Source organism: Coptis chinensis, chromosome 6 (genome assembly GCF_015680905.1).
Source record: "Coptis chinensis isolate HL-2020 chromosome 6, ASM1568090v1, whole genome shotgun sequence".
NCBI lineage: Eukaryota > Viridiplantae > Streptophyta > Magnoliopsida > Ranunculales > Ranunculaceae > Coptis > Coptis chinensis.
In genome coordinates this window covers 26,490,965-26,635,143 of record NC_141461.1, presented here as the reverse complement: position 1 = coordinate 26,635,143, position 144,179 = coordinate 26,490,965, and the positions used below count along the sequence as shown (strand labels likewise).

The window sequence follows — 144,179 nt, the reverse complement described above, 5'->3', positions numbered from 1 at the left end:
AATTCGAGGCTAAAACCTCCATTAGAGGGGTTGATGAAGCTTTGATGAAAACTTAGTGGTATAGTGTAGAAGCATTGTAGAATCTATTCCACTCTAGAAGGTCGTGATTAAGCCATGAGAATGGGTGGGCGACCTCACATGCTAGTTAGTATTTGGTAGAAATGCCATGAACACTAGGGATTAGAACTCGAAATTCTTGCCGTAAGAACGTAAGAATCGAGATACAAGAACCTATGCTAGGTTATCAAGTTGGATTCGAGGTGGATTCAATTCCCCTCTAATCCTTTATCTAGATTAAAAACAATCATATTTCCATAGCATTAAGTAGTTTAAATTCAAATAATCAATTTCATATTGCATCGTAGTATAATTTCCCCCTCGTAAAACTCTCATTAGACTTAAGACCGACTAATTAGATTAGAAAACATTCCATGCTAGAGCACTAGGAGTGGAACGAATTTGTTACTCCACTCTATTTCGATAGAATTGAGAGTAGAAACTTTGATAAACATATAGGCTCATAAGATAGTTTTAGTTTACTTACGTTTTGAGTTCATCGTTCATTTCGTAGGTAGACTATCCAATTCCAATTTTATGTTTTATCAGTCGTCGCATATGAAAAGTTAAATTATAACTAACACAAATAAGTTCACCAAATTATTCATACCTCATGTAGGAGATAATGCAGCTACCATTTAACATTCTCTTCTCACACACATCCATCAACTCATCTTTTGAAACTCGTACTTCCTCCATCTCATCATGGAAAAGAGTTCCAACCATTGGAACTTCTATAAAAGCGTTGTCTTTCACTATTTTGTCGACACAATCCAGAAACTTTCTGATCTTATATTGAATCTTGCCGTGAAGTGGAATACACTTCTCTACCTAACAAAAAGTTGATGAACAAAATTTATGTTTATATAACAAAATTAAATAAATTACCATACAAATATCCATATCCTTATACTACCTCGTCACTTTTAAGTATCACAAGTTCCTTAGGCCATGCCACAAACGAGTTTATCGTGCATCTTTAACAAATACATGTTCATCGCCCGTTTGAACCGAGAAAGTCATCACCACACAATGCTTTATTTATTGAGACCTTCATATATGACTCTCCCAAAGGCATGTTGTGAAAAGATATCCTCGGCCCCTTCCTTGCTAAAACATGACCTTCGGCAACAATGTTGTCTTTAGATCCCAATGCCAATATACAATCTTGGTCCTATAACAAATAAGCAAAACAAAGACAGCATTATCTAGTAACAAATTTGACACAAACATTTAATCAACCTTTTTAATTAAGAAAATATTTTTTACCTTCCCATCTTTAGCTTTAAGTTTTTGAATCCACAATGCTCTTTCCGTTGTCTATTTTTTGACTACTATCGACAAAGTGTACATCAAGTTAGTATATGTGAAGCACTTGGAATAAAAGAATGAAAAAAAACTACGTATCATTCCCTGCATTTACTCCTATAACAAATAAGCAAAACAAAAACAACATTATCTAGTAACAAATTTGACACAAACATTTAATCAACCTTTTTTAATTAAGAAAATATTTTTTTACCTTCCCATCTTTAGCTTTAAGTTTTTCGGAATCCACAATGCTCTTTCCGTTGTCTATTTTTGACTATATGACGAAGTGTACATCAAGTTAGTATATGTGAAGCACTTGGAATAAAGGAATGAAAAAAGCTACGTATCATTCCCTGCATTTATTATACCACAATGAATATAACATGGTTAAGGCAACTATAGAATGAGCTTACCTGTACATTTTTCGACTTAAGTTTTACTGAAGTCACACCTTTTTTTTGTTGACCACCATCTTTTCTCTATACATTAAATATGAGTTTAGTTAAAGAGAACACTCGAAATATGTAGAAAATCAAAAATACAAATTTAAAAGCCAAAAAACTTACCTGCTTAGACTTGACAATCACCTTATGCCTATTATCACTTTTGGCACTATTGGATTCCACATTTTCTAATGGCAACGAGTTGACGAGTTTTGGTCCTTGCTTGAGCAACTCGCTCAACAGTTCTGTCGTCGCTGGTGAATTAGTCTCACCTTGTTCTTTAAGCACATGTAGCACCAAAATTTTCAACTTCTCGTTTTGAGCTTCTTTCTCTTTCAACTTCACTTCCAAATCCTCGTGATATTTCTTTGATCTTTTATTAGGAAGATTGAAGTACATAGTGGGAGTCGTATATTGTCCACCCGCCCTAACTCGACCACGAGGCTCTGGAGTTCCCAATGCCATAGTAAGTATGTCATTCTTTCCTTCCGTTGCCAAAACCCCCTCCTCTACCTTATTTTTCAGCTCCTCCTGCAAAAATAGATATAAAATTCAAAATCAATGAATGAGCGACCACAGGCTGCTCTAAGAAGAGACGAAGTATGCGGATTTTCAAGATTGTCATTCTGTTTCTGCAAGAGTAGTATATCGTTAAAAACCATCATAGAAAACTTAGTCAATGTGTAGGAGATAATATCGATATGTAAATAATTAAGCTAATTTATGATCGGATTATTCTTATCTTTCTTCAGACAGAGAAGATGAGTAGATACCGATATATTGGAATTGCAGATCTTGCCAACACCTCAACTTCAGTTGGCGAGATACGTGTCAAGCGTGTGGTGACTCGAGATCTGGTGAAAGTTATGGTTCAACTGGATTGTGTGGACTGCCATACTTCGGGCCGAATGGTCTTTGCCGCGACAAGGAGCTGTGGTGTTCACAACTTTGCAAGCCGTATGATCTGCTTTAAGTGTGGTGCTCTTAGGAATGAATCAGCTACTGTGTATCAAAACGCCATGCCATGTTCTATAGATTACATAGGCCGCTCGGGTTGGAGTTCAGGTGACTGGATTTACATAACCTACATCTTTAGATGGATGTTGACATTCATACAGCAGAAGGGTAGCAATGATTAAAATCTTGCACATTTTCTTAGTCACAACTGACATGCTCTTGAGCATTAGATGATGATAACTGCAAGAACCTTTACTTAACTAAAAATATTCTCTTAATGGTCTTAAACAGGTCTGACTGCAATGAGCACAACTTTGCAAACAGAGGAGAATGTTACAGATGTAACACACCAAGGGGCTACAGCACCAACACATAAATTTATACTTCACGTAAGGGACATTTGCCACAGCCAACTTATTGCTAACAAACTAATAAAATATAGAATTGAAAGTCTAAGACATTAAGTGGTTTTACATTTCAATCGTGCGGTCTAAGAACTAAGAAGAAAACCAAAGAGGAGTCTAGTCTAATATCCAATCCTCCCCACACACCCCACCCACGTCAAATTGTAATTCTAAGTAGCTTTGAGCAAACAATGGATGAAGATCGAAACCTTGTTAAGGGAATTAGTTTTCACTTTGTTAGTTTTCTGTGCGGGTATTATAATGTAACTCAAAATTTGATCTAATAATCAACGTGTCTTTGTCGTCAAAGGTCTGCAGTATGCGATAATTCCTCTCAATTTTAAGCTTATAAACAAAAACTTCAATACAAGTTTCAAACGATTAATAAACAAACCAACTGCTCACTATAAATATTTCAATTTAGTTTACAACCTAAACTGCGATATGGAAAATGGTGCTAATTATTATAATATCTGAACTTATCACGGATGACAATCTATTATCAATTCAACATGTCGGTCCCTCCGGTATGATATGGATGATCTCTAACAACATGCACACACTCTCCATTTCGATTCCGGATCCTCAATGATGCATCCTCTCGAACCCGTCTGGACCATTTTACCATCGGGGTAAAATCACCACAAGTAATGGTGCTACTATGACCAGAAAACATATTCAAAAAGACATTCTTGTCACCATTCCACATCCATGCTGTAGAATCCTCTGAACCAGCTAAGACCACATATCCTCTTGGATGCCACCTAACCCACTCAATACCCCCTCCTGGACCTTCAAGTGTACACTTGAGACTACCTGAAGTGATGTCCCACACTTGAATAAGTCCATCAAACCCTCCAGAAGCGAGGAGCTTCCCGTCAGAACTAAAGGCTAAACAAGTAACGAAGTCTCTATGCCCTGGGAGCTCTTTAGCCCAATCCCCATGACCAATCTTCCACATAAATCCCTTGTCATCTCCACCTCCTGTTGCCACCAATAGTGGCTCGGTTTGACCGGTCCGAACTTAACCGCGTAAAGTTCACCAAGTATGACCAATAAACAAATGTATTAAACAAATTGATGTGGTTCAAATTTTGTAAGTTAAGTTTTGGCTATGATGGAGATAGGGACAGCACATTCCACACAATCCCCTTCAATAGGGATATTATGTAAAACCCAAATGGTCCCAGCCTATAAGAAGTAAGACACGAAAGAATATATTAAAGGGATGGGTTAATGAGTCTGGAGCCCTTAATCCCCACGAACCGAATTCTGAGATCGTCCGCGAAGGGGCACGGAGACCCTCTTCTTCTTTGTCTTGCCATCATTTCATGGAATTAAGGACTAGGGATGGAGGTCTAAAGATGATAGTACTCTCGAAACTCGATATTCAGATACTCAACTACTATTTGTGAGAATAATGGAACTAGCGGCTTTTTACTTTGTCAAAAAAAATGACCCTACCGAAACAGAGTACTATCGAGTACTATTACAGCTCTAAGTTCAGAGTACTATTACAGCGGTACTATCAGTACTAACAGAAACAAGTACTATTACAGCTCTAAGTTATATCCATTCATGGAGCAAAATACAAGGCCAGATCAGAGCTCATCGACAATTTATGGTAGCCGAGGGCCGGAGCGAGCGAGGCAGTCAGGCAGATAGTGGCTTTGGGCTATTTCCCACAGGATCGACCTTATTGTATTGATTAGGGACAGTTGCTTGCTTTGGCTTACTCAATAGGGGATACCCTGATCTTTATTTCCCGGGTTGTGCGTCGAGAAGCGAAAGATCACTCCACTTAAAAGGAGAGGAAGCTTTCAAGAAAGGAAGCCTTGGAGGGATAAGCGGCGAAGTCAAAGGTAGCAAGCAAAGGCTGTGAAAAGCCATGCCCGTAGAAGCTTTGAAAGCTATCTCTCAAAAGGGGTTTGGAACCGAACCCTGATGGAAAGGTGCCTAGAAGTGCCTACTACTAGACTACATTCAATCTCGGGTCGGGCGTTCATCGTTATGCTTGCTAGTTTCGGTAAAAAAAATCATAAATCGAAGCTAGATCAAGCTAGATAGGGAACCACATCATCTAGATCGGTACAAAAATACATCAATATATCAAGCTAGGTATCCTACACAATATCAAATATGCTTCATGAAACACACATACAATGATGAGCTTGATACTTACAATCTTTTGAACTACCTCCTTTGTGGCATCATCGATATTCACCACTTTTGTCTTGTCGAGCTAAACATACAAAAGATATCTATCATCTTCATCAATAGGTATCCCAGCTTCTATCTATTATCAATTACAAATAACCAAACCAACCAAGTAATATTAGATTACCTCGTTGGTTTTATCTAACAAACTTAAATATAATATCTACTTACCATCTTATCGACAAGGCCATCATAACCTAATTTGCTTAGTCGATGGTTATACTTGTTCAAGTTTCTTCTTTCCAATTGAATCTTGCTTAGTTCCTAACAGCCCAAATGAAAATAGTATATTAGTTTATCACACCTTAACAAAATTATAAATTTATTAGAAATGAAAATTCAAAGGAAATGACAGATATATACCTGGAACTCTTCCGATAACCTTATTTTTACAAATTTCTCCCAATCTTGCTTCTTAACATTCGGATAGATTTTTGGTGGATTCATTAGATCGGGGTCATCTATGTAAGGTATGACAAAATATTTTGTGCAATATATAATTCTTAAATTTCCGTCATATCTTACCACATTGCTGCAATCCTTTTTTCTTAAACTTAGGATCTGCCTCAAATTTTTCCTACAAATAACCAAGGCAGAGATGAGTCTACACTTCTATAAAGACAACAATAATAATTCAAAATCAGTATAATAGGCAAAACAACCGCTTTACCAAACTTGAATCCCATACATCATCTTTTATTTGCTTGTCAACTTTTCGTCGGTTTGGGTACTTCGGCTAGTGGAACCATATTTTTAACTAGTGTGCCAACCCAATTCTTGAACTTCGCTCGAATAAATGCACCTTTGATCTTTCCTTTTTCGCATTAAACTCCACCACAAGCTTACCTTTAAAATGCTTAGTGAGTGAAAGCTTTTAGCTTGACCCCTAACACTTGTAATATTGTCACCTTCCTCGATTGGATGCTTCCTTTTTTTCTGAGATGATTTGGCACTTGTTTTTGGATCCATATCTAACTAAACCTTACAAAAAAACTATAGAAAAGGAAAATCATTAGAAGATGACATGATCAGTAGCAATAAGCATGTCTATGGCAAAAACTTGATATCATAATTTGAATAGAACCAAAATAATCGTAAGGACAATACATAAATGACAAAAGTTGGTCACAATCTCTTATTAACAAAGCAAATATCGATTCCACCACAAAAAACAATGAAAACTAATAAATCAAGAAGTTTCTTTATGCTCAACCCAAGTGCCCTCGCAATCTTCACGGACGTAAACTGACTGAGATTCATCATTAACATCCAATGAGTCAACATTTGGCAATTCAACAAAATTGTCATCTCCTACATGAGCATCAACAAGCTCATCATCGTTATCGTCGTCGTATTCGTGAAAACATCTTTGAGGAGATTCTACAACAACTGACCACGTTGGGTCAAGTTGATCAGGTACATAGAAAACTTGCTCGGCCTGAGAAGTTAAGATGAAGGAATCAGATTTATAACCAACTCTACCAAGATCCACTAAAGTGAAACCCATGTCATCCTTCCTAATTGCATTCTTGCTATCAACCCAGTCACACTTGAACATTGGAATCTTGAAATTTGTATAATCGAGCAACCATATTTCAGCAATAACACCGTAGAAAGACATGTTCGAAAAAATTGGGTTTTGATCCTTTGCGCTTGAAACCTGTGGTGTTGTTGCTGTCAAACTCACGCCACTATTTTGATTTACTCGTAAAGCGTCTTGCCGTTTCGTGGCAAAACGATAACCATTAGTGACATAGGTAGAATATTTGTAAACATGTGCCAAAGGCCCCTTCGATACCCACTTCAAGGTGTTTGACACCTTGTTGTCAGGATTTCCCCTCTCGAGCAAAACCTGTGCATTGTTGTGTAAACATTTTAGTCCTAATCTAAGTTAAATTAACATACAAAAATAACAAAAACAAAAAATACCAATTTATAATATACCTTGTCTCTAAGCCAATCACTAAATGAGCGATTGTGTTCAGCATGCAACCATGTGGGTTTTTTTGATTTACGAGGTTGTTGTTCCTTCAGATAGTTCATATGTTCTCTATCATGTTAGGCCACAAAATAAACTAGTTAGCTATCGGAATCCGAAACCAAGGAACTAAAATAGACTTTTAAAGTGAATAACTAAAGAAACCTTACTCGATGTAAAATTTGAACATCTCTTGTGTTTTGCAACACATAGAGATGTGCCTGGTCCAATGTTTTTCTATCTACTTGACTATGGGTACTTCCTCGGGGAAGATTTCCAGATGATATCAAATCTGTGGTAGTGTTATCTTTACGGAGAGGAATCCCAATTGCATCTAAGTCAGGTAAGAATTCGCTACAAAATTCAATTGCTTCCTCTACAATGTAATTCTCAGCAATACAAGCTTCCGGTCAATTTCGATTGCGTATAAAGCCTTTTAACACGGTCATGTACCTAAGAGATTGAACAATAGTAATGTTTATAAAGAAAAGCGCATTAAGAAATATTGAAGGGTAATATATAATTCATTGTACCTCTCAAATGCATACATCATATCCATCGGTAGAATACAGGACCACAAAGATCAACTTCCCTGACAAAGTGCACTGTTAGATGAATCATAACGTCGAAAAATGATGGCGGAAAATACTTTTCCAAAGAAACATCTTTATGAAAGCACAATGTCTTCCCTGAATTTGAGGCAATTTTTCCTTATCTATTACTTTCGAGCAAATAGCCTTAAAAAGAACATAGCCTAATAATTGCACATCTCACATTCTTTGGCAAAATTGTTCTTATTGCAACCGGAAGAAGTTCTTTGCATCAAAACATGACGATCGTCGCGACTTCATATTTTGCAGTTTTAGATCTTGCATCGAGACAAGAGGCCTAAAATTGAAGAGTATCCACTTGGGACTTTTAACTCATGCAAAGTTTTGCATAGTCTTTTTCTCATCTCTAGATAGTGTGTGTGACAAGCCGGAGGCAAGAACGATCGCTTTTCCCCAATTGTTGGAGCCAATTCTGTCCTTAGACCCATTTCTTGGAGGTCAAGACGAGACTTAATGGTGTCTTTATTTTTACGTGGAATGTTAAGTAGGGTCCCAACAATGCTTGTCACATACATTTTTCTCCGTGTGCATAAAATCCACATTATGTCGAGTTCTAGATATCTCCGGTATGGAAGCTAAAAAAACTGATTTCTTCTTAAAACAATTGGTAGCACCGTAATGGTTCCCTTTGTTCCCCATATGACTTTGATCCCTTCAACTTCTTCTAGTACTTTCAAACCGGTTAAGGGTTCGGTGCCTCCCCAGCTCTGTTTTACCATTGAAGGCTTTTTGTCTTCGATATGGATGATAAGCCTTGAAGAAATCTTCTATTGGTACGTATATCACGTTCTTCCCGAGTGCTTAAACCTGGTTGAGGGCGTGCCCTCGCCGCAAAATAGGACAAGCAAAATAACCTTTCACAAAGCACCCGAAAAGATTGCTATCACAGCGGGAAGATCATTGATTGTCCATAACAAAACAGCTTTAAGTATAAATGATTCATGGCGGTAGACATCATAAGCCTCCACCCCTATCTCCCACAAAACATGTAAATCGTCAACCAAAGGGTGCCAAGTAGACGTCGATATTGTTTCGAGGTTGATTTGGACTGATATCAACATCGTAAGCATCATATACTTTCTTTTCATGCATAGCCACGGTGGGAGGTTGTATGTGACCAGGCATAACAATGCCATAAACTATACTTAGTACTAAGAGTACGGTGTGGATTGACTCCATTGGCTGAAAGTGCTAGGCGAAGATTTCGGGATTCTCACGCGCAAATTCTGGATATTTTTCGTCAACCAACTTCCATGCTGGAGAGTCTGCTGGGTGGCGCATCTTACCATCAACCACCCTTTCATCGGCATGCCATGTCATTGACTTTGATGTTTGGGCAGATTGAAACATCTTCTTGAATCTTGGAATTGGTGGATCGAAAATACCACAAAACTTTTCTTTGGTACTCCACGATTTGTTGGTCACTCTCTTGTTCTCTTTATATCTTGAGACTCCACAAATAGGGCACATAGTTTCATCTTTGTATTTATCACCCTATAGAGTATACAATCATTTGGACATGCATGTATTTTCTCGTACTTCATCCCATAAACGGATAATGTCTTCTTGACTCCATTCAAGGATTTCGACAAGAGATTTGGTTGAGGAAGCATTTGTCCCAAGAGCTTCAATAACCCGAAAAACTTGTGTCGGACCACCCACTATTTGCTTTCAGATTAAATAAAATGATAACTATTGATAGCTTTGTGAATTTTGAGCAACCCTCGTTACAAAGGCGTTTGGCATCTTCAAGCAATTCCTTAAATTTCTCCGGATCGATCATTATAATGGTCCTCTGCGGCCTTAGCCATTTCTCTCATCGTTCAACATCTTGAGTCTCAATCTCATCATAATATCCAACATCTTCAGAGTCTCAGTCTCATCATAATGTCCAACATCTTCAGAAGTCTCAACCTCATCATAATGTCCAAAAGTGTCTTGTTCTGTAAAACTAGTCGGGGTCTCGGAAAATAGAGAGCTTTAAGCCATGAAACCGCCAAATAGTGTAACCTTGGCTAATACCACGTTCGAAAAGATGATTTCTGACCTCAGTCTTAGTTAACTCGTTGATATTTGAACAATCTCTACATGGACAACGTATGAAACTTCCTTCTTCCTTTCCAACACTAATTAACCTTTCAACTCCTTGAATATATTAAACTTGTTAACCGGTCCTTGGACATCCAAGACTTATCCATATCGTAGCAAAATGCAACAAACCGATCTCTTAAAGAAAAAGCGAGTAAAAAAAAAAATCAAGTACAAAGACCACACATTCAAAAATAAAGTATCATGGCAAGATGATATCAACACATGACACATTAGTAGGAAAAACATTAAGTAAGTCTAAGATGATATGATAATTGTATTATGCAAAATCAAATTACATTGGAAATCTAACTAACCAATTTAGGCTACTCTCAATAACCAAATAGAAGCTAAAACGGATCTCACGACCGCGACGCGGATCTGCGGACCGACACTGCGGCATTTTTCAAAATATAGGAAATGGATTAGTCTTGGACACGTTTGAATAATATATATATTAACCCAACAACAAAAGGAAAAGGTCCATAATTTTAAAAATGTTTAATACCTAACATGCATATGCTCATCAAAGCCATTATCTAAAAGTTCTATTTAGCGACGGTTTACTATAAAACGAAGTGAGGGCGTATGCCTCCGCGGAGGCGAGAGTGCAAACCCGTCCATCCGGGAAAAAACCTATCATGTGACATTATAAAACTAAACCAGATGGATAAATTGATTACTATTTCCTTAAACTTTATCTTATCATGACATTAGCTACCACACATTAATTCAAAAGCACACAGTCCAAACAAAGTCACCACTAAGCAACGATATATAGATGATTTGGCATCATAAAATTGTTATAATAAGCGGACTCAATAAAGATCAACACATCTTTAAAGATCGATACAGTACAAACAAAATCACCATTAAGCAAAGGCAAATAGATAACGGCGTCTTATAACTATTATATGAACTCGACTCAAGGATCACCAAATCTTTAAAGATCAGTAATTGAGGGTGGATCACGATATACTAAGTATAAACCTAAGTATCATGCATTGAGTCCCTTCGCTTCAAGGACCTCATGGTGTATTAGGACTTATGAAACTCTGGTTTCAGCTTGAACTCCTTTGAACATTGGGGAATGCAGTAAGACACTTTTAACCAGTACCTATGAAATTCCTGTTTTACCAAGTTTATAAGATAGAGTATGTCGTATAACTATATAACTATAAACTATGTCAACCAACTATGAAGTGAGAACTATAAAATTCCTTCCTAAAATAATACAATATAATTGTAAACTGAAAAAAAACGAATGATATGTGTTTGAGTTTTATAGCTAAAACCGTATAGAGACATCCATAAGTCAAATGTAAGAATAGATGGCCCATAAGATGACTAAGCTGTTCAACAAAGGTGACAAAAGGTGTGCAACTTTTTCTCATGCAGACCAAAAGCGATTACAATGGAGCATTTGCTATATAAACAACTTAGAATTTTTCTGTTACGTTGCTTAAAGTCAAATGGATTAGTCCTTGACTTAACTAGCATAAATTGGACTAAAAACGTATGAGATTGATAAACAAAATAATTTTTCAAAAAGTTCATCGAGTTTGACAACTTTGGTATAGACATATATGCATCATAAACATAACCAAAGGTAGAAATCTCAAAGCAATCCGCGACATCTAATTAATCTCTAAAAACAAAACAATTATCCAATAAACTTTGACATTTAGCAAAGTATAATTACTTCATCAAATAAATCAATCCATAATGTAACTAGCATTCATAGGAAAACCAAATAACTAAACAAATGACAGCAGGGGGATTTCAAAGCGACCACGGTTATTAGATCAACTGTGACATTTAACAAGCACAATTTTCAAGGAGTTACACGAAAATATCGGCACCATCAAGCATAAAAATCCTGGCTCCTCACCGTCTTCCCCATCAAGAACAACTACATTACCCAATCTCCCTCCTCTCCTTCTTCCCACATATTCTCAATCTCTCTCCACTTCCCACCACTCTTCAACTCCAAAACCACACCATCTCTATAATACTCATCCACTGGAAAAACCCCCGAAACTGTCCTCGACTCACCATACCAACCCATAACCCAAAACTCCATCTCCTCACCATTCCCAACTAAAAACCCAACACACCCAGCTCGAAACCTCGGTAACCCATCCATCTCCACCCACTCATTTTTCTCCACATCATATCTCCACTTGAACTCATCCTACTTCCATTGCCCCAAACATAGCGGGTCTAGACCCCCACCACCACAATAATCCCCCCATTGACCACCGCTGCATAAAACTCCCCGAGCCGATAACATAGGCGATAAACACACCCATCATTGGTAAACATATCAAACCTATATATCGAGCGGGCCCGATGGCGGTCCATAGGAAACGACACGGCGTCGAACAATGAGCCGCCAATTACGTGTGAGGAGGGGTTATCCCCAGCGTGTCGGAAATTACTATTCTAAGCGTGTCCCCAGCGTGTCGGAAATTAAAATTTAATTATAAAATCCGGATACTCTAAATTACATTTATAGCGAACGACAAACAATATTATCTAGTGTTGATTGAATGCAAGCTATGGTTATAAACTTATAATGGTGCTTAAATCGGTTTCTTGACCAATTCCCTTTCATTCAATCTCAAATTTATTGATCAAAGTTTACGATTTAGTTTTTATCAAAATTTACGTTTTGTTTCCTGTATAGACTCAAAGATTCGACAACAACAAATACAGAGTGCTATAATAGACTCAAAAACAAAACTTTGATCAGATTAATTTTCAATAGCATCCAAAACATAGACAATTAAATAAAAACGAAAAAAAAATATTACCTTTATTTTCTTGCTCGCGAGAGAGAGAGAGAGAGCTGGAAAGCGAACCGGAGAAAGACACCAGACGAGAGATGGGTGAGGAGCGCGCGTGGTGCAATAAAACGCCGGTGAGAAGTTGGGAGGAAGAACGCGCGGTTACGAGACAATTTTTCTTTTCTTTTTTTTTTCTTCTGGTATTTTTCTTTTTTAACCTAAGTGATGACTATGAAGGGATTTAAACGACCTTCAGTTTCTATTTCTATTCCCTTTCTATTCCTTTTCCTTTTAGGTTTAGTTGTTTTTGGGAGGGAAGTTAAAAATATAGCCGCGCGCCCAAAATCAAGACTTTGAGTTTCATGGCATACGAAGTAATTATTCGTATTTGTATTCGTACTCGTACTCATGTCGCTTATTTATTTCGATAATTTGTTAATTTTTGTTTTCGTTTGTTTTCGATATTTTTACACCCAGAAGTGACACATCAAGGCAAACCACTAGTGTCACTTTCAAATAATGGGACACAAAAAATAAAATTACTTGTGTCACTTTTCCTAGAAGTAACACATCAGCCCTCGTTCTATAAAAAAGTGACACATCAAAACTCTGTGTCACTTTTTTCTAGTAAGTGACACAAGACAAAAAAAAATAAGTGACACAAAAAGCCCTTCTTTTAGTAGTGATATGTATGTTTATTGGTATGCTTTCTAAACCTTAATTCTCCAATCTCTTATTTTTTTAGTTTTTTTGTTAATAAATTTTATTAATTATAATTCAATTTTGTATGTAATGAATTTGATTTATCGGTTACTCGAGTCCATTACAATTTTAATTTGTTGCATAATATTTTTTGATTGTCAATTGTAGTGAATTTATTACTTTTGAATCTACTTAAGGCATTGATTGGAATTTCGGGATTGAATGAAAATGAAAACAATTAAAATAAACACTAAAGTGATGACAAAAAAAATGTACTAGTGTCTAAACATGTATAGTTTAAAACAATGGTGGGATCATAAACCATGTTGGCGTAACAAGCTAGCTTGAAAATCCAAATTTTGCTTACCCACTATAGATTTTTGAGAAAGCGTAAATATGGGAATTATATTCCCAATCTAGAATTTGTAAACACTTTGTAAGTCTGTAACACCATTTTTTGCTATTAATATTAATTACCCTTTAGCCAAAAAAAAATGACTAAACATTGTTCAATATTCTTTATTGCGCCTAAGTGCTTATTTTTTTTCCTAATGCCTTTTGGACTATTTTCCTTACAGTTCCAAAGAATTCATTTTTTTTTTTTCATTTGTGGAATTTTAAAATAGTTTCCATAAGCATATATATTTGTAAGAAGCATATATTTCTAGGCACTTTCTACTTAAGTTCTTAATTTTCCAAAGCTAAATGTCCGTGTATTTATTTTTTTTCTCCTAAATCAATCTATTAAGCAATCAGTCTTTTGTAATTCCAAAATTTACATGTCTTTTGTGATGGGATTCAAATTGTGTATTTTTTTTATACTTTTAAAAAATATGCAAGGAAAACAAAAATTCGACAAATTGGGTGTTATCTTATTTTAGTTTTTTTTATAGTGACTAATTGTGGCTCACCCTCACCCAATTTCCTGGCTCCGCCACTGGCCGGAAGGAGTTGCAAACATTCAAGATTTCTACAGTGTGGAGAGAAGCTAATACATCGGCAGATGCATTGTCTAATAAAGGTGCAGCCCTACCCCTTCAGGAGGTTGTCATTATGGAAGGGAAGCCCCAATGGTTACACAAGTGGGAAGCTCCATTTGAAATATTTTACGGATTTTGTTAGTTCAAAATACTTGTATTAGTATGAGTATTATGTGAGATTTGATTGAATTAGGGAGGTCCAGTATGTTGCCCTACTCTAAACACATGTACTTAGATCCTTTTTAATGCAATTCAACTTAGCAAAAAAAAAAACCAAGATCCTTGATTGCAAATTCAGAACCGAGAGAAGTGATCGATGAATGACTGCAAAGCTTCTAAATTATCACCTGTTAGGACAATAGCATCAACATCATATAAGAGAAGAACAATGATACCCTTACTACTGCAATGAATACAGACCGATGGGTCAGCAATACTGCAGAAAAATCCAAGATCCAGAAGATACAAACTGAATCGATCAAACCATGCTCTTGGAGCTTGTTTTAACCCATAGTGAGCACGCTTCAATTTACACACGAAATCAGGCTTTGTGGTGTCAGCGAATCCAGGTGGTTGCTCCATGAAAACTGGTTCTTTAAAAGTGTTGGTTCGGTATTTGAAGGAGCAACACTATTGTTTGTTCCTTGTGCTATGGGTGTTGGATCGTATGACTCATCCTCTTGAGCATGAGAAGTGGACACCTCAGGAATAACAGGAGAAGAATTATGATCATGAAATGCAATATGCTATTGTTCTGGAGCATGTGCTGGATCAACTAGTATTTGTACTGCTGGTGATGGTTCATTAGGCAAGACCATATCATTTGTGACGGATTGACGTGGACCGTCAAAGACACTATTGCTGGCCGTAGAAATTACATCGTCCCTTGAAAGATACCAATCAATAAATGTTGATACATCGGAATCACCTTGTTGTGAGCTAAATAAAGAATTAGGACAAGCATAAGGAAATAGCTAGTCCTTCATCGAACTGGCTATGTAATGACGAGATATGTACACTCTTCCAATTAGTGGATAAAGACACCGGTAGCCTTTGTGCTTAACTTGTCACTATATCCCAGAAATACACAAGGAATCAATCGAGGTGAGAACTTATTTTGTGCATAATTCCGCAAATAAGGGAAGCATCGACATCCGAAGATTTGTAGAGAAGTATAATCCAGACTTTCTTTTGGATTAAATTGCACGGAGGTTTCATTCCGAGTTTGCCAAAAGGCGCACAATCGATTTATAAGAAAAGTCATTGTAGAAAATGCCTCAACCCTGTAACACCGAGGTACTGAAGTATTAAATGGCATAGCAAGTCCTAACTCCACAACATGCCGATGTTTTCTTTCGGCTACACCATTTTGTTCCGGTGTTCCAGGACAAGAGATTTGATGAATATAATACCAGCATTTGCTAAATGGTGCAATAAAGCAGTTTTGGAGAATTCACCCCCTCAGTCAGATTGAAAGATTTTAATTTTTGTTTCCAACTGTCTTTCAACCATAGTTTGAAAGAGCTTAAAGCATTCATAGAAGTCTGATTTTTGTCGCAAGGGAAACCACCATATACCGTAAAAAATCCATCCACAAATAAAGCATAGAATCGAAAACCTTGTTTTGATCGAACTGGGACAGGTCCCCATAGGTCACAATGAACATTCTCTAGTGCAGCATTAGAAATATGATTGGAAGCAAAGAAAGGCAATTTGCAACTTTTACTCAATTGGCACCCTTCACATATAAAAAAAAGTTTTATTCCATTTATTTACACGAATCAGATTTTTATTACTCAAAAACTTAATTATTCTTGGCTGAGGGTGTCCTAGCCTTTGATGCCAAGCGTCTTCACTAGTAGTTCTGAATCGTGTAGAGAAAAGCCCTGTCTGCGATGCTTCATTATTCAATATGCAAAGGTTCCCTAGCTTACTCCCGGATGCCAGCACCTAGTTTGTTCTCCAATCCTTAATAGAAAATCCAGATCCAGAAAATTCAAAAGAACAAGGAAACTCAGAAGTAAGTTGTTATACAGATACTGAGTTCTTTTTCATTTCAGGCACAAATAGAACGTCATTTAATGGAATAAAACCACTTTTAGTAGAAATAGATGAATGACCAATATGAGTAATTGGTAATATGCTACCATTTCCAACCATAACTGAATCAAAACCAGAATATAGTACTATATATGTTCGCTTTTTTTTCGGTAGAAACACGTCATATATATATTATAGCATCAAAGGTCCAATACTACTCTCCAACATATGTCCAGGCAGCAGGCTCACATCCTGATTTTTGAATGCCCACTTTGCTAGGTCATGGGCTTCAAAATTTGAACATCTGCTGATCCAGTTAAACTTACAAAAGGTAAACGACTGACATAAGCCCATAATCATACATCTGATAGAGTTTAATTTCCAGTTCAAAGAATCTAAACTACAGGAGCTCTGTACAACCTGCTTACAGTCTCCTTCAAAAAGAAACGAAGTTTTGCTTGTTGTCCTTGCTAATTTGGCTGCCACTTCCATTGCCACCATCTCAGCCTCCTCAGCACTGCCTGCTTTAAAACTTCGAGTAGCTACTTCCACCAGCTTGCCTTCCCCATCCCAAGCCAATGCCCCCGCAGCAACTCTCTTATACTTGCAGTAAGCCGCATCAGATCTAATTACCAAAGTGTTCTCTTCTATCATAGGGAACAGGGTATTGTAATCCAAATTATTGCATAAAAAAGGAGGGTTAGAGTGTTGTGTGATCACTCCCTGAGTATCAGTAAAAGCTCGGCTGCTTCTACTCCTCTTAGCATAGGTCCTATGCAACAGACCCTCTTTGTTAGGTGTTTTACCCTCAAACTTTGCTTTATTCCTCATCTCCCATATCTCTTGCAGAAGAATACATGCGAGCAGACCCTTTTTTGCCATACCAGGATCTTTGGCCTTTGTCCACTCTAGAAACTCGTCCAGCCAATCTTTAATGGTCAGAGTTGCCCTCTCATCCACTCTTGCTCCCAAATCAGAGGCAAACCAAACTATCTTAATCCATTCATATTGGAAAAACAAATGATTTGGGTCCTCTTGATAAGTCCAGCAAAGAGGACAAACATAGTCTCCCTTAAGGTTGTGCCTGGTCAGTACGTCCCCTGTGGGGAGTATGTCCATATAAAGCTTCCATAGGAACAGCTGGGTACTAGCTGGCAACTTAGTTTTTCAGAGAGCCTTGATGCTCTAAGTATTAAAGGAGGATGGACCTCCATACCATCCAGAGTTATTAAAGAAATGATAAGCAGACTTCACAGAAAGTCTACCATTCATGGTGCCCCCTCTTGCCAAAGTAAAGGGTCTAATCACCACTTATTTGATGAGTGTTGCTATATCAAATGGGAACAACCTGGGAATCTTATGGTTGCCCCATCCAGAATCATCCCTAAGCATCAAGTCCCTCACCTTTAGGCTCTCAAGGTCTGGTCTGTCAGGTAACATCTCTACCAGTTTGATAGGGGCCTCATTTATCATGAGCCAAGGTTGCTTCATGACATTGACCTTGTCCCATTTGCCAATGCTCCAAACAACCCCTGGTAGGATATCCCTAGCAGTTCTATGGACTCCCTTCCAGAACCAAGAGGCCCAAGGTGGGGGTTCAGCTTTAACATCAAACCAAGACTTCCTATAAGCAGCTAGGAAGGTTTTTGCCCATATAGAAGTGTTATCTATGAGAGCTTTTCAGGCCAGCTTTGCCAGCATAGCCCTATTCATCTCCCCAGCTTTTCTTAGCCCTAGGCCTCCCAAGGCCTTAGGTTTGCATATACTATCCCACCCTATGGTGTAGATACTTTTGCTGTCTTCCTACCCATGCCACCAGAAGTTCCTACAAACTTTGTCAATCTTTTGACATGTAGATCGAGGTAGTTTGTAAGTGGCCATAGCAAAAAGAGGTGTAGCGAGTGCTACAGCTTGTATGAAGGTTGTTCTCCCAGCTTGAGAAAGGACTTTTGCCCTCCACCCTTTTATCTTATTGTGCACTTTGTCCACCAGGAAGTCAAAGTCCTTTTTTTTCTTTTGGGAGAGGACTATAGGAACCCCCAAATACTTGTCATTTCTATCAAAGAATCTCATCTTCCAATATCTTTTTAACATCTTACTATGCATCCTGTGCATATTTTTACTACAGAAGATACTAGACTTATCAAAGTTTATTTTCTATCTAGAAGCTTTGTAGTAGTCCTCAAGGATGTTCTTAAGCTTTCCACTCTTAGCTAGATTAGCTTTAGTGAAAAGGATAAGATCATCAGCATACATCATATGAGTAATAGGAGGAGCATTCCTTCTGATTTTAATGCCATGTATATCTCTATTACTCTCTACCTTTACTATCATCCTTGAAAGAGCTTCTGACACCAGAATAAACAGGTATGGGGAGAGAGGATCTCCCTGTCTCAGGCCTCTATCCGGATTAAATTGCTTAAGGGGAAACCCATTAAGCAGCACCCTATAGGAAACAATTGTGATACATTGGGAGATGAGGAATCTCCACTTATCACTGAACTCTAACCTTTGAAAGATACTGTCAATGAAGGACCACTCTACTCTGTCATAAGCTTTAGCCATATCCATCTTAAGGGCTAAAAACCTTTTTTTGGTTTTCATATGGTTCATATTGTGAAAGATCTCACTGGCTAAGCCAATATTGTCTCCAATACTCCTCCATCTTAAGGGCTAAAAACCTTTTTTTGGTTTTCATATGGTTCATATTGTGAAAGATCTCACTGGCTAAGCCAATATTGTCTCCAATACTCCTCCCTTTTATGAAGGCACATTGAAAAGGGGAGACAATCTTATTGATATGTGATTTGAGTCTATTAGCCAGAATCTTTGCTATAATCTTGTAGCAGAAGTTACAGAGGCTAATAGGTCTGAACTTAGCTATATGATCCGGATTAGAGATTTTTGGAATAAGAGCAATAAAAGTCTCATAGAAACTAGGGTTCATGCTACTTTGAGTAACTTTTTTTTTTTTACACAATCAATCATAGAAGGACCAATAACATTCTAACACTGCTGATAGAAGCAACCCTGGAACCCATCAGGTCCAGGTGCTTTAAGAGCCCCCATCTTCTTTACCACATTCCAAATGTCATCCCCAGTAGGACAGGTAGTGAGAATCTCATTTTCTCTGTCTGTAATGCATGGAGAGAACAGAGTAAGAATATTTTCATTGATATCTGGCTCATTAGAGGTATATATACCATCAAAGTATTCTTTCACTGCCAGACCCACTTCCTGCCTTCCCTCCCTCCACCTGCCCTCATTATCTTTAATCTTATCAATATGGTTTTTTCTCCTTCTGTAAACAATAGATAGGTGGAAGAACTTGGTGTTCCTGCCACCTTCTTTGATCCAGCGTTGGCTAGACTTCTGTTTCCAAAAGTCTTCCTCCTTTTCATACCACTCAAACAAGCTAGCTTTCAGCTGTTTTGCTTTCTCATGGTTGGTAAGATTAAAAGCTTTTTGGAGAACTCTATCCAGATCCTTTTGGATTCTCTTAATATTGTGGAAGATGTTACCAAAAATTTTTTTGTTCCAAAAAGTAAGCCTTTTTTCAGTATTTTTTAGCCTGTTTATAACCCTCCAGTCAGGCATAACATGAGTTACCTCATTCCATGCCTCATCAATAACAGGTTTACAAGTAGCATCCTTTAGCCACATGTCAAAGAACCTGAAATGCCTCTCCACATTCTCCACTGTTGGCTTGAGATGGATCATAAGAGATAGGTGATCTGATGTAGCATTAGCCACATTCCTGACCACCATATTGGGGAACAAATCCATCCAGTCAGCAGTGGCAAATGCACGATCAAGCCTTTCAAGGATGTTGTCTTTTACCTTTCTATTGTTGTTCCATGTAAACTTGGGGCCTTTATACCCCAAGTCAATCAAACTCAAATTATTAATCAGAGAATTAAAATCAAGCATGCAATTGGTAAAAACAGCTTTGCCCCCTATTTTCTCATCCAGAGATTTTATGGCGTTAAAATATCCAAAGATGATCCAAGGGCCAGGTATGGCAGGGGCAGTTTCTCTAAGTTTAGCCCAGAATCTATGTCTAAGATGTGTATTAGGTTCCCCATAGACAAAACTAAAAAACCAAGAAGTAGAACTTTGGTAATCTGAGAGTTTACCTATTATCTGGTTTACCGTAGCTCCTAGAACCTCCAGATTTACTCCCTCTTTCCAAAATATAGCCAGACCACCTCTCATCCCATTAGTTGGTACACAAAAGGAATTATCATACTTAATCACCTTACTTAATTGCCTTATCCTATTTTCTCATACTTTTGTTTCAGACAAGCAAATAATCTCAGGTTGATGTTGCCTCACCAGATCCTTTAGATTTTGAATTGCCGTGGAGGAACCTATTCCCCGGTAATTCCAAGCTTGTATCATTTTTGGTGAGGCAGCTGTTTGGGGACAACTGCCGCAAACCCTAGAGGAGGACCACACAAACCTCCACTGCTACTTGACTCACTACTGTTGCCTTTTACTCTTGCACCACCACCATAGCCACTACACACACCCCTTGATTTCTTGGTTCTCTTACCTTTCCACTGCTCTCTGAACTTGGGATTGAGACTTTTCACCACCGTTGAGTCATCAAAAGCAAGAGGCTGAGATTGGGAGATACCATCTCAGATTCATAAACCAAATCACGAGGGGCATTTCCAGTTGATACCTCCTCTTGATGATTCTCATTATACACTACCATACCTTGCTCCTCGTCATCAGATGGATCCTCTTCTTCTTCATCTGTTGAGTAGGCATTTACCTCTGATGAATAATCTTCTTCTTCCTCTGTAAAAGCATCTGAAGGAATGTCTTATTTAGGGATGTCCCCTCCTTCATCTACATAGGGCTCACTAGAATCCAACGAACCTTCAGATGGTACACTTAACTCCATCGACTCACTTGATACTGGGATAATTGGGGCATTTTCCGGTATCATCAAGTTCCCCATTCCCCTTGACCTCAGATCATCAGCTTCAAGCTTAGCCCTCTTCGACTTCTGTACTGCCAGCCTCCAACTAATCCTTCGTCACCCATGATCACCCATACTTTCTGTTTCTAAACCGTTTCCTAAGAGCCTAAACACTTTCCTTTTTTTCCCCACACCAGACTCTGTTGATTCCTTTCTGAAGCATCTGAAAAAACCTCTTTTATTTCCTCTTCTAGCCACCACAAATTTTCCCCCTTTGCCTCGTGTTGGTTGCCCAATGAAACAAAAATATGGTGTAACAGGTCCATTCTGGATGGAGGCACGCTTAGTCCCATCTAATTCATGGTAATCAAGGTGAGGAATAATTGCCTCGGTAAGGTGAGAAGCACTATTTTTCGGAGAGGTATAATCACTCCTTTTTGCTTTTCCAGTTCCCGAGCTAGCACCTTCCAAGCCTAGGTCTCCTATTTCCACCTTGACACACTCCGAATCTGGGTTAGATGCAAACCTTCCAGAAGCTGGATCATAACCTAGGCCCAACGTCAAGTCCACCGATCAACTTTCCTTACCCATGTCCTCATCCAGTTCCATACCCGGCCCATTCCTATCTGTGCTCCAAACCACCAATGCCCCATAGCTGGTTCCTTGCATATTTAAAAGGCCCATGTGTCCATCTTGTGCCTCTTGGGCTTAGACGTGTGTATCTGACCCAAGACCAGGTCCAGTGAGGTTTGGGCCCCCCAACCCAATAATAGCAATGGTCACTGACAAAGACTTTTCAAAAAGAGCCGTTCTGCTCTCTTCCAAACCTAGTACGCTCTCCTCAGCTGCCACAGGCCTGTTGTCAATTGGTTATTCCATGTGTGGTCTTCTTCTTGGAGGTGTTGTCAGAATCCCCATCCTGTTCCAGTTCCGTTTCACCGGTGAACCTCTGTTCTTTGCTGGAATCTGGTCATACCTCAGTTTTTGTGGTGTTCCAGAGATCGTAATTGACCTAGGGCTTGAGCTTATTGCCCCATTATAGAACATATTTGCTCTCATCATGAAAGAGAAATTGTTCTTTACATCCCTTGGAGATCCCCCATACTTCCTCATTTCCATACTGTACTTTTCACGCTGGTAACAATAATGTAGATCATGCCCAATACAGCCACAGAAGTAACAGAAAATTTCCAATTTTTCATACTTGAAAGTGATTGGGAAAGTTTCCCCCAATTATGTTTGGAGATCTATGCCTTTTAGCAGTCTTTCCTTGATATCCATCCTCACTCTGACCCTAGCTACCGGTTTGTTGAACTCCGTTGAGCACAGTAGGTCCACCGCCTTAACTTTGCCCAAGCTTTGCCCCACCTTGTTTACATTATCTTCATTGATTCGGTTACTTGGGAGCCCATATATCTAAACCCAAAAATCCACCATATCAAACTTCCAGTTCTCATCTACTAGTTCAGAGGCCTTCCATTTTTTAAACGAGAGAATGAACCCCTGAACCATCCAAGGTCCATTCTTTCTTACATGTTCATATTCCCCAGGGTTCTCGAATTCCAGCTTAAACAAACCCTTCGCTAAAGATTCTATCTTGGTGTTACCCCTCGTTTGCCAGCATCTATGGAGCTCCTCCGCAAGATCTTGAAGGGGTATGTTTTTACCTCCAAACAACTTTCCCAGCAGGGTGTACTGTCCCCCTACACTGGCCTCCATATTCTTGCAACCAATATCAATTACTCTTTTTTCCTTGTTGCAAAAAAGATTCTGCATCTCATCTTGGAGTATTTCAACTTTAGATTTGGATGATTCATCTGTCTCCATCCTTGTTGGTGGCCCCCCTGTAAGGGAGTCCATGGTATATCCTGCAAAATAGTTAGATGGGGAGAATAACAAGGGAAAGAGAGTACTAAAGCTACCATATCTAGCCAAAGCCAATATAACAGTATCTACAGAAAAAACAAAAATAAAGGAGAAAGAAATCAAGACTATATAGAGAAAGCGTGAGAGAGATGATATGCAGAGAATGAAGTAAGCCTATACATAGCAGGGGATCAATTTGAATTTTGAAGATAGAAGTTCAAAAGAGATAGAGGGAAGCTGCTTTGAGCCGCAGCAGAGCTTCTACAATTGGCTTAATTACAAAAATATGCAACGTATTTGGGTCCTCTTAACACTTGCATCATCATACTATTTTTTGTAACAAACGTATCAACGTACTAATATCGATTTAACAAAAATAGCAATCCGTTAGGATCTGTCACTTAAGTGATGATGTGTCTGTTTTTTTTTCAATTTTATTTTTTTGTATTTTCCACCCGACATAATACAAGGACATGATGTGGCAAAATGTTGGTTACAAAATATGGATCTTTCTAAAACCCACAGTTTGAGTAAGAATGGGTCTCAAACCGACCCATATATTTGTCCTTCTTCTTCACCCATTAGCCCCGTTTTCACCAACTCAAATCTCAAAACACCAAAGTAAATTGCAATTCCGCCGTTAAATTTGCATTAAATTTGCGACTCCGCGTGTTCTGGCAATAAGAAAAAGTCTTATTCTTTTTTTCCTTGGCATTGATTTCTTCCTGCATAGTATCTCTCCAGCAAGAATGATTAAAGGCTTTAGCAAATGATTCAAGTTCATGAGAAGATTGAACTGACATGAGGTGCACCTACTGCAGGATCTGTCATCTCATGAATTCCTTCAAAATTGGGAACCCACGGGTTTTTAAGATTTTCAATACCCATGTTTCCCAAAGCGACACTTCGTTCCACTCCTTTCATTTATACTCCAAGTGCGATCGCTATAATATATAAGAGAAAGAGAGTTATAAGTTAAAAAATATTTTATCCAGAGAAGGAATGATACAGGCATTAAAACTATTTCCGTTTTGCAGGTTGCTCAAGTGCTATTAACACTTCCATACTCTTTTCACAACTACGTAGACGTAGAAGTTCTCGAAAGAATGATATATATCTCGAGATTTATATTATATGCCAAAATTTTGATTTTGATTTGCAATTTTGATATTTTGATATATGCAAAAAATTTAGTATTTCAATAGATGTCGGCATTTTGTTTCATTAGTAAACAATTTGCCACATAAGTTGCTTATATTTTGCCATGTGGAGAATATAAATAAAATGAAATTGAAAAAAAATGGACACATCATCACTTAACTGACGGATCCTAATGGATTCTTATTTTTGTTAAATCATGCATAGTATATTGATACGTTTGTTACAAAAAATAGTATGTTGATGCGAGTGTCAAGAGGACCTAAGTACGTTGCATATTTCTGTAATTAAGCCATATATGTTTGTGATCTTACTTCGATCACCAGTCATATGTGCAGTGTGTAGTAGCACCGGTGTTAGGCAACCATTCAGATAGCTCCTTAGAGACGTTCATGTTAGGGAAAATGATACCAATAGATCCCCACTAAGATAGCTTGAATATGAACACTTTAAACTCCAATCGAATCTTAAGCTTTCGCTACAACCAATAACCTCTATTCTAAGCAATTGAATTAACTATCACAAACAAGTAATAGCAATGTAAAGTAAAAGCATAACACAATGAGACAAGATTTACCGTGGTTTGGCCAATTATGCCTACGTCCACAAGAGCCAATCCTTTTATAAGTATGGGAATGAAGTTTACAATCACTCCTCACAAGTATCTCCAACTTACTAGATCTCTTTTCACTTACCTCTCTCCTTAAAAGTTTTTTCTCTTTGCAAGGTTTTCCACTCAATTTTGGTTGCACTCAAAATTTGTTTCTCTCAAAAATGTATATTGCTCAAAAACCTAACTTTGGTTTTATAGTATTCTGAAATTTTGGCGAGCTATGAAATTCTGGTTCCAATCGACATGCCAATGTCGAATTATCAGGTCCCGAACGACATGGTGAGGTCGGGATGATGTTTCTCCAAACGATGTGTGCAGATCATGGGAAGTCAAACTTTTAGTAGTATTTGCTCCTAATGACGGCTGCAGACCACTCGAGCTCCTTACGAACAATGTCATGAGATCGCCCAAGCCACATGTGGACGATGCCACCAAGTCATACCAACACATGGTGAGGGACCCTAACAATCTCCCCCCCCCCCCCAACCATGAGGGGGGTACTCCACGCATTCCCGAATCAACATGAGGAGTGTGCTACTATTCCGGTGGTAGCACAACAAATATCAAACTTGCCTTTCGGAAAAAATTTGGTCATCATATTCGACCCATTCTTGTCGGTATGGATATTCTCAATGCATAATTGCTTTTTTTCGAGAACTTCTCTAATCCAATGATAACTCACATGTATGTGCTTAGATATAGAAAGAAAACTCAGATTCTTGCTCAAATGGATAGCGCTCTGATTATCACAAAGAACTACAAACTGTTTCTGCTTTAGCCTTAGTTCATTGGAGAACATCTTCATCCATAGCATCTCTTTGCAACACTCAGTTGGCTTCTGTAGTGGAGAGGGTAACACACTTTTGCATCTTAGATTGCCAAGAAACTGCTCCCCCTGCAAATGTAAACAGATAACCAGAAATGAACTTCATCGAGTCAACATCACCTACCATATCTGCATCTGTGTAACCTTCAAGTAAGGTCTTATTTCCACCAAAACACAAACACACCTTAGAAGTGCCCTTGAGATATCTCAATATCCACTTAACACCTTCCAAATGCTCTTTACCCAGATTTGACAGAAATCGGCTTATAACACCAATGGTGAAAGCAATATCCGGTCTTGTACACACTATTGCATATATACATCAAGCTGCCAACTGCAGATGCATAAGGAATCTTTTGCATTTCTTTCTTCTCATGCTCACCCTATGGACACTTATATTTGGTCATGCAGAATTGACCACCAAGCGGACAACTCACTGGCTTCCCTTGATCCATGTTGAATCTCTTCAACACCTTCTCAATATAGCTTTCTTTATCGAGAAAGCCACAACTTCCCACTATTTCGATTTTGTCACAAGTGATCCGCATACCAAGTATCTATTTTGTTTGACCCAAATCCTTCATCTCAAAGAACTTATTCAAGTTTTTATTCAAATTGGATATGTTGTTGATGTTTTGGCCAACTGTCAATATATCATCTACATACAACAAGAGCACTATAAAATCCCCATCTGGAAACTTCTAAACAAACACACAATGATCGAACATAAACTACTTGTAGCCATGTTTCACCATAAAGGACTCAAACTTCATGTACCACTGTCTCGGTGCCTTCTTCAAACCATACAAACTCTTTTTTTACCAAATCCCTTCACAACAAGCTAGGTGAGCTTTGTGCCTTAGATGTTGATTACTCTCTTCATGATTGACTTTGAAAACCTATTTGTTCTTGAGAACTCTTCTTCCTTTCGGTTTCTCGATCAACTAAGTCATAAGTGTGATTCTTGTGTAAATTAAGAACCCATCTCATCTTGTATGACCTTCAACCACTTCTTTTTGTATGTACTTTTAAGAATCTCTTGATAGTACATAGGTTCTCCACCATCAGATAGTAAAACATACGTATATAGTGGATACCTGGTTGAAGCTTGTCTTTCTCTCTCGGATCTCCTCACCTCATCTTCTTGTGGCTCAAGAGGATGCACTTCTTCTTGCTCAGGTGGTGGTTCATGCACTTTATCTGCATCTTCTATCTCAATAGGTTCAATCCCATCATGAACAATAGGATCATCATCATGAGCCTCAAACCCATGGTTCTTTGCATTCTCAATCCCTTCTGCAACTCATTCCACAGTAGGAACTTCTGGTTATAAATCAACAAGATCATCAACGAAAGCTTCTAGCTTCTCACCATTCTCAAAGTCTTCTATTGTTTGATCTTCCAAGAACACAACATCTCGACTTCGGATTACCCTTTTGTTGATTGGATCATAAAGTTTGTAACCAAACTTCTCATCGCCATAACCCAAAAAAATGCACTGCTTGGCATTGTCATCAAGCTTTGACCTCTCATCCTTGGGAATGTGAACAAATGCTCTACACCCAAATGCTTACAAGTATCCATAATTAACATCTCTGCCTGACCATACTCTCTCTAGATAATCACTATTCAGAGGTTTCAAAGGTGATAGGTTGATCACATGTATGGCTATGCGCATTGCTTCTTCTACCCAGTAACTTCTTGTTAACTTAGAATGAGACAACATACATCACATCCTATCTACAATGGTATGGTGCTTAAGGTTTGGTGATTCTTCTGGTTTATGGTTTTCTCCAATCAAGTTAGTTCTTTATGTTTTGAGTTATTAGTCTCATTGCCCACACCATGGGATGGAAGTATAGAATAGGGTTTATATTTTACAATATTAATATCATGCTAATGTTCTTTACTTTTATTCTAGTAGTGTAGTTCTTTAGAGTTAGGGAAGTATTCTTTGTGTTTTCCTAGAAGGGGTAGATCAGGGAGTGGCTGACTAGGGGTAGTATTTTTTGTGTTTGCCTTAAGTGGTGATTCATTGAATGGCTGCCTAATTAGGAAGTACTCATTGATGTTGCTCTCGATAATACATTGAATGGCTACCCGAACTTACATAAAAGGGAAGAAGATATTAATAATGTAAACATAGAAATAACCTTAAGTAGAAATAAGTGTTAACGGTGTTTCGTCCAAGAGGGCACCAACACTCGCTTGATTACCTAATTGTAGTCTACTTGTAAGAACAATCATGAAGTAGAAGGTCACAGATCAAAGGTAACGGTGGATTCAAATATTTTAAATTCCCTCTCATATAATCAATCACTAGTTTAGTTTAGCATTAGTAATTCACAATCTCTACAACCATTGTTTTTAATCTCTCAAACTCCCTTTCCAATCATGTCTTTATTCACAATACAACTTAAAAGTGAAACGATATCCTACTCATCATTTACTCAATGAGAATTAATTAGGTTTTGATCTTGTGTAGTTTTGGTCAACGACATCTGATAAGCACCCACAATTGTAATATAAACCCCATAGAGACATTATATATTGGTTAATTATGTGTGTAATAAATGCAAATTAATTGTATTTCCATGCTTTTGCAGGTTTTGATACGTAAACAATGAAATTTCAACAAAACTGGCATTTTGGCATGGAAACAAAGTGAATATGCTAATTGGAAACAAAGCCTTTTTATCAAGTCCAAAAGAAGCCAAATGGAAGCTTAAATCAAGCCCATGAAGCCTGGTCAAAATATTCAATTCCAGGTCAACCCTAGTCAAATCTTGCAGAAAAGTCAATGAAACTTCAGAAAATCGTATCTTTTGACTCCGAACTCCGTTTTGGGTGTGTGACCTGTCAAAATGATCAGCACGACAAGCTCTACACAATGGTATATAGGTTATATCAATTTACTAGACTAAAAATTAAAACAGGTCCGAACCAAGACAAAGTAAAAATCCAATTACTATTCGTCATGCTATCATTAAGTGGAAGCTTATGTAATCACCCATTTTCTCCACTTAATACATGCACAAACCACATCTAATTATTTATCTTATAATGGGAGTTACTATTTACCCATTTTCTCCACTTAGATTAAATAAATTCCATTATAAAAGTAGATTAATTTGTAACATTTGGATTGAAAATATAAGATGTAATCTTGGCCACCCATTTCACTCTTTTGAAACTATAAATAGGAGGGGTGGTGCTCTAAATAAACTTGCCAATTTACTTGTGATTTGTGGTCTTGTAGCCCTTCACTCTCTTCTTCTTCTTCTTCTTCTTCTCAATCTTTAGTTCTTCTTAAGTATCTCTTGTAAGTAGTTCATAGATCCTAGGATCATGAGCTAAAACCCTCCTTTGTGGAGGGTTGATGATGCTCATGTGAGGAGAAGCTCCATTAATAGAGTCTTTCATTACTTTAATTTTCCACAAGCTTGTTATCAACATCAACTGCAAAATAGTTTATGTTAATAACAAGCTAGGACTTGTTAGAGTATTCTAGAGATAGAGTACCATAATAAGTCCTCATGCTACTAGGTTATCTTAGAGATAAGATAAATCTACTAGGGATCAAACTTGGTATTCTTCTTGGGTTTGTCTATGAACCCAATAATGATTATAGTTCTTGTAATTAATTGATTAAAAATAGTAGTTAACCTTGCATGAGTGGAGTTAATCCTCCACATATAACTTTCCACATTTTTTTCTCTCATTCTATCTTCTCTAAGCAAATTTAGAATTAAGTTGTTGATTGTAATTTGAAAGTGAATTTAAAGTAAGTGTAGTGTAAAACTTCCAACAAAATTCTTCGCTTATAAAGGTTTATTGTGATTAGTTGAGTGAAGTTGTGAACCAAGAGTGCTTAAATGTTAGGCATGGGATGAAACCTTGCTCGAGCTACTCGAACAATGATTTGAGAGCAAGGTACTTGATATAAATCAGCTAAAAAGTGATTATCAAATGGCGCCGCTGCAATCCTAACATCTACCAAAACGCGACAAGAGAGCTCGTATACGTCACGGGGAATCCCCCCTCTTCTCTCCCTTCCATTTATTCTATTTATTTTTTTTTACTTTATTTTTGTCTACTATTATTTTTTAACTTTTGTTTTATTTTTTTTGTCACAGGTTCTCATATCTAGCACTAGATTCAAGTTCTTGAGATCACGACTAAAAAGATGGCGTCTTGTGAGTCCCCGGTTTAACGATTAATTGTAGCGACTTGTAGTAGTTGTTTTTTAGTCGCGCCTGCTACTGTTCTGGGGAATTAGATTCCCACGTTTGAACGTCAAGTCCTCCAAAATCCATATGATATCACTACCTACCTGAGGTAGTGAAACCTATTCCTGGAAGGGATATTAGTATTCCATATCTTGCGAGGAAGTTCTGAAATCATTTCTATATCTATAAGGTGGAGTTACGGGATGATTTTTAGGTTCCATTTTCTATCACTCCTCGGCTCACTTGCTAGAGGAGTAACTTCTTGCATGATATAACCTGTTTAGACCTTGTATACGTATAGTAGTATGTATTATAATATTTGTTTGCAGATTAGGATTGCTTAGTATATATGTATGTATGAATGTATGGTTTAGAGATTTTGTATAAGTATTCGATTTTGTCAAGAAAGAGGAGAACATTCCAACAAGGGTTAAAATCTGAGTTAGGTAAGTTGTTTCTAAGCCCTTCAAGGCAAAGCTGCTCTCTATATGACATTCACAATCTCAATGAGTATTGACGAAATTGAATCTTTATACAAAACATGCGTTAACTAGTGTCGTATATATTGTGTAAATAGACGCATGTTTTGTGAGTTGTCGTATATAGCATGCTTATAATTTGAGTTGTCTAAGCATATTTGTAATATGAGATTTGTTTTTACGTCGCATGTTAAAATTTGTTGATTATAAGTTGTTTACATTCTACGTATTTTTGTACCTTGTATAAATTGTGTTTTAGTTGTATTGCCATATTTGTTTGTATAATTCGTGAATATTAAAAACACTACGTAAATAAATAAATATATATATATATATAGTGATAAGAGCCCAAAACTGTAGTTTTAACCCTGTAACAGACATACTTTTAGACCAATTATGTGAGTAATAATTAAGAGTTAACACTGATTACGTGTTTTTATGCATTCCAGGCTTCAAAGTCCATTATGTGCAGAAATGTGCCACTTTAGCGAGATAAAGGAGCAAAGGTCGGTTACTAAGGAGTTCCGTGATTAAAGGCCAAGATTCAAGAAGACAAAACCTTTCTAAAAGCCCGGTCAAAAGCTGAAAAGTCGGCCGCGACTTGACACAAGTCGTGAGAACTTCCGAAGGCCGTATCTTTGGACTCAGACCTCGGAATGGGGCCTACCTTATGTCAACACAACCGGCTTGGAAAGAGCTTTCCAATGGTCCAAGCCTTGACCCAATAAGAGGAGCAGAAGTGGACGAAAAGTCTATTGAAGCCAACTGCAGCTGAAGAGGCCTTTTGAATTTGAAAGAATTGGGTTTTGGGCACGATTCTCGCCCCAAAACATGGCTCCAAGCCCATGCACGATTTTTGGATCTGAATGTATAAAAACCAAAGCTTCACTCTTTGTTAATGGTAGATAGTTAGACCTAGATTAAAAATTAGATTAGTAGCCTCCATTAATTAGTTTTTATCTCAGGTTTTAAATTTCATTCCACTGTTTTAAATTAAAACTTTAAATCATTGTTCTTTATTGATTAGATAAATAAAATAGTTATTCTTGTCAATTTCGATTTTTGTCATTTACAAATTATTAGATCTAATTTCAATTCTTGTTATCATTCAATTCTTAGTTATTAATTAGATTTGATTATTGTTTAGTTAAATTTCATAAAGTTAGAATCTTTGTAATATGTTGTATTCAATTTCAATGGGAAATGATGGTTTGATGAATCAAGGCTAAAACCTCCATTAGAGGGGTTGATGAAGCCTTGATGAAAACTTAGTTGTATAGTGTAGAAGCGTTGTAGAGTCTATTCCATTCTAGAAGGTTAGTGTTTAAGCCATGAGAATGGGTGGGCGACCTCACATGCTAGTTATAATTGGTAGAAATGCCATGTTAATTAGGGATTAGAGCGAGCAATTCTTACCATAAGAACGTAAGAATTGGATTACAACAGTCTATTCTAGGTGATTAAGTTGGATTCGAGGTGGATTCAATTCCCCTCTAATTCTTTATCTAGATTCAAGAACATTAGTATTTCCATATATTTCGTAGTGACATTCAACATATTGCTTTTCATATTGCATCGTAGTATAATTCCCCCTTCGTAAAACTCTCATTAGACTTAAGACCGACTAATTAGACTAGAAAACATTCCATGATAGAGCACTAGGAGTGGAACGAACTTCCTACTCCACTATATTCGATAGATTTGAGAGTAGAAATCTTTGATAAGCATATAGGATCATAAATAGTTTTAGTTTACTTACGTTTTGAGTTTCATCGTTCATTTCGTAGGTAAGCTATTCAATTTTATCATTATCATATAGTGTCTAGGAAGCTTGCAAAAATTGAGGTTCTCAATCAGTCAAGTGACCTGGCTGTTTGTCTATGCCAACGTAAACCTTATTCAACTGTTATCATTAGCAAAGGCTCAAGCTTACATTGTCCATCTTCATCCTCACGTAATTGAATTAATCACGTAAAAATTTATTCCTTGTATGCCTTAGCTAATTTTATACTTGTATGAGATTAAGGTCTGGTACTAATAAGGAACTTGAACACACATATCGTAGAATAAAATACCATAAGCAATTACGTAAATTATCACCTCAAACAAGCTACTCCTCTGACACTAAACCTCAAAAAGCGAATCAATTGCCATTAACTCCTCTAGTTATGGCTGAAACAACTATTATAGTCGAGAAGCCCCTTTCGAACTTCTACACTGCTTTAAAGGAAGGACCTTCTTCCTGTATCAAACTTGCAGACCTTAATGTGAACTTTCGAATCCCGCCAAACGTCTTCAATTTGTTACCCGTTTGCCATGGTTTGGAACATGAGAAACCATATAATCATCTTCATCAGTTCCAGACAGTCCTAAATACTTTCCATCATCCCAACATTTCCGACGAGCAACTCTTGCTACGGTTCTTTCCTTTCACCGTAGCCGATAAAGCTTCGGTCTGGTTAGCAGGCGAACCACCTCATTCTTACGACACATGGGAAAAATTAGTACAATCATTCATGATTAAATTCTACACTCAGAAGAAAACCAAAGAGATACTTCAGAAGATCCAATTCTTTCGTCAACATCCTCAGGAATCCTTTACAGAATCCTGGGAAAGATTCAATGATCTTCTTCTCGAATGTCCCCATCACCAACTCGACACTGGTGTCCTCGTTCGTTCTTTCTTTAATGGTCTTTCCGATCATCAACAAGAAACGCTCGATATCATGAACGGTGGTAATTTCTTGGATAAAGGTGCTAATGAAGCATTCAAATTCCTTGAAAAACAAGCATCGCGAAGTACCTCTTGGGGAAGAACTAATTATTCTCGCTCATCGCACGACACTCCTCTAAAATCCACATTTATGTTTGAAGTCAAACCTGATCCAGAATTAAAAACTTTGATCGAGTCCTTGACCAAGAAAGTAGATGCTCTTTCCGTGCAAGTTAATGATACAAAACCACAACAAGTCATGAACGTCAGCAGTTCCCCATGTTATCTTTGTCAGAGCCTAGCCCATACTAAACTCTCTTGTCCGTTGCTTTATGAATCCATGCCATATCAACCTGAAGAAGTTTGTGCCTTCAACATACCTAACGCATCATGGCGACAACATCCAAATTTTTCTTAGCGTAACAACCAACAACAAGGACCTCCAGGTTTCCCCAATCCACCAGTTAGGCCACCTCCAAACTTCAATTCATATCAGCAAGGATATAATCAGCAATTCCAACAAGGACAAGCCCAGTTCTCAAGTAATTCTACTTCCAATTTCAACTATAGTTTTGTGCCCGTCGATCAAAATTTCTCACAATAACAACCCATCAACAACTACCGTGATCTTGTTCCAGCGGCACCACCTGTGCAATCTCCAGTTGATAAACTCAACGACAATTTTCTAACTTACATGAATCAACAATCTCAAATCCTGACATCAATTCAACAATAGTTTCAAATGTTAACGCAAGATAAAACTCAGAAAGGTGTGTTTTCTGGCCAAGCGGTACCAAACCCTAAGACTACAAACATAGCTTTGAAGCTAGCAATACTCAAGGTACCAGTAATCCAAATCAGGGTGAGGTGAACGCAGTCACCACTCTTCTTTCGCTCGTAGAACCTGTTGACATCAAATCCATTATGCGGAAGTTCAACCTTTTGAAGCTGAGACAGAACATGTACCTACATCTGCCGAGGAGCCGACAACTGAAGCAACAGACCTCACTAAGTCTCAATCCCAGCTTAAGGACAAAGAGCAAGTTGATCCATTTGAAAGATACAGACCAAAAGCACCTTTCCTAGTACGATTGGCCAAGAACAAACCTGATGAAAATTTTGATGAAATTCGAGAAACCTTCAAAAATTTCACAATAAATCTTCCATTTCTCGATGCTCTCAAACATTTGCCACGACATGCTAAGTTTCTTAAAGACATGTGCACTACCAAAAGGTGAACACATGTTCCTCAACAAGCGTTCCTCACAGAACAATTTCCTTTTATCACTGAATTCAATGGTATAATAAAGTATAAGGACCCTAGCAAACCTACTGTTCCATGCACTTTGGGAGATAAGTACACCGCTACTGCACTTTTAGACCTAGGAGCAAGTGTTAATTTACTTCCCTACTATTTGTTTAAACAGTTAGGTCTTCATGAGCTAAAGCCCACAAACATGACATTGCAATTAGCCAATCGATCTATCAAGCATCCCAAAGGAATTGTCGAAAACATCATTGTCAAGGTCCAAGACTTTTATTATCCCGTTGATTTTGTCATTCTTGACACCAAAGTTGCATGTTACTCGATTCCTATCATTTTAGGTCATCCCTTTCTTGCCACTACAAACATCCTCATCAACTATCGTGATGGTTCTATGACAATGTCTTTCGGCAATCTCTCTGTCGAGGTCAATGTTTTTAAATTGATGCAACAAATCCCAGATGCTGACATCTACGCTAAGATTAGCATGATTGAAGGTATAGCACACGAGTATTTCACCAGCGCGTTTCCAGATAATGACGTTCACCAATTTCTTTTTTTTAGTGAATCCAATTATGATGTTGACTCTTACATTCAAGAGGTTAACACGTTACTAGAGTCAATACCACTTTTTGACCCTACGGCTGCGATATCTTGTGATGTTGAAGACACTCAGCACATCTTTTTAGTTGATGATGACATCCCTCATGAATCCTTGATTCCAACTCCCCCACCTCCATATTTAAAACCACTCCTTTCTGATCTAAAGTACATCCATCTCGACATAGATGGCAGTCACCCAATCATTATTTTATCACAGTTGACTGCAGATAAAGAAGTGTGTTTACTTCATGTCATTCGAGAACACCATTCCGCCATAGGATGGTCCTTAGCTGACATCAAGGGCATTGACCCTAGTGTGTGCACTCATCGCATACATCTCGAGAAAGGAGCCAAGACATCACATGAACCTCAATGTCATCTAAACCCCACTATGAAAGAAGTGGTGTGGGAAGAAGTTTTACGCTTGCTTAATGTTGGTATCATTTACCCCATCTCTGACAGTGTTTAGGTAAATCCTATCCACGTTGTTCCAAAAAAACAGACATTACAGTTGTGTGTGATGAAAAAGACGAATGGTTCTCCACTCGCATGCCCGTCAAATGGATAATTTGCATCGATTACTGCAAACTTAATGATGTGACTCATAAAGATCACTCCCTCTTCCATTCGTTGACCAGATGTTAGAACGATTAGCCGGACATGCTTACTATTATTTTCTTGATGGATATTCCGGCTACTTTCAAATTGTCATCAATCCAGCAGATCAAGAGAAAACCACTTTCACTTGCCCCTTTAGAACTTTTGCATACAAACGTATGCCATTTGGTCTTTGTAATGCACCTGGAACCTTCCAACGTTGTATGCTTTATATCTTCAGTGACATGGTTGAAAGTTTTATGGAAGTTTTCATAGACAACTTCTCTATCTATGGAAATTCTTTTGATGACTGTCTTTCTCATCTTTCCAAAGTATTTAAGCATTGTCAGGAGAAGAATCTAGTTCTAAATTGGGAAAAATGTCACTTCATGGTCCAAAAAGGAATAGTTTTAGGTCACATTGTGTCAGAAGCTGGTATAGAGGTAGATACAGCCAAAGTAATAAAAATAGAATCTCTGCCCATTCCACGGAATGTCCGTGATATTCATACCTTCTTAGGACATGCCAGGTTTTACAGGAGATTTATTCAGGATTTTTCGAAGATTGTTAAGCTTCTTACCAACTTACTGCTTAAGGATGCCATATTTGATTTCAACTTTGATTGCAAGACGGTCTTTGACATTTTAAAGGCCGCTTTGCCCTCAGCACCAATCATTCAACCTCCTGACTGGCTGAAACCTTTTGAGCTTATGTGCAATGCTAGCGACTATGCCGTTGGTGTCGTACTAGGCCAAAGACGAGAAGATAAGCCCACTGTCATATACTATGCCAGCAAGACTCTGAATGATTCCCAAAGAAATTACACCACAACTGAAAAAGAATTTCTGGCCGTAGCATATGTCCTTGAAAAATTTTGCCCTTATCTTGTTGGTTCTACAACCATTGTGTACACAGACCATGCAGCCCTTAGGTACCTTCTCGCGAAGAAGGATGCTAAGCAGAGATTGATTCGTTGGATCCTTCTCATACAAGAATTTACCTTAGAAATAAAAGATAAAAAAGGGTCAGACAATGTGGTAGCAGACCATCTTTCAAGGCTAGACCATGATTGTGATAGTGATTCCGAGTTGATCTCAGATTTTTTTTCCTGATGAGCATTTATTTATACTCCATCTTCTCCTCTCCTTGGTACACTGACATAGTTAATTATCTGGTGACTGAAGAACTTCCTTCTTCTTGGCCACGCAGTGCTCGAAAAAAGTTCTTATCCACAGTGAAATATTACTTCTGGGATCAAATATTGTGCTGATCAACTTATACGTCGTTGCATTCCTGAATGGGAACATCACGAGGTTCTTTCTTTTTGCCATGAGCAATCTTGTGGTGGTCATTTTAGTGGTAAGAAAACAGTAGCAAAAGTTATCTAATGTGGTTTTTACTGGCCCTCTCTCTTTCGTGATGCCCACGATCATTGCAAAATATGCGTACGATGCCAACTACTTGATTGTGTTACTCAATGAAACATGATGCCCTTAAATCCAATTCTCATTGTCAAATTTTTTTATGTTTGGGGCATCGATTTCATGGGTCCTTTCCCTATCTCTCATGGTTTTCTCTACATTCTAGTAGCAGTTGACTACGTGTCTAAATGGATTGAAGCAATGGCATGTCGAGCAAATGATCATATGACCGTCGTGTTTTTTGTAAGGGAACATATTTTTTCACGATTTGGCATCCCTAAAGCTATCATCAGTGATTGGGGCAAACATTTTTGCAACCGAATTTTTGAAACCTTGGTAAGAAAATATGGAGCTACCCACAAGGTAGCCACTCCATATCATCTTCAAACCAGTGGGCAAGTGGAAGTCTCTAATCGAGAGATTAAATCCATTTTAGAGAAAACAGTTAATCCATCTAGAAAAGATTGGTTTCACAGACTTTCTGATGCCTTAGGGGCATATAGAACATCTTTTAAGACTCCTATAGGGATGTCTCCTTACCGTCTTGTATTTGGAAAACCTTGTCATCTGTTGGTTGAACTTGAGCATCGTGCTCTTTGGGCTATCAAAAGCCTCAATTATAACATCAATGCGGCAGGCAAGAAGAACAAATTGCAATTAAATAAGTGATAAGAGCCCAAAACTGTAGTTTTAACCCTGTAACAGTCATACTATTAGACCAATTATGTGAGTAATAATTAAGAGTTAACATTCGTGTTTTATGCATTCCGGGCTTCAAAGTCCATTATGTGCAGAAATGTGCCACTTTAGCGAGATAAAGGAGCAAAGGTCGGTTACTAAGGAGTTCCGTGATTAAAGGCCAAGATTCAAGAAGATAAAGCCTTTCTAAAGCCCGGTCAAAAGCTGAAAAGTCGACGCGGGCAGAAACAGCACACAAGTCAGCAGAACTTCCGAAGGCCGTATCTTTGGACTCAGACCTCGGAATGGGACCTACCTTATGTCAAAACGACCGGCTCGGAAAGAGCTTTCTAATGGTCTAAGCCTTGACCCAATTAGAGGAGCAGAAGTGGACGAAAATTCTGTTGAAGCCAACTACAACCACAAGAGGCCTTTTGAATTTGAAAGAATTGGGTTTTGGGCCTGATTCTCTGGCCCAAAACATGGCTCCAAGCCCATGCACGATTTTTGGATCTGAATGTATAAAAACCAAAGCTTCACTCTTTGTTAATGGTAGATAGTTAGACCTAGATTAAAGATTAGATTATTAGCCTCCATTAATTAATTCTAGGTCTAGTTTTCCTTAGATTTAATTAGTTTAATTTAATTAGTTTCATATCTTGTTTTTATTTAATTCCTTGAATGATTGTTCGTCATTTAATTAGATAAATAAAATAGTTATTATTCTTGTCATTTCGATTTTTGTTATTTCAATCTATTAGATCTAGTTTTAATTATTGTTGGTTACCATTTCTTAATTGTTAATTAGAATTTAATTATTGTTTAATTTAGATTAGTAAATTTCGAATCTTGATATTATGTTTAGTTTAGATTCATATGGAAATGATTGCGTAATGATTCTCGGCTAAACCTCCATTAGAGGGGGTTGAGAAGCCTTGATGAAAGCTTGATTCGATTATCGTAGAAAAGTAAATAATTAATTTCTATTCCACTCTAGAAACGATTAATTCGCCATGAGAATGGGTTTAATCGTTCACATGCTAGTTATGAATTGGTAGAAATGTCATGTGTAATTAGGGATTAGGAAGAACCAATTGTTCTGCGTAGCAGTTCAATTCGGATTACGACGATTCATCGTTAGTGAGTTAAGTTGAGTTAAGGTGGAATCAATCCCCCCCTAATTCCTTATTATATAATCAACGTAGTATTTCCGTAGTTGAATCAATTATAGTTTGTATCTTGTGGGTAGTTGCATCGTAGTATAATTCCCTCTCGTAAACCTCTCATTAGACTTAAGACCGATTAGTTAACTATGAAATCATTTCATGCTAGAGAACTAGGAGTGGAACGAATTTGTTACTCCACTCTATTTCGGTAGAATTGAGAGTAGAAACTTTGATAAATATAGACACGTAAATAGTTTTAGTTTACTTACGTTTTGAGAGTTCATCATTCATTTCGTAGGTAAACTCAATCATTTTTATGTTTATCAAATGGCGTCGCTGCCATCTTAGTTTCATTTTAGCATTGTTTTCATAGTATAATTAGTCATTTTTAAGTCCCATTTCACCCACCCACCCTTGTTTGATTCATACTGTGGTTATCCGTTTCAGCGTTGAAAAATTCCACGACAAAATTACACTGAGCGCCACCGCGCCTATAAGGAGCGCACCTGCGCCCTATAGCCTGGAACAAGAGCGTGACCCGCCCCCATACTAAGTGCGACCCGCGCTAAGTTACTGGAACACGGAGCGCGACCGCGCCCTCAGCTGATTTTGTCGAATTTTCACAGGTTTGTTTCGAACTTCGATTTTTTGAATTTTTCAGGGTTCTAACTTGTTATTTACACTGAACACGCGTAAACAAGACGCTATTCATAAGCAAAGCAAGGACGCAATCAAGTATTCCTTTCTTCCACACCTCGCATCTCCAGTTAGAGGTTTCTACTAGTATATCAGAATTGTTTGGAGTGTTGCATGTTTAGTTAAGTTCAACTTAGTCTTGCATGAGATTAAGGTCTGGTCGAAGAAAAACAACTAACGTAATTACACGGCAACGTCAACAAACAAGTCTATCTAGTTTCCCACCCACTACACCTCTAGCTACTATTTCACACACACCACCTGATATTATGGCTAAAGAAAGAGAGACTCCTCTCTCTGACTTTTATAAAGCCTTGAGCGATAGCCCTAAATCTTGCATCGTTCTAGAAGACCCAGTGGGGGATTTCCGCATCCCCCCAAATATATTTAATTTGTTACCCGTTTTCATGGTTTAGACCATGAAAAACCTTATCGGCTACGTCGTAGGATTGAACAAGTCCTTACAACATTCCACCATCCTACGGTTGGTGCGAACAAATTAAATTGAGGGTATTCCCTTTCACCTTAGGCGATAAAGGCGTCTTGGTTAACTTCCCAAGCCTAATTCTACAATGGACTCGTGGGCCAAACTTGTTCAAATTTGTTTATGGAACATTTTTACCCACCCCTAAAGACCGATGAAATGCTTTCCAAGATTCACTTTTTCAACGTAATCCTCATGAATCATTTTCGAGGCTTGGAATCATTTCACCGATCTCCTTATAGAGTGTCCACACCATCACCTAGCAAAAGACACGTTAGTTCGTGCCTTTTTCAAAGGACTTCTACACCACCATAAAGAAGTCCTAGACATAATGAATGGGGTAGTTTCCTAAGTAAAGGAGCCTCGAGAGGCATATAAATTTTGGAAGATCGGACTAAAGCGTAATAATAATAATTGGGGGTAGTGGACGATTACTCCCACTCCGCTAGTTCTTCTTCAACAAGTGCTACCAAGATGTTTGAGGTTAAATCGGATCCCGAGCTTAAAACTCTAATTGAATCCCTCAAAAAAAGGTAGAGGCCATTTCGTACAACAAAAGCCTATCCCGTAATGAATGTAAATTCAAATCCATGTAGTTTTCGTTGAGTCCCGAGCATCCCGACTCCCATCGCCCTATAGCCTATGAACATTCTTGTTCCATTAATAGTGAACCTAACGCCCGAGGAGACAAAATCCCAACTTCGGTTGGAGAAATAACCAACAAGTCACACCTACAGGGTACAATAATCAATATGTTAGGCCAACGCACAGTTATAACCAAGCTCCACCACAACAAGGACAGGATCAGGGTAATTATAATAATTATAACAACCAAGTGCAACCTCGACAAAGTCAAGCACAAGGTCAATGTAGTTATAATAATTATAATGCTAATAGAGGTATCGTTCCGGTAAATAATAACTATCACAATCCGCCCAAAAATAATCAACACAAGATAGTTCCAGTCACACCACCCGTGACTACTACACCCACACAACCGGATCGTCTTGACACCTTCATACAAGTGAGCCAACAACTTTTCCAAACCATGGCTCAATCTAACCAACACATTCTACAATCCGTTAATAATTTAAACCAACAGTTAGCCCAAGAGAAAGCCCAACCAAAAGGCGTGTTTCCAGGCCAAGCGATACCCAACCCTAGAACAGCAAACACAGACGCTTTGAGGTAGACGGTAATACTAGTAATGCGGAAACTACATCCGTAGGTCACTAAATGCCATCACCACTCTCCGTTACGGAAGAATGGTTGATAACAAAGTAACTATGCCTATAGTTACCCCATCAAGATACTCTACACCGGATATCGAACTAGATACGAAATAGAAACCTGAAGAACCTACCGCTTTGTAGAGGTACCCGGTTAAACCACAACCTAAGAAACGAAAAGCCAAGGTTACACATCAAGTCGAGCCATACGCTAAATATAGAGCGAAACCACCGTTCCCTCAAAAATTAGCCATGCTAACCAGGGATACTAACTTTGAGGAGATTAGGAACGTTTTCAAAAATCTAATGATAAACCTTCCTTTTCTCGAAGCTATAAAAAAGCTACCTAACCACGCTAAGTTTCTTAAGGAGTTGTGCACTACTAGGCGTAAGACCAACATACCTAAAGACGCCTTTCTAACTGAACAGTTCCCAACTCTATCCTAAAATAATGGAATTGTTAAGTACAAGGACCGGTCAGATCCCTTCATCTGAATGCACCTTAGGAGATTCTCACACGACGACCGCGCTACTAGACCTGGGGGCTAGTGTTAACTTACTCCCGTTTTATTTGTATAAACAAATAGGTCTAAAGGAGATGCAACCTACTAAAATAACATTGCAATTAGCTGATCGGTCTATTAAATATCCTAAGGGTGTGGTTGAAAACGTCTTTGGTTAAAGTCCAAAATTTTTACTACCCACCGACTTCGTTATCCTCGACCGCGAACTCACTAACGACTCAGTACCTATCATTTTAGGGCGTCCCTTCTTGGCTACCGCCAACGCTCATAAACTGCCGCTGATGGTTCGATGTCCTTGTCCTTTTGGCCATCTTTATGTTGGGGTAAATGTTTTCAAAATGAGGACCGCGATATCCCGATTCATCTACAAATGGCGAGGTTAGCATGATCGAGAGCTTAGCTCAAGATTACTTCAAAACATGTTTCCGGAGAAACAGATTAACAAATTCCTTTCCTTCGGAAATTCCGACTTTAACAATGACTCCCTGGTAGTATACGAAATTGAAGAAGAATTCCTGCAACTCTTTTGCACCGCTTCTTTACCACTTCGCGAGTCCCCCCTTGCCAACAACCATTCATCCCTTGATGCTATGACGGAAGATGAATTTTTCAATCTCTATCCCAGTGATCCTTTTGACCCACCTATTGAGGAATGTCTTGCATATATCAAGATTTGAGAGATCTAGCTGAGAATCATTCACCTTCCATCACCAATATTCCCCACCCTCCACCTTTTCAAAGGAATCTCGAGTTTGCACTCGATCCTTTAGTTTCTCCTGTGCTTCATGATTTTTTAAATCCACCTAGTAAACAAATACTTGCCAAGGATAAACCACTTGACACCTTCATTTTAAGACTTGAGACAGTCCCTAACTACACCATGAATGAGTTTTGTGCTAAACCCAATCCTCATTTTTTCCATGCTTTCCCTCTAAAACTTATCCCAATCCACCATATTTTCCCACAACCATTCACTTTTCCACACTTATTCACTAGGACACCCTCTCGTTCAAAGATGAAACATAAGGTGCATGCTCGATTATGTTATAGGTCTATCCGACTTAAACTTTCATTCCACTAGGGTCTGCGCGTCGTAGGAAATCTTGGTGCTTGATTGTGTTTGGATATGTTTTCTCGTGATATTTATTTATGGAATGATCCACAACTATTTCTCGTTGTTGATATATGATAAACCGCATATTCATACATATGTTTAGATAAGTCTAGGGAATCGACTTTAAAATACCCAAGTTTTCGTCTACAATACCAACTTTAAGAGTATAGGCCAAACAAAATTTTCAAACTTAAAAAGAGTTTTCCAATTTTGTTTGGGGTGTTAATGATTTTGGTATCCATTTCAAATCATGTTGCCACCCTAAGCTGTCATGTTTACTCCAAGAGAGTTTGTGTTAGTTAGTGCGCACCGGTTTAATTGTGCTTCATATTATCATATCATCTTTACAATATTTTTGTTACAGCACTTGCCAATTTTTGCCACGTTTCTATGGTAAATTCTTTCCTTATCTCTTTACACTTTGAGGACAAAGCGTTGATTGTTTGGGGTGGGATAGAAATATTTGCAAAAATTAGACACTTTTAGGATGTAAATTACGACTTTTATTTATAAAATGTTAAAAATTATAAAAATTAGTTAGTTACATAATTTAATTGTGCTATTGAATTGTTTCATGAACCCCCTTCTCCCAAATTGTTTGGGGGTGGTATAGAAACACGATCTAAATGTTAAGCACATATTAGGTTGTATATTACATACTATTTGTCTTAAAAATAATAAAAATAAAAATAAAAAGTTTATGCTATACACTTAGGAATATTGGTATTGTTTCTTTCTCTATGCTCTTAATAATCTAGAAGTCTCACGTAGCTTTTGCATTAGAATAGTTTTTAGAAACTTAGGTTAATATGTAGGTAATAATCTTTGCATCTATCTATAAATATATTACATGAGTATCTATGATTGTTGGGCAGTAAGTTTCTGAAATCTAGGCTAGAGTACTTATTCTACAAATCTTGTGAGAATATAGCCTAAAGCCTTATATGAGTGAAACATTTGAGAAATGACACAAGGGAGAAGTATATTCCGAATAGAGAAATCACATGTCCACTTGCTTGACCACTATACCATGTCCTAAGAGAGAATTTAGGCCCTTTTTGGATCGATATAGCTAGAAATTCCGACCTAAGTATATTTTCCGCTAGTCACCCCACTAAGCCTTTCATTAGCCCTTTCATAAACCACAAATCCTTTACCCTGTTACAAAACAAAACAAAATAAAAAAATTTAACCTACCCAATTTAGATAAGTCTGATAATAGAATAAGGAAGAAAGAAGAAGAGAAAAAACACATGTAAACAAAAAGTTAGTTAATTGCTTCAAAAAATAAAGAAAAGAAGTTCCCATCCAAAGAAAAGAAAAAAAAAATAGAAATAAAATAAAAACTCCAAAAAAATAGAATAAAATGAGTCAAAAGCCAAAGAAAAAAAAAAAAAAATGGCTAAGGATGGAAACAAAGTGTAGAAGCAAAAGTAAATAACAAGGTTTTCTCTAGTTACATAATATGAAGACTTTATTATCTCGGACTTGTCCCTTTTGAATATCCATTTCCTTCCTTCTTAAACCATCTCCCCAATCCCATGAACACCTAATAAAGACCTCTAGCTCAATTAGGAATAAGTTAGTGGGATAGTAAGTGGCAGATGTGTTTGATCAACTTCGGCTTCCTTGTGTGTCATTGAGATTGTAAGGTAAAGTATGCCCACTCGCATTAATCGGAGTAGCAAAATTTGAGTGGAAAAATCGAGTAATTTTTGTCTTGACTTTTATGTGATAACCTACTTAAGGACGCTTATTCCAAAGTTTCAAACGGACCCATGCTATCGCATTTCATAGTAGTACTCATTGTATATATGTTTATTCGTAGATGATTGATTATTATGCATATATTAGCTTAGGTTTCGACATGATTATTCTGTATTCATTGCTAGTAAGATGTATAGATAATTGAGGCATGAATGAGGAAACAATAATTTTATTTCTTAGTCGTTGTAGTATAGATGAACTTTGTGAGTACCTTCACTAGAAAACTCTCACGAGGCTATAACTCATCCACTAGGGAATTCCTAGTGGTTTAAGGCCTTGTTGCATATGGTCAATGTAATCGCACTCAGCAAAACGAGAGTAGTTAGAACTCCATTTTTGGTCACTTATTCTAATTTCTCATCTTTGCTTGAGGACAAGCAAAATGCTGTTTGGGGGTGGTTTGATAAGAGCCCAAAATTGTAGTTTTAACCCTGTAACAGTCATACTATTAGACCAATTATGTGAGTAATAATTAAGAGTTAACACCGATTCGTGTTTTATGCATTCCGGCTTCAAAGTCCATTATGTGCGAAATGTGCCACTTTAAGCGAGATAAAGGAGCAAAGGTCGGTTACTAAGGAGTTCCGTGATTAAAGGCCAAGATTCAAGAAGATAAAGCCTTTCTAAAGCCCGGTCAAAAACTGAAAAGTCGACGCGGCGTAAACAAAGACACAAGTCGAGAACTTCCGAAGTCCGTATCTTTGGACTCGGACCTGAATGGGGCCTACCTTATGTCAAAACGACCGGCTCGAAAAGAGCTTTCCAATGGTCTAAGCCTTGACCCAATCAGAGGAGCAGAATGGGACAAAAAGTCTATTGAAGCCAACTACAGCTGAAGAGGCCTTTTTGAATTTGAAAAGAATGGGTTTTGGGCCGATTCTCGGCCCAAAACATGGCTCCAAGCCCATGCACGATTTTTGGATCTGAATGTATAAAAACCAAAGCTTCACTCTTTGTTAATGGTAGATAGTTAGACCTAGATTAAAGATTAGATTAGTAGCCTCCATTAATTAATTCTAGGTCTAGTTTTCCTTAGATTTAATTAGTTTAATTTAATTAGTTTCATATCTTGTTTTTATTTAATTCCTTGAATGATTGTTCGTCATTTAATTAGATAAATAAAATAGTTATTATTATTCAATTTCGATTTTTGTCATTTACATTTATAGATCTAGTTTAAATTCTTGTTCTTATTTCATTCTTAGTTAATTAATTAGATTTCAATTATTGTTTAATTTAGATTAGTAAAGTTAGAATTTTGATATGATGTGTAGTTATAATTCAATGGGAAATGATGGGTTGATGACTCAAGGCTAAAACCTCCATTAGAGGGGTTGATGAAGCTTTGATGAAAACTTAGTGGTTTAGTGTAGAAGCGTTGTAGAATCTATTCCACTCTAGAAGGTCATGATTCGCCATGAGAATGGGTGGGCGACCTCACATGCTAATTAGTATTTGGTAGAAATGTCATGAACACTAGGGATTAGAACTCGAAATTCTTGCCGTAAGAACGTAAGAATCGAGATACAAGAATCTATGCTAAGTTATCAAGTTGGATTCGAGGTGGATTCAATTCCCCTCTAATCCTTTATCTAGATTCAAAAACAATCATATTTCCATAGCATTCGTAGTTTAAATTCAAATAATCAATTTCATATTGTATCATAGTATAACACCCTTCGTAAAGCTCTTATTAGACTTAAGACCGACTAATTAGATTAGAAAACATTCCACGCTAGAGCACTAGGAGTGGAACGAATTTGTGACTCCACTCTATTTCAATAGATTCGAGAGTAGAAAACAAATATCTTTGATAAATATAGACACGTAAATAGTTTTAGTTTTACTTGCGTTTGTAAGTTTAATCGCTTTATTTTGTAGGTAAAACTATTCATTTTTATGTTTATCAATAAGCTTGAGGAAATTCGGAGTAATACTTATGATCTCTCGAAAACCTGTAAAGCAAACATGAAAATAATCCATGACAAACATATATTACGAAAGAATTTTCAAATTGGTTAAAAGGTCTTGCTTTACAACTCACGGCTACATCTTTTACATGGAAAACTTAAAACACGATGGTCTGGTCCTTTCATTGTCACCGCTGTCACCCCTTATGGGGCAATATCCTTGCTAAATCCAAGAGATGATAGCAAATTTCAAGTCAATGGTCAACGCCTCAATCATTTCCACGAGTTACGCTCTTCAACTATAGAAAAAACTCTTCTACAGGATCCTATCTATGAATATTATACCTTTTTCATGGTGTACTCCATTCCACTCTTATTTAAAGGGAGTGCACCATTCTGGTACCCGGGCCCTCCTTTCTTTTCTTCTCTCAAAATTATCTTGGAGTGTGTGGTTGCAAGTGTCTGAGCCTTCGTCCACAACAACTCTATTTCATAATTGAGTATAAATGTCTTCTAATAATCGACCAAACATGAATTCTGGTACAAGATGGGTACCCAAAATTTCCCCTCCTTCCTTCTCCACTCTTTTCTACTCTCTTCCAACTGACATTCAGCTCATCATTTGGTGTAAATCTCACCCATCTCGAATAGGTCAATGTCGTAGATCTTTTGCTCGTAAACGACATATGCGAAGGATGGGGTGGTCTATGCATTGTCAAACACCTTTATGTCCAGGTCTTGACTTCCTATCCAATACTAGCTGGTATAAGATATACTTTTGTCTGACACCAGCTGAGCAGGATAAACTTTGTCGTCGCGCCGTTGCTCCCACAAGATGGGAATCGTCTTGAGGATCTGACATTAAAAGACTCACTCTGTATATATTCATCTTGAGGATCTGACGTTAAAAGACTCATATTGTATATACTCGTGTCTTTTACAATTCACCTTTGCGCTATTGATGCACACAAAAAGATTTCGTGTAGGCCGTCATTTGTTTACCTACTAGGGACACAGGCAATGGATTCTACCTAGACCAACCCCTGATAGGGCAGTTTGAGGCTATATCCATATGTAATAAGGGTAATATTAGTCCAACACGTTCCTCGCAAGGACTAGAACGGTGATGTACAGCCGTCCTGACCACTAGGCCCCCAAAACATAAAGGTGAAGCCACTGTCTGGCTAGATTGGGTTCATTTATGAGCCGACATGAAAATTGTCTAGGATCATCTAGATTAAAAAAGAGTTCAATAACCGTAACAATGATGGTAACACGTTAATATTCCCATGTATAGTTGGAATAAAAAACTGAAAGGGGTTGAGTCTTACTTCAATGAGCCTCAACCCCCTTCACGTTGTACATTCTTCTTCCTTAAAAAAATAATAAATAAATAAAAATAAAAATGTACGATATTCCTCAACTCAAATCGTGTGCGCCACTATTTCAGTAGCATGTGCGACCCTTTCAGCTCTCCACAGCTTTCAATTTCGGGGTTTGCTACATCTTTTCATAATATGTGTGTTGGTCTAACTACCCTATGAAACCTTCCTCCATATGTTCTACCTCAGGAAGAAAACCTCGATCACCGTCTTAGGGATCTGACATTAAACGACCTATTTTCTGAGCTCCAAGGTAGAAAATACGTGTTGGTCCAACTTCATTGTGACACCTTCCTCCGTATTTTCTAATATTTTTGCACAACTTCTTTTTTGTCTTGGGAATCTGACTTTAAAAGACCCACTTTGAAAACTACTCACTTTCACGTGAATGCCACGTCAGAGTATTCAGTCAAAAGCACATGTATTCTTTGCTTTTCGTCTTGACCTTCCCCACATAATCCGGATTTCACAACTCACTCCCATTCTCATCCACGTCTACTTATATCTTGGCTGCAAGACTTTTTCTTACAACTACCTCCCTTTCATTCCATCATATCCATCCTTCTATTTCTTTTCTACTTTCCATGGCTAATAGGCGAGTAATAGTGCCCGAGCAATATTTTGAAAGAAATTTTCTTGAAGGCCTATTTCATCCCTTTTTCGACACTAAAATCATACATCGAGGTTGGGAGCCTCTTTTGCATCATTCGCAAATCATGTTTTCTCGAGAGTTGGTTATGATGTTCTATGAACATAGCAACTTCCATAACGATAAATTCTTTTTCCTAAGGAATGGAAGGCAGTATGAATTAACTCGGGAACTCATTTATGAGGTCGTTCAAATTCCCATGACAAATCCTGAAGTTCATCTTCAAGAAACCCCTTTTGAAACTGTGCAACAACTCATGCTTGCAACAATTCAAGATGGTGAATTCCACGACAAACTTCATATTGTTCGTCACAAGTCCTTACAAAAAAATCAACTAGCTGTGGTCTACTGGTTGGCAAACAATGTCGTTGGCAACGCCAAAACATCTGAAATAAATAAAACTCTTCTCCACCTACTTTGGGTGTTACAGACTAAACGAGACAATTTTTGCATAATCCGGTATCTCTGGAATTCGATTACTCGTACCAGAAGTGGAGTAGCCCCTTTGCCTACCATAGTCACACGAATCATGTTGAAGTGGGATTTCTACATTGAATATGCTGAAGTGGGATAGTCGCAATATAACAATTCACTCCAACTGTTGGATGGTTATTAGACACCATCTGCCACAATGAACCAGGGTAATAACCAAGCTAACAACACTCTCTCTTCTGGGAATTTCTTCACTGACGATGCCCTTGCCCACATAGTTAACCCTATGGAGGGTATTCGATTTCTTCACCAAGGTCTAAGGGCCCTCCATAATAGTCAAAACATCTTCATCGGGACATTGCTATACCTACAAGAACGTCAGACGGTACACAACGAAGACTATAAAGAGTTAATGCAAGCCCACACTCAGTTTTTAGGAAATCATACCCTCAACTTGGAGCATAATACTGAGATTTTTGAGAACCATGGCAATCTACAGTAGCAAGTCCTCAGGCAAGTTGATGAACTTCACCATCTTGTGACAAGTTTCGTTCCACCTTCTACTTTTCCTACTTATCAACAAGGGCATCCCTCTTCTTATTGTGCTCGCCACTAGACTTTGTTTCTGAGTTATTTACTTGATTTTTCTTTCTATGTACATCTCTTTTGTTTTTATGTGTTATTTGGAGTGTTTTTTAGTGATAGTTTAGTTTGGTACGTTTTTTAGGTTGTAATTAAGTATATTAGTTTTATAATAATATTCTGTTCCTACAGCCCATTTTACTCCCTTTGTTTATAATTCTTCTTGGGAGTACATTCTAACTATCGTCCATCTTCTTTCATCATCAATGCAATACTTGGATTCCAACTTTTCTTGCTTTCCCTATTCCAGCCAATGTGTGCCTCAAGGATAATACATGTTTACTCTTAAGTGGATAACATAATCACGAGTTTTTAGGAGTGGACTATTTGGTGCTTAAGCCAATGTAACTACCTTTTTGACTTTTAATCAAACTGATTACTAGTCTGTCGGACTTAACTGTTATAAATTGCACATCTTAGACCTCATATTTCATCCCTTTCTTCACTCAAACAGAATTAATCTTCACTTTATAAGCTCAGTTTTTGTTGCAGAATTATTCTTAAACTCCCTCTCTTACAAGCTCCATCTTTTTCTCTCAGGATGTCGACTCTATAAATCATTCCTGAACAATCTTTCCAAGCTATGATGGACTCTCCCTCTTATGGACTTCATTTTCATGACTTCATTGCCGACATTGGTTGGTCTTCTCGCTCTTCAACCCGAACAAACATATTCTCCAAGTTTGGCTGCATACTTTTATGCTCATATAGAAGACACACAACTGCTTTCAACCGTGCACATGGTTTCTTCCTTGATGGCTTCACAGTCCGACTTGGTGATACACACCATGTTTTTCCTGAACCTCTGATAGCTATGGCTTTGGACCTACCTTATCAAGAGCCAACCACCACTCGGCCCTACATCTCTCAAAACACTTACAATTCCTTCTCTTGGCCTACCTTTTGCTACTCTTACGGTGCTGGTCTCTGCAGGAAGAACGAAGCTGCACCAGGACAATGGCCTGACCAAAACATTCCCCTTGCAAGCATGACGATGAACGTAGGGAATGCAATGTTATTTATCCTTCTAAACATCATGGGCGATTGTCATTTTTCTACTGCCAATGAGTCTTCTTGCATCGTCTTCAATGCACTTGCTCAGCAGCATACATTTTTCAACATCACTCACTATGTAGTTCAGAATTTAAAACGAGCTCAGGAGTTTCGACACCGTTATTTATTTTTACCCGTCACCACCAACCGCTTAATGAGGGCCTTCTTCCCACAGTTTTCGGCCGGTTTTACTGACTGGGTTATAGTAGATTCTTTGTGTCTTGCAAATAAAATAATTCGTTCTTTACGATTTTGGGTATGGCGACGTTGTTCAATGTACCTGAAGAACGGTCCTTGCTACCCGAATGATAATAAAATGATGCGACACTTGGACCTATCTGGAGCTACAAAATGGAGCAAACTCTGGCAGACCATTATTAACTGGCGTGATCTAAAGAGTGGCACTTTACACATGATGATCCTAGATTGGATGTGCCCTAAATTTACATGTTGGGCTGTATATATATGTATTTGGTGTGCTCTTCCCTCTTTGTTGTGTGATATTTGTTTGTTTCTTTGTATGTTGTTTGTTTTCTTTGCTTAGTGTGATATTTTCAGTTTTCTTTTGTTATATTGTATATTGTGTTCGAATAACATATTGTTACAGTTTGTTCACTAAATCTTTGCTCAAGCTTCTCAGGTATCTTCTTTCTCTCTCTAACACTTTGAGGACAAAGTGTCCTTCTGTTTAGGGGTGGTTAGAACATTTTTTGCAAAAATTTAGCGTATTATTAGCTTGTTTATAGTTTTACTTTCTTTTCTTTTCAACGAATTTAGTGACAAAGTCTTGTTTCTTTTTCTATAATGAAAATTGTCTAGAAATCTCACCTTAGCACTAGGATGAGAATTTGTTCCTTGAAATTTAGGTTAATACGTAGGCAATAGTTTTTACATCTTTTCATGAACATTCATGCAATGAGTATCATTGACCGTCTTAGCGATAAGTTCTAGGACCCACGATTAGACTACTTAATTTCAAATCCAATGAGAATCTAACCTAAAAGCCTCGGCAGGGAGTGATTTATGAGTAATGACACAAAAGAGTAGTTATTTCGAGTAGAAAATCACATGTTTACTTACTTGATCACCATCCGATTCCTAGAAGATAATTTAGGCTTTCTTTGGATCAATATAGCCATAAACACATACATGTACAAATTTTTACCGCTAATCGCCCCATTGAACCTTTCATTTAGCCATTTTTTTCATTTTTCACCAAACATTTTCTTACCCATCTATTAAACCCCAAGATAAAATAAACCCACCTATTTGATGAGTATGAGAAATAGGATGAATGCAGAAAAAAAGTGAAGAGAAAGACTTGTCCAAACAAAAATCAGTTATTTGCTTCAAAAAGAAAAGGAAAAGAAAAATAGAAATAAAATTCCAAGTAAAAAGTAAAAAAGTCATCTTTGGATCAATATAGCCATAAATACATACATGTACAAATTTTACCGCTAATCGCCCCATTGAACCTTTCATTTAGCCATTTTTTTCATTTTTCACCAAACATTTTCTTACCCATCTATTAAACCCCAAGATAAAATAAACCCACCTATTTGATGAGTATGAGAAATAGGATGAATGCAGAAAAGTGAAGAGAAAGACTTGTCCAAACAAAAATCAGTTATTTGCTTCAAAAAGGAAAGGAAAAGAAAAATAGAAATAAAATTCCAAGTAAAAAGTAAAAAGTCATAGTTAGAACTCCCAAAAATCAAATCAAAAGGAATCAATAAGCCAAAAAGGGCTAAGCATGGAAAATATATTTAGAAGCAGCAAACAAAGGATTTCTCTAGTGTCCAAAATTTTGAAGACCCTGTTCTCTCATACTTATCATATTTTGGATTTTCCATTCTATTTTCTTCTACACTATCACCTAATCCCCATAATTCCTATTAAAGACCTCTAGCTCAACTAGGAGTAGGGTAGTGTGATAATAAGTAGTAGTTGTGATCGATCGACCTCGACTCTTCTGAATATCATTGAGTATGTGAGGAAACGTGTGCCCACTGCACACTGGAGTTAACGAAACTTGAGTGGAAAAATTATGAGAGAATTTGTGTTTCGACATATGCCTATGAGAACCTACTTAAGGACGCTCTCCAAAGGATCCAGAAATGGCCCTACTTGTACAGTTCATTGTAAAAATTCATTGCATGCATGATCATATGTAGATGTTTTAATTATTGTGAATTTATTAACTCAAGTTTCAATGGAATTAGTTCTTGTTCTCCGTTAATGAGATGTCTAGATATCTGAGATTAATTAAGAGAATAAGTCTTTGTTACTGAGTCGTTGTAGTATAAATGAAGTTTGTGAGTATCTTCTCTGAAAACTCTCCGCGAGGCTATAACTTCGTCCACTAGAAAATTCTTAGTGGTTTAATGCCTTATTACGAGATAGTCAATGAAATCGCACTCTGCTTGAAACGAGAATTAGCTTAGACTATACATTTTGGCCACTTATCTGTTTTTAGTGTCTCTTGCTTCGAGGACAAGCAAAATGTTGTTTGGGGTGGTGTGATAAGCACCCAAAACTGTAATATAAACCCCGTAGAGACATTATATATTGGTTAATTATGTGTGTAATAAATGCGAATTAATTGTATTTCCATACTTTTTTTGCGGTTTCGACACATAAAACGATGAAATTTCAATAAAACCCGGCATTTTGGCATGGAAACAAAGTGAATATGCTAATTGGAAACAAAGCCTTTTATCAAGTCCAAAAGAAGCCCATTGGAAGCTTAAATCAAGCCCATGAAGCCGGGTCAAAATAGTCAATTAAGGTCAATCCCAGTCAAATCTTGCGAGAAAAGTCAAATGAAACTTGAGGAAAATCATATCTTTTTGACTCAACACTACACCGGAAAAGACATTTACTAATGGTTATATCCATTACCAATATTTTTACTAATAGTTATATCCGCCGTTAGTTAAGCCACTCTCACTTAGGCCAACGTTTGTAACGGATATAACCGTTACTAATATTATTTGTAACAGATAGCCAACAACCCATGGCCCGATAAATTTTTCATTTGTAACGGATATAAGTGTTAGTCAAGTTTGGCGCGCTTCAATTTCTTGCAGGAAAATAATTTGTTTGTCATGGATATAATCGTTAGTAATGGATGTGGTCACTTGTTTACTAACTATTGTTTGTAACGGATATATCCATTAGTAAACTGGATCCAATAAAAAAAAATCCTAGGTCAAATAATATCCAATACAAATTTGGTCAAATAATGTCAGATGAGCAGAAGCAGAACTATGTGACTGACTTCTCATACTTATATGCAATGATATGATGAGTACAAAATTTTCACCAAGGCTGGGCAGAGAAAGGAGCTCCCAAAGCCTTCAAGAGTGGTGGACGTGAATGGACTAAGTCGAGACTATGGAGAAGCAAATTGATTATTGGACCCTCTCGCTTCATATATCGACTTCTTCGAATTCTACATAGATCCGAAAAGCTTAAAGTCATCTGAATTTCAGCTCACCCTTTAACATTATAACCTTCACTATTAAAATTATTATAAATACCAACCTCATTACTCTCCATTCTCCACTAGATCTAAGTAAACACATAACATTTAACGGAATGCAAACATAAAACAATTACCCGTTCTCTTTGGTGAGGAAATCTAGTATGGTCAATAGCGGCCACTTGCGCACTAATTGAAGTCAGCCGATCCATTTCTAACATTCCCATTATTACTACCATTAATTTCTCCATTTCCAGCCATACTCATCATCATATACTTGTTACTCTCTCACATTTCATAAAGATCTCTTACGATGACAACAGATCTGTAACTCAATAAATCATTTCCCATATCTGTTTTCCCATATTTCTTGCAATGAGTTTCTCTGAAACAAGACAAAAGTGCATACCCTAGAAGCTACAACATATGCAGCTTGAATGATGGTCATCCCCTTTAATGGTGTAAGATTAGTGAGCAGTTCCCACAAAACTATGGAGAAGCTGTAGATGTCAACCTTATGATCATAGTGTTTCTTCTCTCCACATAGAAGTGGGGTGGGTTGTGCTGCACAACTGATTAAAATGGAGAAGGTTGAGCATAATATGCTTTGTGATAGCATATTTATTTCAAGTTTCAAAAGCAAACAAGTAGTCGGCAGAGGAGATACCTCGGGGCCATCCATCCATGTAAGTACCAATCTCGATGAGGGCATTGCTTCAATGTAACTGTCTCCTTCCGAAGCTAGCCCAAAGTCGGCCAAAATTTAACCTTTGTTTGGTCTTACGTTAGCAAAGACATTACCAATAAAACAACAATCATTTAGCAGTAGAATTACTCACTTGCATAAACTTGAGCTATATTTGATTATTATATTTAAAATTCAAGTTCGAAATAGAAGGCGAGCAATACACGGATAAACTATGAAAGTTTTAAATTTGTTAACCTCGCCAAAATCGGGAAAGAACTTTACCGGCTTGGTCCGCGGTGAATGATGCCAATAGAATGTAAGCATTCCATCACTTTCGAGCAATATCTAATGCAAAGTTTAAAGAGGGGGCAAATCTAGACAGCTTGGACGCATGTCCCACAGATACTTTTTAAGTGAACCACCTTTCATCAGATCCGTGACTATTAGCATATATGGTTGCAGAAATGCACCAATAAACTGTCACACCATAAAAGCTTATGTCAGTATCAAGAATAATGAGCCAGTACTATCAATAGAATGTCCATACTTAAATTCCAAAAGTATTCAGTTATATGTGTGGTATATCTAAATAGTAAGATGCAATTTATATTTAATTACAAAGTCGTAGGCTGCATATATGAAATATGAGTCATGAACTATTCATTTCTACTCAAGGAAAAACAGTTCCTAGACACTTAGAGATCAATAAATTACATGCATTGTTCATTTCTGCACGATTTTAGAAGAACATATAAGAGTCAAGTACTAGGATATGACAGAAACTCTCACATACATATCTACAAGGTGGTAACTATGACGAATTCAAACTGAACTGTGGATAAATGACTCGTAAACAATATAAACATAAACATGACACAACCTGATCCAGTGTCCAACTTTTACAACGCCTCCGGCATCTTTGACTCCACGGTAACCTAACACACTCCTATCCTGTGAAAGTGTGTCCACATGGGTCTAAAATGCAGGCACAACATGGTCAGCCTGAGACATAAAGTCGAGACTAAATGTGAGCTCTAAGCAAGTAAAAGAATCTATAATTAAGATAGGAAGGTAGATATAATGTCGATGGAGATACTACGAAAACCAACAAAAGTGAACCCCCTAGGAGCTACAGTTATCTTAGTAAAGGACAATGTGTTTGTTAAAAAAAGCAAATTCCAGAAACAAAACTTTCAGGGTATTGATAACATGGGTGGCGTGGTAAACAAATGACTAGCTAAACCCAAGAACCACATGCTCGAAAAAATCCCGGCCTTTGGTTCGGTGGTATTAAAAAAACAATAAGCTAAAATTAAAATCTACTTGGATTAAATAAGGCTAAATTTACTGGAGATCTTTGTGCATTCAGTCACAAGCTTCACGCCTTTTCCCATATCAGCAGATGGATAACCTGGCAATATGCGGGTCCTTCCCATCAACTGTAGACCATAACCCTTTGTGCCCCATATCTGTTCCTGAAGCATAACGACTTTGCTCGACATCTATAAAGAAATCACCATTTAGAATATTACCCCCAAATGTAATTCCAACTCTTTCACTATGTTTATACCTCAATTGGATGTTGATGATCTCATTGCCAGCTTGATCTATGACAGATGTCCAACTCTTACCATGAACTGGAAAGAAGCAGGAACTACTTAAAAACGGGCGGGATCAGACCATGTGAAGCTTGTGGGGAGCTAGTGCTGGAGGAGTGACTGAGACAGCAATTCCCAAGCAAGATGAACTTCCTAATTTTGGAGAATGCAATAGCGAGATCTCTATAAGAAAACATACCGGGGTGATAGAGGTTCCCGGATGTTGCAATCGCATCACCGCCATCCGCTTCATATATATCTCAAACACCACGACTATCCGCGGATATACACAATGACTCCTTTCTTTAACCTGAATTTGTAAAACAAAATGGAAAAGTACAAGAAAATGAAAATGACTATGAAAAAAAAACTATGGTTCTAAGACACCGTTAAAAGTTCATGTATACATACCTGACAACACATGCATGGAAGCTAAGATTTGTTTCTAAGGAATATATCATTAAGCTTACCAGATATTTGCAATGCCACCTACTTGCGGGGGTTCCAAGAGTATAAGATATAACAACAAGCCCTCGGCTTGATGATTCATCAATTCTTGTGGGATAACCAATGGCAACCCTACACGATAAGAGCACCTTGAGTACCGTGCCTTCAAAGAAAATAACTTGAAGATACTTTAGGAATAAGCTGTAAACAATTGATGGGGATTTCATAACCAAAGTCATAGATAATCCAAGCACCTGCCTAGCGAGAATCTTGGATAGATAAGAAAGTAAATGTACCCATGAACTCTTAAACTTTTAAACTCAAGAAAGCGAAAGAAAGGATCATCTAGTGTGGCAAGCATCTTCCTTATTGTTGTATCGAGGCGGAACACCATTATAGGATGATTACATAACCAAAATATCAAACCTGATTAGGAAGTAACCGCGTCAATAAAGGAAGTTGTAAATAAGCTATAAGAACAAGATATTAAGCTTGTACATGTTTTTTTCTCGGCGTGTTCATTGGTTCATTCTTGTGATGTAGTCTCGCGATACGAAAACCGAAGGAGGGTATGTACTAGTTATGTACTATTTTCATATACTAGAAAAACCAAAATAATAATAAAAGAAAAATAGATAGAAGGATAGTATGTACCCGGTATGTTTTAGCATTATAATAACAAGTAGCAACAATGGAGTTCCAACATTATGAACCTCCATGCATCAAACAATTACACAATCATTAGTGGCAAATAAAAGTAAAAACTTCAAATTAAAATAGCTAATGGAAAGAAGAAGGGAAAAAAAAACCCGGGGGCTTACACATCCCCGGTGACTACTAATTGCTACAAGCATCTAAAATATCTCTATCCATGTTGCCATCCGCACGGAAACTTAATACCACGAAGGCCTTGATTTCTTTCCAACAAGACAAGTCAAGACATAAAACTAATAAAAAGAATTGACATCTATGTACAATTAAGATTCTAAGTCATGATAACACTAACAATTCCAAGTCCTGGCAACCACAACCACATCAAAGTTTAACGCTATATTTGTTTCTTAAGTTTCCAAACTAAAGCACAAAAACCAAAAAGTAGAGCAATCCAAAAAAGATCTAAAACCTACAAACATCAATCATACTTCAATAAATCCGTCAAGCCAAGCTATATATACCCTCCTTCAACCCACGCGTTCAAAGTTGCATTACCATCTTGTGGACCGTCATAAACAGCAGCATCGGGAACCAATACTTTATCAATATACACTCTTCTCTCTCCACCAACCAGAATTTTGCCATGACAAATTGTTGCACCAATATCAACAGACCCCTTAGCAACTTCTGCACCAAACTTATCTAGTAATGTGACTATAGGTTGTTCAAGCGACCCAAAAGTAGGGGTCAAGGATTAGAGGAGTTCTTTGGAGAATGGCGTTGGAGCAGAATTTGAACCAAGTTCAGTTCTAGGTGTAGTCACACCCATATGTGCCGGGCATTGGCTGTCACATTATTATTGCATAGTTGTTGTTGAATGAGAACTGCGATGGAGTAGATGATGCAAGGATATTTTTATGTGTGGATCAAGTATTAACAACTCTAACCATTACCACTAATTGCAAAGAAAAATTGACCTTGAGCATTGGTTTGACCTCAGACATGTCTCCATCGACCTTTGATTTAAATGAAGCCATGTCGGCCTCGACCTTTGCAACTTATGTAGTGGCCATTTGGTTGATTAAATCATTTGCCACAGCAACATGTTTTAGCTGCTTTCTATTAATATTAGAACCAACTCCACGGACATGGTTCTTCTTTTCCTAGCCAAGTACTTCAGTCAACGCATCAAAGTCGATGTCTTCAGTGTCAGTCTCTCCACTCGCTAGTCTTCTTTTCTGAACTGCTTTCACTTGATCCTGCAATATATTTTTTTTAAAAAAAATCAAATCAAATATCTAAAAATATATCCGATAGCAATCAAAAACTACAATTAGTTAATAGAAAGAAATCTACTCACATATTTTTCGAGCACTTGACAAAACCCCGAACCATCCGCGGCATTCACGGCCCTTGCACCGGTCATCTACCAGTCCTTTTTTGCTTGAGGGTTTTGTTCTTGCTACAAGCAAATAATCAATGCTTAGTAATAGTGCTAAAAGAAAGACAACTAAAAGAAAATATATTAGTCACTAGCATAGTTAATTGTTTTGCACATTTTATATATGATCAAACGACATTTTATTTCAAAAGTGATAATGCACCCAGCTCCTTATGTATTTGGGAGAAGGTTTTCCTCCCATTAGTAGTACCAATATCATTCATTGCCCTATTGTTTGCATTTTTGCATTTCTATCCTTTTACTTTAGGTTGAAGCTCATAGTCAACAAAATCAACCCAAAGAGTTGGATTAACACCAAATTGGGTAGTTTGCCTTAGCTGCTTCAATGCTTTCAGAGTTTGCCAAGAACTTTGACCGATACGTCGCTTTCACAGTCCTAAGTTTTTTAGGATAATTAGCTCAACCCATGGACAAGCAAAAAATTGGATACATTAAATTCATATTCCTTCTATCATGAGTAAAGTGATTGATAAGAAAAATATAGTGAGATATAGATGAAAGAAAGGTAGAGTTTACCAAAAACAATACAAAAAAATATCATCAAAAGGCTTTTCAAATAGCATCCTTAAAGCTATCTTTCACTAGTCGCCAATCTTTAGTGTTGATGTAATATGAAGCCTCACTTCATTCCCTATTGCAGTCTTGAAGTTGCTAGCATTTGGTCCAACAATTTGGCCATTAGACCACACCTCAACAAGCAACTTCCCGAGGGACCTCTTAATTATTGCCATTTTGGATGACCGAGAACTACATTCACAATGGGGAGAAGATGCATCTCATGCTTGTTTGCGATGTGCATTTGTATTACGACTCCATTATTCAAAAAACAACCTAACAATTCCCAACAATTGGAAACATATTATCAAGGATTTCATAATGCTTCAAATATGACATTTAACAAACAATTATTTAAGATCTTTAAAATGTAGAATAGATAAAGTAAAAAGAAAATAAGAAAAAGTAAATGAAGAGCACTATCAAATTAACCAGGATATCAAAAAATTAGCAACCAAATCTAGTACATAATCATCAAAAGAGAAAACTAGTATTTTGAACATGTTTTCAAAATTACAACTACACACACTACAATCATTGGCGTGGTTCTAACAATGATCTCAAATTAGGTTGTTGTGCAAGAGTAAATTGAAAGTCTTCTGGTACTTCTAGCTGGTCCACTTGACTAGTCATTCGCCTTGGTGAATGTATGACCACCCACCAATCAGGATTTTTCAGATCTCTCGAATAGAACACTTGATGGGCTTCTTTGGTGCAAATGGCCGGCTCATCTAACATTTTGTCAGAGCTCTTGCCGATTAAAATTTACCATCAATAAGTTAGAGTCCGGGCATAGCTTTACGACCATTGGTCTTATCTTCCACCCTAACCCATCACAATAAAACACCACTTCCTTTGAAATTTGTGTAATCCACCTCTAGTATTTGTTTGATGACCCCATACCACATAGCGGATGCATCGATGGGATTTTTATCTTTCCTACTTTATGTGAATGTAGTAATTGCACTCATGCAAACACCCATCTGCCTTATGTAAAACGGTCTCATCGTGAGACTTAGTAGAAAATAAATAACCATTAATGTGATACTTTCAAAAGTTTTAGCTTTGAACAATGGCCTCTAGCAAGAACCACAATTCAGGATGAAGTGTCATCATTCTCCAAAGAACTAAGAAAGAAAACATAACACAATTCAAAAAAGTGTAAATAATATAAAAATCGTATCTTCCTATCCCCATTAAGTAATACCTTATTATATAACCGGTCGATAAAATATGTTTGTATCTCTACTGCCTTCGCTATCCTTTTCCCTACTTGCTTTGGGAACTAGATTGCAAAGACTTCATGATACTCACTACAATTTAACCAAAAAGTTAGTATATATCATCAATTTATTATGGAGAAATAGACATACATGTGAAGAACTAACACTGTAATGATCGTCAAGTCCATCGACTTCCAACCGAAAAAGTAGCCATCTACTTTGTATTTGGAATTTTCTCCGACGACAAAATCACATCTTTACCTTCAAATACGGGACCTTCATCAATATATTTCATCATTTTCATCTAGAAACACTTCACCGGTGGTGCTTTTGTGATTTTTATGTGATGGATTTGGAATGTACTCCATTGCATATTAATGACTCCGAGACAAGATATCGACTCATGTCGATTCTTCAACAAATCGTTTGTTACTAGGTATATCTTTGCACTCCTTCATCGACCTATTTAAGCGATAAACCCATGAATGCATTTATTAATTTTATTTAAAACCGAGACAAAAATAATGGAGATTGAAAGAAGCATAATTTACCTCTCAAACGGATACATCCAACGATCTCTAGTCACCACACATCAATGCCTCGTCGACTAGATGCACAACAAGGTAAATGCTAATATCAAAAATGATGGTGGAAAGTGCTTTTCCAACACACACAATGCCTCTGCAACCATGTATTTTGCATCTTGGATTTCTTTTTGAATTGCAACTTTCAAACATAATATGTTAAAAATAAGCTTATCCGGTGAAGAGCTCTCTCGCAAATCGGGATGAGATAGAAAAGCATGTTGAAGTAGCACGGGAAAAGATATTACATAATCACATGATAATCATGTGATTTCATTCTGAAACAAACAAAGGTGGATCAAGACTCGGCGATGTTACCAGATTAGATGAAAAACACGATGGGAGCTTCAAATTTTTAAAGTTTTAAGAAAATTCATCTTCTCCTTTTATCTAGAATGAACGGGTCTTTATAGGTTTAACTTGTTTCCCACTTGCGGTCGGGTTGCATCCACCGATTTGGTGTATGCCAAGTCCCCTCATATCCTCTCGTGCACAGGTCCGGATCCTTTGATTTGTCTTTTCTTACTAAGGATCGGTCGGTATGTGCTCTGTAACATTCTTTTTGATGTGCATCACATCAATAACATGACGAACTTTATGATGAATCCAGTAAACAAGGAAAAACAATATGGACTTTCTGTACCATGCCAATGTAACTTCATTACCCTCATTGTCGTTAACCACATTTTGACCACCTCTCTCCACTTTTTACCAGGTTTATACTTCACATAACTCAATGTTTGCAAAAGTGCATCACCATTTAATCGTTGTGGAGGAGTTCTACGCTCCTCTTTCTTGCTACCCACTAGTCCAAGTACTTATCGCTCTGACGGATGATTACCTTTAAGGAATATCACGGTAATCAAGGTATACATTCTTCCCCGCTATACTTCAAATATATGGAAGAAGTGTTGTCACCACAAATAGGACAAGCTTTGTAACCATGTGTTCGCTGCCAGCTAAGTTTCCATATGTGGGCAAATCATGGATCCCCACATTAGTATAGCTTTCAAAGTGAAGTCTTCTTTTTTGTTCATGTCATAAAAGCTGGCACTCTTTCCCACAACTCTTTCAACTCGTCATACAAAGGTTCAAGAAAACATCAATGTCTCCTTTTGGTGCTTTATTGGTTTTGGTTACTTATTTTCTTAAGTCAGGGTCCCTTCTGATCGAGATCCGAGGGTCCACCGGTCAAGTCCAAAGTCCAAAGCGTCCGTATTGGCGTCACGTTTTGAATCCAAGTCACCTTCCCGCGTGGGATTGGTAGGATAGGTCAGTAAAGGATCGTCAAACCTTAGAACGCGGATAGGTTATGGTTGGAGTTACAACTTTAGGTGGTAGGATTTTTAGGTTTTCTTTAGTTGGTTTTAATTAAAATAGCGGTAATGCAAATAATATAAGAATTACTGGCGATTATATGTAGGTAAATAAAAGTAAAACGAGGGAGAGAGTTAATCATGCTCATGCAAGAATCATTTTCAACGGTTTTATTACTAAATCAAGCACATCTACTGGTTAGGTCTCCGTTTGGGAGGAGCGGCGTCGGTAATTGATCCCTAGTGCATGCCCATCTACATTGGCATTTCACTAGCATAAGGAGTTTAGATAATACCTCATCTACGGTATATTATTTCTGCTCAGCGCGATTCCGCATCCCGGTAGACCAATTGGGAGTGTCGACACCGAAGTGTGTGAACATTTTTGGATTACCGCGGCGAAACTATCTGGAGAACATCGGCCTCCAACTTTATGCAGTCTCGGTCATTTTGGGACGGATGTTAATTCTATGTCTAATTCTAAGTAGTGATCCTAGAATATTAACGAGTCAATCAGTTTTACCGAAGCGCGTAACCCTCCCACGAGGGGATTGGCTTGTCATCGTAGAAGGAATAATAAAACTTGTTTGTATACATTAAGTAAATAAATCACCGGGAGGAAATTAAACAAGGAAAAGAAATAAGCGTTATTAAGGTAAAACACTACGTATTAAAGGCTGCTGAAACAAATAGCGGAGGTAAGTCTTGAAGAAATTTAAGCGTAGCTAAAGCAATAAATTTCTTTGAAGGCGCTAATGAAAGGCGAAGCCTTCATATTTATAAGGCATCATAGGATGACCATCCGTAACCGATTTAATTTGCTTTTGGCCTATGCTAATTGAATGGTTGAAACTTTGAGAATCAAAGTTTTGTTTTAATTGTGTTTAACTTTTTAGTCTTTTTCTTTGTTTTCGGTTTAGTCTTGTAGCTCGTTTCAATTCAAGCCCACGGTTTTGAATTGATCGTCTTCTCTTCTTGCAGGGTGGTATCAATTTGAAACCATCAATTGCCACCCTGCCTATGCTGACTCATCGTATCTTCTGGGCATAAATGTGTCCAGGTGGTGTGTCGATTAAACCAAAATTGGCATTTTACGACTTTTTTGTCCTTGCTGGCGAGTTAGATTAGGAATTAAGCTATGGAAGCTTCACTTAAGCGTCGGCACCTAGATTTATCGATTTGAGCCGGAGTTTCTTTTCCTTGCCTCTTTATATGTGGGGATTACTTGCGGTTCGTTTCTTTTGGAAACTTGACTCTGAGTCGGGGCTTTGTTTGGGCTTCACGAGGGATTGGCGGGGAATTCGATATTCGTATTCTTGTACTTGGCGGCTTTCACACTAGCGTCGGCACCTAGATTTATCCGATTTGAGTATCGGAAGTTTCACTGCTTCTTCATATGTGGGCCGTTACGCTTTTGGTTGTTCTTTTGGAAACTTGACTTTCTGCGAGGTCAGTGGGAAACTCAAATATTCGTATTCACGTACTTTGATGCATGTTTTATCGCTATCTTCATTTTAATTCGGAAACGCAAAATCACGAAAAATAATTATTATATGATTATTAAACCATAATTGACCAAATGCTATGTCTCGCAGGGTTTAATATTACAGGTTTGGGTGCTTATCACCTATTCCGACCAATGTGTGCCTCAAAGGATAATACATGTTTACTCTTAAGTGGATAACATAATCCGCGAGTTTTTAGGAGTGGACTATTTGGTCTTAAGCCAATGTAACTACCTTTTTGACTTTTAATCAAAGCGATTACTAGTCTGTCGGACTTCTTGTTATAAATTGCACATCTTAGACCTCATATTTCATCCCTTTCTTCCTCAAAGCGAATTAATCTTCACTTTATAAGCTCGGTTTTGTTGCAGAATTATTCTTAAACTCCTCCTTACACAAAGCTCCATCTTTTCTCTCAGGATGTCGACTCTATAAATCATTCCTGAACAATCTTTCCAAGCTATGATGGACTCTCCCTCTTATGGACTTCATTTTCATGACTTCATTGCCGACATTGGTTGGTCTTCTCTCGTTCTTCAACCCGAGCAAACATATTCTCCAAGTTTGGCTGCATACTTTTATGCTCATATAGAAGACACACAACTGCTTTCAACCGTGCACATGGTTTCTTCCTTGATGGCTTCACAGTCCGACTTGGTGATACACACCATGTTTTTCCTGAACCTCTGATAGCTATGGCTTTGGACCTACCTTATCAAGAGCCAACCACCACTCGGCCCTACATCTCTCAAAACACTTACAATTCCTTCTCTTGGCCTACCTTTTGCTACTCTTACGGTGCTGGTCTCTGCGGGGAAGAACGGAAAAACACGGGACAATGGTTTAACCAAAACATTCCCTTGCAAGCATGGCATGGCGAAGCGTGGGAATGCAATGTTATTTATCCTTCTAAACATCATGGGCGATTGTCATTTTTCTACGATAATGAGTCTTCTTGCATCGTCTTCAATGCACTTGCTCAGCGGCATACATTTTCAACATCACTCACTATGTAGTTCAGAATTTAAAACGAGCTCGGGAGTTTCGACGCAGATTATTTATTTTACCCGTCACCACCAACCGCTTAATGAGGGCCTTCTTCCCTACGGTTTTCGGCCGGTTTTCTTGTTGGGTTATAGTAGATTCTTTGTGTCTTGCAAATAAAATAATTCGTTCTTTACGATTTTGGGTATGGCGACGTTGTTCAATGTACCTGAAGAACGGTCCTTGCTACCCGAATGATAATAAAATGATGCGACACTTGGACCTATCTGGAGCTACAAAATGGAGCAAACTCTGGCAGACCATTATTAACTGGCGTGATCTAAAGAGTGGCACTTTACACATGATGATCCTAGATTGGATGTGCCCTAAATTTACATGTTGGGCTGTATATATATGTATTTGGTGTGCTCTTCCCTCTTTGTTGTGTGATATTTGTTTGTTTCTTTGTATGTTGTTTGTTTTCTTTGCTTAGTGTGATATTTTCAGTTTTCTTTTGTTATATTGTATATTGTGTTCGAATAACATATTGTTACAGTTTGTTCACTAAATCTTTGCTCAAGCTTCTCAGGTATCTTCTTTCTCTCTCTAACACTTTGAGGACAAAGTGTCCTTATACATTTAGGGTGGATTTAGAACATTTTTTGCAAAAATTTAGCGTATTATTAGCTTGTTTATAGTTTTACTTTCTTTTCTTTTCAACGAATTTAGTGACAAAGTCTTGTTTCTTTTTCTATAATGAAAATTGTCTAGAAATCTCACCTTAGCACTAGGATGAGAATTTGTTCCTTGAAATTTAGGTTAATCGTAGGCAATAGTTTTACATCTTTTCATGAACATTCATGCAATGAGTATCATTGGATGTACTTAGCGTAAGTTCTAGGACCCACGATTAGACTACTTAATTTCAAATCCAATGAGAATCTAACCTAAAAGCCTCGTGAGGGAGTGATTTATGAGTAATGACACAAAAGAGTAGTTATTTCGAGTAGAGAAATCACATGTTTACTTACTTGATCACCATCCGATTCCTAGAAGATAATTTAGGCTTTCTTTGGATCAATATAGCCATAAACACATACATGTACAAATTTTACCGCTAATCGCCCCATTGAACCTTTCATTTAGCCATTTTTTCATTTTTCACCAAACATTTTCTTACCCATCTATTAAACCCCAAGATAAAATAAACCCACCTATTTGATGAGTATGAGAAATAGGATGAATGCAGAAAAGTGAAGAGAAAGACTTGTCCAAACAAAAATCAGTTATTTGCTTCAAAAAGAAAAGGAAAAGAAAAATAGAAATAAAATTCCAAGTAAAAAGTAAAAAAGTCATCTTTGGATCAATATAGCCATAAATACATACATGTACAAATTTTACCGCTAATCGCCCCATTGAACCTTTCATTTAGCCATTTTTTTCATTTTTCACCAAACATTTTCTTACCCATCTATTAAACCCCAAGATAAAATAAACCCCCTATTTGATGAGTATGAGAAATAGGATGAATGCGAGAAAAAGTGAAGAGAAAGACTTGTCCAAACAAAAATCAGTTATTTGCTTCAAAAAGGAAAGGAAAAGAAAAATAGAAATAAAATTCCAAGTAAAAAGTAAAAAGTCATAGTTAGAACTCCCAAAAATCAAATCAAAAGGAGTCAATAAGCCAAAAAGGGCTAAGCATGGAAAATATATTTAGAAGCAGCAAACAAAGGATTTCTCTAGTGTCCAAAATTTTGAAGACCCTGTTCTCTCATACTTATCATATTTTGGATTTTCCATTCTATTTTCTTCTACACTATCACCTAATCCCCATAATTCCTATTAAAGACCTCTAGCTCAACTAGGAGTAGGGTAGTGTGATAATAAGTAGTAGTTGTGATCGATCGACCTCGACTCTTCTGAATATCATTGAGTATGTGAGGAAACGTGTGCCCACTGCACACTGGAGTTAACGAAACTTGAGTGGAAAAATTATGAGAGAATTTGTGTTTCGACATATGCCTATGAGAACCTACTTAAGGACGCTCTCCAAAGGATCCAGAAATGGCCCTACTTGTACAGTTCATTGTAAAAATTCATTGCATGCATGATCATATGTAGATGTTTTAATTATTGTGAATTTATTAACTCAAGTTTCAATGGAATTAGTTCTTGTTCTCCGTTAATGAGATGTCTAGATATCTGAGATTAATTAAGAGAATAAGTCTTTGTTACTGAGTCGTTGTAGTATAAATGAAGTTTGTGAGTATCTTCTCTGGAAAACTCTCACGAGGCTATAACTCGTCCACTAGAAAATTCTTAGTGGTTTAATGCCTTATTACAGATAGTCAATGAAATCGCACTCTGCGAAACGAGAATTAGCTTAGACTATACATTTTTGGCCACTTATCTGTTTAGTGTCTCTTCTTTGCTTGAGGACAAGCAAAATGTTGTTTGGGGGTGGTGTGATAAGCACCCAAAACTGTAATATAAACCCCGTAGAGACATTATATATTGGTTAATTATGTGTGTAATAAATGCGAATTAATTGTATTTCCATACTTTTGCAGGTTTCGACACATAAACGATGAAATTTCAATAAAACCGGCATTTTGGCATGGAAACAAAGTGAATATGCTAATTGGAAACAAAGCCTTTTTATCAAGTCCAAAAGAAGCCCATTGGAAGCTTAAATCAAGCCCATGAAGCCTGGTCAAAATAGTCAATTCTGGGTCAATCCTGGTCAAATCTTGCAGAAAAGTCAGCGAAACTTCAGAAAATCATATCTTTTGACTCCGAACACTACACCAGAAAAGACATTTACTAATGGTTATATCCATTACCAATATTTTTACTAATAGTTATATCCGTTAGTTCTGGGGCGTCACTCTCACTTAGGCCAACGTTTGTAACGGATATAACCGTTACTAATATTATTTGTAACAGATAGCCAACAACCCATGGCCCGATAAATTTTTCATTTGTAACGGATATAAGTGTTAGTCAAGTTTGGCTTCATTTTTCTTGCAGGGGAAAATAATTTGTTTGTCATGGATATAATCGTTAGTAATGGATGTGGTCACTTGTTTACTAACTATTGTTTGTAACGGATATATCCATTAGTAAACTGGATCCAATAAAAAAAAATCCTAGGTCAAATAATATCCAATACAAATTTGGTCAAATAATGTCAGATGAGCAGAAGCAGAACTATGTGACTGACTTCTCATACTTATATGCAATGATATGATGAGTACAAAATTTTCACCAAGGCTGGGCAGAGAAAGGGACCTCCCAAGCCCTTCAAGAGTGGTGGACGTGAATGGACTAAGTCAGGAGACTATGGAGAAGCAAATTGATTATTGGACCCTCTCCTTCGCCATCGACGCTTCTTCCGAATTCTACATAGATCTGAAAAGCTTAAAGTCATCTGAATTTCAGCTCACCCTTTAACATTATAACCTTCACTATTAAAATTATTATAAATACCAACCTCATTACTCTCCATTCTCCACTAGATCTAAGTAAACACATAACATTTAACAGAATGCAAACATAAAACAATTACCCGTTCTCTTTGGTGAGGAAATCTAGTATGGTCAATAGCAGCAGCTGCTGCACTAATTGAAGCTGCCCGTCCATTTCTAACATTCCCATTATTACTACCATTAATTTCTCCATTTCCAGCCATACTCATCATCATATACTTGTTACTCTCTCACATTTCATAAAGATCTCTTACGATGACAACAGATCTGTAACTCAATAAATCATTTCCCATATCTGTTTTCCCATATTTCTTGCAATGAGTTTCTCTGGAAACAAGACAAAAGTGCATACCCTAGAAGCTACAACATATGCAGCTTGAATGATGGTCATCCCCTTTAATGGTGTAAGATTAGTGAGCAGTTCCCACAAAACTATGGAGAAGCTGTAGATGTCAACCTTATGATCATAGTGTTTCTTCTCTCCACATAGAAGTGGGGTGGGTTGTGCTGCACAACTGATTAAAATGGAGAAGGTTGAGCATAATATGCTTTGTGATAGCATATTTATTTCAAGTTTCAAAAGCAAACAAGTAGTCGGCAGAGGAGATACCTCAGGGGCCATCCATCTGTAAGTACCAATCTCGATGAGGCATTGCTTGAAGAACCGTCTCCTTCCGAAGCTAGCCCAAAGTCGGCCAACTTAACCTTTGTTTGGTCTTCTGTTAGCAGCACATTACCTGTAAAACAACAATCATTTAGCAGTAGAATTACTCACTTGCATAAACTTGAGCTATATTTGATTATTATATTTAAAATTCAAGTCGAAATAGAAGGCGAGCAATACACGGATAAACTATGAAAGTTTTAAATTTGTTAACCTCGCAAAATCAGGAAAGAACTTTACCAGGCTTCGGGTCACGGTGAATGATGCCAATAGAATGTAAGCATTCCATCACTCGAGCAATATCTAATGCAAAGTTTAAAGAGGGGGCAAATCTAGACAGCTTGGACGCATGTCCCACAGATACTTTTTAAGTGAACCACCTTTCATCAGATCCGTGACTATTAGCATATATGGTTGCAGAAATGCACCAATAAACTGTCACACCATAAAAGCTTATGTCAGTATCAAGAATAATGAGCCAGTACTATCAATAGAATGTCCATACTTAAATTCCAAAAGTATTCAGTTATATGTGTGGTATATCTAAATAGTAAGATGCAATTTATATTTAATTACAAAGTCGTAGGCTGCATATATGAAATATGAGTCATGAACTATTCATTTCTACTCAAGGAAAAACAGTTCCTAGACACTTAGAGATCAATAAATTACATGCATTGTTCATTTCTGCACGATTTTAGAAGAACATATAAGAGTCAAGTACTAGGATATGACAGAAACTCTCACATACATATCTACAAGGTGGTAACTATGACGAATTCAAACTGAACTGTGGATAAATGACTCGTAAACAATATAAACATAAACATGACACAACCCCGATCCAGTGTCCAACTTTTACACGCCCGACATCTTCGACCTACAAGAACCTAACACACTCCTATCCTGTGAAAGTGTGTCCACATGGGTCTAAAATGCAGGCACAACATGGTCAGCCTGAGACATAAAGTCGAGACTAAATGTGAGCTCTAAGCAAGTAAAAGAATCTATAATTAAGATAGGAAGGTAGATATAATGTCGATGGAGATACTACGAAAACCAACAAAAGTGAACCCCCTAGGAGCTACAGTTATCTTAGTAAAGGACAATGTGTTTGTTAAAAAAAGCAAATTCGAAACAAAACTTTCGTGGTATTATTGATAACATGGGTGGCGTGGTAAACAAATGACTAGCTAAACCAGTGAACCACATGCTTTCGAAAATCCCCGGGCCTTTGGTTCGATGGATGTAAAGCAATAAGCTAAAATTAAAATCTACTTGGATTAAATAAGGCTAAATTTATTGGAGATCTTTGTGCATTCATCCACAAGCTTCACGCCTTTTCCCATATCGGCCAGATGGATAACTTTGGCAATATGCGGGTCCTTCCCATCAACCGTAGACCATAACCCTTTGTGCCCCATATCCGCTTTCTCGAAGCATAACGACTTTGCTTTCGACATCTATAAAGAAATCACCATTTAGAATATTACCCCAAATGTAATTCCAACTCTTTCACTATGTTTATACCTCAATTGGATGTTGATGATCTCATTGCCGCCTTTGATCTATGACGGATGTCCAACTCTTACCATGAACCGGAAAGAAGCGGGAACTACTTAAAAGCGGGCGGGATCAGACCATGTGAAGCTTGTGGGGAGCTAGTGCTGGAGGAGTGACTGAGACAGCAATTCCCAAGCAAGATGAACTTCCTAATTTTGGAGAATGCAATAGCCAGATCTCTATAAGAAAACATACCAGGACTGATAGAGGTTCAGATGTTGCAATCGCATCACTGCCATCTGCTTCATATATATCTCAAACACCACGACTATCACAGATATACACAATGACTCCTTTCTTTAACCTGAATTTGTAAAACAAAAATGGAAAAGTACAAGAAAATGAAAATGACTATGAAAAAAAAACTATGGTTCTAAGACACTGTCTGTTAAAGTTCATGTATACATACACAACACATGCATGGAAGCTAAGATTTGTTTCTAAGGAATATATCATTAAGCTTACCAGATATTTGCAATGCCAGCCCTACTTGCAGGGGTTCCAAGAGTATAAGATATAACAACAAGCCCTGTTGATGATTCATCAATTACTGTGGGATAACCAATGGGCAACCCTACACCAGTAAGAGCACCTTGAGTACCAGACTGCCTTCAAAGAAAATAACAGATACTTTAGGAATAAGCTGTAAACAATTGATGGGGATTTCATAACCAAAGTCATAGATAATCCAAGCACCGCCTAGCGAGAATCTTGGATAGATAAGAAAGTAAATGTACCCGCAAACTCTTAAACTTTTCTCGCTCAAGAAAGCGAAAGTGAAAGGATCATCTAGTGTGGCAAGCATCTTCCTTATTGTTGTATCGGCGGAACACCATTATAGGATGATTACATAACCAAAATATCAAACACAGATTAGGAAGTAACACGTACAATAAAGGAAGTTGTAAATAAGCTATAAGAACAAGATATTAAGCTTGTACATGTTTCTTCTCGCGTGTTCATTGGTTCATTGCGCAGTGTAGTCTCGCGATACCGAAACCAGAAGGAGGGTATGTACTAGTTATGTACTATTTTCATATACTAGAAAAACCAAAATAATAATAAAAAGAAAAATAGATAGAAGGATAGTATGTACCAGTATGTTGCGTATAATAACAAGTAGCAACAATGGAGTTCCAACATTATGAACCTCGCATGCATCAAACAATTACACAATCATTAGTGGCAAATAAAAGTAAAAACTTCAAATTAAAATAGCTAATGGAAAGAAGAAGGGAAAAAAAACTAACCAGGGGCTTACACATCCCCCGGCTGACTACTAATTGCTACAAGCATCTCGTCATCTCTATCCATGTTGCCATCTGCACCAGAAACTTAATACACGAAAGGCCTTGATTTCTTTCCAACAAGGCAAGTCAAGACATAAAACTAATAAAAAGAATTGACATCTATGTACAATTAAGATTCTAAGTCATGATAACACTAACAATTCCAAGTCCTGGCAACCACAACCACATCAAAGTTTAACGCTATATTTGTTTCTTAAGTTTCCAAACTAAAGCACAAAACCAAAAGTAGAGCAATCCAAAAAAGATCTAAAACCTACAAACATCAATCATACTTCAATCGCCCATCAAGCCAAGCTATATACCCTCCTTCAACCCACGCGTTCAAAGTTGCATTACCATCTTGTGGACCGTCATAAACAGCAGCATCGGGAACCAATACTTTATCAATATACACTCTTCTCTCTCCACCAACCAGAATTTTGCCATGACAAATTGTTGCACCAATATCAACGGACCCTTAGCAAATCGCACCAAACTTATCTAGTAATGTGACTATAGGTTGTTCAAGCGACCCAAAAGTAGGGTCAAGTTCTCGAGGAGTTCTTTGGAGAATGGCGTTGAGCAGAATTTGAACCAAGTTCAGTTCTAGGTGTAGTCACACCCATATGTGCTTCGGCATTGGCTGTCACATTATTATTGCATAGTTGTTGTTGAATGAGAACCTGCGATGGAGTAGATGATGCAAGGATATTTTTTATGTGTGGATCAAGTATTAACAACTCTAACCATTACCACTAATTGCAAAGAAAAAATTGACCTTGAGCATTGGTTTGACCTCAGACATGTCTCCATCGACCTTTGATTTAAATGAAGCCATGTCGGCCTCGACCTTTGCAACTTATGTAGTGGCCATTTGGTTGATTAAATCATTTGCCACAGCAACATGTTTTAGCTGCTTTCTATTAATATTAGAACCAACTCCACGGACATGGTTCTTCTTTTCCTTGCCAAGTACTTCAGTCAACGCATCAAAGTCGATGTCTTCAGTGTCAGTCTCTCCACTCGCTAGTCTTCTTTTCTGAACTGCTTTCACTTGATCCTGCAATATATTTTTTTTAAAAAAAATCAAATCAAATATCTAAAAATATATCCGATAGCAATCAAAAACTACAATTAGTTAATAGAAAGAAACAAAATTTCTACTCACATATTTTTCCCGAGCACTTGACAAAACTGAACCATCACGGCATTCACGGCCCTTGCACCAGTCATCTACCCGAGTCCTTTTTGCTTGAGGGTTTTGTTCTTGCTACAAGCAAATAATCAATGCTTAGTAATAGTGCTAAAAGAAAGACAACTAAAAGAAAATATATTAGTCAGCTAGCATAGTTAATTGTTTTGCACATTTTATATATGATCAAACGACATTTTTATTTCAAAAGTGATACGTACCAGCTCCTTATGTATTTGGGAGAAGGTTTTCCTCCCATTAGTAGTACCAATATCATTCATTGCCCTATTGTTTGCATTTTTTGCATTTCTATCCTTTACTTTAGGTTGAAGCTCATAGTCAACAAAATCAACCCAAAGAGTTGGATTAACACCAAGTGGGTAGTTTGCCTTAGCTGCTTCAATGCTTTCAGAGTTTGCCAAGAACTTTGACCGATACGTCGCTTTCACAGTCCTAAGTTTTTTAGGATAATTCGTCTCAACCCATGGACAAGCAGCAAAATTGGATACATTAAATTCATATTCCTTCTATCATGAGTAAAGTGATTGATAAGAAAAAATATAGTGAGATATAGATGAAAGAAAGGTAGAGTTTACCAAAAACAATACAAAAAAAAATACTGTCAAGGCTTTTCAAATAGCATCCTTAAAGCTATCTTTCACTAGTCGCCAATCTTTAGTGTTGATCAGAATATGAAGCCTCACTTCATTCCCTATTGCAGTCTTGAAGTTGCTAGCATTTGGTCCAACAATTTGGCCATTAGACCACACCTCAACAAGCAACTTCCCAGAGGGACCTCTTAATTGTGCCATTTTGGATGACCGAGAACTACATTCACCTGTGGGAGAAGATGCATCTCATGCGCTGCAGTGTGCATTTGTATTACCTGACTCCATTATTCAAAAACAACCTAACAATTCCCAACAATTGGAAACATATTATCAAGGATTTCATAATGCTTCAAATATGACATTTAACAAACAATTATTTAAGATCTTTAAAATGTAGAATAGATAAAGTAAAAAGAAAATAAGAAAAAGTAAATGAAGAGCACTATCAAATTAACCAGGATATCAAAAAATTAGCAACCAAATCTAGTACATAATCATCAAAAGAGAAAACTAGTATTTTGAACATGTTTTCAAAATTACAACTACACACACTACAATCATTGACGTGGTTCTAACAATGATCTCAAATTAGGTTGTTGTGCAAGAGTAAATTGAAAGTCTTCTGGTACTTCTAGCTGGTCCACTTGACTAGTCATTCGCCTTGGTGAATGTATGACCACCCACCAATCAGGATTTTTCAGATCTCTCGAATAGAACACTTGATGGGCTTCTTTGGTGCAAATGGCCGGCTCATCTAACATTTTGTCAGAGCTCTTGCCGATTAAAATTTACCATCAATAAGTTAGAGTCTGGGCATAGCTTACAGCCATTGGTCTTATCTTCCACCCTAACCCAGTCACAATAAAACACCACTTCCTTGAAATTTGTGTAATCCACCTCTAGTATTTGTTTGATGACCCCATACCACATAGCAGATGCATCGATAGGATTTTTATCTTTCCTACTTTATGTGAATGTAGTAATTGCACTCATGCAAACACCACTGTCTTGCGTAAGAACGGTCTCATCGTGAGACTTAGTAGAAAATAAATAACCATTAATGTGATACTTTCGAAAAGTTTTAGCTTTGAACAATGGCCCTCTAGCAAAGAACCACAATTCAGATGAAGTGTCATCATTCTCCAGCAACTACACAAAGAAAACATAACACAATTCAAAAAGTGTAAATAATATAAAAATCGTATCTTCCTATCCCCATTAAGTAATACCTTATTATATAACCAGTCGATAAAATATGTTTGTATCTCTACTTCTGTCTTCGCTATCCTTTTCCTACTGCCTTGGGAACTAGATTGCAAAGACTCGCGATACTCACTACAATTTAACCAAAAAAGTTAGTATATATCTGTCAATTTATTATGGAGAAATAGACATACATGTGAAGAACTAACACCTGTAATGATCGTCAAGTCCATCGACTTCCAACCGAAAAAGTAGCCATCTACGGATTTGTACAAATTTCTCCGACGACAAAATCACATCTTTACCTTCAAGCACAGGACCTTCATCAATATATTCATCATTTTCATCTAGAAACACTTCACCAGTAGTGCTTTTGTGATTTTTGCGCCGTGGATTTGGAATGTACTCCATTGCATACTTAACAGACTCAGAGACAAGATACGACTCTGTAATCGATCCTTCAACAAATCGTTTGTTACTAGGTATATCTTTGCACTCCTTCATCGACCTATTTAAGCGATAAACCCATAAATGCATTTATTAATTTTATTTAAAACCGAGACAAAAATAATGGAGATTGAAAGAAGCATAATTTACCTCTCAAACGGATACATCCAACGATCTCTAGCTGGGCCACACATCAATGCCTCGTCAGCTAGATGCACAACAAGGTAAATGCTAATATCAAAAAATGATGGTGGAAAGTGCTTTTCCAACACACACAATGCCTCTGCAACCATGTATTTTGCATCTTGGATTTCTTTTTGAATTGCAACTTTCAAACATAATATGTTAAAAAATAAGCTTATCTGGTGAAGAGCTCTCCGCAAATCAGGATGAGATAGAAAAGCATGTTGAAGTAGCACGGGAAAAAGATATTACATAATCACATGATAATCATGTGATTTCATTCTGAAAACAAACAAGGTGGATCAAGACCGATGTTATGTTTCAGATTAGATGAAAAACGATGGGAGCTTCAAATTTTTAAAGTTTTAAGAAAATTCATCTTCTCGCTTTATCTAGAATGAACGGTCTTTGTAGGTTTAACTTGTTTCCCACTTGCGTGGTCGGTTTGCATCCACGATTTCGGTGTATGCCAAGTCCCCTCATATCCTCTCGTGCCGGTCAAGATCCTTTGATTTGTCTTTCTTACTAAGGATCGCGGTCGGTATGTGCTCTGTAACATTCTTTTCAAGATTGTGCATCACATCAATAACATGGCCGAACTTTATGATGAATCCAAGAAACAAGGAAAAACAATATGGACTTTCTGTACCATGCCAATGTAACTTCATTACCCTCATTGTCGTTAACCACATTTTGACCACCTCTCTCCACTTTTTACCAGGTTTATACTTCACATAACTCAATGTTTGCAAAAGTGCATCACCATTTAATCGTTGTGGAGGAGTTCTACGCTCCTCTTTCTTGCTACCCACTAGTCCAAGTACTTATCGCTCCTGAACGGATGATTACCTTTAAGGAATATACGGTAATCAAGGTATACATTCTTCCTGCTATACTTCAAATATATGGAAGAAGTGTTGTCACCACAAATAGGACAAGCTTTGTAACCATGTGTTACGCAGCCCGCTAAGTTTCCATATGTGGGCAAATCATGGATCCCCCACATTAGTATAGCTTTCAAAGTGAAGTCTTCTTTTTTGTTCATGTCATAAGCTGGCACTCTTTCCCACAACTCTTTCAACTCGTCATACAAAGGTTCAAGAAAAGCATCAATGTCTCCTTTTGGTGCCTTCGGACCCGGTATAAGAAAAGACAACATCTAAAACTCTAATTTCATGCACATGGAAGGGGGGAGATTGTAAGGCACAGTGATGACATGCCAACAGCTATAACTAGTAGACTGAATGCCACGCGGATTAAACCGATCGGTTGCAATTGCAAGCCAAACATTGCGCTGCTCATTAGCAAAGTCTGGCCACTTTTCTTTACAAATTTTCCACTGGCCCGAATCAATTAGATGACACATATAAGCCACGGAAGTCTCTGCTCGTGCATGCCATGTCATCTCATGTGCTATCCACGGTATACTATACAACCGCTTAAGTCTTGGAATTAAAGGAAAATATCTCAGTACTTTGTTAGGCTCCTTAGAATTCTTCTTCCCTTTACCCCCCTCCTTAACTTTATATCTTGGAGCTTGGCACTTAGGACATTCTGTCAAATCTTTCTCTGTCTTCCAATATAAGATACAGTTGATCTCGCACGCATGAATGCACGTAGCCTTCATCCCTAAGTCTTTCAACATCTCCTTCATTCTTTGGATACTTCTCGGGAGTGTGTTATCTTTAGGCAACCATCGCCTCAACAAGGATAAAATCTTGTCATACGGGTTCGGACCAACCAAATTGCTTCTTTACATTGTGAAGTTCTACAAGTGCGAGAGAGTTGTCGGGACCCTCACATCGCGAGGATACAATTTTTCAGTTGCCTTTTTCTTATATTCATAATACCTCTTTCCTAAGTCTGCTTCAGGAACATAAGGCTCATCAAACTCCGGTCCCAGACTGCCATCACCCACAACTCTTTCATGCAATCCAAAAGAAGAGTCAACAAAGTTTCCCATCCCAATCCCAACCTCCCCAATAGTTTCTTCCTCGGTGCCTTCCATCTCAATAGCAACATCACCAATGGTTTTTTCTCCAATATTTGCAACCACTGGAGGATGAACAGCAATGTTAGATAAGTCCTCACCATGTAAAGTCCATACATAATAGGACTTCTCTATACCGTTTGAGACTAAATGGTGCTCAACATCTTTATAACTCAACCAATACCTATTTCGACACTTCTTGCATGGGCAAGGACACTTCTTCCCACCCAACTTCCACTTTGCAAATTTAAGAAAAACCTCGACTCCCATAGAATGGATCAGGCGCCTCTTTCCTTTTCACTCATCCATTCTTTGTTTATTGGTTCAGACATTCTATACTATATTTAGACACCAAGGGAAATAATGATCAGTATAAATAACAGACAACTAGCTATCCAAGCACAACCAAAAAGCAAGAAACAAATAGCATCATAAGATTCAAATGCAGGTAACATTGTTTTCAATCCATAAAGGGGCAAGCGGTTAGAACACTAAATTTTGCAGGTGTATAGCTCGTCACTTAATGCAACATATAATTTTCCACCATATCTACAACTCAAAACTAACAAATACTATGAATATATGTCATGCACCCATATTTTTTCAGAATGAAAGAGCCACTAGGAAATTGTATTTGTGAGTACAGATGCTGCTTTAGCACTACCTATTGATTTGATTTATTCTAGTGCAAGGCAACTAATGAAATTAAATATGCACCAACCTAAAAGAAAAGGTATAGCCTAGTTATATTCTTATGTCCTCAACAACTAATTATCGCATTTCAAGTAGTATGTAATCCAGGAGCTATGTACATAACCAACAAAGAAGCAAACTTTTATAACCACATCTATTAAACCAATAAAGATTAATATTTTACCTCAAAATTAGACTTAGCTGCAACAAGTGAAACTTTTGAGAAAATCAGTCAACCCTTCAAAAAAGAAACATATCAAGTATGAGAAAAAACATCTACACAATGGATAAGTGTCATACACTAACATTTTCAGAAAATTCTATCTTACAGTTGTTTTTCTAAGCTAACTGCCTAGTATGCACTACTCCCACTTACAAATCACAGACAACAACAAGTTAAGGATGCTATGAATAGATAAACATACAATCAATCAGTATTTTCCAGTGAATTCTCAATCAAATCGTGCATTCTAAGATATTTAGAACTGCTTAACTGAAATGAAAACCCTTCATACCTTTAACAAAGTAACTATAGCTTTCATACCAAACAATGTTTATCTATAACATTTGACACATATTATTGATTAAACATAAAGCAGTAAAAGATGAATAATTATGCAAAAACACGAATATGACAATCATTTCAAATCAGGTAAAGGTCATCCAGTCTTCAAATCATTTCCGTTTGAACTACAACGCGAAAAAGCATTCAAAGACATTATCGAAACGGAAATCCTAGCAAAGCAATACTAATTAATGTATGAACATAAATCACCAAAAGCACAAACAACCATCACCCATTTATACACACCCAAAATCCAGGAAAAGGAACCAACTTTTTTTACTCAAAAACAAGATTACCTTTCTTTTAGGAACAGCCATGAGCTCCATAGACCCAATATTATTACCAAACTCAAAACTGGGCATTTCCAATTTTTTATCATTCTCAGGGAATAAAAATACATTCCCATGACTCATCATTGAAGTACCCAATGGTGCACAAATAGCAGTAGCCACATGATTCCATCTTCTAGACATGCACAAGTTGTTCACTAATATGCCCATCTTATTTTTCAGTCTAATAAATGTCATCTTTTGCAACGAGATTGACCAAACTTTACAAAGCATTGCAACAAACAAATATCATGCATCAGATAGGTGTCAGAACGTTTTTATTTTTAAAAACCGATGGTTGTTCTTTTTAGCTATCTGGTGAAAACCATTGCCACCCCAAACTGATGACAACCATTAATTTCTAATAAATCGATGGTTGTTTAGACACATAAATTCACCAAACTTAAGAAGAAAACTATCGCATTTCTTAAAAGTCCTAATACAAGTAAAAAAAAAAAAAAAACATACCTGAAAACCCAGAGTAGTTGTTGAACTGCTGTGGAGTTGAAATGGGTAATGGAGATTGTTTCTGAGTTTGGTGCGAGGTTAATAAAAATGGCTTTTGAACGATATTGTCTCTGAGAGTGGAGAGGCGAAATAGTTGGACTTTACTTTCTTCTGACTTTTGGCTTTTAGGCTTTTGTTTTATTTTCTTTTTTCTCGATTTTTTTCTTTTTTTATCGGTAAAGCATATTAAAAGTTGGGTCAAAAAAATAAATTGGGATATATACTAACAAAAAAATTAAGAAGTAACGGATATATCCATAAGGAAATTGGTAACATATATATCCGTTAGAAATGAAAAAAATGGTATGTTAGGAATTGACCATTCTGGTGTAGTGGAACTCCGTTTTGGGTGGTGACCTGTCAAAACGATCAGCGCGACAAGCTCTACACAATGGTATATAGGTTCTATCAATTTACTGGACTGAAAATTAAAATAGGTCCGAACCAAGACAAAGTAAAAATTCAATTATCATTCATCATGATGTCATTAAATGGAAGCTTATATAATCACCCATTTTCTCCACTTAATACATGCACAAACCACTCCTAATTATTTATCTTGTAATGGGAGTTACTATTCACCCACTTTCTCTACTTAGATTAAATAAATTCCATTATAAAAGTAGATTAATTTATAACCTTTGGATTGAAAATGTAATATGTAATCTTGGCCACCCATTTCACTCTTTTGAAACTATAAATAGGAGGGGTGGTGCTCTAAATAAACTTGTCAATTTACTTGTGATTTGTGGTCTTGTAGCCCTTCACTCTCTTCTTCTTCTTCTTCTCAATCTCTAGTTCTTTTTCAGTATCTCTTGTGAGTAGTTCATAGGTCCTAGGATCATGAGCTAAAACCATCCTCTATGGAGGGTTGATGATGCTCATGTGAAGAGAAGCTCCATTAATGGAGTCTTTCATTACTTTAATTTTTCACAAGCTTGTTATCAACATCAACTCCAAAATAGTTTATGTTAATAACAAGCTAGGACTTGTTAGGGTATTCTAGAGATAGAGTACCATAATAAGTCCTCATGCTAGTAGGTTGTCTTAGAGATAAGATAAATCCACTAGAGATCAAACTTGGTATTATTCTTGGGTTTGTCTATGAACCCAATAATGATTATAGTTCTTGTAATGAATTGATTAAAAATGGTAGTTATCCTTGCATGAGTGGAGTTAATCCTCCACATATAACTTTCCACATCTTTTTCTCTCTCTCTATCTTCTCTAAGCAAATTTAGAATTAAGTTGTTGATTGTAATTTGAAAGTGAATTTAAAGTAAGTGTAGTGTAAAACTTCCAACAAAATCCTTTTCGCTCATAAAGGTTTCTTGTGATTAATTGAGTGAAGTTGTGAACCAAGAGTGCTTAAATGTTAGGCATGGGACGAAACCTTGCTCAAGCTACTCAAACAATGATTTGAGAGCAAGGTACTTGATATAAATCAGCTAAAAAGTGATTATCAACATCCATCATCCATCATCATCCATAATCTTACATACCATTCTCAACCATAAAAACAACGTGTCAACTACCACAAAGGAACATTTGCATAGTTTCCCTACCCCATTACCAAACGAGCTCTAGAAACCATCATCATCTAACTTCCCAGTGGAAGTTAGGCTTAGTCGAATGTCAGAGACATGTCTTACATCCTTGAGTGTCAAGGTGTAACCGGCATTAGTTTCTACATGAACATCACCAATGCCTGTAATCGATCTTCGAAACTCCATTGTTATCCATCTTCACCTCACCAAAATCCCCACAATTGTAGGTAGTGAAGAAACTTCTATATGGTGTGATGTGATAAGATGCTCCGGTATTTATCACCCACTCTGTATCCTGACATAAGGTACTAACACAACACTCACCACAATCTGATATAATTTCCACTAGATCATCATCTACTACTGCAGTAGTATCTTGACTTGTGCTTCCATTCCTCTTTACCATGTCTTTATGTACACAGTTATTCTTCTCATTCTTCTTCAGTGTTCTACACTCATATCTGAAGTGATCTTTGGTGGCACAATAGTAACATTGTCTCTCTTTCTTAAGAGTTCTAGATTCACCCCTAGATTTGCTTCTGCCATCACCTCTAGAATGAGGTGGCTTTCTACTCCTACCTCTCTCCTATTTTTCTGTGCCAAAGATCTCTGAGTGAGAGGAGCTACTCCATGAACCCTTTCTTGTCTCCTCATTCAATAATGCCCCGGTAACCATTTTCATTTAAATGATTCTATCCTTAGCGGCTCCACCAAGAGAAACTGTCAATCAAAGTCTCCCAACTATCAGGTAAAGAGTTCAATAGTAACAAAGCCTCAACTTCGTCACCCATATATATCAATCTTCATCAAATGCAACTAATTTATGGTATTTTGCGCTTCATTAAGATGCTCATACATTAAAGAACCTTCTTTGTACTTCGAATTAACAAATTTATTAATGAGTAACACTTTGTTTCCGGCAGACTTTCTCTCATAGAGGTCTTCGAGTTTCTTCCACAAGCTAAAAACGGTAGTCTCTTGGGATACATGGTGGAATACACTACTGTCAATCCACTGTCGAATGTACCCAATAGCTTTTCTATCAAGCTTTCTCCACTCAGTCGTAGATAATGCATCCGATTTTACTCCTATATTCTCAATGGGTTGTGCTAAGTCTTTGCAATAAAGTAAGTATTCCATCTTGGTTTTCCAAATAGTGCAGTTACTTCTATTTAGACTAGCCATGCGAGTGTTTATAGAATGACCCATCTCAACAAACTATTTCAACTCAAACCTCCTCTTACGAATTTAATCAAACATCTTTCGAGCAAAGCTTAGAACAACAATCTTTTTTATTGATCTAACCACGGCTCTGATACCACTTGTTGGGGAAAACGATACCAATTGATCCCCACTAAGATAGTTTGAATATGAATACTCTAAACTCTAATAAAAAAATATAAGTTTTCACTACAACCAACAACATCTATTCTAAACAATGAAATTAACTATCACAAACAAGTAATAGCAATGTAAAGTAAAATCATAACGCAATGAGAAAATATTTACCGTGGTTCGGCCAATTATGCATACGTCCACAATAGCCAATCCTTTAATAAGTATGGGAAGATCCTAGGAAGATTACAATCACTCCTCACAAGTGTCTCCAATTTACTAGATCTCTCTTTACTTATCTCTCTCCTTAAAAGTTTTTCTCTTTGCAAGAGTTTCCTCTCAATTTTGGTTGCACTCAAAATTGATTTCTCTCAAAAACTTTTGTTGCTCAAAAACCTAACTTTGGTTTTATAGTATTTTAAAATTCCGGTTCCAACCGACATGCCAATGTCGAATTATCAGATCCTGAACGACATGGTGAGTTCGGGATGATGTTTCTCCAAACAATGTGTGGGCAGATCATGGGAATGAAGTCCGTATTTGCTCCTAACAATGGCTGCAGACCACTACAAACGATGCGCCCAAACCACATGTGGACGATGCCACCAAGTCGTACCAGCACATGGTGAGGACCCCAACAGTTCATTGCTGCCAAAGCTTTAGGAATATCTTCCGGCATAAAATATTGATTGAAGCAGTTCCAACACTTTAATACACTATGCCCAGGCTTATTACAAATTTGCCAAGTAAGAGAACCATCACCTTCATTTATGCTTTCAGAGGAATTAGGAGTTCCTCCGTTATTCTGGATCGCCCTTTGTGGCCCAGCTTGAATGAAACCACGTCCCTTAGAGTTAAAGTGTTGCTTTCCTTTTGGTTTTCTTTTATTATTGAATTGTTGACAATAGAAAGCTAAAGAGTGGTTTGGATTCTCAATTATATAACTTTGGACTCGTGACTTATGGCTTTGAAGCAAAGGAACAACCTCTCTGTAGGAGGGTACTGGAGGCTTAAGCATAGAAGAGGTAAAGGATTCATATTGTGGACCAAGCCCACAAAAGAGAATGAACACCATCGTTCTATCACTGACCGGTTTGCCAATCCAATGGAATTCAAGTTGTCAGTAATACTCTTAAATTTTCTAAGGTATTCATCCATGGTAAAAGTACCTTTTTTAACAAGTTGAAGTTGTTGGAGCAAATCAAACTCCCTAGACTCGGAGTCCTCAGCAAAAGCATCAGCAAGCGCCTTCCACACATCTATGGGATTTTCGCATCCAATGACCAAAGCAAGTGTCTCCTCTGACAAGGTGCATGTAAGCCATGCTTTTGCTAGCCGATCGGTACGAACCCATGAGCCATGACTCATGGTTTGGATTCACCTCCCTCTTTCCTTCTGAGTTTTGGATTTCCCTATCTGGCGTATAGAAATAGAACCGTCGATAAAGCCGAGCAGTTCCGTGGCTTTCAATCAACGCGGGGATTTGAGTTTTCCATAACAGGAAGTTGCTTTGAGTGAGTTTGAGAGAAACATAGTTCCCAATATTAATGTCGGAAGGAATTAAAATGAAAAAAAAATATGAACCACACACTTAATTATGTGGATGGCTCCGATACTATAAGAATGTTTTGAGAACTCTAACCAATGCATCTTAGGGTTGATCATTCCCAAATTAGTTATTATTACTAGTATTTTGGGCACGCTCCATGCTAGTAACCAAACCATGAAAGCAAGCCCAACAAAAGTACAGTCCATACATGTGGCAATGTTGATTTTAAAAAAATTACAACCGATGCCTAGTCAAAATAAGCCCAACCAAATTGCAACCGAAGTCCAGTACCAAAAAAGCCCATCGAATTCCAGCATAAGCCCAGTCGCACTTGTTGACCACTCTAATTAGATTTGAATATTATATTTGCATATTTACCCTTGTTAAATATAACAAATTACACATAAGATCATATTAGAGCATTGTAAATAGAAAATATAAAAGAGGATAAAATTGGAAGAAAAAATCCAGTCGACCCAAAACATTACTGTTACCTGAGGAGTTTTCTTTACAGAGTAAAGATTATTAGTATTTTTAGAGATTTTTAGGAATTGAGTCTAATTAGTGTTTCTAGGTAGGGGTGGGAATTTGGCCGTAACGACCCTAACCCGATCCTGACCGATCCGACTCTAAACCCTATAAAGCCCTCATAACTAAAGCCCTCACAGAGTTTAGAGCAAGGCCGACCCGACCCTAAGGCCTTTCTAGGGTAGCTTGGCTAGGGCTAAGGTTCTGAAACATAGGCCCGACCCTTTATTCAAATTACTAACCAAGCCCTAGTTATAGTTTCACATTTTCACTATAAATACACGTCTATAATTATCCAACTCGTTGTTAAATAGTTTAAATTAAAATAACATTGTCCTTTAGAATTTATCACTTACACCCGCTATATTTTCAATAACTTGTCTTTATATAACAAAATTTGTCAACATATCTAGTAGCCATTAAAAAACAATGAAGCACTAAGATAAAAAAAAATAAGACTTTATTCATTTGATCATCAAATCAAAGTCTATAACTTATTATTCTCAATTTATTTTTCCCCTTACTTTTATAAATTATATTTTTTATTCACATCCAAACCAAGTCTAGAACTAAAAGTTTCCGTCACACCATTAAAAGCGAAATACAAAGTTTGTAAATTTGTAACACGTAAAACCAAAAACAACTTTCATCCGAAAATGGCATTTGTAAAACGAAGAAAATATATAGGCCCGACCCTAAACCCTTTAAAGAGGGCTTAGAGTAGGGTCAGGGCTTGAGATTTAAAACTTATGACCCGGCCCAACCCGACTCTATGCTGACTTTAGGGCCGGGCCGACCCGGCCTTAATATCTAAGGGGCTTTTAAATGTTTAGGGTCGGGCTAGCCCGACCAGGCCCATTGCCCACCCCTATTTCTAGGTGTGTTAGGCTATTTCTATTTTTGGGGTTATTTTAATTACAAATTTAATGTTTCTATTTTGATTAGAATAGATTTCTATTTTCAAAGTTGTAGAAAGGTATAAATTGAGTTGTATGCCTTTGGCCATGGTTAGTGTTGAATAATAAAGTTTGAGTGTTAGAGAAAGGTTTTCTCAATTGAATTCTTATTAGAGTTCGTGTTCTTCGCGAGGAACAAAGTTGTCGAACCGTAAAATCGACATAGATTTTGGAATTAGGTTCCAAAATCATATCTTGGTCATACGTGACCCTCACTAACTCAAGGTGAGTAAAGATAATTCATTAATATCTATTTATAATACAATTACAACTAATAATTTCTATAAATAACAAATACACAATATATGATTTACAACATATTAAGAAAGATGCTGTTGAGAATATCTCAGATTGATTCTAAAACATTTATTTCCTTTTTTATGGAATTATGGAATTTACATATTTCTTTAGAATGGCTCGGCCTAAAGGACCAAACTAAAATCCAACGTATTTAAGGTCAAGCGCCATTCATTATATATGGGCCCATAAGAAATACGGAAATGATAAAATTGGGGCTCGAGCTACGTAAGGATTCTCATAGGGATGAGGGTCTGCAGACCGTTGGATGTGTGATCTAACGGTCTGAAAATCAAAAACAAAAATGATGAGAGAGAAAATGAGAGGATTTTATATTTCTAGACGGTTAGATCACACATCCAATGGCCCATGAAGACATTCTCGGGGTAGACAACCTCTAAAATTGGAGTGATGTCAGTTCCACTTGTGGTTCTGAATGAAAAGTGAATAGCAAATTTCAAGACTTCAATATGACCAGCATCCCATGTTACTATGACATGTCATGAGCATGGTGAGATAAATTGGGTGGGCAAAAAAAAATTAATTCACCCACCTACTATACTAATTATAAGTTGTTGGGACTGAATGATTGAATAGCATATAAATAACAAGATCCCTTCAAGGAATTCATCACTGAATCAATAGAAAGATAGGGAGAGTTGGAAAGTGATAATGGACTTCAACAAGCCTATACGAACACTAAAAGTAGAAGAAGATGAGGAAACCCTGTTGCCTGTGAGCCCATCAGGACAATGTCTCAGTAATTCTACGTTAACTTTAACCATTTTGTTTGTTGCGGAGCTGGAAACATCGTTCGATGAGTTTGAGACAACTGAAATCATCCGTAACGTGTTTTTACCACTCAATGCACGTTTTTCTTCGATTCTAGTTGATAACGATGAAAAAGGTTCACCCGCGTGGAAGAAGGTTGACGTTAGAGTTGAAGATCATATTATTGTCCCAACATTTCCCATAGGTTTAACTGACATGGAATACGACGAAAAATTAAGAGAATACGTATCCAAGATAGCTGGTGAACGACTTTCATCCAACCAACCCTTATGGGAAGTTCATCTAGTGAAGTATCCAAATATGTATGGTGCAGGGTCTCTAGTGTTCAAGTTTAGCCATGCACTTGGAGATGGATTCTCCATAGTTGGTGTAATTTTTAGTGCGATCAAAAGGGCTGATGACCCTTCACTTCCACTTACATTACCTGATATGTCATTAAGTATTGCTGGAATGAAGAAAGGCTTGTGGAATTATGTTACCAGGTGTATTAATACTGTTTCGGACCTCAGATTTAGTATATTGAAGGGTACAGGTTTGGAAGATAGTAAGAGTGCAGTTAGATCAGGAATGGTTGGTGTGGAATTCGAGCCAATTGCTATCTCTACCATTTCTATTCCTATGGAACGTCTGAAACTGATAAAAGCCAAGATTGGAGGGGTAAGTGCAATACGTTGGCCCAACTATATTTGTACCTAAGTTCTATATATTTCTAGCATAATATTTTACCTAGATAATATTTTACATACTGACACTACTTTTAGCATAATCACTCACGGAAAAAACATGCATGTAAGATGATCATTGACCTGTATTTTGGAATTGAATACAGGCCAGCTGGCCCTGTGTGCGCTTCGATCTCAAAGTTAAGTTTAGATTAGATCTTATGGAGAAAATCGCCCACTCTAAATCTCTCATTCACGTTATCGGTTAGTATATAATATAATTAAGTATTTAGTTTGTAGGGCCGTGCATACGACCGGCTCTTTCGAAAGTATTTAGATTTTTTTTAGAAAATTGAGACTACCGTTTTAGTCACTAATCCGTTTTAATTTTTTAACAAATTGTTTTAAATTAAGTTTTAAAAATCCGTTTGTTTAATTGAGAGATCATGTTTTAATAGGAAAATAACACTTGTTTTAATTAGATATGTTAGATTTTTTCTTTTCAATAGGAGAGGAATTTCCATTTTAATAGGAGAATGATTTCCGCTTTAATTAGAAGTGATAGAATTTATTTTAATAGGAAAAGAATTCTCGTTGTAAAAAAAGATTCCCGTTTTTCATAGGAGAAAATTTTCATTTTTAATAGGAGATGACGTGAAATTTTAATAGAGCTCGGAAAATACCCCTTGTGAGAGCTTTAATATTAAGATATAAAAATGGCATGCCTTTCTTTGGTATATGGTTTTTTTTTTGGGTAACTCTTTCAGTATATAGTTGTCATGTTCTCCCTTCTAGTTTTGAACTTTTAGTGCGGGCATACTACTTGTCTTACATTCCTTACATATATGACTAGCAAAAAGCACGTGCTGCGCACGTATTCAACTACGCAGTCATTGTTTAACTTTCTCACGTGATGAGGAGACCCACCAATGAAGACAAATGGCAAAGTTTAGATATTTAAAAAAAAAGAAAAATTATAATTATACCCTTATAACATATGTGAAAAAGACTATTTTACCTCTATTTGTTTGAATTTTCCAAACATAAGGCCCATTATTATTAGAAATTAATTTAAAAAACTATAAAACTATAATTTTGCCTCTACAAAATGACCAAAAAAAAGTAAAAAATAGAGTTATTTAGACTTTGGTCCTACTATTAATAGCGAAATTAGGCTTTGGTCCTACTTTTCAAATTTATTAGGTTTTGGTCATATATCTGTTTGTTGACTGTGAGTCAATATAGTTGACCCTGGCCAATCTGTTTGTATTTTCAAAATGACAACATTACCCTTCAGAGTAGAACCAAAGTCTAATATCGCTATGAATAGTAGGACCAAAGCCTAAATAACCCTATAATAGAATAAATCATATGATAAGATTTGTCACGTGTCTTATCATGTTTGTATATGATATTTTGGCAACTAAAACCATTAGAAGCACTGCGAGCAATGGGTTAGATATTTAATTTGGTGCGTGTTGAATATGATATTTGGGATTGGGTCTCGTATGGTGGGTTAGATAATGAGAATAGTGCAAGGTCGCAAGGGTCGTGTTTCTAGCAATATGATTGGCGGGTTGAATACACGCTTTATCCACCAATCTCCGCACTCGATGCATCTTTTAATTCGTTCGACTTGGTTGGACCCATTAGACAATGGCTCAAAATCCTCAAAATAGGTTGTAAAACTTCCTATTGAAGAGGAAATTTTCTATCTTTCTTGTCCTCACCTTTCTTCCCCTTAGTTATCTCCCCCACGCCACCTTCACTGGTAGAAGCGTTCTGTTTGCTACCTTCATGAATATCCTCACCATTGTGTTTTCTACCATATTTTTCATTCTCGTACATGTCGCCATCCTGACCAGCCCAAATCACACAAAGCTTGCAGAAATCGATCTTAGAACGTAAGGGAATAAGAGCTATCTTACTATAATACAATTCAAAACAAACACCGACTATCCGAGCCCTTTTAGTAGATCTGATTGTACCATGGGGTTCCAATATTTGTGACAAAATAGCTAAGTTCCATTCGGTTGTGCTATTCATTACAACTACCTCGTGATAGATGCTTGGATGTGATAAATTCGGAACATTTACTGTTATTGCTTGCCCTCTCCTAGATGTTGTTTCATAAGCATATATAGCCAAGAGTATGGCTTCGAAACCAATAAGCGACTTCCTTAAACTTGCCTGAGAAAGGTATACTCCATCGATAATAGGCAATAATTTTAAAACTACTAATTGAAGGGTTGGGTTTGAGGATTGAAATGTGTTGTAAAACCAACGACAGAGTTCATTTTCTCCAGCGCCAGAATTGGGTATCTTAAGGTGGTTTGAAATTTGCTTGGTAATCTCAAGGTGATGTAGGAGTAAAGATTCAAGGGTTTCAGAAGAAGAAACAGAAAGAGGGATGGAGCCAAGAATGAACGAGAGTGCTTCAAATGCATAATGAACTTCCGAATTGCTATATGACATGATGTGATGATGGTGTATTCAACCCGCCAATCATATTGCTGGAAACACGACTCTTACACTATTCTCATTATCTAACCCACCATACGAGACCCAATCTCAAATATCATATTCAACACGCACCAAATCAAACACCTGACCCATTGTTCACAGTGCTTCTAACGGTTTTAGTTGCCAAAATATCATATACAGACATGATAAGACACGTGACAAATCTTATCATGTGATTTATTCTATTATAGGGTTATTTAGGCTTTTGCCCTATTATTAATAGCGAAATTAGGCTTCATTCCTACTCTAAAGGGTAATATTGTCATTTTGAAAAAACAAACAGATTGATCAGGGTTAACTATATTGACTCACAGTCAACAAACAGATATAGGACTAAAGTCTAATAAATTTGAAAAATAAGACCAAAATCTAATTTCGCTATTAATAGTAGGACCAAAATCTAAATAATCCTAAAAAATAATGGGCCTATTGATCATGCCCCATATTTTTCTAGCCAAATTCTAAAGTAGGCATACTATACCTGCGCTATGACATATGGGCCTTCCATTAGGCAAGGGGTGAGAGTGTATTGCATGACCGAGCGCACCCATAATCCCACCCGTACTCTAGCGGCTCTAATTTTTCTATATAGTAAAATATATCTACTGATGCACCCATTTATGGAAGTCAGGGATGCCCACTTGCCTCATCCAAGGCCCAAAATATCGATATCGATGAATATATCGGTGTACCCAAAAACCGATATATATCGAATATATCATATATATCCATTTTTTTGGTGACCAGTTCAAACTATTTAAAATATCGGATATATCAGATATATCATAAATATAATATCAGAAATATATCGGAAATATATTGAAAATATCAGATTTATATTAAAAAATAGTCAAAAAGTCAACCGATATATATCGTAAATATCGGATATATCGGCAATATAAAATTTTATATCGGAAATTCTGATATATATCGGAAAAAAAAAGAGTTCTATATTCGGTGGATATATGTCGAAAATATCGATATCGGTATACCAAAATACTAATATATATCAGATATATCGGCGATATTTTGGTCCATGCCCTCATCCACATCCATTATGGTTGTATGACTAACCTTCTATAGATGGACAGAGAATGAATTGTGGTTTTTGATCCTGCACGTGACACGGAATATATTATTCGAATGTTGAGGCGTGGATACACTATACATCTTAGGCGTCAAAATATATAATTGCGATATTTTGCTGCACTTTGTACTCTGGCCACATAAACAATTTTGAAATGTGACAACTAGGGGTGGGCAATGGGCCGGGTCGGGCTAGCCCGGGCCTAAATATTTAAAGCTTTTCAGTTATTAGGGCCGGGCTAAAGTCCCCATAGAGCCAGGTCATAAGTCTAAATTTCAAGTCCTGACCCTACCATAAGCCCTCTTTAAAAGTTTAGGGCCGGGCCTATATATTTTCTTTTTTTGACTGCATCAGTTTTAAAACTCATTTATATTACAAAAAAATTTCAAAGATTTGCAAACTCAAAGTCCCACCACTTTGAAATTTGAATAACAACCAATCTAGTAATAATTCTTGATAAGTCCAACAATTTAAAATCATATCCATAATCTAATAAAATTTGGAAGTATATAGGGACTCATATTTATATTTCAAAATTACGGTTAAAATGCACAAGACACATTTTGGAATGAGCTTTTCATCGACATAAATCCGTTATTTCTTGTACTCAAATCTCACCAAAATTACATTTAACATTGAAGAACACAAAGACAAATAAGAGTATGGAATGAGTTTTTTTACCGACGTCAACCTATTTTTCATTAAGGCTAGTGCCGGTGCTCATTATTGTTCTTGGCGACTAGGTTAGGCGGGGAGTTGTGAGATGTACGTGAGTTGTGAAATATAAATAATTAGGTTTACACGTTTTTATGATATAAGACAAGTTATTAGAAGTACCGATACGGTAAATGATAAATTACAAAGGACAGTGTTATTTTAATTGAAAATATATAACAATGAGTTGGATAGTTTTAGTTGTGTATTTTATAGTGAAATTATAACTAGGGCTTGGTTATAGGGTCGGGCCTATTTTTTGAACCTTAATCGACGACCGCCTTTAGAAGGCATTAGGGCCGGGTCGGCCCTGCCCTAAACTCTGTGAGGGCTTTAGTTGTGAGGGCTTTATAGGGCTTAGGGTCGGGTCGGTCAGGGCCGGGTTAGGGTTGTTAGGGCCAAATTCCCACCCCTAGTGACAACACATTCTTATTTATAAAAGTTTAGAATGCCAAAAACTTGGTGTTTTTGGAAATGCCTAGAAAATTTGGTATTAAATTTGTGGACGGTTAGATGGTATTTTATTAGTTTACTAGGGTATGCCCGTGCCTACGGCTTCCGAGACCTCGACGCGCCTGCAGCACTATCTCGACGCTCGACGAAGGCGCAAAGCGTATGCACACTTTCTGCGCGAAAACAACTCGTCACGCCTTTGGTGCAAGGCGTACGCGCGCCTTCGACGCGAAACAATATCGCAAAAGTTCAAAACCCAATCAAGGCCAGCCAATAGCATCAATTGGGCTAACACCATGTCAAATTTGGAGGCCCAACAATTTATAAACTCAGGCGCAATTGGTGACTTCTGACTGATTTTTGGATAGATTTCATGGTACTCATTTAGTTTAACAAAATTGTACAAACTCTTAAAACACGAATTTGCCAAGTCACAACTTGTGAGGATGAATTGTAGCCGTCGGATGGGCCGGTGCCTACGGCCCTTAAAGACCCCCTGCCTACCCCCATTATTACCATATTTTTTTAATTGATCCCATGCTTATGTTTGCAAACCCATAAAAGATTCAACCCATAAAAATTTTGTCCAATGTTGACTTTTTTGTGTGGGGGTGGGTGAGGTGAGAAAAACTGTTTAACTCACCCCATAAAAGCTTTTTAATTCACCATCCATGAGTTTTGAGTGGCTATAGTTAGGGGGTGTGTCGACCACATCTCATCTTATGACGTGGAATATGTCCTCCCACTCCTTTCTGTTTTGTTAGATAAATAAAGATTATAAAAAAAATAGAGATATTTTTGGGTGATCTTGGACATACCCATAAAAATACTCCTGTACCCCATAACTAACTCAGTTTTTGCCATACCCCAATAACCGCTTCAATCCAATAATATCTTCCAAATTAATTTGAGATATTTCCAATAGGGGTAAAGAAAGAGAAAAAACAAAAAGACCGAGAGACTCATTCCAAAAGGAAACAACAAATAAAAAAAATTGAAAATAATACTCTAGACCTTGAAGAATCTTTGTGTTACTACAACACACTACACAATAAGAAAACTTATAATAAAGGTAAAAAATGCCCAAAAAACAAATTATTTTTTTCCTCTTCTAGAAGTTTGCTTCAAATTTTTTTTTTTTTTTTTTTTTTTTGCAATTTGCAATTACTTCTTCATCATTGTAGAAGGGTTAAAGGAGTTTAGTAGAAATATATCAAATTGAAAATTTCTCAAGCGGAAAATGAGAAAGACAGCAAGGAGCTGCAATGAGGAAAAAAATACATTAATGGCTGATGAGTGAGAGGAGGAGGAAGACTAAATTCTACAATTTTATCTATTTCTAATTTCTTTCGTAAAGGAGAAAAAAAAATGACATAAAAAAAAGAAAATAAGTGCGAAGGGTTTGTGTTTGCTGAAAGGATAAACACTTGTTTTGTTTTGTCTTTGATATACTTAATAAAAGAAAGGGTAATTTATGAACCTAAATGTGTCTTAAACAATTTTATTTATTTATTTCAAAGTTGGGGTACGGGAGTGTTTTTATGGGTATGTCCAAGATCACCCATATTTTTTAATAAAATAAATTAGTTGCCAATCTTTATATGAGACCCAATATATATATACACTCGACTGTTGTTTCAGACAGGGCTAACTGTGCACTTGTCTCATGTAATATAATTTTCTTTAAAAAAATATAAACAAATGAAAAAAAAAATAGAAATCGTGTTTGGAAATACAACCCAATTATTATTATTATTATTATTATTATTTTAAAACAAAATGATAGGGTTAGAACCCTAAACCCTTACCTGCATTAACATTTTTGAAATATCATTCCTCTTACCTTCAGTCATAACAGAAAGTGTCCTACTATACAGCCCAATTTTAGTTTGGGCTTTGATGATAAATCTAAAGCCCGGCCTATGCCGACTAGTTTGTGGCACATTAATTATTAATCTTTTTTGTTCTTTTAGATAGCCTATTAATTTATCTCATGAGATTTCCTTTTCTTAAAATCAGCATGTGATTTAGTTGAACAGCACATATGACAATTTCTGACTTCCTTTATAATTTAGTATGTTCTTGATGTTGTTATTGTTGATGAAGAGTAGCACTAACAGTTACATGTTTGTAGACTGTGAATGATGTGGTCACTGGTCTGATCTACTACATGATTCACTTGTATATGCTGAGGAAGGGAGATACTTGTGGTGGGAAAGACATGAACTTACTAGTGATGTTCAACATGAGAATGCTAGGAGGGTATAAGAACATTGCTGAAATGATGAAGGCAAATATATGGGGCAATCATGTGGCTTTTTTGCATGCACCAATACCAAATATTAATGGGGAAGAGAAAATTGATCCTCTATATTTCATCAACAAAGGAAAGGAAATCATGGACAGAAAGAAGAATTCATTGTTTGTTTTTCTCACTAACTCAATAATAAAGGTGTTAAGGTACCTCAAAGGACCAAAGGTGAGACATTGATCTTACGAATTTAGTTTCTTTGTTTAACAAGTAATTTTCTCTATCGTACCTGCATTTTAATTCTCAAACATAGATACTTAGCAGTTTGATGTTCTGCAGGGCGTTGCTGATTACGTGCATTCAAACTTTAAGAATACAACTACTACTGTGACAAGTTTGATTGGTCCAAAAGAAAAACTGACTTTGGGTGGTCATCGGGTTGGTTCTTCCTACTTCATCGTCGCAGGGATACCTCAGGTAAGCTCAAATTTCAGCAATTTTAATAACAACTTGGAAAGTGTTATAGATGCGATTAAGTTATTTATGTACCCAGGTCTTTCCGATGGTTTAATTTTTTCATTAAAAAAAACAAAATATGAAAAACAAAAACGAAAATAGACTAGACTAGATTACTGATCAATAAACATTTCAATTTGATCAGACTATTTCACCCCATTTTTAAGTGTTTTTTTTTTACCTTGAACCCAGTCTGAATACATAAAAGTTTGCCCTGTCTACAAGTTTGTTCCTGTAGTATTGTATTGTAATCAACGTTTTGATACAACTGGCATGCTAAGAACCTGATATAAATTATCAATTGCATATATAAGAATTCAATGTTGTTTCGTGGCTGAAATGAACAAATCTAAGGTCTGGCTAGTTTACCCAACTTACTTCAATTTGGACAAAGAATACTCCCAACATTTCTCACTTCTTCCAATTAAAAATGTGAACAATTGATTTTGAAATGTGTTTCTAAAGACATTAATAATTATCAATTCATTATTTGCCATTATATTCAAAAACACGCTAATTAAATTCTGACCACTAATTCCACTAACATTTTGATACAATTTTCAAGATTGTATGATAGATTTGGGTTAATTAGAGGAAACCGAGACCTCGGAATCAGTTTACTGAGGAACTGTGACCTCTATTGCAACTCAAAGTTGAACAATAACAAATAACTTTAGCCTAATGTTTATTATTCATTCTACCACTTAAACAAGGAGATGGTTATATGAACTCCACTTAAAGTGACTCCAAAGTGACTCCACCACTAAATACAATGAATTAGAAACAGATTTTTGGTGGAGATGTGTATAGACTGTGATTACAACCTCTGATCTTCCTCCTCTCTCCTCTTTTTCGTTCTCCATTTTTTCTTTCTTCCTGGCGCTCTTTCTCTATCTATATCCTCCCTCTTTCCACGTACCGCAGCGGTTACCTTGCAGTTCGGTGCCGCTCTCCCACTTTCCACGTTTCGCAGCAGTTCCAGAGCGGTTGGGATACCGCGGATCTGATCCTGTGCACCCTGTCTTCCAACGCTATACCGCATCCGTCCCTTTGTCACCACTAACCTCCTAGGTTATGTGTACGTCCTATACAAGATGTTCTCTACACAATAGAGATCATCTTCACAAAAAATCAGTTCATTTGAAGATGTACAACCTCGTCAAAAATCGTTTAGAATGTTATGAAATTATCCAACGGCTTAGAATTTTTTAATTTCATAACAACTTTTGACAAGGTTAAACATATTCAATTGAGCTGATTTTTTGTGGGGGTGTTCTCTATCATGTGATGTATACCTCCGCAAAAAATTAGTCGTCAATTCATCTTGTAAGTCCACTTTTAAGAGTGGAGTAACTTTGGAGTCACTATAAGGTGGAGTTCATATAACCGTACATCAAACAACTAACAATTCAAATACCCAATAACAAGAGTACAAGACCCACTTATCCACTACTGAGAATAAGGGGTCATTTGTTTTTGCCTCTTATAATACCTTGAGCTCTTATAACCTCTTATAAGGTGTGGCCCAGTGATTTTGAACATTTTTTTTGGTTTGTTTTTTGCCTCTTATAAGAGGCATTCTACTAGAAATGTCTTATAAGAGGCTCCAATTCTATAAATACCAAAATTGGATCTACTTCAATTTTTTAAGTCTTATAACTTGAAAAATGACTCAAACACCCCCGTCCATATACCCCAGCCTCATTTATCTCTTCTTCCTTTTTCATTATCTTATTTTCCAAATAACTCTATTACCCTAGCCACCACCGGCTACCACCACCACCTCCACCACCAAACTATTAAAACCACCACCACCACTGCCGCCACTACCACCACCACCATCACCACAACCACTACCACCACTACTACCACCACTACTACCACTACCATCATTACCTCCACCACCACTACCACCATACTATTAAGACTATCACCACCACCACTACCACTGTGTTATTAAAACCACCACTACTACCACCACCACCATCACTACTACCGTACTATTAAGACCAATATCATCACTTCCACTACCACCACCACCGTACTATTAAAACTATCACCACCACCACCACCACCACCACCGTGCTATTAAAACCAATATCATCACCTCCACTACCACCACCGCCGTGTTATTAAGACCACTACCACCACCGCCGCCAATTAAAGTAGTTTCCTAAAATCGATATTCTAATTATCAAAATTGATTTGAAACCGAAAATCAAACTATACGTTTGTTTCAAATTAATATATTCAAGTTAAATGTGATGTAAAGTAGGGTTATATTTGTCAAATAACCATCTATAAGATGTCATGTATTTGTTTTTTTCTATTTTTACAAGTGCTTATAAGAGGAACTTAAAATAAAAAACAAACCACTTTATAAGACCATCTTATAAAACCCTCTTATAACTTAACCCAAAAAAACAAATAGCCCCTAACTCAAATACATTACACACCTCTAACACTAGCTAACACCATACCCCCATTCTCCCACACATTTGGCACATAATACATTTATATCAACAACACCCACCGGACGTGCTGATTGAATTGTTCTCGATTGAAGGTGCTTTTAGAATTTCATGGAATAGACTATTTAGAGAGGAAGAGCAACATATAGAACAAAATCCAAAATGAGCAAAATATGCTTCATAATTATTGTTATATTGATCAACTCAATATGAGTTTAAATAGAGAGTTACATCATTTAACATGAAAATAAATCACATAAAATATCCTAATTATAATATCCTACTATGTAGATCTGTTCCATAAGATGGAGATATTCTGGACAATCCCACATTCTATTCTTGAATTATATCCTGCTGTGTAGGGATATTTTCTAGTATTTTATTATCATATTCTCAAATAATGATCCAGTGTTTCTCACTGTATCATATACTCCAACACCCTCCCTCAAGCTCAATGATAATTTTCTGAAACATTATCTTGAGCTTGCAAGAAATAATTTAGTGCCAACAAGATTGGACTCCTCTTCATAAGATAGTACCAACATTAAAAAAACTCCTCATGAGATAGCAAAAACAACATAATATATCAAGCCATGGTGATGATTGCACAACAAGAACCAACACTAAATCCACCAAAAAGTGGGCAACAACGAAAAGAATTTATAAAAAAAAATAATAATAATAAATAAAAATCTAAGGGTTCCTTATTAAGCAAAATATGCGGAACAAAGAACAAAAGAAACATGACTGAATCCTGTCCTGATATCATGTTAAATTGTCAATTTCTCTATAAGTTCGAACTTATATGAAGAGTAATTATATTAATATATTATATAATCATATATGTCAACATTCCCCATCAACAGGACATGTTGGAAATACACAGACAAAAAGACTAGACACCTTCACCTGGTAGGAGTTGAAGCCAAGACCTCTCAGAAACCAATGACTCTGATATCAACTAGAAAAATAGAATTTCATGAAATAGATTATTTAGAAAATATGAGCAACATGTATAACAAAAACCAAAAGAAGCAAAATATGTTTCATAATTTTTGTTATATTGATCAACTCAATATGAGTTTAAATAGAGAGTTACATAATTTAACATGGAAATAAATCACATAAAATATCCTAATTATAAATATCTTACTATGTAGATATGTTCCATAAGATATGGAGATATTATGGATGATCCCACATTCTATTTTTGACTTATATCCTGCTTATGTATGGTATGGTAGGGATATTCTCTAGTATTTTACTCTCATATTCTCAAGATCCAGTGTTTCTCACTATATTATATACTCCAATATTATGGCTTAAACTTATGGATTTTCTTATATGGACCCAATACTTACTTAGATGGTGGACAAATTGCAAGTTACAGCTTAATCACATCAACATATTTAAACCATTTTTTTTTTGGCAGAGTCTTGTTTTCACTGCAGCATCAGGCATGGGACAAATGAGGCTAGTGGCAACAACGCAAAAGAATTTTATTGACACCCAACTTTTCGCCGCTTGCATGAAGGACGCCTTTGAAAATATATTCGATGCAGCTTGTGGTCATGGAAGAAATCCCTGAAGGGTGTACTCTTAATCTCTTATTGAAATTGCTCGTTTTGTGTTCTATTGCTACAAAAGCACACAATTTAGTTCTATTTGCTTACAATAATTATTAGTGCAATTTGGTCATGCTTTTATTATCATTTAAAGTAAAAAAGTGCATTGTGTATACCGAGGTGTTTTAAGTTGAAATATATCATTTATAGTTCAGCCTTATGAATATTACCCACTGTAATTATTCCCTTTTAGATACTGGATTTCTATATTCTCATTTAGCGAAGGGAAAGGTGGTAAGTTTGAAAATAGCAAAATTCATATATTTTGAGTAATTCTACGTTGACACAAGATTTAGACACAGACAACTAACACATTGAGGTGGCTGGGGACATGTCATGTCAACGTACACAAAAGTCAAACAAACCAATTTTTTTTCTTATTTATTTTATTTTATTTTTTTAAATTATTAAATTCTCGTATTTGTTTTCCGAGATTATGAAAGTTTAATAATTTAAAAAAAATAAAAAAAATACAAAAAAACAATTAGTCCGTTTGACTTTTACGTATGTGGACATAACACGTAGTCTGCACCTCAGTGCGTTGGTTGACTATGTCTTAATCCTGTGTCAGCATAGAATTAGTCAAATAAATGAGTAACCGAACTTGAGAAAAAGACCAACATACAGTATCTAAGGGCTGGGTACACTCTTGGGACGAAGTACGGACACGGTTAAAAATGGGCTCAGACAAGAGTGTAAGTCTACTTGTGGTTCTGAGCGAAAACAGGGAACTGCAATTTCAAAGACTTCAATATGACCCAGTTTCCCATGTTAGTATGCACGTTACTATCTATATGAGTATGGAGGGATACATTGAGTCGGTGAAAATAATTTAATTCACCCCAACGACCATACTAATTATAACAGCAACAACAGGACTGATTGAATAAGTGATAAATAGCAAAACCCTTTCATGGAATTCATAACCTAATCAATAGAAATAGGAAGAGATAGGATAGTGGCAATGGCCTTCAACAAGCCTATACGAACACTAAAAGTAGAAGAAGAAGAGGAAACCTTATTGCCTATGAGCCCAACAGGACAATGTCTCAGTAATTCTACATTGTCTTTAACCATTTTGTGTGTTGTGGAGCTCGAGACATTATTCAATGAGTTCGAAACAGCTGAAATCATCCGTAACGTTTTTTTACCTCTCAATGCACGTTTTTCTTCGATTATTGTTGATATCGACGGAAAAGGTGCACCGGGGTGGAAGAAAGTTGACGTTAGAGTTGAAGATCATATTATTATACCTACATTTCCTACGGGTTTATCCAACTTGGAATACGACGAAAGATTAAGAGAATACATATCCAAAATTTCAGGTGAACGTCTTTCGTCGAACCAACCATTATGGGAAGTTCATGTAGTCAAGTATCCTAGTATGAATGGTGCAGGGTCTCTAGTGTTCAAGTTTAGCCATGCCCTTGGAGATGGATACTCTATAGTTAGTGTCATATTTAGTGCAATTGAAAGGGCTGATGATCCGTCTCTTCCACTAACTTTGCCTAACATGTCATTGAGTATTACTGGAGGGAAGAAAAGCTTATGGAATTATTTTATGATGTGTTTTAATACTGTTTCTGATCTCAGTTTTAGTGTATTGAAGGGTTCAGTTTTGGTAGATAGTAAGAGTGCAGTTAGATCAGGTATGGTTGGTGTGGAATTCGAGCCAATTGCTATCTCCTCCATTTCTATTTCTATGGAACGTCTAAATCTGGTCAAATCCGAAATTGGAGGGGTAAGTTCAATTCGACACAATGTTTACATAATTTCTGTTTCTAGGGTTGTATTTCACCTAGATTTTATTTTGCTGTTTGTGACATACTGAGAAAATATAGGATCCCAACAGAAGTGGTACAGTGAAGTTAAATGCTATTGACTTTCTTCTTTCTAGTACGTACTCTAATCCAGGGCTTTATGTTTGGAGCATGACCCCACCCTTCTTAGTTGGAGAGAAAACTGGATACTGCACCTGATATAAGTCATATAACTAACACATTAAAACTAATCTAACTAAGGGTGTGTTTGTTATGATGGAAACACTATGGAAAGAAAATGAAAGGAAAGGAAAGGAAAATAAGAGTGGTCCACCTTTTTCATAGTTTTTAAAGCGTTTGTTTACCTATGGAAAGAAAATGGGCTTTTCCATATGGAAAGAAACGGAAAAGGTTTTGTGTCTTTAGCTAACCCCTGAAAATTTTGTGGAAAGAAAAGGAAAGAAAATAGATAGATAGGGACTTACTACTAATACACCCATGACCCAACAATACAATTATTCCTTTCCATAGCTTTTGCAAACAAACATGATTATTCATTTATCCAGTTTTTACTTTTCTTTCCCTAGTTTACCAAACACATACCATTTAAAATTATTTCCTTTACATTCCATTCCATAGTGGACCATCCATTTTATTTCCTTTTCTTTCCTTTCCATGAGTTAAAATTTAACAAACACACCCTAAAAATCAAGAAGACTAAAAAAGTCACCAATCTAACCGATTTTTTCCTCCGCGAAGTATCCATCCATCTAACTGTCTAAATGAATGCGAAGATAAATGGCCCACTTCCAGAGTTTCAGTACGAAGATAAATGGCCCAAATGACCTTGGCAATCCAGCCCAATACTAAACTGGTGCTGAGAGAGCGGTCCATGCCGGCTAAGTTGTACTGTGGCCCAAAATTTTCTTTTTTCTTTCCAAAGTCCAAACGGCCAATTAATATTTGCTATGAATCTCTGATACATAATATTTCCTGCTCTTAAACTCAGAATGTGGTTCAATATACATGTTTGTACTTGTTGTTAATGAGGAGGACTAACACTTACATGTTTGTAGACTGTAAATGATGTTGTGACTGGTTTGATATACTACATAATTCACTTGTACATGCTGAGGAAGGGTGATACTTCTGGTGGGAAAAATATGAACTTACTAGTAATGTTCAACATGAGAATGCTAGGAGGGTATAAGAACATTGCTGAAATGATGAAGGCAAACATATGGGGCAATCGTGTGGCCTTTTTGCATGCACCAATACCAAATATTACTGGTGAAGAGAAAATTGATCCTCTATATTTCATCAACAAAGGAAAGGAAGTCATGGATAGAAAGAAGAATTCATTGTTTACTTTTCTCACAAATCCAATTATTAACGTGCTGAGGTGCCTCAAAGGACCAAAGGTGAGACACTTATCTTACGAATTCAGTTTCTTTCTTTAGCATTTTTCAGTGGCTTCAACTTGCTTTTCAGCAATATTATGTACTTAGATGTACTGGTGTTTTGCAGGGTGTTGCCGATTACGTGCATTCAAACTTTAAGAATACAACTACTACTGTGACAAGTTTGATTGGTCCAAAAGAAAAACTGGCTTTGGCTGGTCATCCTATTTCATCTTCCTATTTCATCGTTGCAGGGATACCTCAGGTAAAGCTTAAATTTCAGCAAGTTAAGTATACAACGAACACAGAAGATGCGATGAAATGATTTTTGTAGCTCGTCAAGGTTTGATTCTGAATCATTTAAAACCTTGTAGATTATTCTACTTCACCTCTAGACTCACCTATATATGTTCTTATCAATGTTACCATGGAACCTCCTCTGGAATCTAGATAGACATAAAAATTTGCCTCACTTGAACTTTGAGCGAGTAATTAAAGATGGTATTTGTTATTGAGAGACCCATATTGTGTTTGGCAGACTCCAACAAAAAAAACAATTATTACAAGTGTGCTATTGGTCCCAAAAATCCAAAAAAAATAATAATATATATTATAAGTGTGCCATTGGTCCCAAAAAATTGAATTCGAAAACCCCAAGTTTAAACGACCCGGCTAAGCCGTTCATTGTACAAACCCAACGATGTAACCACACCGTTTGAGACTTAGTCCAAACAATGTGGTCACATCGTTGGGGACTCAGTCCAAACGGTGTGGCCACACCGTTTGAGACTTAGTCCAAACAATGTGGTCACATCGTTGGGGACTCAGTCCAAACAGTGTGGCCACACCGTTTGAGATTTGAACTTTGAAAAAAAATATAAAGTTCTGTTTTTTAGCGTTTGAGACTTAGTCCAACCGGTGTGGTTAATACCGGTCGAAAAGAAAAACAAAACTTTATATTTTTGAAAGTTCAAATCTAACGGCAATGGTCACACCGTTTGAACTAAAATCTCAACGATATGATTATCCAACGATATGGCCACACCGTTTGGACTAAGTCTCAAATGATGTAGCCACATCGTTTGGGATTTGAACTTTGAAAAAATATAAAATTCTGTTTTTTGGCCTCTTGACCGGTGTGGCACACCGTTTGGACTAAGTCTCAAACGATGTGGCGAAGCCGTTTGGACTGAGTCTCCAACGATGTAGCCACACCGTTTGGATAGTTGGGTTTGCGAATTCAATTTTTGGTGACCAATGGTACACTTGTAATATTTGTTTTTTTTAGACTTTTTAAGACCAATAGCACATTTGTTATAATTGTTTTTTTTTAAGTTTGCCCAAGACAATATGGGTCCGTGAGTTATAGGATCCAAGATTTGAGGCGATTGCATACTAGCGGGTCAAAATTAATACTGATACTTTAATTGTTTCTTTTTAATTTTTTATTGCTTGGTTTTGCTTTTCATAACCACACTTGATCCGATTACCAACCTTTCGATCTTGATAGTCAACCACTCTACCAACCCCAAATCCCCAATCCATGGGGTCGTGGTAATCAAGGCCCAAAATTTCGATATCGGTTAATATATCGGTGTACCCAAAAATCGAGATATATCGGATATATCGGATATCTCGGTTCTTTTGGTGACCAGTCCAAAGTTTCTAAAATATCGGATATCTCACCGATATATCTCGGATATCTTGGATCTCTTGCCGATATATCTCGAATATATAGGATATTTCGGAAATTTCAATATTAAATTATTAACAATTGGTCAAAAAGTCAACCGATATATATCGATTATCTCGGAAATATCGATTATCTCGGCGATATAAACTTTCATATCGGAAATTCCGATATATCTCGGAAAAAAAGGGGTTCAATATTCGGTGGATATATCTCGGAAAAATCGATATCGGTGTACCAATTTACCGAGATATATCGGCGAGATATCGGATATCTCGGCGATATTTTGGGCCCTGGTGGTAATAATATTGATACAATTAGCGATGGACCCAGAAACTTTTTCAAGGGTATTCAACCGTGCGATAATTGAAAATCCTTTAGTATCTTAAATATGACATTAATATAAATTCCAATAAAGTATTGACGTATATAAAGTGAAAGAGAATGATAAACGGGGCTTTTGCTCCTCTTCTGGCTAAGTGGCTGTATATCAGTAAGTGTTCTACAAAACGCTAGGGGTAGTCGGAAGGAAGGAGGCCTAAATTGGCTTCAGGCGAAGGCCTAAAGCGAAATTTAAGCGTTAAGCGTTTTTTCTCCCGATAATATATATATAGTAATACACACCTATACTATAAGAAATGAAGAAAATTATTTACCATAATTCAAAAAATAAACATAAACAAAAATATTTATTACAAAAATGCGTAATAGTTGAAGAATATCGACTTCATATAAAAACATACTCTTTGTTATAATGACATATAATTTACATTAGACTTTAGTCTTTTAAATTTATTCAAATTTTAAGTCTACACACGGGTCTTTAATTTTCGACATTTAATCATTCAAAAAAAAAAAAATTGACTGGACTGCCTAGATCCGCCTAGTTTGTCCACCGATTTTTTAAACTACTTGGGCCTAGGCGAGTCGGTTGGGCACCCCCTAGCACTTAGAGACCACCTAGACCAATTTTTAGAACAGTAATATCAGTGTATGCAAAAAATGGGCCTCAACCCCTTAGTTTAGATCCGGGTTCATGTAAACTCCTCTATTCGGCCCATATCATAAAACCTTCCTATTATCCATGCGTTATAACATAACCCCCCTGTTTTTCAGATTGGGAAAGAAATCACGTATGTTTATCATTTTATGATATTTTTCTCTTTCTCTTTTACCCTTTGAAGAAAAACCCCATTTGCATTCCTTGTCTTTCTCCTTCAACTTGTTTTGATTTCTTTGGATTCTCTTTCAATCAAGTTCGATATCGTTAGATTTTGAGAAATTAGGTTTGGAAAAAAAGAAATCTTTTTCAATAATGAATAAATCAAGTTTAACAATAAAGAAACATGAGTTCATAAAGAATAAACAATGAAAAATCACTCTCTTTTTCATTTCCATTGATTGTTGTGAATCTTTGTATTTGTTTTATTGATTTTTCTTTCTTCTTCCTAATTTGAATAAATTAGGTTCCTGTGACTGTAAATTTGTTTTTGAATAAAAATTTAAATATGCAAATTTATTTTTACTTATTGATTTTTCTCAGCAGATCCCGTGACTCTATGTAAATATGACTATGCAAATTTAACTTTACATATGTAAATTGATTTTTACATACAAATGTCACTATGCAAAATTTAATTTACATATGTAAATTGATTTTTACATGTCAATGTCACTGTGCAAATTTAAATTTACATAAGAATTTTCAAATCTCAGATCTGGTTTTGAGTGGAAGAAAAAAAAAATCAAATCTTGATATTGCTTCTCAAATTTGATTTGTTTGGTTGGAGAACAATAAATTTCAGGATAAATTGATTGAGAGAAAGAAAATAATAATTTCGTATTTGAAAAGAACAAAAGGAGATAAAGTGAGAAAGGAAAAAGAAAAAGGGTAGTGGTCTTAGGGGCATTTTCGTCTGTTTCAAAGAGGGAGGTTACGTGAGTTTGTTTACATACAGGGAGTTTTAATAGACCGGTTTTCTGAGTAGGGAGATTAAACCCAAAACCTATCAGTAGATGTAACATTTTCTATTAAGTGAAGGTAATACATATATCAAGTAAGGTGGCTTTTCTGGTTTGTTACTTGCTAAATGTATACCCGATTTTTCCCTGCTGTTGCCTTCTAATCCTACCGAATTGGGCTTGGACATAACATTTTGACCAGACGAATCTGACTAACACCTCACATACTAAGTTTAATGGACGGGGCAAATGAAAATGTTGTAATTTACATGCTTATGTTTTGTAATGGTTTTGGATGCAGAGTCTCGTTTTTACTGTAGCATCATGCATGGGGCAACTGAGGCTAGTGGCAACAACGCAAAAAAATTTCATTGACTCCCAACCTTTTGCCGCTTGCATGAGGGAAGCCTTTGAAAATATTTTCGATGCAGCATGTGATCATGGAAGAAATCCATGAAGGTGTATTCTTATTGAAATTCCTGGTTTTGTGCTCTATTGCTACAAGGACACGCCATCCAGGTTCCATTTGCTTAAGAACAATAATTATAACTGCAATTTGATCAAGCTATTGTTGTCATTTGCAATAATTAAAAGCGCATCATGAATTAGGTTTGAACTTAATTACGTGTTTTGATTAATAATTTGTGTGGAATTGAAATGAAATTCTATGGAGTTTGTATTTTGCCGCCATAGTGTCGTGGACAGCTGAATGAATAATACCGGGTGATAATTGTACAAGAGAATTGCTAGCGTCCTGCCCCTCTACCGGGGTAGGACCATTCTAACCCGCAAGAAGACAAGAAAAAGTACCAGACCACTTAATCAACCAGTTTCTCGTTCATTGAGAAAAAACTTGTTCTCATCTTCTCTAAGTTTCAAACCATACAACACCGCCAAGTTGCAAACCACTACAACCACCGGCGACCACACCAAATTTACTTGTAAATCAGTTAAGATTATTTATCTAAATCTTCTTCTTGGCTTTGGCCAATAATTAACGATGATAATTTAGACCCAATGAAGCAACCCATGTTGAAATTCAAAAGTTTCATTTTATTTTTTTTCTGCAAATTCGACCCAAAGATCCAAAATAACATCTAAATGATTCCATGCCAATATTAAAGTTTTTAAAAAAGGAAAAAAAAATGGAAAAAGAGAGAGAGAGAGAGAGCTCCTGATAGCATTATTTCTAAATGAATGGGTTATACATACACAACTCTAGATACTATTCATCCATTATTGACTCCATTACAGCCTACTCCATCAGTTTCGCCTTCTAAAAAATCTTGATTGGCAATTGATGGCTGGTTTTTGGCGTAAAGAGTTTTTACTTCATGTTTTTATTATCCTGTTTTATTTCAAAACCATGTAGAGTCCAACCGGCCAAACAATTGTGAAGTTAGTGATTTCTGTCTTTTAGTGGGTTAGGATGGTCCTACCCCGGTAGAGGGGCAGGACGCTAGCAATTCTCATTGTACAATCAGGAGATATCTATCCAAGCACAAAGACAAAGCCGGCCCCAAAAGGTTTTGGAAAAACTACTACGTTACATGAGAATCAATATAAAATTTTGTAAAACTACAAGTCTACAACGCTCCGCCCTCCAAAAAAAATTCAAAAGAACGTACTAGACTATTAGTCCGTGCCTCCAATGGTCACTAGTTTGATTCTCTTCAAGTCCACTGGCGAGGCAATACCCGATCAGACCTGCAATTAGTTGAGGTGCATGTAAGCGGGCCTAAACCATGGACCAAAATATCGCCGATATATCAGATATATATCGGTATTTTGGTACACCGACATCGATATTTCCGACATATATCCACCGAATATAGAATTCTTTTTTTTTCCGATATATATCGGAATTTCCGATATGAAACTTTATATCGCCGATATAATTGATATTTCTGATATAATCGATATATATCGGTTGACTTTTTGACCATTTTAAAATATAAATCCGATATTTCCAATATATTTCCGATATATATCCGATATTTCCGATATTTTAAATAGTTTGGACTGGTTACCAAAAAAATGAATATATCCGAAATATCCGATATATCCAATATATATCGGTTTTTAGGTACAATCGATATATTCATCGATATCGATATTTTGGGCCTTGGCCTAAACACCCGATTAGCTAAAAAAAAAAAAAATACTAGTACGTGCCCTCTCACATACTCTCGCTCCCTCAAATGATTATGAAAAGAAGTGCTCCACCCATACATCACTTAAAATTTAGGTGGTTTTGGCTCAATGAGCTCAACGTTTGGATTGTGTCCGAGTTGACATTTCAATTCATACCAAATCATATATCTGTGGTGCTTCAGTAAAAGCGGAAATGGCACCAAAGCCCAATTACAATGCAATTATATTTGCATTTATGCATACGTGTGCGTTATTCTTATTTTTCTTCTGCTATTTTTGTTTTCCCTTTTTATTTCGCGTTGGAAAGACCTAAGGATATGTGCTACCATTCTGGATCTAGTAGCTAAAGACAGTAGACACCAATCATCACCAATTGTAAAATGTTGTTATATATTGTCACCAAATACATCCCAATCAACTGTGCAATTATGCATACATGTTCCTTATGCTTCTTTTGTTTTCTCTCATTATTTCTGAAAGTACAGTATAAATGAATATTGGAAAAACCAGATTCTACCATTCTTGTAGACAGTAACCATCAAGTGTACAAAGTAGTTAATCGCGCCCATTAGATGTTAAATGACCAAACAATCCGACTAACAATCTAGCATGCATTTACAATTTAGTAATTTACCATGCATGCATTAGGAGTTTTCTAAATGCACAATATAGTTTGCATTGCAAGTCTGGGTAGCAAACTAAGCTTTGATGATGTGGAAGTATAGTACAGGTTAAAAACAAAGCCAAGTAACGCAGCATGACCATAGTTTTATATTAAATGACCAAGGCAATTGCATAAAATAAGCTAACTATGTATTAGGAGTCGACTACATATTTACTTTTGCCTTCATAGGTTTTAAGTGCACAATATGATTTGCATTTGCTATTACAAGTTTGTTAAGCGGAATGACGCTGCTAGCTACGTGGTTGCAACCAACTTAATACTATTTGTTGAGATTATAATCTCATATCCGGTGTCTAAACACTACTAAAAAAATGACTTGTGATGACGGCTTTTAGCCGTCATGAAACAGGTTTAATGACATTTTTTCGTTTAAAAAACAACCGTCATTATAGAGCCCGTCATAAAAGTTAACAAAAAACGTCATAAAGTTGATGACGGTTCTAGAGAAGCTGACATCAAAACTCGAACTTAATATGACAAAAATTCATTTATAAACGTCATAACTGGATCCTTTTGCATGACATGTTTTACTTAACCGTCATAGTTTATTAGAAAAAGTGACAAGAACTAAACCTTCATTTATGACTGTTTTTATTTAAGCGTCACCTTGAGAAATAAAAACGACAAGAAATTAACACTAAAAACAACTATCAAGAATTAGTATGCCACACGACAGTTCTTTGGAAACCGTCATAACTCTTTTTTTTCCTGTAAATCTAAAAATTCCTGTAAACCAATACATTCCGACACCACCAATACATTCAGATACTTGACAGCTAGAGTCCATTACGGAAACAAGAATCATACTTTTATTACCAACATAAATCATTCCAAGAACTTGATCATATTACATGATTTATTCACGCAGAAAAAAAAAAAAAAAAACTCAAACACTTGATTCAAAATCAAGTCTCATAATCCAACAACAATACAATTTACATAACCCATCCAACAAATTACTAATCAACCGATCCATCTCAAGCAAACTTAATTGAGCTACCGTGTTATCTCACTTCTAACCTAAAAAACAATATAAAGAAAAATGTATTAGTTTCACTACTAAAAAAAGGACATTTGATGACAGCTTTTAGCTGTCATGAAATATGTATAATGACACTTTCTAATTGAAAAAATAGTCGTCATTACTGGGGGTGTCATAAAAAGTCTACTAAAACCGTCATAAACTCCAAGACAGTTTTAGTGGAAGTGTTAAGAAAAATCAATTTTTAATGTCAAAAATTACCTCAAAAACCATCATAAGATGGAAAGTATTTATGACGGTTATCATAAAGCAGTCAAAAGTTAGTGGTAAAAAGCATCAAGATATAGCTTGGCTTATGACTTGTATGACAAAAACGTCATGAAAATTTCTTGATTTTTCAAAAAAAAAAAAATTAAAAAAAATTATTATTACCAAATTTATCATATAATCAATTTACCAGGAATTGCATTGCAAATAATTTAAACCAAAACATGACATAAAACTTTTCCATTTCTGAATTTATCAATAGCATAACAGTAAAAAAATGACTAAAATTCAATTACATTTGTCCACATGTATATATCCTAAATAAAAGTACATCTTTGAACTAAAAAAATAGAGCTTTCCATAGTCTTACTAACTAAAAAGAAGTTTTCCACCATTTGACTCTTTCAATCGAATCTAAATAAGCTTTCCACGGCCCTGACTCTTTCAACCGAATCTAAAACAAACAAAGTTAGGAACAAATGGGTTAGTTTGTTTTTTATAAGAAAAAAAGAGTAACCAATTAATCAATTATATAATATGTAGAATAAGTAAAAAAACCTGAAAAAATAATTGAAAAATCATTAATGCAAATAATGCTACCATGCATGGTAATTAACCCTTAAAAAGCAATGTTGACGACAAACTATTTGATCATCTTCACTTAAAATTGCACTATTGCAGATTGGTTATCCCATTCCTTGGAATTTGGAATACAGTTTAAGGAAACAAATGCCTAAATGTGTTTCTAAACATGGAATCCGTTCTTATGCCTAGCGGGAACTACTTCTGAACTGAATATGCAAAATGGAATGGACAGCTCACCCTAAAGGTAATGAGAGCAGATCACAATTTTAATTTTTTTGCTAACTATGTTCCAACTTGCACTGGATGAAAAAACAAAGTAAATTTACAAGGATCTAAGTGCAAGAATAAATAGCACCAAGTGTGTAAGTGTGTAGTAACTTACTTAAACATGAGATAAACACTCATGGGGCCCTCCACTTTATAAAGCACAATGTCCTTATGTTAACATGTGTAGCACATATATTTTATTTATATACTTTAGTATAAGGGGTCTTCGATCTGTGGTCTTGGACTATTGGCAAAAGGCACCACTAGAACAAAATAAGAAGTTAAATGGAGTTCAGGAAAAAGGATCATAAACTTTCAGAAACCAAGTTAACTACTTTACATCTTTATCACTTACATTATTTACTACCATTTGTATACATAGCCAACAAACATAAACTATATATATCCTAGTCTACTACACAAGATCACATATCAAAATTGCAATCGATTATTTTTTTACACTATTATTAGTTTAACCACAGTACCATAAATAAGAGTCACAAAAGTCAAGTTGCATACGAATAAATGGCTCTTAATGCAATACTATAAAATTTGAATCCACTACAGAATCTGGAATGCATCCTTAACTTAAGCAGACCCCATAAAGACCACTTTAACTATCTAAGATCAGTGCAGCACATTCGGAAAAACAAGAAAAGATCGGACTTCAGACGTACTTGTGGTCAAATCAAGCAAGCAGTACTTAAGGCATATGATAAACCAATCAAAGTATAGCATGGATAATTAAGTGCAACAACTCAGCCATATGCAACAAAAGGAAGACCACACATGAAAAAAAAAACTTACTAATCACAAAATGATTGAAGCGGGTTGTTTTTCACAAAACGTTCTCACTTGATATTTCTTGGTCGACCCCTTTTTCCAAGACTTACATCAGGAGGATTCTGACTTGGGGACAGAGAAGCAACCTTTACTGATCCATCATGAGATGCATTCTTGGTAGACTGAGAAAATGCTTCCCCCTTCTTGGGAGAATCACTACCAAGGACAGAAACATTATGCATCTCAGTGTCACCATTGCTTGTGATTAACTTTGCAGATTTTTCTGAAAGTGCATCGCCTACACTAGGAATAGCAACATCACTCTCCAGATTTTCAGTACCCTGGCCAACAAATAAGATAAACGTGTGATTCGATATATCTGATCAAACGATGTATATTTGGGGTTCCAAGAACATATAATTTTCAATAAAAATAACTACCTGCGTTGCCTTATCAGAATTAGTTTTCTTTTGCGAACTTCTATCAGTAGCCTGAAGCACGCCAAAGCATTGAGTCAGAAATATCAAAACAGTCGCCTACTATATTGTACTTGTTGTTTACGCAATGTGACAAAAATAAGGCAGTAGGTAAATGTGCAACATACTCTAGAGTCTAGACCTAGTAAGCGTGCTTCTCAAATAGCAAGAACCCCATCTAGCCTTTTATCAAACATCTAATATGCAAAGAACATAACCCCCACATCCACAAAACATTTCGAACAACTACTACAGAGAATCAAAATCACAGTAGCTGATTTAAGCATGTACAAATACAATGCAACAAAACATTTTATTTGAAACTAGAAACAAAACATTTTATGTGAAACTAGATTTTCAATAAAAAAGACCAACTATTTCTGATAAAAAACTTCCAAAAAAACAAACCTTTTTAGATCGAAATGTTAAGTAACAGGATTGCAAAGATGAAGAGACGAAAATAAAAGTACCCACATGGTTACCATAAGTTCAGCAAATATCGAATTTTTCTTCTCAAAATGTGCAGCACAAATCTTCTCCCATGACTTTCAAAACAAGTCCAGTGGTTAAGCGAACTCCCAGTGGCTTAGGAAGCGGTTTCGAACATTGAAGAGAAAAGAAAAAGATACGGTAGAGGAAGCTTATCCAGGGTTTCGAGAGACTAGCAGAGGCAAGGGACTAAAATTGGTTTCAAGAAGAGAGGTCACAGTGCATGGGAATTCTATTCTTTTATGCACTTTTGTGTTTTATCTTTTCTTTTTGGTGAGACTGTGGAGAGGCTTGACCGCTTGACTCCCAAAAGCAAATAACTTCGGCGGGTTCAAACCCCTACCGACGGTTAACCTAAACTGTGTCATAAATTTCTTGAAGCTTTTCTCAGTGAAGTCATAAATTTCTAAAGCCGTCATAACAAAGAAGTCAACTTGACGGTTTTAGAAAATTTGTCATAAAATCATCATATTTTCTTGACACTTCTATCATACCCGACACAATCTTACATAGTTGTCATAATAATTTCACTAGGAAACTTATCTTGACGGTTTTTAACAAAGCCGTCAAGATAGAAAGAAAAACAACTGTCATAATATGTCCTTTTTTTAGTAGTGTTTGTTTAATAAGTAAACTAAAAATATAATCATATAACGACTTCTACACAGTATTAAAAAAATACACAAACAATGTGTTAGCACACTAAGTCAATAACTACTAAACGAAAGAGATACAATCAACTATGACAGAGAACCATATTGGTTAAGCCCCAAATAACATACACTATTGTAGGATATAGCTGATCTGTATATATATCTACCACAAGTACACAAATAACTCTTTAGCTAATAGACAATGGAAAGAACATAAGAAATCAGTCCTAAATTCGAAATGTATGGTGGAAAATCTTCAGACTAAGCTTCATATACAACCCCCAAAAATCTATCAAACATAAAAGATATATAAAATGGTGCACATACCTATGCCGAGATAAATTTCTCGATGTACTCGATAAACTCCAAACGAATTTCAATAAAATCCGCGCTTGTATATGTCCTAGTGTTAGCCATCTCCATTAGCTACATAAGTCAACAAAGAAATTACAATCATCTCTGTTCTTTTTATATACTTGCAATTAGTATGAGAAATATCAGTTCTTAGGATACCAATTGCAGCTGCAAGCTTTAATCCTTCAAGGGTAAACTGAAATTGAACATTTCTTCTTTGGAAAGAAGAACATATTATCTTGATAAAAAAATATTATCCATACGCATCTTTAAAATCTAAAAAGTATAAATGGATTGTTTCTTTAATGCAATCACAGAAATTTCTAATATTCTTATAGTAACTGTTGATCCGCCTTTACGTTAAGAGTCTGCCACTACAGGCCTTACATGCACTACATAAAATATTAGCGACTACATTTCTTTATTAAGCGCTCAGATTAACAAAGGGCTACATCAATGGAACAAATAATCAGCTAACAAGCAATGGAGAATTTAATTAAGATAACTAGCTCAGTGATGTTCTCAAACTCGCATAAAATAGAGCTCAACGGTTATTGGTAATGGCAATGTTATAAATAGCTACAGACAGATACTCTCCCTTTTGTAAATTCAATGTGCAAGTGTAGACACAACAATGTGTCAGCATTTTTCTGACAAAGATGATCATCCAAACCTAACGTAGATGCTTAAGCAAAACACGACTATTATCTTTTCCCCTCATCAATAAAAAGAATTTATTATATTTAGAAAAGGAATTCAAACATCTTATACAGCAAGGGGTGTGAAATTTATACTCAATTACATCATTTATACATTAATCCAAAAGGAGATTAATAACTGAGTCGGTAAGGAAAGTGACGACTGACACTTGTCAATTTAAGGAGAGAAATCAGTTTAAATGATAATTACGTTAAAAAATAGATTGTATTAATGACGGGTACTTGTTCAGTTGTTGTTAAAAATAAAATCATCCTATGAAGTAAATCTTTGTAACTTTCAATTGTCATATGCACATATTAGTACAATTAGATTAGATCTAGGAACTGGGGGACTCGGCTGTAATTACTAAAGTAACCCAATCAGGTGAATAACATAGGACTGCCTTAATAATAGAAACTCATGAAGTAGCAGCTGAACGGGTTAAACTTGTGATATCACAGTTAGTTTCCAAAGTGCTCCCCACGATGTTATCCAATCAAGCCACCATATCAAACACAGTTAAACTTCGAGGTTCTTGTAAAGCTAAAAAATTAAGCACATTCTATGTAATAAAAGTGTTTACTGCGGTAAGGATGTAATCACACTCCACAAACATCGCGTTTTGTGGGAAACTCCTCTTGATGAAAGACCCATACTCACTACTAGCCCTTACGGGATGTTATGGACAGCTATGGCGAGTCACTAAGAGACCTTGAGAAAAACCTTTGGAGCCAGCAAAGGAGACTCCAACACCAGATCCCTCACCAAAAGAATGGAAGGTCATTATTCCAATAACAAGGATGACTTTATTTGCATCAGCACCCTTTATGTCCAACATGCTCACTTCCCCATATTGTTCAAGGAACTGTAAAAAGCCAGTAACAGTGGTTTCTTATCGGTCGGAAAAAACACATGTGAAGACAAAATTATGAATGGCGAAATAAATTCCTCAATCGTAATTGTATGTTTGAAGAACACACCATCAAGATTATGCGTGATTGAGCGCCACCTGAGGAAAGAAATCCTTCTACTGGATTTTTACCTCGGAGAAGATTGTTTAATGTCTATAATGACACACAAATGGTTAGAAACTGTGGCGACCAATATATTGGGTGTGGAAACGTAACTAATATCACAACTCAAGGTTTAATATTTAATGATTCAGAAATAAGATATATATATATATATATAAAAATAATAATATAAAGAGATGATTACCTTCTTACAAAGCCAAATGAAAGCACCACTAGCTAGAATCCCAATGACAACCCGGTTGCCACTACCATGATCGACCTCCTGCACAAGGTCAAAGCTAGCAGCCGGCATTACCCCAACAGCCATTCCATTGCAAATTCCGGCCCATTCATGGATCAAGCTCTACAAAGAAGAATGGGAGAGCTCCTAAGCCAGTTGGAGCAGCCATTGCCAAAGTAAACCATGCAATTGTAGACGCTGAGACTCTAGTAATCCCAGTATTACTGTCATGGTGCAACCTAGTGAAGACGTCTTGAGAAGTGTTAAAGGCATTCTGAAGACCAGTGCCGTCTATGAAGTTATTTGTGAGGGGCAGTCCTTATATTTTCCTTAAGTTGTAGTTGGGCATCTGCTATGAGTGACGCGTGACGACAGAAAAGATGAGGATTTGTTGAAAATGCAAACCCATTTTTTTCATCTCTTAAATTTCACATGATTTAGGATAAACAGTAGTTGAAGGATCCCCTTATGTTTTACGCAAAGTAGCGTTAAAATCCAATCCATCAGTAAAAGATAAAACACAAATCCCTACCTAATCTTCATTCATCAGCTAAATATTATGAGTTAGAAAAAAGGAATTACCGGAGTCGTCGATCGATTGTCTTTTTTCTTCTCTTATTTATATATATTATTTAGAGAGAAGAAGGAATCCATCTACAAATACCGGTTTGGATTTTTACTTTATTTCGTCAACGACCCTGGATTCATATTTTTCTTCACTGTCGTAAGTACATGGGCCATGTGATGGACATTGGACAACAACTTCAAAGGCCGGAATGAAAAATATAAAGCTCAACCAAACCAAGTATGTGTGCCTGCCTGAAACTCTGAAAGCAATTGTTAGGGGGTTTAAGCTCTGGGCAGGAATTGTTAGAGAGAGGAAGATAGTAACCACTCAACCTTCCCTAATGGTAAAATTTAAACCCCACACCAGAATTGAACAAGGGGATATAAACCACTCCAGTTTACTATGAGGAGTAGACGAGGGTTTAACATGCTTCTTTCCCACTCTATTTTTCCCATCTTCTTCAAAACTACTTTCAACAATTCATTTAAATATTCCTGACTTAAAAGCACCACCACCAACGATCTTTCCGACCCTTGTTTTGAAGCCCAGGAGCCTCCTCCTGTTTCCGCACAAGACTTTGCGTTTCTTTCATCCATAGAGATTTCTTTCTAATAAGACTATTGTCGAGAATGATTTGGTATGAACAATTCTAAAGGCAACAAACTATATTCACGTACCTTGTGAAGAATACTGCTGCTGATGTCCAGTAGCCTTCCTCGGAGTTGCAACACCAATGCGCAGTGGCCTACTAGAACAGAACTGCCCATTCATTTCATCAATAGCTCGCGACTTTTCATTATCATCACCAAACCTGACAAACCCATGCCATAACCTTTTGAACGACCAGTGTTTGCATCAATAACAACTTTTGCCCCTTTTACAGCAAAAGTTCAAAATTTTCATACAAGCCTCCCTGAGTTTACAAAAGTTCACATTTTTCACATTGAGCTTCGGTAACACATTGCAAGCAACAGTTTTCTCACCAAATCACACTAACAATGGAGTCAAATTTAATTAAAAACCTTAATAGAAAACCAGTTTTTAAAAAGAGAGAGAGAGATAGACTTACTGATGGTGTGGTGGTGAGGACTGAGGAGAGAGAGGGAGATTGGTGTGGCAGGAGGGGACTGAGAGAGTAAAGATGGAGTGCGGCAGGATAAGTTTTTTTTTTATAAGTGGGGAGTCTATTGACAGTTCAATTCTTAGTGAGGAGTCTATTGATTTTGGTATTCCTTTTTTCGGTTTAGTTGTCGACAGTTTAATTGAAATCCAAAATTGACCAAAGCTAGTGCCCAAAAAATTGTGAGAATGTTGACGGTTTATTCTATTGCTAATTTGACTGTTTTAAGAAATACTATTATATTTTCTTGACACTTGTGTCATACACGATATAATATTGTAACAGTTGTTATAAAATTATTATATTTTCTTGACGCTTGTGTCATATACGACATAATGTTGCAACAACCATCATAAATTTATTATATTTTCTTGACGCTTGTGTCATACACGACATAATGTTGCAACAGCTGTCATAAATTTATTATAATTTCTTGACATTTGTGTCATACACGACATAATATTGCAACAGCCGTCATAAATTTATTATAATTTTATGACGTTTGTGTCATACACGACATAATATTGCAATAGCCGTCATAAAAATATTACTAAAACACCTATCTTGACGGTTTTTAACAAAGCCGTCTAGATAGATAAAAAACAAGCGTCATAATATGTCATTTTTTTAGTAGTGTCAAAAAAGGATACTAAGAGTCAATTTGACTTCTCCCCACGCACTAAATTCCGGGAGTGAATTTGTTTTAAGAAAACTTATTCCTATAGTCCACTACAAAATTTGCATCTCGAGTATTTATCTTAATTTTTGTGGTAGAGTCCTCATTTAGTTAGATTTCTAAATTGGAAATAATAAAAGAGAATAGAAAATCCCACATTATATGCTAAAATCTCCATATTCTATGGCGCCTTTCAAACTTATTCTCCACTTAATTAAAGACATTTTAAACACATATTAACCGATTTTCTCTCCTTCTCAAGGTCTCTCTCACACACCCGCCCTTTCAAATTTCATTATTTTACTCATTAAGTTCTTAACCATTTGTCCATTGATCATCTCAAACTCGCAAATTGGTATATATTATTTTTGTATTTCAATTGAAATCAATCTACTATTCACTCTTGTATGTGAAATTGAGGGTTTTCATTTTTAATATGAATCTATTAATTTATTATTTGCTTTTTTTTTGTCAATTTTCTAAGAAAAAAAAAAGCCTCACATGGCTCGTCGCGCTAAGGCCACATCTAGGCTTGAGCGCCCTAAATACTACATAATGAAATAGGAAGGAGGTAGGTGTTTACAATTATGTACGGATAGGAGGTATTACTAAATAGTGAGAAAATATAGAGAAAAAAAAACACTACTCGAAATTGGGAGGAGGTTATGAGAAGTCCAATTATCTTATGGTATTGAATATTTGTGCATCAAACCTAAACACAAATTGTTGACAAGTGGAGAGGCTCCAGGATATATATATTTGATTGTAAGGCTTTCACTACTAAAAAAATGACATATTATGACGCTTGTTTTTTTATCTATCTAGACGGCTTTGTTAAAAACCGTCAAGATAGGTGTTTTAGTAATATTTTTATGACGGCTATTGCAATATTATGTCGTGTATGACACAAGCGTCATAAAATTATAATAAATTTATGACGGCTGTTGCAATATTATATCGTGTATGACACAAACGTCAAGAAATTATAATAAATTTATGACAGCTGTTGCAACATTATGTCGTGTATGACACAAGCGTCAAGAAAATATAATAAATTTATGATGGTTGTTGCAACATTATGTCGTATATGACACAAGCGTCAAGAAAATATAATAATTTTATAACAACTGTTACAATATTATATCGTGTATGACACAAGTGTCAAGAAAATATAATAGTATTTCTTAAAACAGTCAAATTAGCAATAGAATAAACCGTCCAACATTCTCACATTTTTTTTTGGGCACTAGCTTTGGTCAATTTTGGATTTCAATTAAACTGTCGACAACTAAACCGAAAAAAGGAATACCAAAATCAATAGACTCCTCACTAAGAATTGAACTGTCAATAGACTCCCCACTTATAAAAAAAAAAAACTTATCCTGCCGCACTCCATCTTTACTCTCTCAGTCCCCTCTGCGCACCACCAATCTCCCTCTCTCTCCTCACCACCACCACACCATCAGGAAGTCTATCTCTCTCTCTCTCTCTCTCTTTTTAAAAACTGGTTTTCTATTAAGGTTTTTAATTAAATTTGACTCCATTGTTAGTGTGATTTGGTGAGAAAACTGTTGCTTGCAATGTGTTACCGAAGCTCAATGTGAAAAATGTGAACTTTTGTAAACTCAGGGAGGCTTGTATGAAAATTTTGAACTTTTGCTGTAAAAGGGGCAAAAGTTGTTATTGATGCAAACACTGGTCGTTCAAAAGGTTATGGGTTTGTCGGGGTTTGGTGATGATAATGAAAAGTCGCTGAGCTATTGATGAAATGAATGGGCAGTTACGTTTCTAGTAGGCCACCGCAAGCATTGGTGTTGCAACTCGAGGAAGGCTCTTGGACATCGCCAGCAGTATTCTTCACAAGGTAATGCGTGAATATAGTTTGTTGCCTTTAGAATTGTTCATACCAAATCATTCTCGAAAAATAGTCTTATTAGAAAGAAATCTCTATGGATGAAAGAAACGCAAAGTCTTGTGCGGAAACAGGAGGAGGCTCCGGGCTTCAAAACAAGGGTCGGAAAGATCGTTGGTGGTGGTGCTTTTAAGTCGGGGAATATTTAAATGAATTGTTGAAAGTAGTTTTGAAGAAGATGGGAAAAATAGAGTGGGAAAGAAGCATGTTAAACCCTAAATGCGCTCCTCATAGTAAACTGGAGTGGTTTATATCCCTTGTTCAATTTCGGTGTGGGGTTTAAATTTTACCATTAGGGAAGGTTGAGTGGTTACTATCTTCCTCTCTCTAACAATTCCTGCCCAGAGCTTAAACCCCCTAACAATTGCTTTCAGAGTCAGGCAGGCACACATACTTGGTTTGGTTGAGCTTTATATTTTTCATTCCGGCCTTTGAAGTTGTTGTCCAATGTCCATCACATGGCCCATGTACTTACGACAGTGAAGAAAAATATGAATCCAGGGTCGTTGACGAAATAAAGTAAAAATCCAAACCGGTATTTGTAGATGGATTCCTTCTTCTCTCTAAATAATATATATAAATAAGAGAAGAAAAAAGACAATCGATCGACGACTCCGGTAATTCCTTTTTTCTAACTCATAATATTTAGCTGATGAATGAAGATTAGGTAGGGATTTGTGTTTTATCTTTTACTGATGGATTGGATTTTAACGTTACTTTGCAGAAACATAAGGGGATCCTTCAACTACTGTTTATCCTAAATCATGTGAAATTTAAGAGATGAAAAAAATGGGTTTGCATTTTCAACAAATCCTCATCTTTTCTGCCGTCACGCGTCACTCATAGCAGATGCCCAACTACAACTTAAGGAAAATATAAGGACTGCCCCTCGCAAATAACTTCATAGACGGCACTGGTCTTCAGAATGCCTTTAACACTTCTCAAGACGTCTTCACTAGGTTGCACCATGACATGAGTAGAATTTGGGATTACTAGAGTCTCGGTTCTACAATTGCATGGTTTACTTTGGCAATGGCAGCTGCAACCGGCTTAGGAGCTCTCCCTTCTTCTTTCTAGAGCTTGATCCGCAATGGGCCGGAATTTGCAATGGAATGGCTGTTGGGGTAATGCTGGCTGCTAGCTTTGACCTTGTGCAGGAGGGTCAGGATCATGGTAGTGGCAACTGGGTTGTCATTGGGATTCTAGCTAGTGGTGCTTTCATTTGGCTTTGTAAGAAGGTAATCATCTCTTATTATTCTTTTATATATATATATATATATATATATATATCTTATTTCTGAATCATTAAATATTAAACTTTGAGTTGTGATATTAGTTACGTTTCCACACCCAATATATTAGTCGCCACAGTTTCTAACCATTTGTGTGTCATTATAGACATTAGACAATCTTCTCCGAGGTAAAAATCCAGTAGAAGGATTTCTTTCCTCAGGTGGCGCTCAATCACGCATAATCTTGATGGTGTGTTCTTCAAACATACAATTACGATTGAGGAATTTATTTCGCCATTCATAATTTTGTCTTCACATGTGTTTTTTCCGACCGATAAGAAACCACTGTTACTGGCTTTTTACAGTTCCTTGAACAATATGGGGAAGTGAGCATGTTGGACATAAAGGGTGCTGATGCAAATAAAGTCATCCTTGTTATTGGAATAATGACCTTCCATTCTTTTGGTGAGGGATCTGGTGTTGGAGTCTCCTTTGCTGGCTCCAAAGGTTTTTCTCAAGGTCTCTTAGTGACTCTGGCCATAGCTGTCCATAACATCCCAGAAGGGCTAGTAGTGAGTATGGGTCTTTCATCAAGAGGAGTTTCCCCACAAAACGCGATGCTGTGGAGTGTGATTACATCCTTACCGCAGGTAAACACTTTTATTACATAGAATGTGCTTAATTTTTTAGCTTTACAAGAACCTCGAGTTTAACTGTGTTGATATGGTGGCTTGATTGGATAACATCGTGGGGAGCACTTTGGAAACTAACTGTGATATCACAAGTTTAACCCGTTCAGCTGCTACTTCATGAGTTTCTATTATTAAGGCAGTCCTATGTTATTCACCTGATTGGGTTACTTTAGTAATTACAGCCGAGTCCCCCAGTTCCTAGATCTAATCTAATTGTACTAATGTGTGCATATGACAATTGAAAGTTACAAAGATTTACTTCATAGGATGATTTTATTTTTAACAACAACTGAACAAGTACCGTCATTAATACAATCTATTTTTTAACGTAATTATCATTTAAACTGGTTTCTCTCCTTAAATTGACAAGTGTCAGTCGTCACTTTCCTTATCGACTCAGTTATTAATCTCCTTTTGGATTAATGTATAAATGATGTAATTGAGTATAAATTTCACACCCCTTGCTGTATAAGATGTTTGAATTCCTTTTCTAAATATAATAAATTCTTTTTATTGATGAGGGGAAAAGATAATAGTCGTGTTTTGCTTAAGCATCTACGTTAGGCTTGGATGATCATCTTTGTCAGAAAAATGCTGACACATTGTTGTGTCTACACTTGCACATTGAATTTACAAAAGGGAGAGTATCCGTTCAGAGCTATTTATAACATTGCCATTACCAATAACCGTTGAGCTCTATTTTATGCGAGTTTGAGAACATCACCGAGCTAGTTATCTTAATTAAATTCTCCATTGCTTGTTAGCTGATTATTTGTTCCATTGATGTAGCCCTTTGTTAATCTGGGCTTTAATAAAGAAATATAGTCGCTAATATTTTATGTAGTGCATGTAAGGCCTGTAGTGGCGGACTCTTAACGTAAAAAGCGGATCAACAGTTACTATAAGAATATTAGAAATTTCTGTGATTGCATTAAAGAAACAATCCATTTATACTTTTTAGATTTTAAAGATCATTATGGATAATATTTTTTTATCAAGATAATATGTTCTTCTTTCCAAAGAAGAAATGTTCAATTTCAGTTTACCCTTGAAGGATTAAAGCTTGCAGCTGAAATTGGTATCCTAAGAACTGATATTTCTCATACTAATTGCAAGTATATAAAAAGAACAGAGATGATTGTAATTTCTTTGTTGACTTATGTAGCTAATGGAGATGGCTAACACTAGGACATATACAAGCGCGGATTTTATTGAAATTCGTTTGGAGTTTATCGAGTACATCGAGAAATTTATCTCGGCATAGGTATGTGCACCATTTTATATATCTTTTATGTTTGATAGATTTTTGGGGGTTGTATATGAAGCTTAGTCTGAAGATTTTCCACCATACATTTCGAATTTAGGACTGATTTCTTATGTTCTTTCCATAATCTATTAGCTAAAGAGTTATTTGTGTACTTGTGGTAGATATATATACAGATCAGCTATATCCTACAATAGTGTATGTTATTTGGGGCTTAACCAATATGATTCTCTGTCATAGTTGATTGTATCTCTTTCGTTTAGTAGTTATTGACTTAGTGTGCTAACACATTGTTTGTGTATTTTTTTAATACTGTGTAGAAGTCGTTATATGATTATATTTTTAGTTTACTTATTAAACAAACTAATACATTTTTCTTTATATTGTTTTTTAGGTTAGAAGTGAGATAACACGGTAGCTCAATTAAGTTTGCTTGAGATGGATCGGTTGATTAGCAATTTGTTGGATGGGTTATGTAAATTGTATTGTTGTTGGATTATGAGACTTGATTTTGAATCAAGTTTGTTTTTTTTTTTTTTGTCTGTGAATAAATCATGTAATATGAACAAGTTCTTGGAATGATTTATGTTGGTAATAAAAGTATGATTCTTGTTTCCGTAATGGACTCTAGCTGTCAAGTATCTGAATGTATTGGTGGTGTCGGAATGTATTGGTTTACAGGAATTTTTAGATTTACAGAAAAAAAAAGAGTTATGACGGCTTCCAAAGAACTGTCGTGTGGCATACTAATTCTTGACAGTTGTTTTTAGTGTTAATTTCTTGACGCTTTTATTTCTCAAGGTGACGCTTAAATAAAAACAGTCATAAATGAAGGTTTAGTTCTTGTCACTTTTTCTAATAAACTATGACGGTTAAGTAAAACATGTCATGCAAAAGGATCCAGTTATGACGTTTATAAATGAATTTTTGTCATATTAAGTTCGAGCTTTGATGTCAGCTTCTCCAGAACCGTCATCAACTTTATGACGTTTTTTGTTAACTTTTATGACGGGCTCTATAATGACGGTTGTTTTTTAAACGAAAAAATGCCATTAAACCTGTTTCATGATGGCTAAAAGCCGTCATCACAAGTCATTTTTTTAGTAGTGTGAGTTCTTTTTCTTCAAAACATACGGTAATACCAAACATATGTAAGGATAAATAAGGGAATTTTGAAGCCTTCTAAATTTGCCTCAAGCGGCCACCTAAGTGGCTAATGGATGAGGCAGCACTGGTAGTAATAATACCTCCCCACATAATATAATAGTAAGCACCTCCATCCTATTTCATTATTTAGTCATATAGCCCTGCACTATTGTAAGGCATCTCTCATTCCTATTTATTCAAACAAAAACTTTATTTGCAAAATAATAACAGATTGATTCAAACAAAAACGTCAAATACAGTTTTTATTTTGCTGATTCTTGATCATACTGTTAATACGGCAGCTTGACATGGATCTAAAAAGAATATGGATAAGGTGAAAACATTCTTGAAAGAAATGAGACGATAGAAATAAACTGATTTCATTGACTTGACTATACAATGAACTTACATGAATCTATTTATACTCTACAACATTAGAGAGAGAATTAGAGACGCTAACAGAATAACAGAATCAGTTATAACTAATACACTAGCATAACAGAAATTAGTTATAGTCTTTGTTGACTTATTTGCTGACTAGACTGCTGACTAGATACTTGATCATTCTCCTTAATATACCCCCTCAAGCTGAAGGGAGATGGTTGGATTGAAAGCTTGATCTTGAGTGTATTGAATCTGATTGCAGAAAGACCTTTTGTAAAGATATCTGCCACTTGATCTTGAGTGCAGAGATAGTTGACATTTATCAGTTTAGCTTGAACCAGTTCTTGTATGTAGTGGTAGTCGACTTCCACATGTTTTGTCCTAGCATGAAAAATAGGATTTCTTGTGAGAGAAATGGCGCTGATGTTATCACAATGTATCAGTGGAGGTTTATGCAGTGTGTATTGAATGTCCTTTAAGAGTTTGCAAATCCATGAAATGTCAGCTGCAGTATGAGCAAGTGCTCTATATTCTGCCTCCGTAGAAGATCTAGCAATGGTCTGTTGTTTCTTTGCACACCAGCTGATTAAATTTGAGCCAAAGTAGACACAGTATCCTGTAGTAGATCTTCTATCTATATGACATCTTGCCCAATCTGAGTCAGAGAAAGCTGTAATGTTCTGTGAACCTTTCTTGTAAATAATACCTTCTGATATAGTTCCCTTCAAATATCTAAGGATCCTTTTTACAACAATTAAATGTTGTACCCTTGGAGCATGCATATGTTGACATACATTATTAACAGCAAATGATATGTCAGGCCTTGTCCATGTCAGGTATTGTAAAGAGCCAACCAATGTCCTGTATTCTGATGGATCACTAAGGAGAGGAGTGGTTAAGTCAAGTTTTGTACTTGCTGAAGGAGAAGAGATTGGTTTGGTATTTGTCATTTTGGCTTTCTTGAGTATGTCATATATGTATTTGGTCTGACATAAGAAGATGGAGTCTTTGTTCCTGTGAATTTCAAGACCTAGAAAATAATGCAATGATCCCAAGTCTTTCATGGCAAAAGGAAGTTTTAGTTGCTCAATGATAAAGTCACAGATAGAGTTTGAACTTCCAATAATCAAGATATCATCAACATATACAAGAATAAGAGTGATATTGTTGTTGTGATGTTGAATGAAAAGAGAGTTATCAGCATGAGAAGGAACAAAACCAAGAGAGTATAAAGCTTGAGCAAACTTTTCATACCAAGCTCGAGGGGCTTGGTTAAGGCCATACAAAGATTTATGAAGTTTACATACAAAATTTGGTTTGGTTGGGTCAATGAAACCAGGTGACTGAGACATATAGACAGTTTCCTTGAGAGTACCATGGAGAAAAGCATTACTTACATCAAGTTGCTTTATTTCCAAATCATGTTGTAAAGTAATAGCAAGAAGAAGCCTTATAGTAGTAGGCTTTGCTACTGGACTGAAGGTTTCAGAGTAGTCAAGACCTGCCATTTGGTGATAGCCCTTTGCAACTAATCTAACTTTGAGCTTATCAAGAGTACTATCAGCTTTGTATTTTATCCGAAATACCCACTTGTTTCCAACAAGGTTTTGACCAGTATATGGTACCAAAGTCCATGTTCCATTATGAATCAAAGCATTAAATTCAGAAGCCATGGTTTCTCTCCATCCTTTATCCTTTATGAGTATAAGAAGTAGGTGTAGATTGAATGTTTTGGACTTGAGATAACACTGAAGCAGAGAGAGAATACTTGGGATTAGGTTTGAGAATACCACTTTTGAATCTTGTTGTCATGGTGTGATTTTGTGTAGTGAGATTTTGGCATGTCAAAGAAGGTGACTTGCTTGATAATGAAAATGGTATGGCTGACACATTTCTGTGTGAATGATTTGTTGAGGAAGAAGATATGTTTGTGACTGGTAAAGGATTTGATTGATTTACAGAGGTATTATGAGTAAGAGGTGTGTTTGTATAAGAATTTGGAGAAGTTACATTTGGTGAAGTAGGTGAAACTGGAGACATCAAAGTACTGTTTGGTGAAGCAGTTGATTCTATACTGTTTTGTTGAATTGGAATAGATGAAGATTTTGTTTTATTATGCAGAGGAGTGATGAATTGGGTTTGAGTAGTTTCTCTGCTGGGAATAGTAGTGATTGTACTAGAACTTTGTTGAAAAGGAAACTCATTTTCATTAAAAACTACATGTCGAGACAACTACACTTTTCTAGTGGATAAATCTAAACATCTATAACCTTTGGTTGTTGTACTATATCCTATAAACACACAAGGTTTAGATTTAAAATCAAGTTTGGAGTTATTGTATGGTTTTAACCAAGGATAACAAGTACAGCCATATACCTTAAGGAAGTTGTAATCTGGTTTTTGATTGAATAAAAGTTGAAAGGGAGAGATGTCGTTGAGTTTAGCAGAAGGCAATCTATTTATCATGTAAACTGCAGTTTGAAAGACTTCTACCCAGTATGTCATAGGAATGAAAGATTGAGCCATCAGAGTTCTTGAGGTTTCTACAATATGACGATGTTTCCTCTCTACCACTCCATTTTGTTGAGGAGTGTAGGGGCATGAGAAATAGTGTGTAATACCATTGAGTTTCAAATAATAATCAAACTTTGAACTTGTGAACTCACCCCCAAAATCTGTTCTTATGGATCTAATTTTGCAATTAAGAAGAGTTTCAACATTTATTTTGAATTGAACAAATACAAGAGTGAACTGAGATTTATTACTTATGGGAAAGAACCAGCAAAATCTAGTATAATCATCCACTAAACTAACATAGTATCTGAAGCTAGACATTGATGTAGTTGGAGAAGGTCCCCAAAGATCTATGTGAATCAACTGTAGTGGAGTGGCTGACCTTATTTTTGAACTGACAAAGGGAAGCTTGTGCATTTTGCCCAGTTGGCTTGATGAGCAGAAATGTGATGTAGCTTGTTCTTCAAGAGAGAGTTTGTTTATTTTGAGAACATTGGCGAGAGTAGCTTGAGCTGGGTGCCCTAACCTTTTGTGCCATATAGAGACAGGAGCTTTAACAGAGAGAAAAGATGTTGGCGGTATGCGAGAATTTGACTGTGCTTGAAAAGAAATAGGATACAGGCTATCCTTAGTAGGTCCTTGCAAAAGAATCTTCCTGGAGGTAAGATCCTTGACATAGAAAGATGTTGGAGTAAAAGTTAGAGAACAGAAATTGTCTAAGACAAATTTATGTACTGAAAGTAGGTTATGTGCAATTTTGGGAACATGCAAGATGTTGTTTAACTTAAAGGTATTAGTAGAGGTGTTGAATAATGAATTTCTAGAATGAGTTATTGACAAACCTTCCCCATTTCCGACCATAACTTTGTCAGCACCAATATAGTCAGAATGATGAGATATATTAGAAAGATCCGAAGTCATATGATTACTAGCTCCAGAATAAGCAAGTCATATGTTATCACTGGAGGTGTTGTTGTATGGTGTAGAACTATATGCTGCTGGTGCTGTAGAATAAGATGTTGATGGTACTGAAGAAGTGCTGGCCATAGCTGCATGTTTGGCAGGTGGATGTTTCCCAGAGAAAGCATAATTCATTCTATTATAACAGTTAATAGCAAGGTGCCCATATCTGCCACATATCTGACATTGAGGTCGAGTTGACATTGGTAGTGACTAAGAAGTAGTTGATGCAGAACTGGAAGCATTGTTATAGTTTGGGTTATAGTTATTGCCCTTGTAGTTGGTTGTTCTACCTCTACCCCTTCCTCTAAAATTATTGTAGACACCTCTTCCTCTTTGCCCATTCATTTGTGCTATTTGTCCTTGAACACTAAAGTTGTTAGAACCAGAATTTGATTCATACCCTTATTTGAATGCAGCAAAAGCATGATTTGTTGGTTCAGATAGAGTGCTTTTTTACCTTTCTTCAACTGATATTTCTTCACTTAGAAGAAGACCGTGAAGCTCATCAGTTGTTACTGGTTCTAATCTCACTTTGACTGAGGTAATAAATGGTGCATAATCAGAAGGTAAACCTTTGAAGATATGATATTCCAAATCACTATCAGAGATAGTATTTCCAGCTTCGGCTAAGCCATCTGCAATTTGTTTCACATGTTGTAGATATTCTGACATTGTAAGACTGCCATTCTTGACAACTTGAAGATTATCTTTGAGCTGATGAATTCGAGCCTTTGATACGGAAGCAAACCTCGATTCCAAAGCACACCATAGATCTTTTAAAGTTGGAAAACCAACAATGTATGGCAACAAGCTTTCTGATATTGTCACATTGATCCAAATTAGTAACATTTGATCATTTTTCAACCATTCGCTGTGAAGAGGATTGATAGTAGTTGTAGATACACCTTCGTTATCAAGAATGTATTGTGATGGACATGATAATAAACCATCAATATAAGGTAGTAGATTGAATCTTTTGAGAAATGGAATGAAAAGTGATTTCCAGGGTAGATAATTCTCGATTCAGTTTCATTGGAATGTAGTTCTGGATGTTTTGAATGTGAACAAGATTGGAAACAATCGATTGTTGGTTTTGACTCATTTGAGCAGTTTGTGATGAAAGTTGACCTTGAAGACTCATAATTTGAGCAACTAGTTTTTCAATTGCAATAGAATTTTGATTTTCCATGATTGAGATTTGAAAACTTGATTGATTGATCAAGATTTGATAATTGATAAACTAAGAAATTGAGTTTTGAGATGAATACTCGAATTTCAATTGAAACTAGATTGATGAATGATAACTATTTGAGTAATTACCTCAATGAAGAAGAAGATGATGATTAAAGAACAAGAACCACTAAGCTTTCACAACCGCCATTAATGGTGTCGCAAGACATTGGCTATGATACCATGAAAATATTCTTGGAAGAAATGAGACGATGGAAATAAACTGATTTCATTGACTTGACTATACAATGAACTTACATGAATCTATTTATACTCTACAACATTAGAGAGAGAATTAGAGATGCTAACAGAATAACAAAATCAGTTATAACTAATACACTAGCATAACAGAAATTAGTTATAGTCTTTGTTGACTTATTTGCTGACTAGTCTGCTGACTGGATACTTGATTATTCTCCTTAATATAAGGTACATTTTATTCATAACGTTACAAGAATCGGTGCCTAACACACATATTGCATACTAGTAGTCTTGTAGATCACGCTTCTTGGCTTCCAAAAAGCCATGGCGCCACGTGTGGTTTGATCTTTGGGTTTAGGCCAAATTTGGGCCTAATACCATCACTACAACAGAGCATGGTTTTAGCAGCGCCATACCCCATCGCTAAAGGTGCTTTTGAGCGTGGCAAAAGATCTGTCGCAATGCACCAGATGGCGTTGCAAAGGCGTGGCTAAAAAGTGCGTCTCAAATACTCAAATGCAACGCCAAAAGTGGCGTGGCAAATGTTCCTAGTTTTGTTCGCGGCCTATGGTATTGCTAATACACTAATTCCGTTGCTACTTTATTTATGAAAATTAAATTAATTGTAAATTTATTTCAAACTATTTGCAGCGCTTGGCGTCGTAAAAGAGAGCTTGTAACAACTAGGATGGCGTTGCAAAAATGATACCTTTAGCTGCACAACTAGGCATCGCAAAAGGCAACCTTTTGCTACACTATTTCCGTTGCGGAAAGTTTGAATTTTTAGCTATACATTTGGCGTGGCAACAGACGTCCATAAATTTAGCGACACACCAAGTGTGGCAAAAAGTGTCTACGTTACGGTAGAATCAAATCTTTTAGCTACACCAAAATTGTTGCGAATGATATAAATTCCAGAAAAGCACACACTTTATTTGGGACGCATTTAGCATTACAAATGGTGCAATTCATATATATACATGTACATTTTCATTTACATAATCCTGCTCAAAACAATTTTTATAGAACACAGTAACCCTATAACAATTCACCACAAATCATAACAAAATGAATTTCATTACTAAACCATTCAATACAAAAGATCTTAAAGAATTCACATAACTATTTTTTGCGAAAAAACATCGTCTCACATAATCTTAACAACGTTCAACTAAATTAGACGAATTATTCAAAACTAAAATTCCACAAATAATGTCTATAATATGCTAATTTGAGCAGCATCCACTCGGAGCTTCTTCTTGATTCTACTACTTCTGGCGACCAATCGACCAATCTGGCATAACAAATTAAAAAAAAAATCACGTAAGTAAATTTATTAGAAACATTAATAAACCTAATACACACTCAAGTTGACAATGCATGTGAAACTATGCACCTCCTATATGCGTAAATTGGTGCCCATAGCCAAAAGCTTAGAAAGAACTTATCAAAGTTATAACTCGATCACATTCATGAAGGTACAGATCAAATAAGAAGACAAAAATAGCAAAAAACTAATAGATTTTGAACTAAATTGTACATATAAATGCCAAACCATTAAAAAACCTCGTGTCATAAAGTTATCACCAATGAAACAATAAAATAAGTAAGGCTAAACATCAAGTAAATCAAGCAAACAAGCTCAACTACAAAAAAGCGGTTCAATAGATGGCATAGTCAGATGTAAAGGTATCGACCAACCTATAATGAGATTTTTAACCCCCCGCCTATGATTTAGGAGTCAAGAAGTCCCCGCCCGGCTATTCCTTCTATCCCTTGCTCTTGTTTAACAGAGCGGAATATCCTTTGTCCTAACCTTTATCCTTGGCTATTCCTTCTATCCTTTGCTACTATTTAATAGGGAGGCTCGGGGAAAGAACCTAAGCACAAAAAACACTACCGCGAAAAGGAACAAGGGCGCCCGAGATGGATAGGCTAGGATCGGGAAGCTCAACCATCAACAAAATGCTTTCGAAGGAAGGTTTGGGGGCTCTAGAATAGCGTTTAAGCCATATGTGTTGAACCAACTCTTTTAAGGTAACATATGAGACCGATCAAGTGTAGGAATTAGTCTTTGGAAATTGACCCTATCTTTTCTTCGGAAGGGAAAAAGTTGTTTGGCCAAACCACTATCTCTTGATTGATCGATCATACACTTGCTTTTCCAGCGTGCTAGTTCTCTTGATATTCTTTCTACAACTATAGATTTGGAGCCAATCGGGTATGACCGTGTGTCAAACTGTGTCAGCGGGAGACGAAGGAATATTGGTGATTCTTTCCAATGAGAACTAGGCAAAGGCCCCATATGCTTTGGGAAACCATTAGAAAGTGCAAAGTTGAGAAACATGACCACATAGGAGGTCGCTGCTGCCGCTTCAGTTGCAGTTCGGAGAAAACTGCTATGTCCGAAGTAGAAGAGGCGGCAAAAGCTGATGCCACGGGGAGAGGCTGCTTGCTGCTCATGCATGTTTCGGAATCGTAAACCGCTCCTCGAAGTTGGCTTAAAGATCGGCCGATCATTAAAAGTTAGTTCCCTGCATGGACCCATTCTTACATTTGCACTTTCTATTTCATAGTTGATTTCCATCTTAGTTCTTTATATCGTAGACCATTTATATCAAAATTTACAACATATGTATACTTCCATCTGCCCAAAATGTCCAACAGAGTACAGTTACTCAAAAGTTATTTTAGTTTGCAAAATAACTTCTACTCTCAGACAGAAAATTAGATGATTTATGGCAATCCTATCAAAGCTAAAAGTAAAGACCAAAAGTAAGCATCTCACTCTTACCAAGTGATGTCCTAGTGTACTTTCAGAAGAAAAATCGGTAGACATTACACAATCATGTCCTCCATAACATCAAGTGTCCTTCCTCTAATGCAACACCACACTCATTGAGTGCTTGCTTTCTTAGCAGCTCAATGAGTTGTAAATGTATCTCGATACTCTGTGAAAGTTGGTCACAAAATGTCAGATGCAGGTTGAGGATTGCAAAGGAGAGAGGATAAAACTAGAAGGGACTTGAATAGTGTCAGCATATGTCTGCAGACAATAGGATCATCTGAAGGCATGGCTTTGGATAGAACTAAACAGGAAACAATCAGGACCTCCAACCCATGAATTTTAGTTAGGCAATGAGTGTTGATATTTATTTGTGCATGTGACTACAGCATGAACCAAAAGTAAGAAGCTATGAAGCACGGACACTCGATCGCGATTGATCCTAAACCAGCAGAGACGGTTGATCGATGAAATGGAAACAGAGCTAGAAGGAGGGTCAAGAACAGACAAGCGAAGCCTTTCTATCCAACACCCACACTTCGAGCAAGCGCTCTCCTCCATTTCAGCCTTAATAATTGGATCGATAACATGAAAAGGAGCTATCTGTTCAAACAAATTTTAAAATTGAAAGTGTGTATCTTTGAAAATGCAAAGATAGCGGACCTTAATAGTTATGATCGACCAGCGAACAACCCTAGATGCACTATTGGTGGACTAGAACCGCAAAACATCTTGCAAAGCTTTTTTAGCTTGTGATCAATAGCGAAGTCTACATCTTATTGATCAACTATGGGTGCCTTTGAAATCGAAAAATCTAGCGGATCCACAACACTAGTTACCTAATTGGATGATTATCACCAACCACCACCTAGAAACTCTCCCCGGATAATAATAACCTTCCTCTTGGATGCCCAAATAAAAGCGGCAACCAAAGACTGCTCTTTACACGGTAGCAAGTGCGGGGTTATCTTCAATTCTAAGATCTCTTCTAAACCATACTATACTACTACTGTTGCTATTACCACCACCACCACCTAACAAGTCCACTTGACATTTTTTTTTTTTCTCTTAGCAACTCAAACCCAAGAAAACAATCTCGTATCAAATCTATGTTACGGTCATGCGGTAATAATTACTATAGACTGTGAAAGAGAAGTTTTAGGACTTATAACAAGATTGCTTTTTCTTTTTCTAGTATGGTTTAGGCCAATAAATGTATGGGTCATAGATTCGCTCTTATCCCCTTGAACTTGTAATGTTTTTATCCTTATTCTAAGTAAATTATTACTGCTTTGTGGTCGAGTGGAGAGTGGGATTATGGTGAAATTTGTCAAGAGGTACGCAAAGGAAGCAGAGGGGGCGTAAGCCGATGCAGAGGCAGCACAAGCTTTTGCTGAAGCAGCAATGATGACACTAAAAAACAGAAATACGCCTAACCTTTATCCTTTGTCCTAACCTTTATCCTTCGGCTATTCCATCTATCCTTTGCTATTGTTTAATAGGGGGGCTCTAAAAAACAGAAATACGCCTAACCTTTATCCTTTGTCCTAAGCTCGAGGGAAGGGCTGGGCTTTAGAATATCGTTTAAGCCATGCATATTGAACCAGCTCTTTTAAGGTAACATATGAGACCGATCAAGTGTAGGAATTAGTGCTAGTTATCTGACGTCTTAAAGGTTCAGACAAACCAAGCTTTCAAGGAATTATCAATGCATCGATGTGTACACCTAATTGTCAATCATATATCCCTAATTGTGTGAAAAAAGAAAAAAAAAACCCAATACATCATTAACAGAAGATAAGATACCAATATTTCTTACTTGCTTAAAGTTTTCAAACCACCGTACCATTGAGAACCTCCACTGAACTGTAGCATCCAAGCCTCCATCCTAGCTTGAACGGCCAAAACCTCTTCCAATTTAGTTCTTTGGGATACCATTTCAACAAATGAGCTCGTCATTACGTTTTTCACTTCCTCGACCCCTCGTCCTTTGTACTTCCTCTTGACCTTGCTCCTTTGCACTTCCTCCTCTAAGTGAATGGATCTCATCCTTCTAGCTGATGGTGGCATGACACCATGCCCAAGGCCTTTATAATATCCAGATCTTACACCCAATATGTACTAAAAATTTCATCCTCCGTCTTTGGCTCACCACCCTACGCTTGGACTCAACTTTAAGTTGTTGCATCCGGTTCTTTGTAAGTTTAAACTAGGGATAAATATATGAAATTAAAGTGCAATGGTAAAAGCAAGTAAGAGTCATTTAACTTACATAATTTTCTTGAGTTACAGGAATAGTCCATCCCTTACTACTAAAGTGGGTTCGACGGTAGAATTCAATCTTTCCCACAGTTTGTTGGGTTTCAGAGTCGCGCTGAAAAATATTTGAAAATGCATAATTTATTTTAAATAATAGTACATAACTCCAAAGCAACATAAATTATGTAAATAAAAAATAGTACCGATTCCTCAAAGAAATGTAGAAATGACTTTGAACCAGCACAATGGTTTGTTGAGAGCTTTTGCCGATTACTTGAATTCTGCTCGCTAATTTTCTGAAGTAAAATGAATATTGTATTACAAGTTGTATTTGAATCATATAATCATATAATCAGTGGCTCATTGGACTCAACTTTAAACTAAGATGGAATAGATGCAAAGAGCTGCATTATTGCCTAATCTCAAGTCAGGAGGAAAACAAAAGGTCTTAGCCTTAAAAAAAAAAAAATTAGAACAATCCTTTCCTTGGAACATAGCCAGACTACCACGTACTTCAACCTCAAAAATATAATTATATCATCTTCTAGATTTTCTTAATTTCCTCAAAACACATGAAACCAATCACAACAACAATAACCAGCCAACAATAACCATTTAAAGGAGACCAATAAGTAAACTATCATACCTTGAAATCTTCCCTTCGAAACCAATCACAGCAAGCATCCCATTTATCTTGTGCCACGCCACCATAAGGATTTCTTCGTGCCACTGCATCATTTCCAAAACGTTTATAGTGCAAGTGAAGAAGACACCTATATCCTCTTAAGCGCTCCCCTAATATCTTGTCCACGACGTACTTCACATGTGGAAGTTGCATATCCACATCAAACTTGTCCTACAAGAAATGCATTACAAAGTTACAAGGAATCATTCTGATATGCTATGCAACTAGAATAAAAACTTTATTACCTTAATGCGATCACGTAATGGTCCTCTCACGTCCTCTTCCACTTTATCCCAATCACTATCTGTAAGAGGTCCATGTTGTCGCGCTACTACTCCAATCTCCCTCACGAATTGAGTACTCCACCTTCCCACAGGTCTTGCATGATCTTTGTGGATCTCTATCCTAGGTTTTTGACCAGTAGCAACTTTGTAATCAATGAGTTTCTTATTCATAGCCTTGCCTCTTTTTTTCTTAGTTGGAACTGTTAACAAAAACATTCATAAAAAGAAGAAAAAGAAAAGAAAAAAAGATGCCTAGTCTTTTATTATTGAACTATCCAATGCATTAAATAAATCAAAATATAATCTTATTACCAATACTTGATGTGTTCACTTCGCTAACGGTTGAAATTGGTTGCGCCCTCACTCGTCGAGTTACACCTGGCGTCATAACTATACATGCAAAACTTAAATTTGATAAAAAACAATTTATATCAAATGGCACATAATCTAAATACAATAATAAAGCACATTAAAAGTTATATATAAAAAGATTAATATAGCATTAAAATGGAGAGTTTCAATTCTTAATATATAAGCATGTACCTGACTTATTAGCACGAAATAGATCCAACAACAAAACTATCACTTAATGTAATGCAATCCAAACAACCTGTCCTAGCTAGAATATGCTTTAACGCTTAATGTGAATGCATGGCATATATATATAGATATAGATTACCCACATACAAAATGGATAATGAAGTTTTTCATTAACATTCAGTCAATGTCTGTATCATCATCACTGGATACAACATGCTCCTCTTCAGAACAATACTCCATTAATGTGTCATCTATTTCATCATCTTCCTCATCAATAATGAAATTGTCATTGGTTTGATGACTTTCCATAGCGGCCACGACCACATTAGCATCAACTTCGTTTGGGTCCAAATCCTCCTTATCTAGACGTATGGGTATGAATGGTGCATTTTGAACCCCACTGCTGCTTGCTTCATGAGTTTGATCAAGTTGGACATTGTCAATATTCACCCCAACCTGCTCCTCCTGATATGATATGCTACATCACTACCTGCTTCTTCTTTCTCGGAACATCAAACACGCGTTTGAGGCTTTGTCTTCGCACAACTTTCCAACTAACACCTAATTTGGTATCATCGACGTAAAAGACTTGACATGCTTGCGTGGCTAAGACAAACTGGTCATCTTTATACCATGTCTTGGAGCCATTAATACTAGTAAAGTGACCATCCGTTTGAATCCCCGTCCTTCTATTACCAACATCATACCAATCACATTTGAAAAGATAAACTCGATTCCCAAATAGATAACTAACCTAAAAAACATCAGTTAACACACCATAAAAGTCAATCTCTTCTCCTTGGTGTTCTCCTTTTACTTCAACACCACTATTTTGGGTTCGGAGATTTTTTTCTCGATCCTTGGTGTGAAACCTAATCCCCTTAACAATGCATCCGCTATACCGTTTCACACGTTTATCAGGCCCACATGCCAATGAATATAATTCAATTGTCGCTTCAGAGGAGTTCTCACTGCGCAATACTTGCATCTATTCATAAAATTAGTACACCAAATTAGGAAAACATAATTAGCATATTATCCAAGTTTATAACCATTGTATAAAAAAGTAGCAATACGAGCTCTTACACGTTTTTTGAAACCAACTAGGAAACAACATTTCTTGTCTCTCATGTAAGTTGTGTGAGCTTTGCATTTCAAGCTCTGTCATGTGTTGACTGCATGCATATCAAATATATATAAACTTAATAACTCAGAGTAGTTGATGATGATAAAAAGACTTCGGTAAGCTAAATGCAATAAAACTTACTCTAAATATGTTGAAATTTCTTGAATTATTCAACACATAGTAATGAGCCTTGGCATAGTCTTTTGGATCAAGAATGGAACTTGTATAGGCTCCTAAAAGGCCGAACATTTTGTCGAAAACACTAAATCCAACCTGTTGATTCTCATTACCACCATCATAGTTTCGTTCTTCACGATTGAACCGAAGTTTCAACTCCTTGAAGATACATGGAGCAAAAGCGTGAGACATTCGGTGTCTACATGCAGCCCAACAATTGAACCTTAGGTGAGCTTTATTTCTAACATATTGTTTTAGCGTGTGTAGATACCTATTTGCATATAACACACACATGTAATATATATATAGTAAATAAAAACTTGAACATGCTAATTTCAAATTAAATAAATTACTAACAGTAAACCTCACCTTTCAATAGGATACATCCACCTATCTTGCCTTTGGTCCTCCAAGTATCGCCTCCGCATTGGCAAGTGGATAGCCAAATGGACCATTACATCAAAGAATGCAGGAGGAAATATTTGTTCGAGCTTACAAAGTATCACCGCAATGTCCTTTTCCATTTTCTCTAATACTTCCAATTTTAAAGTCTTGCAACATAACTCTTTAAAGAACATTCCCAACTCAACCAATGCAATGGCTACATCATTGGGCACAAAACCACGTATTGCAATTGGGAGAAGTTGTTGCAAGAGCACATGACGATCATGACTTTTCATTCCTGTTATCTTACCATCTTTAGCATTTGCACATCTAGAAATGTTAGATGCATAACCATCGGGAAACTTCACCGACTTCAACCACTTTCATAAAAAGATTTTTTCTCGAAGATGACAATGTGTAGCATCTTTGGTGGCATTACAAACTTATCACCTCTTGGGATTAGATGCAACTCTTTTCTTATACCCAATGTGGCCAAATCTAATCGAGCTTTTACTTGAATCTTTTGTTTTTGCTATCTATATCTAACAATGTCCCCACTACATTGTCACGGATGTTCTTCTCAACATGCATAACATCCAAGTTATGTAAAAGTAGCTTAAAAGTGTCCCAATACGGTAACTCAAAAAAATATGTTTTTCTTTGTCCAATTCAACTCCATCTCAATGCGCTTTCTCTTCTTGTTTGGCTTTCCGAATTTCTGAAGAGGTTCTACATAGTTCACCTGTGATAACAATTCATCCCTAGACAACTCTGTAGGTGGCAACCTGCTCTCCCTATTTCCATCAAATAAGTGTTTGCCACGAGTTCTCCAAGGATGCCTTGGCTGCAGAAAACGACGATTGGCCATATAACACAACTTTCGGCCATTCTTTAAATACATGGAAACTGTATCCTTGTTACAATTAGGGCAAGCCAGTTTCCCCTTCGTGCTCCAACCAGATAAATTACCTAGTCTTTGGAAAATCATTTATAGTCCATAACACTGCAAAGATGCAACGAAATGTTTCCTTTGCTCTTTGCATCATATGTCTCCACCCCATCATTCCATAACTCTTTTAGTTCATCAATCAAAAAGGTCGTAAATAGACATCGATATCATTCCCAGGTGATGTAGGCCACGGGATCGATAGGCACATGAAGGTGAATGGTTCTTTCATACACTTCCACGGTAGTAAATTATACGGCATAACCGATTACCCCACATACTATATTGGCTGCTCATATTGCCAAAGCGGGTTAAATCCATGCGGCTTGCGAGACCAAAGGCTTAACATTTGCGAGGATCATTGGCAAACCACTCATGTTCCTTGTCAAAATCACCCCAAGCTTTAGAATCTGCTGGGTGTCTAAGTACGTTCTCCTCATGCTCAAGTTTTTCTTTATGCCATCTCATATCTGCAGCATTAACCCTCGACATGAATAGCCTCTTAAGCCTTGGTTTAAGTGAAAAGTAACGCAACACCTTCTGTGGAATTTTTTTAGTCTTGCCTTCGAAGACTTGATACCTCGGCTCATTACATTCTGGATAATTTTGAAGATTTTCATTTTCTTTCCAAAACAACACACAATCATACTTGCATGCATGGATTGAGATATAACCAAGTCCCAAGTTACGCATTAATGCCTTCACCTCGTAATGGGACTTTGGGAGGTCTCACCACCGCCAGCAATATTGCTTTAATCAACTGGAGAATCATAGTGAATGATTTGTTACTCCGTGATTAATTATCTTCAAATGAAGCAACTTCACGACACAATCTAACTTTGAAGATTCACAGCCGGATACAAAGGTTGGCGTGCTTCACTCAAAAGTTCATCAAATGGATCTATATTACCTCGATTCCCTATGTTCCACATTAGGCACCAGATTATCAATGTGTATTGGAGCCTGCAAATCTTCAAACATGTCATCCAGTCCATCAAACTGTACCCCTTCACCAACATCATCGTCATCATCGTCACTATGTTCCTCATAGTCTTCTCCATGAAAAACCCAACGGGTGTAATTCTTGTCCATGCCGTAAAGGTCTAGATCGTCTTTTACCTCGTCGATGTGCTTGTAATTCCTATTTTTGCATTGTTTGCATGGACATCTAGTCCTTCCCGTTCTGTCTGTATGACTATGAGCAATCTCAACAAAATCTATAATTCCTTTTTTATAGTCAGGCCTAAACCTATTCGGCGATTGCATCCAACTCTTATCCATTTCTAGTAATCAAAGAAGAAAACATGAATCAAGTATGTTGCACCTTTAATAAATATGGCAAAGGAAACATATCTCACCAAAGGAAAAAAAAAACTTGTACACGTCACATGGTAGAACAAAACAGCACTACTAGATTAAAATGAGGAAAAAATATCGCAGTCACTCGATCTATTATCATACTTAAGCTGATATGAATAATTGAAACTACTGTATAAGGACAATTTGACTTGCCGCATCCACAATATAACTTATATTTGACTTGCTGCATCCAAATTTAATCATAAAAGATAAGAAATGTATATATCTTATTTATATAGTAGCTATTCATGACTACTTCTCAAGCTAATCCCTAATTCATTTTTGATACACTGGACAAAACCTATTTGGCAATTGCATCCAACTCTTATCCATTTCCGTGTTCCCTACTACGAGATAATAATTGTACATCACAAAATAAGAAAACCCAAACATTTAAACTAACCAAGGACAGTCCATTAACAATCCAACTTCCTACACCACTATTGATAGAAATTAATTTAGGCATGCATATAAGAATATACGAACAATTACCAGAAACAATGTGTAATTTAACTTCACAAAGTGGTATTGTATTCAAGATTGCATTCAACTAGACTTCTACTGTCCTTAAAATGCATACACATGATAGAAAGATTGAAAAGCAACCAAAATCAGAGAAAAAGGGCCAGCAATCATCACCGTAACTCGGTTCTAATACATAAGTCATCTTAGCAAACATGCACACACGTTACGGAAACCAGCAAGCACATAATTCACCCATAAGCTCATTGTATATAACTATGGCAGTTTATGGAAACCAGTTTTTTCCAATAGTTATGGCAGTTTATTAGATTTACAATTTTTTCAATCAAAATAGAAATAGTTAAATTAAATACACTCTGAGAGAGAGGAAATCTCATTGTATATAACTAAACCAAGTGCCTAATAAGAGCCTATTATGGTGGAGATGCAAGTGCAAGTGCAAATGGGGATTTAGTGACGTTATGTTCAAATTTCACTCCTTAGGTTCTTATAAGAACAAAACTGAGAGGACAGATGATCCTACAAGCAGCAAATGCTTGTAGCTGATGTTCCCATCAGCTCAAAAAAAAAAATCCATCAAGTTAATATGATACAGAATAACAGAATTACAAATACTAAAAAATGCTAGCAAGATGATTTAGAATAACAGTATAGAAACAACTGAGGTGACGAGGATATACCTTTAGCTGAATCTAAAGATGTGTAAAGGTATGCTCTAATTCACTAGTGTTCAATATACTTTCCATATTTTTGTATCTAACATGTGTTTCGTGTTGTGTGCATGTATTGGATTTTTGTCGCTTTCTTTATTGGTTCTGTGCAATTTAATCTGCGAAGGCTTTTACTGTATTATATTTGACCGTTCCTCGATATTGAATATATGAAATATATATCTCAGGTTCAAAGGGCATGATATGGCGGGCCTTGTTCATATCGGGGGTAGCAGAGTAGTGATCTTGATCCCCAAGTAATCCATAGGTCCGAGGTAATTCGTTGTCTATTCCACTTGTTTACCGGCATAATCACTTCAAAATAGAAAGTGGCACAAGAACTTCAACTAGTGAATGAACACAGAGAAGTTGTCATCACCCGTGTAGTTGAATAGCTTATCGTATGACATTAATCTTGTTCACCTTAGATCAATAGTATCAAGATTAAATTCCCTTAGCATATGAGTCCTTATATGTGCATTTATTAATTTCTGGGGAAGGGTGGGGGGGTGGGGCTGGGCTGGGAGTTGATCTTTTAGCTTAGATAGTTGACAGACTTTATCTTAGACCTCTCGGCTATAAAGCCGCCTTGGGCTCAGGTTCTGCTTCCTGTTTTATATATGTTACTTGGTAAATAGTTCCCATATATTGGAATGGTTCCTGTAACTCAAACTCTTATATTATGAGTTGGTAATTGAAGTGACTTCTACTCTTATACACGGATGAACTCTTTCATCATTTCTAACTAATAGCCACAACTCTGCAGATGCATTTGTATTTTGTTTTCTTTAGTCAAATTTTCATATAATCTGATTTTGCATAATACCATAATTATCTTAGACTTGCTTAATTTTTTTTCCAACTAGTGTACCATGTGTTGATATCGATCATCTTGCCATTACACTTTATTTCTCAATGCGTTTCTTTATATATACTTGATGGTTATTCTTGTCTTTATTTTATGGTCTACAATTTGTTTTATACTTACTTTTTCTTCTGCATATACTATTCTGATGGTTATTTGTTCCTAAGATTAGTATCTCTTATTATTTATTCACCAGTTCAATCAAACATGGGCCTTCTTCCATATGCAAGTTTTCAAGTGAAAAGTTCGTAACAAAAAGGGTGGTTTGGTATGGCACCATCTATGTACAATTTCCTATAACGGACGCATTGATGAGATACTTAATTGCGATAAACCACTTTAGGATGGAGATGGAATGTTGGAGATGCTGAATTTGGTAAAGTCATCCCCTGGTCAAGTAGATGTGTATTTTTTACTTGATGAAGCTCCTCGACTCTCCTACCTTTAAAATTAAAGATTGTACATTTCTTTTCTTATGAGTTTTGAGACATCAAATTTAGTCTTATATGTAAGCAAGTACATATGTAGTATTTTGTCTAAGTGTTTAGAGAGTAAACAGTTAAAGTTGCATTTATCTCTACTTTTGGATGTCAAGCTTTTGTAAACGTCAAGTTATCTTGATATTTTGGTATTTTAATGGAAATTTGGTGCAAAATGAAAATGAAGTTGTGAAAGTGTGATTTGTGTGCTTGTTACAACAGGTTTTAATGGAAATTCTTGCAGGTGGGAAAAAGAACAAAAAACAAATTCCAAAAGGACGGCCATGGGCGGGATGTAATTTCATAATTTTTGAAGACAACAAAATAAACTACGCAACCGCCAAAAACCATCGAATATTTTCAATTAACCATGGCTTCAAGCAGTTGTATTATTTGAAATTAACTACAGCCGTAAACTGTCGATTTATTTAAATAAAGCAACGGTTAGTAGCCGTCATTAATGAAAACGATAGCGAATTTAAGGACGGCTATTGCGATGGTCGATAGCCATCATTTTAAACCATTTAGGACGGTTAGTGGCCGTTGCAAATTGAGAATTCTGACATTGTGTTAGTATTGTAATATCACTAAAGAAAGGCTACCACAAGCCTCCACCAGCCTCGAATGTTCGAAAAGCTTTACTAGAACTTTTCTGGTGAGTTATTCTAAAGACAGGGAATGCCTAGATTGGGTCTTGTTCAGTTAAGATCTCCCGTAGAGAAACTACTAATGAAATATATTAGACCTTGCCTCTAGATAATCTACAACAACTAAAAAAACACTCGAGACCTTTCTTAAATATAGCTATCAATTGTTCAAAAGTTAAATTCTAAAATATAGCTACCAATTGTTCATAACTACTAAAATTGCATTACAACAAACAAAAGTTCAATTTTAATCTAAAAAATATACAAGCTAGAGAACATGAAAAGGCTACCTGAAATAAGTTTTCTGACTTCAACCTATTTTCCTTGTTGCAAGTGTTTAAGTTGAGGACTGAACCAAGTTTTCAAACACACTCTATTACATTAAGTTGCAAAGATCGAGGAATCAACAAAATTAGCCAAAATAAAATAAGACATATAAGGTTCTCACTTGTAAACTCAAAACCCAAATTCACACGCACACGTCATAAACAAGGCACCACTTACAATGCTGAAATCGTACAAACCTTAATTGACCTAAAGAAAAGTGAAGGAAAGA

General features: G+C 36.6%; 11 protein-coding genes and 2 long non-coding RNA genes across 36 annotated transcripts; 3 read left to right on the top strand and 10 right to left on the bottom strand.

Moving 5' to 3' along the window:
- Nucleotides 1–1,437: 1,437 nt before the first annotated feature.
- On the bottom strand, nt 1,438–2,701 carry LOC147492366 (uncharacterized). Its single transcript, XM_086566617.1, has 4 exons — nt 2,585–2,701; nt 1,935–2,342; nt 1,782–1,847; nt 1,438–1,642 (listed from the first exon to the last, which is right to left on the bottom strand). The coding sequence occupies exons 2-4, from the start codon at nt 2,274–2,276 to the stop codon at nt 1,556–1,558; spliced, it is 495 nt and encodes a 164-aa protein (XP_086422743.1). The 5' UTR covers nt 2,277–2,342; nt 2,585–2,701; the 3' UTR covers nt 1,438–1,555.
- A 973-nt stretch (nt 2,702–3,674) lies between these two features.
- Nucleotides 3,675–4,133, bottom strand: LOC147492365 (uncharacterized). The gene has a single exon (XM_086567485.1). It carries the CDS (start codon nt 4,131–4,133, stop codon nt 3,675–3,677), a length of 459 nt encoding a protein of 152 aa, XP_086423611.1.
- Nucleotides 4,134–5,434: 1,301 nt separating this feature from the next.
- On the bottom strand, nt 5,435–5,876 carry LOC147492364 (uncharacterized). Its single transcript, XR_015198315.1, has 3 exons — nt 5,753–5,876; nt 5,561–5,653; nt 5,435–5,468 (listed from the first exon to the last, which is right to left on the bottom strand). It is a non-coding gene; the product is annotated as an uncharacterized LOC147492364 (long non-coding RNA).
- Nucleotides 5,877–18,734: 12,858 nt separating this feature from the next.
- On the bottom strand, nt 18,735–19,148 carry LOC147492363 (secreted RxLR effector protein 78-like). Its single transcript, XM_086567484.1, has one exon. The coding sequence runs from the start codon at nt 19,146–19,148 to the stop codon at nt 18,735–18,737; it is 414 nt and encodes a 137-aa protein (XP_086423610.1).
- Nucleotides 19,149–19,583: 435 nt separating this feature from the next.
- Nucleotides 19,584–20,792, bottom strand: LOC147492362 (uncharacterized). The gene has a single exon (XM_086567483.1). It carries the CDS (start codon nt 20,790–20,792, stop codon nt 19,584–19,586), a length of 1,209 nt encoding a protein of 402 aa, XP_086423609.1.
- A 33,386-nt stretch (nt 20,793–54,178) lies between these two features.
- LOC147492361 (serine/threonine/tyrosine-protein kinase HT1-like) lies at nt 54,179–70,477 on the bottom strand. 7 transcript variants are annotated; one of them, XM_086565103.1, is made up of 5 exons: nt 69,895–70,477; nt 69,601–69,727; nt 69,071–69,505; nt 68,794–68,921; nt 54,179–54,349 (listed from the first exon to the last, which is right to left on the bottom strand). In XM_086565103.1, the coding sequence occupies exons 1-3, from the start codon at nt 69,941–69,943 to the stop codon at nt 69,265–69,267; spliced, it is 417 nt and encodes a 138-aa protein (XP_086421229.1). In that variant the 5' UTR covers nt 69,944–70,477; the 3' UTR covers nt 54,179–54,349; nt 68,794–68,921; nt 69,071–69,264. The 7 variants fall into 7 exon arrangements, with proteins under 7 accessions (XP_086421229.1, XP_086421226.1, XP_086421224.1 ...); XM_086565100.1 differs by having other exon boundaries at nt 68,794–68,913; XM_086565104.1 differs by having other exon boundaries at nt 54,245–54,349; nt 68,794–68,903.
- Nucleotides 55,475–84,780, bottom strand: LOC147492360 (uncharacterized). Of its 17 annotated transcripts, none has more exons than XR_015198117.1 (13): nt 83,283–84,780; nt 80,188–80,610; nt 79,010–79,063; nt 73,920–74,608; nt 73,675–73,776; nt 73,285–73,566; nt 72,468–73,189; nt 71,955–72,367; nt 71,683–71,826; nt 71,413–71,521; nt 56,745–56,892; nt 56,523–56,676; nt 55,475–55,651 (listed from the first exon to the last, which is right to left on the bottom strand). XR_015198117.1 is itself a non-coding variant. In XM_086565093.1 (7 exons), exons 4-7 carry the CDS (start codon nt 76,151–76,153, stop codon nt 75,276–75,278), a joined length of 630 nt encoding a protein of 209 aa, XP_086421219.1. In that variant the 5' UTR covers nt 76,154–76,167; nt 79,010–79,063; nt 80,188–80,610; nt 83,283–84,780; the 3' UTR covers nt 74,739–75,275. The 17 variants fall into 17 exon arrangements, 5 of the variants coding, with proteins under 5 accessions (XP_086421219.1, XP_086421223.1, XP_086421220.1 ...); XR_015198119.1 differs by having other exon boundaries at nt 71,955–73,189; nt 73,920–74,174; nt 74,295–74,608; XR_015198114.1 differs by having other exon boundaries at nt 71,955–73,189.
- Nucleotides 84,781–87,067: 2,287 nt separating this feature from the next.
- Nucleotides 87,068–99,692, top strand: LOC147492358 (wax ester synthase/diacylglycerol acyltransferase 3-like). Its single transcript, XM_086566684.1, has 4 exons — nt 87,068–87,887; nt 94,804–95,148; nt 95,260–95,397; nt 99,340–99,692. The coding sequence occupies exons 1-4, from the start codon at nt 87,111–87,113 to the stop codon at nt 99,493–99,495; spliced, it is 1,416 nt and encodes a 471-aa protein (XP_086422810.1). The 5' UTR covers nt 87,068–87,110; the 3' UTR covers nt 99,496–99,692.
- Nucleotides 89,493–90,367, bottom strand: LOC147492359 (uncharacterized). The gene has a single exon (XM_086565276.1). It carries the CDS (start codon nt 90,365–90,367, stop codon nt 89,585–89,587), a length of 783 nt encoding a protein of 260 aa, XP_086421402.1. The 3' UTR covers nt 89,493–89,584.
- Nucleotides 99,693–100,383: 691 nt separating the features above from the next.
- LOC147492357 (wax ester synthase/diacylglycerol acyltransferase 3-like) lies at nt 100,384–107,034 on the top strand. Of its 2 annotated transcripts, XM_086566686.1 has the most exons (5): nt 100,384–100,857; nt 101,149–101,273; nt 102,369–102,713; nt 102,820–102,957; nt 106,646–107,034. In XM_086566686.1, exons 1-5 carry the CDS (start codon nt 100,497–100,499, stop codon nt 106,799–106,801), a joined length of 1,125 nt encoding a protein of 374 aa, XP_086422812.1. In that variant the 5' UTR covers nt 100,384–100,496; the 3' UTR covers nt 106,802–107,034. The 2 variants fall into 2 exon arrangements, with proteins under 2 accessions (XP_086422812.1, XP_086422811.1); XM_086566685.1 differs by having other exon boundaries at nt 100,384–101,273.
- A 3,751-nt stretch (nt 107,035–110,785) lies between these two features.
- LOC147492356 (uncharacterized) lies at nt 110,786–112,559 on the bottom strand. The gene is made up of 3 exons (XR_015197579.1): nt 112,508–112,559; nt 112,092–112,408; nt 110,786–110,886 (listed from the first exon to the last, which is right to left on the bottom strand). It is a non-coding gene; the product is annotated as an uncharacterized LOC147492356 (long non-coding RNA).
- An 8,259-nt stretch (nt 112,560–120,818) lies between these two features.
- Nucleotides 120,819–123,456, top strand: LOC147492355 (putative zinc transporter At3g08650). The gene is made up of 5 exons (XM_086567481.1): nt 120,819–120,885; nt 121,346–121,506; nt 121,667–121,750; nt 121,866–122,150; nt 123,358–123,456. Exons 2-5 carry the CDS (start codon nt 121,381–121,383, stop codon nt 123,454–123,456), a joined length of 594 nt encoding a protein of 197 aa, XP_086423607.1. The 5' UTR covers nt 120,819–120,885; nt 121,346–121,380.
- An 11,486-nt stretch (nt 123,457–134,942) lies between these two features.
- Nucleotides 134,943–136,295, bottom strand: LOC147492354 (uncharacterized). The gene is made up of 5 exons (XM_086567480.1): nt 136,220–136,295; nt 135,869–136,107; nt 135,585–135,794; nt 135,142–135,234; nt 134,943–135,053 (listed from the first exon to the last, which is right to left on the bottom strand). Exons 1-5 carry the CDS (start codon nt 136,293–136,295, stop codon nt 134,943–134,945), a joined length of 729 nt encoding a protein of 242 aa, XP_086423606.1.
- Between the last annotated feature and the right edge of the window lie 7,884 nt (nt 136,296–144,179).

What these genes read in the sequence shown, in the direction of transcription:
- LOC147492362 (XM_086567483.1), bottom strand. Translation starts at nt 20,792, where the DNA reads ATGAGAGGTGGTCTGGCTATATTTTGGAAAGAGGGAGTAAATCTGGAG.
- LOC147492358 (XM_086566684.1), top strand. Translation starts at nt 87,111, where the DNA reads ATGGACTTCAACAAGCCTATACGAACACTAAAAGTAGAAGAAGATGAG. An exon ending in TAAAAGCCAAGATTGGAGGG is followed by an intron (nt 87,888 to 94,803) that starts GTAAGTGCAATA and finishes ACATGTTTGTAG; the next exon opens with ACTGTGAATGATGTGGTCAC. An exon ending in TCGTCGCAGGGATACCTCAG is followed by an intron (nt 95,398 to 99,339) that starts GTAAGCTCAAAT and finishes TTTTTTTGGCAG; the next exon opens with AGTCTTGTTTTCACTGCAGC.
- LOC147492360 (XM_086565093.1), bottom strand. Translation starts at nt 76,153, where the DNA reads ATGTGTGGCCCAGCTAGAGATCGTTGGATGTATCCGTTTGAGAG. An exon ending in TGGATGTATCCGTTTGAGAG is followed by an intron (nt 76,021 to 76,109) that starts GTAAATTATGCT and finishes TCGCTTAAATAG; the next exon opens with GTCGATGAAGGAGTGCAAAG. An exon ending in TCGACTGGTTATATAATAAG is followed by an intron (nt 75,459 to 75,538) that starts GTATTACTTAAT and finishes TTCTTTGTGTAG; the next exon opens with TTGCTGGAGAATGATGACAC.
- LOC147492354 (XM_086567480.1), bottom strand. Translation starts at nt 136,295, where the DNA reads ATGACGCCAGGTGTAACTCGACGAGTGAGGGCGCAACCAATTTCAACC. An exon ending in TTCGAAGGGAAGATTTCAAG is followed by an intron (nt 135,235 to 135,584) that starts GTATGATAGTTT and finishes ATTTTACTTCAG; the next exon opens with AAAATTAGCGAGCAGAATTC. An exon ending in TACATTTCTTTGAGGAATCG is followed by an intron (nt 135,054 to 135,141) that starts GTACTATTTTTT and finishes AATATTTTTCAG; the next exon opens with CGCGACTCTGAAACCCAACA.
- LOC147492359 (XM_086565276.1), bottom strand. Translation starts at nt 90,367, where the DNA reads ATGTCATATAGCAATTCGGAAGTTCATTATGCATTTGAAGCACTCTCG.
- LOC147492363 (XM_086567484.1), bottom strand. Translation starts at nt 19,148, where the DNA reads ATGGATATGGCTAAAGCTTATGACAGAGTAGAGTGGTCCTTCATTGAC.
- LOC147492361 (XM_086565098.1), bottom strand. Translation starts at nt 69,943, where the DNA reads ATGGAATGCTTACATTCTATTGGCATCATTCACCGTGACCCGAAGCCT. An exon ending in TCACCGTGACCCGAAGCCTG is followed by an intron (nt 69,728 to 69,894) that starts GTAAAGTTCTTT and finishes GTTGTTTTACAG; the next exon opens with GTAATGTGCTGCTAACAGAA. An exon ending in ACAGATGGATGGCCCCTGAG is followed by an intron (nt 69,506 to 69,600) that starts GTATCTCCTCTG and finishes CATTTTAATCAG; the next exon opens with TTGTGCAGCACAACCCACCC.
- LOC147492355 (XM_086567481.1), top strand. Translation starts at nt 121,381, where the DNA reads ATGGCTGTTGGGGTAATGCTGGCTGCTAGCTTTGACCTTGTGCAGGAG. An exon ending in TCATTTGGCTTTGTAAGAAG is followed by an intron (nt 121,507 to 121,666) that starts GTAATCATCTCT and finishes GTGTCATTATAG; the next exon opens with ACATTAGACAATCTTCTCCG. An exon ending in AATCACGCATAATCTTGATG is followed by an intron (nt 121,751 to 121,865) that starts GTGTGTTCTTCA and finishes GGCTTTTTACAG; the next exon opens with TTCCTTGAACAATATGGGGA.
- LOC147492366 (XM_086566617.1), bottom strand. Translation starts at nt 2,276, where the DNA reads ATGGCATTGGGAACTCCAGAGCCTCGTGGTCGAGTTAGGGCGGGTGGA. An exon ending in TGATTGTCAAGTCTAAGCAG is followed by an intron (nt 1,848 to 1,934) that starts GTAAGTTTTTTG and finishes TTTAATGTATAG; the next exon opens with AGAAAAGATGGTGGTCAACA. An exon ending in TTAAGTCGAAAAATGTACAG is followed by an intron (nt 1,643 to 1,781) that starts GTAAGCTCATTC and finishes TTCGTCATATAG; the next exon opens with TCAAAAATAGACAACGGAAA.
- LOC147492357 (XM_086566685.1), top strand. Translation starts at nt 100,497, where the DNA reads ATGGCCTTCAACAAGCCTATACGAACACTAAAAGTAGAAGAAGAAGAG. An exon ending in GGTGCCTCAAAGGACCAAAG is followed by an intron (nt 102,714 to 102,819) that starts GTGAGACACTTA and finishes GGTGTTTTGCAG; the next exon opens with GGTGTTGCCGATTACGTGCA. An exon ending in TCGTTGCAGGGATACCTCAG is followed by an intron (nt 102,958 to 106,645) that starts GTAAAGCTTAAA and finishes TTTTGGATGCAG; the next exon opens with AGTCTCGTTTTTACTGTAGC.
- LOC147492365 (XM_086567485.1), bottom strand. Translation starts at nt 4,133, where the DNA reads ATGTGGAAGATTGGTCATGGGGATTGGGCTAAAGAGCTCCCAGGGCAT.